Source organism: Pipra filicauda, unplaced genomic scaffold (genome assembly GCF_003945595.2).
Source record: "Pipra filicauda isolate LSUMZ 115617 unplaced genomic scaffold, ASM394559v2 scaffold16_size7369187_pilon, whole genome shotgun sequence".
NCBI classification, from domain to species: Eukaryota; Metazoa; Chordata; class Aves; order Passeriformes; family Pipridae; genus Pipra; species Pipra filicauda.
The window spans coordinates 3,167,116-3,276,065 of NW_024104207.1; the positions used below are offsets into that span (position 1 = coordinate 3,167,116).

The 108,950-nt window shown below is 39.0% G+C and overlaps 3 protein-coding genes across 4 annotated transcripts; 2 read left to right on the forward strand and 1 right to left on the reverse strand.

The window, feature by feature from the left end:
- Window positions 1–10,868: 10,868 nt before the first annotated feature.
- Window positions 10,869–25,303, reverse strand: ARV1 (ARV1 homolog, fatty acid homeostasis modulator). Its single transcript, XM_027721396.2, has 5 exons — window positions 25,168–25,303; window positions 15,796–15,915; window positions 14,002–14,155; window positions 12,873–13,097; window positions 10,869–12,417 (listed from the first exon to the last, which is right to left on the reverse strand). The coding sequence occupies exons 1-5, from the start codon at window positions 25,264–25,266 to the stop codon at window positions 12,311–12,313; spliced, it is 705 nt and encodes a 234-aa protein (XP_027577197.1). The 5' UTR covers window positions 25,267–25,303; the 3' UTR covers window positions 10,869–12,310.
- A 187-nt stretch (window positions 25,304–25,490) lies between these two features.
- TTC13 (tetratricopeptide repeat domain 13) lies at window positions 25,491–65,591 on the forward strand. 2 transcript variants are annotated; one of them, XM_027721377.2, is made up of 23 exons: window positions 25,491–25,704; window positions 29,383–29,477; window positions 32,312–32,387; window positions 35,189–35,259; window positions 37,569–37,634; window positions 38,399–38,491; window positions 39,506–39,622; window positions 40,426–40,536; window positions 42,935–43,017; window positions 44,998–45,139; window positions 46,350–46,524; window positions 46,946–47,102; window positions 48,233–48,363; window positions 48,686–48,818; window positions 49,295–49,387; window positions 52,781–52,864; window positions 54,240–54,324; window positions 56,630–56,739; window positions 58,135–58,270; window positions 59,081–59,160; window positions 60,285–60,363; window positions 61,891–61,970; window positions 65,426–65,591. In XM_027721377.2, the coding sequence occupies exons 1-23, from the start codon at window positions 25,506–25,508 to the stop codon at window positions 65,547–65,549; spliced, it is 2,520 nt and encodes an 839-aa protein (XP_027577178.1). In that variant the 5' UTR covers window positions 25,491–25,505; the 3' UTR covers window positions 65,550–65,591. The 2 variants fall into 2 exon arrangements, with proteins under 2 accessions (XP_027577178.1, XP_039235455.1); XM_039379521.1 differs by having other exon boundaries at window positions 56,633–56,739.
- A 4,751-nt stretch (window positions 65,592–70,342) lies between these two features.
- On the forward strand, window positions 70,343–92,866 carry CUNH1orf198 (chromosome unknown C1orf198 homolog). Its single transcript, XM_027721409.2, has 4 exons — window positions 70,343–70,730; window positions 78,564–78,614; window positions 87,905–88,456; window positions 90,405–92,866. The coding sequence occupies exons 1-4, from the start codon at window positions 70,383–70,385 to the stop codon at window positions 90,459–90,461; spliced, it is 1,008 nt and encodes a 335-aa protein (XP_027577210.1). The 5' UTR covers window positions 70,343–70,382; the 3' UTR covers window positions 90,462–92,866.
- Window positions 92,867–108,950: the final 16,084 nt, after the last annotated feature.

Genomic DNA, 108,950 nt, shown 5'->3' on the forward strand with positions numbered 1-108,950 from the left:
ATGAAGGCTGGCTAGCCAGATGAAGGTTTTAAAAAGAAGAAATTTGTTATTAAGTCTATAAGCAGTTGTTCCAGAGGCAGATTTCCATGCCTGGTGTTGCAGTTTTGCGTTGTATCTCCTTACCGCATTATAATAGCACAAAGCAGGGAAATTGCTCTGAAAGAGGTGTGCGGTGGGAAAGCACAGCTTAAATTCTGAGTAATTGTTACATGTTTCAAGTTACAAGCTTCAAGTCAGAGTGATGGAACAAAGCTGCATTACCACAAAAGCTTGCGACCCTTGGTCCAAACCACATACCAACACACCTTTCCCATTTTTACTCCATAACCTCACTTTGTCTTACACGTAACTTTTTAAGGTACCTTTTAAGAGTATAACGAAAGAAACTCTTGTTCCCTACCCAGTGAACACTGCAGAACTCTTCCAGTCCCACACAGCACAGCCAGTAATGAGCAGGCCCAGGAACAGCCAGTTTTACAAGGAAAGAAGGGCAGTCAGCCTCCTCCTGCGCAGAGATGGAAAACAATTATTGAGTACAGCAGTTCAAAAGGCAATCTGCCACGGGTAACTCTTCACTGGCCTTTCTCCAAAGGGCCTACAGATGTGGTAAAGCAGTTAGAAACAATTGCTAGGTCTCCATTAGCTGTATTTGAGGTTGGGGTTTTGTTTGTTTGTTTGTTTTTAACAGCATACCACCCTCATTCTATTGCTATGACAACTGCAGAGTCATGCTGCCATAATTACATTACAATCTAGTCTCCTGGAAGTAGTCTACAAAAAGAGAAGAGTCTGGAAGAAGTGCTCTACTCTGGAGAAAGTAGGTGCCAAAAAACACAGGTGGCTGATACCATGGCAGACATAACCGGTCAGCATTTAGGTTCAGCTCCAGGTGAATTCACTGTCAGTCCTATTGATTTTCATGGGGACAGACTTCCAACCAGGGATCTTTTCCCAAAATCAGAACTGCTGTTTTGTCTTGTTTATTTCCATGACCGTGAAAGAGCTGCATGGTATCTCTACTATGATACAAGAGAGACTCAAATACACACTAAAAATCTACTACTAAAAGGTACTGCTTTCGTGCAGTGAAACACAGTAGGCGATCATTAGAATAACTTGTAACAGTTGTAATAGTGTTGCTTCAAAGAAAGAGTTTTCCAATAAAGGTAGGGCTAAATTGCACTCTGAGTAGTTTGGATGCTTGCTGAAGTTGAGTTTTTAATACAATATTTAGTGTATTCGTGTGAAATTGGACGACTAGGAGAATGATGCAAAAATTATTATAGTATTTGTAATTAATTTAGTTTCTAATCATAGGTAACTACATCATTTTACATGACCTTTAAAATAAATTGATTTACATGTTTACAATTTCTTGTAAGTAAGACATTTTGCAAAATTTTAAATGCAAAAAAGAGAGTAGCAAAGCCCCTAGCATCTTTATGAAAAAGTTGATCCACTTAGTATCTATTGACAAACCTAAGGTTTTGTGTCATGTTTAGCCTACATCCTAAGGAAACAATGCTTATGCAGTAACTCTGTCCAGGCATTTTCTGTCAGTCTGTTTGCTATAGACTAGATCTGATAGGACAGAAGTTGGAGAGTTGCTCTGTTTTTACAAACCTTGTAAAAATTTGGAGCTGGAGAAGGAGAGACTCACTGCTCCTTCCATGGACAGGACGACAGCACTTTTGGTTTCTATTTGGCCACCCAGCTTCCATAAAGTGAAGGCTGTGTGGTCAGGCAGCTGCTGACGGCACTGCAGTAGCCAGGGCACATGCTGTATCTTCCTCAGTGCTGGGTGTCAGCGGGCAGTGTGGGAAGGAGGTGAGTCTTCAGCACATCTTTTGGCCCTTGAGGATGAAAACTAGAGATACTGCAAGGGGCCCCAGGAAGATCCCTGATGTTGCCTTCAGGACTAAATGGGATGCTGGAAGGGGAGTGTTATGGGAAGGGATATCACAGTTTCTGGAGGCTGGAGCTTGGCACAGTCTGGTAGGAGATGCTGAGATCCTGGGACACAAATTAAGATCCCATGTTTCATTAGTTCTGCTGCTGACAGCTTGGGAGAGTTTTCATGTCCTTTTTCAACCTGTTTTATGCTGCTTGTCATGTATTTTTAACGTGACAGTCATTTGTTGCAGGTACATGCTTTTGCTTAACTGGAAAGAATGTGGTTTATTTGTTGTGCTGCCTAGCTAAAGCCATTCATTTTGATTGAGGAACGAGATTGCTCTGAGGGCAAAGGGAACTAATTCTCCCACTGTGGTGTTCAGCTGACTGCTGGAGAGGAATATGAAATGGGAGGATTAATCAGGTACATGCCAAAGGGAACCCTATCAACAGGTCTTTTCTCCAGTGTCAGTTCTGTGTCCTTCAGCCACTTAGAAAGAATTTACTCTTGTTTTTGTGATGCCTGCCTGTAGAAGATACATTACCACAGCAGTCTGAGGTTCATGTTCTGTTTCGTATACCAACTTCACTTTCTCAGAAAACTCCTCAGAAGTACATTTTTCCATCCATTGTTATCTTTGGTTTATTTGAAGTTGCTATATTTAGCTCTAGACAACACTGTGTGACCTAAGGAAATAACTTGTTTGTTCTCTTAGCAAAGTAGTTAAAAGGTTTTTCTTATTTGAAAAGTCATCTTCAATTGATTTAAAATTTCCTGGGAATTTCAAAACTCCCTGTTGTGCTAGATCTTCCTAACTGCCTGTTCTATGATCCTGGTGACTCCAACTCTGCAGGTAGCTTTACAAACACCAGGATTGTGCTGTGGCTCAAAGAACTTGGGGGATCTATGCAGATGTGGTCTGTGCAGAGAGACAAGCTCTCCTGAGCTGAGAAGGTCTGGAAGAGCAGAAGTAGCCTCACTGAATCCAGATATGCTCCAGGGCATATTAATGTGGATTGAACCATAGGTGAGGCTGGATGTGTGCTGGACTGGCATCTGCAGCTTGTGGGGCAATTGTGCCTTGTAAGGAATGAAGAGGATTAGCAAGGGGTTCTCACTCAGATGACCAGTAGTGAGTTTGGCTATTTGGTTTTAAATGACAGAGGAGCTTTGGAGGGGATGAATATTCACTGCAGAAGTCTCTTTCCTTTAGTTTTTTGGCCCCCTTTCTTTCATCCTTTCTATTTGGGAAACTTAATTAGATGAATATGGAAACAACCAGCTCTGAGTAATGAAGACCACATCTGATTTCAGAGGAATGTGCTTTTAGCAGGAGAATTTACATTTTTCAGATAAGGTTGGTATGCAATCTAAAAAGACAAAGCCATTTGCTATTGAAATACACAGACTTGTGACTATTTCATATCTTCTCTGAACTGTTGCCACAGGTTTTAAATGCATTTGTGCTAAGACATTATTAAGATAATGTCATCAAGAGAATGTAGTCTTTCAGAATTCCTCAATTTAATACAGGAGGAGAAATCATATGCAAATCATGGATTATTAGAATTTAGTGACCGAAGCAGACTGTTTGGAATTGCTAGCACATAGTGAGTTCAGTCCTGTGTCAAACCACTGCCTTAAATTCATGTTAGCAGTTCAATCCTCCTTGCAGTGCTAACTATTCTCTTTCAGAAATCACAAGCATTTCTTCCACGAGTCAGAAATCTCCCTGTGATTATCTGATTAGACACATGAGTAAGAGTTCGTGAGCGCCTTTTGGCTCAGGATACCAGGCACTGTCACAAACAATAAAGTTGCCTGTCTGAGCCCTACCAGCTCTTGCTTAAACTCTTCTGACTCGTCAAACAGCAGAACCATTTTAAGTCATTTACAAGAAGGCAATGTAATAAGGTTGTTACTTCAGTTATAAAAGCACCTAGATGACAAGGACATTAAATTTTATTGGTTTTTTTCTCTCAACTCAACCCTTTACAGTATCTTTGGTTTAACTGAATCTGGATTTTAATGAAGAGCTGTAGCACTAATTATTTGTATTGAAAACCCTCATGGATATTGGAAAGTTCAAGCATGCAGAGGTGAGCTAACAGGGAGTGATGCAAAATTTTGAACAGGTAAAGTACAAGCTTAAACAGGACCACATTTTAACCTGTTCCATTACTGCTAAACAACATCAAAGGCTGTTCGTATCATGGAATAAAATTACTTTTTTATATGCTATGTTACACAAAAGGTAAATGACTGAAACATTAAAATAATTTGGTATAGAGGAAGGACATTTTATCAGAATCAGCTGAAAGAAAAATGATACATCAAATTAGAGTGAAAATTAATTTCTCTTAGTACTAGAACATCAAAGCCGTGTTACCATTTGTTTTTTTTATCCTATATGAACACATTATGTCTATATTCTCTCCAAGGGTCTTGATATTCCTTTTTCTTCTGCTAGTATTGTACAAAGCATACACAGCCTTGGATTGTATATTTGAATTACCCTTGCTCTTTCTGACTGACAGAAGTGCTCAACTTGGAGAAGCATTTCCTTAAATACCTTGCATCATAAAATATAAGCTGTAGAGAGAACAGGATATATAGCACCTATTCACTGTATAGTTTATTCCTCTATTTGTGTGCATTTTTAGAAGAGGAAAGATAGTTATGAACAGAGTTCTAGTGTATTTTGGAGACCATCATTGCACAGTTGCTTGCATAAAGGATTAAACCTTAAGGATAAATGAGAGAAGTATACATTTGCAGTAATCTCTGTGGGGAAGAAGGAATTCTGTTTTATGCATTTCTTTTATCCTGTCTCATGTCCTTTTTTATAGGATTTGCTTGAGGTCTGAGTTCTCATATGTAAATAGGTTTGTCTTGTCTCCAGTGCTTTATGTGGGTACACAATAGGACTTTTTTCCACTTATCACTAGCCAGTCATTCAAAAAGTCCTTTCTGTTTCTGTTGCAAATGTAGGTCTGTTCTAGGCTTTCAATGTCCCTTCTTCTCATAGAGAATAAATACTCTTTTCTGTGCTTTCAAATGCGGGTGTGTATGGACAGAACACATCAATCAGTATGAGAGAAACCAAGCTTATCTCACTATTACCACAGATATTAATTTGTGTAAGCATCTGCTTAAAAGTATGCTGACTATGAAAATTTACAATTTCTTTTGCGAATTAGGAGTTTGTACAGATGAGTTTATTTTCCAGCAACAGATATCTCAATTCACCATGCCCATTCTCTCATTCTCTGTATTAAAGGCTTTCATTTGTAGGCAGTAATCATATTTTTGTTTCAGCTTAATGGTGTGTAAACCAGTGTGTATGTCCTTACAAGAAGCCTGCAGTAGATCTGAAGAGGTAGAGGCTGCCTTATTTAAAACTCTTAAATGCTTTGTGGTCTTGCAGCCAAGGAATTTGTCTGATGGATTTTCATTTTGCTGGCTTAGCAAGGCTGTTGCAGGGGTTAGCAGGGAATTGGAAGCATGCAACTTGGAGGATAAAAGTAGAGGACACTTTCTAAAGATCAAGTCACCATCTTCATAATGGATTCCTCAAGTAAAATCTTGTATTTTCACAAAATCATATTGCTTGAATAAATAGTCATAGTTGAACAATAGCTGGGCATCAAATTGCCACTGCATGCAGTAAGAGCTGACAGGTCTCCTAATTTAGGAAAGGAAGCTTAAGTTTGGTCTCTGAGAGCCAGGATCTCTGCCTGCCAGTGAGAACATCTGTCAGGAGTGCCTATCCATCCCAGCGGCTGGCGGAAGGACCAGATGACCTCTGAGTTCACTTCTAGCCCTGTCTGATTATTTGAAAACAAAACTGTTCCCAAGGGAGTGGCAGAGGCAGCTGCCAGCTCAGGACAAAGAGCTGAGCCTTCAGCAGCAGCTGCTGCAAGGAGTTTAGAGGAGACAGCACTTTCCAATATAATGGCATGAAATGACAGATGGCACCTTCCACCCTGCCATTATGGTGAGGAAGGATCTGCGTGAGAGAGCTTCCTGTTTTGCCATCTATTGGGACATGTTGTAGAGGATTAAAAACACCTCTCTGAACTTTCTATCAAAGTGCTTGTGCAGCTGAATTAGATTAGAATCACCACGATAGCATTTCGTTAAATGAAAGTAGCTGAGTAACAATGAGGGAAGAGAGCTGTGGTCTCTACATGTTTCTGATGCTGTTTTATCAGGGGCATGACTCTTTTATTTAAGCTGATACAATCTGTCCTGTTGCGCAGTAATCAAGCTATTGTGGGGAGAAGGTGCCTTTCTCCCAGGTGACCTTTTCTTTCAGTGTAGGACCTTTAAACAGGCAGAAGCTGTGCTATTTCATACACAGATAAGGCAGAAAATGCACAGGCTGTAAGAACAGGATTGACCTTCCCTCTCCTTCCATCTACACACACACATCATTTAGATAAATTGCACAATTTATTTGACCAGGAAGATTTTTAGGGAAAAATCCACTTAAAATGAAAGAAGTGTAAAAATACATTTGAAAATATGTGTTTTAATACAAACTAACTGTCGTCATGTGGTTGTGTAAAGAAATGAATACCTGCCACTGTGTTCATCGACACCAAAATTAATTTGCTTCTCCAAAGAAAAGGTTTTGAATAATCTGTCCACCATTCCTAAAAAAATTCTTCATGAACCATCAGTATTTTATTTTCACTTTGCTCTCTCCCAGGACAAAATTAGTAAGAGATGGATTGTGCTTTCCTTACTGTGCAACCCATCAGCCATTTTCACACTACTAAATAGAGAAACGTTCTTTTAGGGAAAGAGAGATTCCTGTTGTTGGAAAGATTTATTAGGAGTAGGGTCAATGTAATACATTCCCTAGCCTGCAAAATCCAAGCCATTTTTTCTGGTGCTGGTATGTGGCACATTATTATCAGTGGATACTCTCAATGGAAAATGTTTTCTTCCTAGTTATTACTAGACTTCTGTTGGGTTTTGATTTCTGGTGATCAAAAGAACCCTGTAGTCCTACTGAGAGAAAGAGATGCTATCTCTGCTGTAGCCAAGACATGATATATATGTGGCTTTGAAAGTTAGAACCAAAGCTTTATACTGGAAGTGAAAGACCAAAGAAAGGATCAAAGTTTAGGAGTGATGCATGTATGACAGCATCAGATGGGCTGCAGCATGCCTAGCAGGGAATCACTATAAAGGTAACACCCACAGATGCTTACAGAGTGAATTAGCAGTTCTGAGGAAAGAGTGCAAGGTGAGTAGAAGTGCTTCTATGTTGCTGAGGTTTTGTTTTCTTGTTTAAGTTTGTGCAATATTATTGAATTTATTTACTTTAAAGGTACCAATGGTTTGTAATTTTAATTTTATGCAAGATCTACCGGTGCTTTCTACCTCAACCGCTTAGACTGTCAAATAAGGCACGTTAATGTTTCTTTCAGATAGCTGAAAGTAAGATCAGTTAATGTGCCAGCTCCCTCTCCTCCAAGTTTTTTAACTAATTTCAGATTTATTTTGGCACACAGCAGCTGCAGTAACTTGAAATTCATGATAAGAGATTAATGATTTGCTGTATATATTCCTAAAAGTCTTCAGATGTGTATGTTATAGAACCGTGTGCCAGCAAGGGTCAGAATTAAAGCTTCCCTTAGTATTACAAAGATTTAAACATGTCACCTTTAATATTCACACTCTCTGGCTCCTGGCATATCTGTTTCATATCTGACATTCGTGGTGTTGACTGACTCCCAACAACCTGCAGCTGAAAGGACTTAAAGCTTTTCATCTTTCTAAGCAGACATGAACAAATTAATCCGCCCCCAAATCCTGTGATGGTGGACATACAATCATTTTATGGAGCCACGTACATGACTTGCTCAAGGTCGCCTGCCGTTGTTGGACTTACAGCCAGGATTAGGATTCAGGTCTTAATTCAGGTCCCCAGTCCTCTGCTCAGATAGCTATGGCACGCACTTCTGTGCAGCTTATGGACAATACTTCTTTTGCCTAAAAATGTCCTCAGAATTACAGTTAGAGGTTGTAAGAAATCGAGGAGGTCATCTGGATTTATTGCAGCAGCAGCCAGCACAAGTATAAACTCCGTGCGTTCACACTCTTATGCTTCAATGTAAGGGAATTTAGATCACATTTTTGCCCGGGGAAAAAAACCCAAACAAACCCAAATAATATCATTGGCAGTGTTTCCTAGCTGCTTTGCAGACCTGCCATTTGTCTATGCTCAAAAAAGCTTTACAAAGGTAGGACAGCAGATCACGTTCAGGAAAAACATTTTACAAAGCTCCTAATGTTCAGGTCTTCCTTCTAGCCACCTCAGTAATACAGTAAGCATTATTGGAAAGACTAAGAAGGTCCAAACAGCTTTATAAGAGGCAGGAGAGAAAATGGGAATCTTGTTATATACAGCTTTCTGCAAATTGTAAATGCAGAAACCTGTGTTTCAAATTAATTCAGCAACAAAAATCCTATTGATTTTTAGCAGTGGAGGAATGCATTCATTCTGTGTTTTGCCACGTGAATTTTCTCAGAGCTCAGCAAGGCTATTCAGAATAATCCCAGCTTGCGGGACTGTTTAGGTCTTAAAGAGATGTTGTCCTGAAATAATTTGCATTTTATAGCTTTCATGGTTCATGTATTGAATTGACCTTGATACTGAGTCACCAAAACAAATATTTTGTGACCTGTTTTTCATCACTAATTTCATTCTGACATTTCTCTAAACTGAAAATGGATGTTCATTTTTAAATTTGTGATTTTACAAAACAAAAATTAATCAAAGAGTGCCTGTATGTTCCTTCCAGTTTTGAAAGCAATAGTGCTTTACTTTTCAACTCCAGATGGCACTGCGGTGCTTAACACCACCCCGCTGGGGAGGGCTGCTGGAATGCAAAAGCAGGCAAGCCCCTGAAAAACAAGGGCTTGCTTGTTTTATGAGAAATCAGCTAAGAGTTTTTCCATGCAGATGTCCTATTTTGCTTTCAGTTCAGTGAAGACTGGGCTAACAAATGGTAGCTTATATGCCTGAGATAGGATTTGTGGAAGAAAGGACTTGCTTGTCTGTACTTGCAGGAGGTCACAAGGGTAGTAGCCCTTGCCTGCACCAGCAAAGCCTAATGCAGCCCACACTACTGCCAAATGAAGGGAGAAGCTCTGCTGTTGCACAGCGCTTTGTATTCATGGTGACTAATCCTATCACTGTATAACTGGTAATTCTGCTTTATAAAAATGTATTTTCAAGGCTGGACTGCAAACCATTGAAGTAATGAGGTTACTAATATCTTTTCTAGGGAAAGCCATAGACTTTACTGCTTGGAAGACATCCTTTGCCATGTCATGTCATCACCTGACTATTACAAAAATGTCTACAATAAATAATATTCTTCCTTCATGTTCATCCATTGTAAACCGGGGAATAGCATGTTCATATATTTGCTTAATGATACACTCACACGCGTCTATACTGCATCTTTTCTTACATATTTTTCTACAGATTCTATCCCCTTAGTTTTATAGCCATTTTAATTTTGTAGAAGTCTACCAGACTCCTGTCTTCTCTTTTAATGCTTCCCAGCTTCCACTGTAATTCTCAGTTTTGCAAAGAAAAATTTCTAAATGCTTGTTACATGACCTATGGACCCAGATGAAGTTCCCAGCTCCCACTGCGCAATCACTACACCATTGCTCAACCCAAGGCTCAGTAACATCACTGGTTCTTCTGTGCATTTCATATAACAGAGTTCTGGAATTTGCTCCATAGGCCATGATATCCTGTTCGGTTCCAAGCAAAACTCAAAGAATTTACATGGGTTCATTTGCAGTATATTGTATTTTTAACTGAAGTAAATCCTTTCCCATTAGTTAATGAAGCAACTGAAGACATATAGAAAAGGCAGGAAATTTGTCATACATCTTCCAGCACAGATGACTGTTTCGTTACAAAAAGTTTATGGGAAAGAGGTGAGCTCGTAAGACAAAAAAGAATAAAAGCGAGAGAGATATGACTGTTTTAAACAGGCAGGACCTTAAAATAGTCTTGGTTCTCTCTGAAGGACCATATGGAACACTTTTCCAAAAGCATAAGAAGTGCACACATACCTGCCCCCACACACAGAGGGTGTTCTTAAGCTCCCCCTAGAGTTATGAAATATTAGTGTATTTGCCATGTTAGTTCTGGTAAATGAGTAGCTCTAACACCAAACAATCCTGAATGTCCTACATTACTAACAATGCCTCTGAAGACTGAGAACCTGTACCACACCTGCTTTTGTTCCATAGCTCTGTAGCTCTTAATTGTCTTCTCCCCCTCAAAGTTGCGTAAGGACAGTGGTGGCTCCTGACAGCATAGTTGATATGTTATCAGCCTGTGTGACACAACAGATAAACATTTCTTCTTTCAGAGCGTGTTCATGTCCTTTCTAGGTCTTCTGAATAAAACTCAGAAAATGTCCTGAAATCAATTCTTTTAAATTCAAAATAAACTTTAATTTAAGAACACTGTCTCCAAGTAAAATTTATATACATTGTATTTATAATTTTGCTGCTGACAAGGTAACATTTACATGTAGTAACTTGCATTACTCACACTTAAATAGGATCCACTCAGTGTTAGACTGAAACCAGTGCCAGAGCAAATGTCTGAAAAAAAAACCCTTTTGTGTATAACCATGACACATATGATGAAAACAAAAAAATATAAGTATCTATCCTAATGAGAACAAACCAAAGCACCGTTGTTACATCATTAGAAAAACAGGATTGGCAGTAGAAACTATGTACATTTTCTGAAGAGACATACAGAGTTGTGGTGGGTTGACCCTGTCTGGATACCACTAAAGCCGCTCTATCACTCCCCTCCTCAGCTGCGCAGGAAGAGAAAATGTACAGAAAGGCTCATGAGTCGAGATAAGGACAGGGAGAGATCACTCACCAGTTACTTCATGGACAAAACAGACTCAACTTTGGGAAATTAGTTTAATTTATTACCAATCAAGAGTCTCACATACTTTAAAAGGTTGCAATTTGGGGTTTTTTGCCTTCTCTTACATGCCCAGGAAGCTGTAAAGTGTAACACAAATAACACAAGTGCTGTCAGCCTCCAACCTAACAAAACAGAATCAGCAACCATTTGCTTTTCTGACCAAATAACTTATATAGCAAGGGCAGTTGCATCAGACAAACATGTTTGATGTCTTCTATGGTCATAATCTAGACTTACTCTAAACCTGTCGGCAATTAGCTTGTTGCAAAACGTTTTTGATTCATTTTGCAAAACAGAGACCGGAGACAGTATCTGAGGAAAACAAAGAATGGAAGTAATATCTATGGATAGTGCAGCCTTCCAGAACTGAAGCAGGAGAATGAAACATTGGATGGAATGTAATGGAAACTGGTTTGCACAAAAGAAGTGAGTTTGTGTCCTAATTATTGTCCGGTGGAAACTCATTCTGCCAGCTCCTTTGTCGGCCATCTTCCCCTCTCTCTGCTTGCTGATGAAAAGGGTGCAAAACTTTGTTTCTTCACTAATTTAGGCCTAAACATTTTTGTTCATTTGTTTGTTTTTTTAAAGTACTACTCTGTTGCTGAACAGCCTAATATTTCACTTTTTGCTTCTGCTAAACCTGCTGCCAGATGAGGGCTGGGTGTGGGGGATGTGACTTAATATTAAATGCAGAAGTAGCGGTATCCTGAACAACCATGTATGTTGGGGATCAGAGTTCTTTTACTCTCTTTTCAGCTTTCAAAACAAAGCAGCAGCATTTATGAGATCACAGAAAATTTCAAGCCAGTTACAACTATCGTTCCTAGAGATTACTCTAGAACTAGATATTTTATTATTTTGGAGTGTTACATAAACATTCCGGAGAATGCTCTTGGTTTTCCCACTGAAGTTTTATTGTGCAATACTTGCCTTTTCTCTAATAAACTGTTTGCACATGTTCACTTGTTTCTCTGAAAATCTGGTGTTGTGGAAATATAAATTTTAGCTTTTACATTTTTCCGCTGCTTCCCTTCCTCTTAAGGGAACAATTCATCCTCCTCTTAATGCCAAAATGCAGTGATTGGTAGAAGTGCTGGGTTTTTTAAGTGTACCTGTTTTCTAGCAGCCATAGCTATGCAGGCAGATTTATAAAATTATTAGGATGGTGACACGTTCCTATTTTTAATGAGAAAATAAACAAGCTAAGGCTGAAGTTTTATGGCTCATCACAGTAAAGAGCTAAACTTCTGAAGTTTCTCATTTTAACTCATTCTGAAACTGTCTAAACCCACCCAAGTTTTTGTTATCTATCATCTTTTTTATCATTATGAAAATAGTGTCTTTAGAGCCTGCTGGCAGAGATCATTCTTAGAAAATGATAATCATAGTGTTGGTATTTCTTCATATCTGGGCTGACCATTTCAAACATCCCATCCCATCTTCTGGAACAAGCAGACCACACCATTTTCCAAAATTAATCCAAAGAAGATGGCAAACCAAGGGAGTATTCGATTCAAGTTCAATGTAACTGCAAAAGAAAACAGAACAAATTTATCACGTACCATTTAAGAAGATCATAGAAACCATGTGAGAATTTATATTCATTTGCATGTATAAGAAATCACACAGATCTGCATTCCAAAGCCATGCATAAAATTAACATGAAATTTTGATTTTCCAGAAACTCCAAGAATTCTATTTTATGTTTTAATGATCCATGATGAATTGTTTCAAATTCTAATTATGGATCTATTGGATATAATACAGCATATACAAAGGGATGATAGTGAGATGAGGTGCTTTTTCTTTTCTTAATAATAAAGTTTTTTGTTTCAATCACTTTCTATTAAAGTCTAAAGTTTTAAGCTAGATCTATCAGTCACATATCTGATATTGATTAAAAATATAGAAAGAATAATGTAACACCTGCAGTCTCTCACACACATTCTATACACATAAAAATAAAAAAAAGCAAAAATGTACCTCTAATTGCCTGAGAGTTTGATATCAAGACAAACACTTTTATAAACGCAAGGCACAAAGGTGTGTAGTCATGTTCCCAAATAACAGCTGGGATTAGCAAAAGCTTTCCATAGGTGGACAACAGCAGTGCTTTGAGAAGTAAAATGAAGTCAGACTTTCTTTTCAGCATTTCAGGTGTCATCCACCATAAGGTAATAAAAATGCCAATGAAAAATGAAGTTTGTTCTAAAAGGGAATAAGAGGAGTTGGAAAGAGAGAATGAAAAACAAAATCAATACTTGTCTTCTTTGAAAAGGTCACCAGCAATGAACCCTTTTCATCCAGCATAAGAAAAAATACTAAGGTGAAAACACCATTGAGCTACTAGACTTTTTTTGACACCATATTCCTGTGTTATGGTGGAATTAATGCAGATGTCAAAGACCCTCTCATAACAACTGTAATAGATGAGTTACTACTGAAAAATGAATTCAACATTTTTACTGACATGTTATAAGCAACATTAGACAATATATGATTTAAATTAAACTCTGAATGTCTAAGAGAAATACTAGTTTTAATCTGCAAGTTTGATGTAAACACTATCACCTGAAAAGTATGAGAATAAATGCATTAATCAACATAAAACAAAAACCCTCTCCTGCCCTCAAATGTAGTCTTAGAGCACAGATGTGTTTACTCTTTACTGGTCTGTATTTTTGCACATTTATTTAAAAAAACCCCAAACCAACAGATACGGCTTTTTCCAATTGTTTACTTTTGTAAGGCTCCTTAATGTTGTATCACCTTAATGAATAATATACCTTGAAGTCTACATCAAATATGGAATAAGGCTGACACCTACATTAGTCTTCAAACTATGTCAATAGATTCAGGCAAAGATTTCTGAATATTGTCACTTTTCAGTGTTTTCATATCTAATGCTAATCATACCAGTCTGAACTGTAATCAGGATCAAAACAGGCATTTAATTAAATGAAGGCAAATTAGAGAGCATGTGTGTAATAGTGTAAGCATACAGGGTTCGACATAACATTGATTCTGTATGTATTTTTGCAATATGGGCTTGAAAGACTGATGAAGATTTGCGATGCTTAAAAAGTAGACAGTGACATATCATCAATCTTACCTAAAGAAGCTATGCCAAACATTCTATAAAAATCCCATTCTTTGGCATATCTGATTAAGTCATCAGGATCTGTATTTTGGCTTGAATCCTGTAGCTGCAACCACCTGATATAAGCTTCACAGAGCAAACAAAATATGCAGAGCTTTCCATGAATCTAGTAAATGAACAAATAATAAAAGCATTAGTATTGAAGCAGCATAAATTTAAGCATTAGTATGAAATCGGTATTTAAAATATATTTCAACATCTTTACACAAACAAGCTCCATAGGTGATTCTGTTGAATCACTAGTTTAGCACATCATCCTTTTAATATCAGTTACGTCGACAGACAAATTACAACATGTAGAAAACTGCATGAATAGTTCAATATAGAAGAATGTATACAACTGTGGTTTCTAAAGCCTGATCCATACTTTTCTAAAATTGGGAAGGCTGTTTCATCTACGAATGCAAAACCAAAACTGTGCCAGCTAGGAGAATTATACTATCCAAAATTCCAGTTTAAGGGCAACTCTCCCATTTGGCAAACTGGTTTATATAGCCTTGTTTTTCACTGGGACAATCTCCATTAGAAGAAACTAGTAGTGTAGTTATACCAAATATTTCTTAGTTAGTAAAGGGTGAGGCGCCAAAAATAAATGGAGCAATACAACCAAACAAAAATATCCTCTGAAATGACTGCAAAAATGATGTTGTGAGGGCCCAAAGTTAGCATGTTTCCACATTAAACAGCTTATAAACTGTGTGTATGTGAGGTGATTTCTGATTTCATAGAGATTTAAAGACATAAATGCAATTTCTGTGCATGGATTCTATTTTTTCCATTAGAGGCGAGTTATGCGAATTGCACGTACATGCCCAGGCTTAGCTAGTTTAAAATTCAACTCGATTTATTTGAATAGATAACATTTCCACAGATAGAATAGTTCTTCCAGAACCCTCACAGTAAACATCATTACCAGTCTCCAGAAGCACCAAATTAATAAAAAATATTTAGTGAGATTTATGCTTGAGAGATGAGGCGAGTATATATATCAACATTGCTTAAACTGGACTGGCTAAGAGGCATCAACATGAACCCAGCACACACTTATGCTTGGATAGTTTGCTCTAGATTAGCTGCCCTCTCCTGGGAAATCAATCCTTACAGTAAAACTACACAATTCTGTCAGAAAGTATACACCTGTACACTACAGCCTGGCCAGCCCAACTAAGTTGATTATGTAACTCTGCATCAACAACATTTGAATCTTTTGCTGTAGCTTTGAGAGCATGGTTAATTAATCAGGAAGAAACTCATGAGAAATTAGTACAGTAGGTTTAATTGCCACAGTATTGTTAATATGGTATGTTCTACTCCTATAGCTCACTTCAGAGAGAATTGTTTCCAACAGAAATTTAATTTGGAAATTAATTTGAAATTAGATCTTTCTCTTACAATGTAATTTAGCACATCATCCTTTTAACATCAATTAATGTGATAGGCAAATTGGGGGGTTTAGAGAACCGTATGAACAGTTCTATACAGTTCCTTCTCTTCAGTGGGTAAACTGACTGCTGTATTTGCTGGTAATGTGACATCACTACTGTGAAGACAGAAACTGTCTTAGTAACAGCTGGAACTTGAGATTTCATGTGTTCTATTTATGATATAACTGGTTCAGCTTGCTGAAATCTGTGGAAGGGCAGGAGAAGAACAATCTCTAAAATTTTATAACTATTACAATCAACTTACCAAATCTAAATATATTTTTAACCAAAAAAGTCACAAAGTAGGGGCAGAGCAACTTACATTTATCTTTGTATTGAAAAGAATGTGCCTGTATGCTTGTGCTTTACATAAGACAGCATTAATCAAGATGATAACAGGATCATACTCAATATATTTGTCCACAGGTTTCTGGCAGGATTTCTGAAAGTTAAAAATCAAGAATTAGGGAAAAAAATAGAAAGCAAGAGTTTATGAAATGTTCCTATAATCTTAGCACAACTGCATAAATCCAAACTAGCTATTTAATTCTTTTTAGTCTTTCCTTAATTTTCAATACCTTTTGAATCCATGAAGAAAAATTGCTTCCCCTCTCTTGATACTGCAGTTGACACACAGGCTTCCCATATAAAACATAAAGGTACACTATCGATTTTTACAGGCTTCAGATTAACACTGCTAATAAACTATATAAGCATGGACTTAGTTATCATTTTGTGCTCCGCAGATGCAAAAAATAAAACTACTTTCCCAAGACTCAAGAAATGCACCAGTATCTCGTTAAAGGTTAACTTATCATGCCTCATCTACTGGGTATTTCGTTTGGGTTATTTTTGGTAATTTTTTGGAAAGAAAACTAATTTCTTCTATCACTTCCTTCTTTTCAGAGATGCTTTATCCTCCTATCCTACCTTCTTCTTCCTTTCAAGAAGACAGTAAATGTTTTTTGTTGTTGCATTGTTATTCCATACTGTTGTCTGGATGTTTCAACTGATTTCCCATTATTGAACAAATATCAATATATTCAGAATACTGATAATGTAGTTTTCATACACAGCTATAGCCAAAGAGTCAGAAGGTGCCACTAAACAGTGGTAGGACATTAGACCATTACTTCTTCAATACATGTGCTGGTTGCTCCTGTTCCTGCTGGAGAGGTTATTTCACCCAGACCACTGGGAACTGCTTGTCATCAACCTCCTCCTGCTTTACTGAACTACCTGCACGGCTGATCACTCCTTGAGTTAAATGAGAAGGGATAACAAAAGGCTGATACACTGTGAGCAGGAAGGTTAAATAACAGTCTTACAAAAGGCTCACCTAGCAGACCTGAGGGGAGAAATAACTTTTAGCAGAGAGCTGAGGAGCAGCAGCAACCACTTCACCTCAAACAAGTGCACTTGCAGAAGGGTGCTTGCCTGCAGGTCAGCTTTCTCCTGCTCCCGATCCTCCAGTTTGGCTTCTTGTCTCCTCCAACCTGTCCTCAGCTAATCCTGCTCCCCTGGGCCTTGGCATTAGTTGCCATGCTCAGAGTACAACAGTCCTAGAAATGATCTCTATTTCCATTTTAATGACGGTATGGCTGTGCACTACCAGAAGAGACATGTATGCACACCACTTTCTGAAATGCTGAACGGTCGAAAATGCAGCATCAAACAGCACACACCAACAGACAAACTCCCAGGAAAGGAAAAAAAAGTTTTTTCAGTTTTATAGATTCCTTATGTCTATGGTACAAACAGCAACTAAATATCACGCAGCTGCTAGCTCACTTTTCCCCCAATAGGATGAGGATGAGAATCAGAAAAAGGTAAAATGCATGGGTTGCAATAGGAACAGTTTAATAAATGAAATAAAGTAAAATATAGTAATAATAGTAATGAAATGGAAGATAAGAATAGAGAGAGATATAAGACCCAAGAGAAAAAAGTGCTGCACAATACAATTTCTTACCACCCACTGATCGAAGCCCAGCCTGTCCCTGAGCAGTGATTGGTCCCTCCCAGCCAGCTCCCCTCAGTTTATATACTGGGCATGACATTCTACAGTATGGAGTATCCCTTTGGTCAGTTTGGATCAGCTGTCCTGGCCGTGCTCTCTCCCAGCTTCTTGTGCACCTGCTGGCTGGCAGAGCATAGGAAACTGAAAAGTTCTTGATGTGGGGTAACTACTGAGCAACAACTAACACAGCAGAGTGTTATCAGCATTATTCTCATACTGAATCTAAACCACAGCACTGTACCAGCTACTAGGAATAAAATTAAATCAGCCAAAACCAAAAAGTGTCCAAAGTTAATTTTGCCTTGCTATTTAACAGAATTATTATTGTAAAATCCGAGAATGCAAAATTTCATCAGCAAATTGACTCAAAAGTCCAACATCTATATCAAGAAAAACATCCAAACAAATGCATAAATTGAATAGAATGTCTAGGGAATATTACAACTACTAATCAGTGTTTCTTGGTCCACTTCAAGGAAAAATTCAATTCATTTGGATTAAAAAAGAAAATACTGTGTATGATAGTACACAAGTTAGATATAATGAATTCAAAAACTGACTCAATTAACGAAGAGTTTGATAGGTCTAAAATTAAAGTGAGTGAGATGGAAGAAAGGACATAATTAACAGAAGACCACAGCTACAGGATTTAACAGAGTGAAAAAGAAATTGCCCCTTTAATTAAAGGCAGTGTCCTGCTTCATTTCTTTCTACTGGGAAATCATGAACAGATATTTTTATATGTGGTAATTTACATATGTCAAATCTCTGGGTTGATGTAGCATGGGAAAAGTCCAATTTTTCTAATAGGTTTATTCACACAAGCACTGGACAAGTCCATACAAAATAAGATTATTCTTCAACACAACGATTGTCATAAAGGTTAGATGAAGGATATCTGACATACTCTTGGATTTATTATGCTCTCAAGTTCTCCTACAACAGAACATTTTTTGACCAGGATCAAAAATCTTTCTGAGTAAAGAATGGTATTTTCAATCAGAGGATCCCAACTGAACACTGATCAAAAAATGTGCAGTTAAGAGGTACTGCAAAATTTTCACTGACAGCTGACATGAATTTTAGACCATTAAAACATATCGAACCAACCCTCTGGGCAAAACCAACGATACAGAAATTCTACTGCAGATACGTAAGGAGATTGCTACAAATGAATACACAAATAATGGTGTCTTCTGCCCCACAGTTTCTGGCAGCCAAATACGAAATTGTCTGCAGCTATAAAAATCATGTTTAATTTAGTATTTCTGTCTTCTAGAGCTAGATGAGAACCCTATTCTTAATATATTTTATATTTCCAGTTTACTTTATTTCTATCTGAATCTCTGTTGTAAGATGGAAAAGTCCTTTGTGCATATCCAGCCATCTAGCCAGCATGAGCTCATCCAGGGATTTGTGAGCCCTACAAACCACCTCTGCTGCAAAAGACTTGCGTACGCACTGCCAGAGACCAATTGGACAAGATGATGTTTGCTATACCGATAGAATATCACAGAATTAACATGTCCTCTAGGATGAATTTTTCTCCAGACCTGGCCTTTTTGATTATTTTTCTGGCTATACTACTAAAACATCTGACGCTAACCTTAAATGCCTAGGAAGGAAACCTGTGACTAGAGCCTGACTTCAGAAATCAGTGCAAGCAAGGGCTGATGCAGTTTAAGTACACATAGGTTTAACCAGATAGTTTTATCTAGTTAAAGTAATGTAACTTTATTGACACTGATAATCACTAATACTGTCAGAGAATACTGGTATGAGCAACTCAGCTCTGGAGAACTGCTTGCACACTTACTTTTAAGAATTCAGACAGGCAATTTAGAGTGAACTGGAACGCTGGTGCTCACGTCTCATTCCCAGCTGCAGTTCTGCACAGCTGTAGTCAATGGCCTTGGCAGCATGAGTGAAAAAGGCCATTCTTTAACAAACCTGAGCTTTTTCAGTCTTCTCTGGGCTTTCTTGAAGAAATGCCTCAGTTATCGTAACCAGTTCTAAAGCGATAGAAATGACTGGATTTCTCTATGCTTTTAGCCATTTTTCAATTTCTTCCTTAAATATGTAACTGACATCAGAAAAAGGAAGTAACCGGTATTTTTTCTTGAAAAAATAGACATTACTTTGACTAAAAGGTATTTTCAGATTATGTTGCAGAAGAGGAAAGGTTAAAGCTGACACCATAAATTCTATTTATACATCTTCTGAATTCGTAAATTTAAGGAAAATTACAAGAGTTTGATACTGACACACGAAAGTCCAACAGATACCGTGGTCCCCTAAAAAAGAGTGTTGAAAGTATTTCAATATTCTAATAAATTTAAACGGGTATTAGTTTAGGAACTGTTTGACTAACCAAATATTTAGGAATATTTGACTGTGCTTGTCCATTGTTTCAAAATAAAAAAAAAAAGCTTCCATTTTCACAGTTTAGAAATTTACTTAGTTTCTTTTCAAGAAATAAGCTAGTACAACCATGTTCTTCATAGCATAGTAGATCATATTCTTTTTGATCAAAGCAATCCAAAACATTTAGGGAAAGTAATATATATTTTAACATCTGAGTTGTATTACATATAACCAAAAAAAGTACTCATAAGTAAAATTACTGATATGTAATTCTAATGTTTATGACCTTTTATAAAACACTGCTCAAAAGACATAACTCTTCTTTGTTCATCAAAGATGAAAACTTGCAAACAGCGTTCACAAATGTATGCCCAATACAATAAAGTGTACAAATATTTGAGAAAATACCTACTGTCTCTGAAGGATAAAGTTCCTAAACATTACTTTTTTGGAGTCCAAGCTCCATCCTGATAAAAAAATACCAGGAAAACCACACCAGGAATAGGTTTGCAAATCTCTGGACATTAGAAACATCAGTGAAACAGTTTCATTTTAGTTTGACAAAAATATGCTACAATTTTTTGCTGGACTATACATACAGCAAATTTTAATAACATTTACATAACTTTGACATGAACATAGGTCTATTTACATAGGTTCACAGGGCAAATTAGCACAGAGCCATCCTCTTGTGAGAGTGCCCTGAATCCCAATTGCCCCCTTAAACAGTAAAATGTAATTAGCTGTGCTGCTTTCAGGAGAGAGTTCTTTATTAAGGATGCAATTAAGCGTCATAATAGGCTGAAAAATGAAACAGCCTGGTTTCAGATGCATTCCATTTCAGAAAACAAATTAAAAATATTCTTTTATAATTTTTTCCTACATGACACATTTTCCAGTAGAGCTGGTCTGTAAATAGTTATGTAAAATTCGCATACTTTATTTTCCAGGATGATCTTTGTAGTCTTGACAGATTTGTTACCTTACCATATAAATGCTTTGCATTCAAAGCATTTACAGTCTCTCCACCTTGCTGCAATAAAAGAGCTTTTCAATTATTTTTTAATTGCAGAAAAGCTAAATGAAGTGTGCACTACTCAGGCAATTTGGCTTTCTTATTACAAAACACAAGGGGGATCCTGACTGAGCTCTACATACTGCAATGAATAATTTTTTTCCCTTTGTTAGGGTCTGGAATGATTTTAACAATTAATTTTTAAATACAACAACATATATAAAATTGAAAACCAAATTTTTAAAAAGTTTGCATGTTTTTCCTTCTATTTCTGAGAAAGTGAAGTTTGCTAATTTCCTTCTATATTCATTGCACTTTGCGGAACTTATTCTAGGTTATCCAAATGTGTTCCCACCCCCTGCCCCAGCATTAATATTATAGTAGCAATGTTATCTGAGCAGTATTTTTTTCTAACTCTTCTTAGTGCTTGGTTTGTAATATATTCAGTGAAGATTTGCTGTATTATTTACAGATGAATTAAGTTTTAAGGATTTCAAAATAATTAACAAAAACCTTACCTAGAAAGAACCATATAGGCTCACTTTCACCATCACTTCTCATTTAGAATAGGGTAAGCATCAGTACGTTCACAGATTAGGACTAAAACCAGACCCATGAGCTGAAAAGTGACAGCCAAATGTCACCTTCATTGGAGGCAATCCTAACATGTCTGCACATCCCTACACCCTCTCCTGCCACTCCCCAGTTTTCATGCTGAGAACAAAGTATATTAAACAGGTCTTCCTGAGGAGGTGAGTTTGCTCAGAATTTTATTATCTCTTTTTAGGTGCCTTTGAGTTCTTTTTAAGGAGCAACAGTCCACCTGACTCTTGTAATGGCACTTCCACAGCCAAGGATACGTAGGATGAGAAAAAGGTTCATCCACTAAATGTGAATCTTGAGCAAGAATGAATGTGCAATGCCAGAAGTCTGGGCTAGGCATCTGCTGAAACTGGTTTTGATTAAACAAAACAGATATAAAAAGAAGTTATGGAACTCGAGGAATTTGTAGCAGTTAGCGATCTTGCAGAGCTCTTAACAAAATATATGGCCTTTCCAACTCAAGCTTCATGGTACTGTGCGGAGTTCTATGTTTTACAGAAGAAGGTTCCTTTAGTTTCTTCAGTATCCATTGCAAATTTATTCCCAGAGTGGATAGTAACACTTGTGAGGTTGGGGTTGTTCAGTTGGAGAAGAGAAGGCTCCAGGAAGACCCTATAAGCAGCTTTCCAGTAGCTAAAGAGAGCCCACAAGAAATGTGGAGAGGGACTTTTCACAACGACATGTAATGATATGACAAGTGAGAATGGCTTTAAACTGAAAGAGGGTAGAGTTAGAAATTCCTTCCTGTGAGGGTGGTAAGGTACCGGCACAGGTTTCCCAGAGAAACTGTAGATGCCCCATACCTGGAAGTGTTCAAGGCCAGGTTGGATGGGGCTCTGAGCAACCTGGTCTAGTGGAAAGTGTCCCTGCCCTTGGCAGGGGCTTTGGAACTAGATGATCTTTAAGCTCCCTTCCAACCCAAAACATTCTATGATCCTATTATACGGCTGCAGGCACAAGGTTTATACTTGCTCTTTTGTATCCAATTTGTCCTTGATTTCAAATACTAGTGTGAGATTCCAGATGAAAGAGCTCCAAAGAAAACAATTTACATTTTTATCATGTACCAATGATGAATTTCACCATGATTTGACCACGAACAATCTGATGCAGATCATATCCACTACTAAGCATGATACATTATCCTAACACAAGAAAAGCAATTAAAAATCAATTTTTCCTTGTAGTGTGCATGTCTAAAGCCAGCAGAAATCCATTTCTATCACTTTGTTTGCCTTTTACCTAAGAAAACTACTGATCTCATCAGTTTTTGAAAAGTCAGAGATTTTTTGTCTATGTTTTCAGTTGCTTTACGCTCTACAGCAACGAGCCATATAAAGTGACTGCTGGGTTGGGAAAAGAGAAAGACATGAATCAGCTCTTTCTACTATAATCAGTGATTTGTACATACCTTATTTCCACAGCTGCTTCTTGGTAACAAAAGCTGAGATCTAATATGTATCTCTTTCAACCTGAGGTAGGCCAGTTTATATTTCCCCAAATGTAAACTGCCCACAGAAGTCAACCTACAATCTCTGCTTTTGATCTAGGAAGTGTCTGAATGACTCAAAGTTAAAAAGCTGTAAAGGAATTCATCACAGATTTCATACAAAGCGTTTTGGTCATGTGTTATGTTCATAGCTTCATGGTTTGTAAATTAATGCATCTTCTATCAGCATTCGCAAAATGCCAAGGGCTTCAAAACCAGAGGGAACAACCACAAAGGAAATTTGAATGATACACACCTAATTCCTTAGAAAATATTCAACAACTGGTTCAAGCACCGGGTTTCCTCTATTTTAGAGAGACCAGACAGGATGTTATGAAAAAAAGTCACAGATAAAATCAAAGGCTTAGTCAAGTTGTATTTGCAGATCTCTCCATTCCATTTTTTCCCCATACTTAGCTTCCTAAGTGATCCAATTTTTTACATGCTACCAAAAAAAGTAGAAAAAAAAGTAAAAACTGACACCCGAGACACATCTACACAAACCCTATCAAAAGTTGAAAACAGTAACTTGGAAATACTTGAAAACACTGCTGAAAAAGGTAAATGTTTTTTTGCTGCCACTGCAAAATCTCCAAAAAAATAGGAGACGCTAAAAGAGAAAATAGCTATTTTAATATTTTGAAAACACTGTGAAAAAAAATAACAGAACTGTGAGAGACAGAGTGGGAAGGGAGAGCAGTAAATAGCCTAGAACATGCTGGTGCCATTTCGGAAAGCTGGGTAAGTAATACAGAAGTCCTTGTCTGTACATTCACAGAATCATAGAACATCCTGAATTGGATAGGACCCACAAGAATCATCAAAGTCCATCTCCTGGCACTGCACAAGACCATACCCAAGAATCACACTATGTGCCTTAGAGTGTTGTCCAAATGCTTCTTGAACTCTGTCAGGCTTGGTGCTGTGACCACTTCCCTGGGGAGCCTTTCTGGTGCGCAACCAACCTCTTCACGAGGGTGAAGAACCTTCTTCTAATATCCAACCTAAACCTCCCCTGACACAACTTCATTCCTTCGAGTCCTGTCACTGGCCACCACAGAGAGGAGATCAGTGCCTGCCCCTCTGCTTCCCCTCATGAGGAAGATTTGGACTGCAATGAAGTCTCTGCTCCAGATCCTTCACTATCTTTGTTGACCTCCTTTGGACGCTCTCTAACAGCTTTATATCTTTCTTACATTACAGTGCCCAAAACTGCACACAATATTCAAGGTGAGGCCGCACCAGTGCAGAGCAGAGCAGGACAATCCTCCCCCTCGACTGGCTGGTGATGCTTTGCCTGATGCTCCTCAGGACACAGTTGGCCCTCCTGGCTGCCAGGGCACTGCTGACTCATATTCAACTTGTCACTGACCAGGTCCCTTTGAGTAATCATCAGTCAGACCGTGACATTTAGGTCCAATGGTATGGGAGCTATGTCCAACCACATAGCCATGCTCAGATTCACCCTTCAGCGAGAGCCAAGCCAAGCACACACAGCAGCAGACCCACTGCACGCCCTGTACAGGAGTGCACAGGACAGTCGGGACAGTGCTACCATGCAGGTGCCCTTGAGGAACTGGAGGAAATGACACTGGGAAGCAGGGTAGATGTAAGACCTACAGAATCACAGAATGGGTTGGGTTGGAAGGGACCACTGTGTGTCATCTGGTTCAACCTCCTTGCTCCAGCAGGGTCATCCTAGAACACATGGCATAGGATTGCATCCAGATGGTTCCTAAATATCTCCAATGAGGGAGATGCCACAACCTCTCTGAACAATCTGTTCCAGTGCTTGGTCGCCTGCACAGTAAAGAAGTTCTTCCTCATATCCAGGTGGAATTTCCTGTGCATCAGTTTCTGCCCATTGCCTCTTGTCCTATTGGTTGGGACCACTGAGAAGACCACCTGGCTCCATCCTCTGAGCACCCTTCCTTTAGATACGTACATACATTGATGAGGTCCCCTCTCAATCATCTCTCCTCAAGGCTGAACAGGCCCAGCTTTCTCAGCCTTTCCTTATAACACCTGGATTCAGGGAAAACGGTCACAACGCCGCCAGCAGGAGGCGCCCCAAGGGACCGCAGCGCGCTTGCAGGCGGGGCCTCCACCACGTGCCACCACCTCCGGGCGTCGGAGCCTCCCACGCGCATCCTTCCCTATCCTTCCCGCCCCGCCCCGCCGCCCTGGGCGCGACTTGACTCACGCAGATGGAGATGCGGAGCACCCCGCGCCGGTAGTCCCGGTACAGCTCCGCCGCCTCCCCGTTGCACTCGATGCAGCGGTAGGCACCGAGCGCCGCCATGGCGCGCGACAGCACCTCCCAGCCCTCTCAGCGCTCCCAAACCGCCGCCTCGCTTCCGCGTTCGGGGGCGCAGCCGAGCCGGACCGCGCCGCCCTGCATTTCGGGAGTTGTAGTTCTCCCGCCATGGCCGCCGGCTGGGGCGCTTCAGCGGAGAACTCTATGTCCCAGGGGGCAACGCGGCGGCGGCCCCGCGGGAGGGGCGGTGAGAGCGCCCCGTGTCCCCGGCGGCGGCAGCGCGCATGAGCACTGTGAAGATGGCACCTGCCGGCGGGGTGGCGCGGGGTCTGTGGGTGCCGGTGGCTCTGCTGGCCCTGCTGGCCCGGGCCGCTCTCGCCCTCACCGAGCGCTACCCGGCGCTGTCCCTGCTCCAGCAGGAGCGGCACCGCCAGCGCCACGGCCCTGCGGGGGAGTGGGCGGAGCAGTACTCGGCCGAGTGCGGTGAGTCTGGGGCGTCGCCGCGGTGATCGCCCGCAGTGCCGGGTCGGCGGTGACGGAGCCGCTGGACTGGCGGCGGGAGGCAGTGGGGTGGTGGTGGTGGGCGGCCCGGGCGGTGCGGGGTTCCGGCGGCCCCTCGGCTGTGCGCGCCGGTGCCGCTGAGCTGACTCATCCCGGAGCATCTCCCGTGCGAGCGGCACCCCCGAGCAGCGCGGAGCGGGGGCTGCGGCACCGGGCACAGGGAAGGCTCTCACCCCTTGGACGGAGAAACCGTACGGCGTGTGGTACCACACTGGAGGATTCCTGCTGCCCCACTCCCCTCCCGAGCCTGGCAGCTGGATTCTGCCTGCTTTTTAATCCCTTCACTCGGGAGCGTGGGGACATGCCAGCACCTTGTGCTCACTGAGTTTCTTAGTACAAGAAAGACAAGGAGAGGATCCAGTGGAGGCCCGCAGAGATGATTAGGGGTCTGGAGCATCTCTCTTATGAGGAGACACTGAGAAAGCTGGGCCTGTTTAGTCTAGAGAAGAGAAGACTGAGAGGGGATCTCATTAATGCATTTAAATATCTCAAAGGCAGGTGCCAAGAGGGTGGTGCCAGGCTCTTTTCAGCAGTGCCCAGCAGCAGGGCGAGAAGGAATGGCCATAAACTAAAACAAGCAGAAGTTCCACCTCAACATGAGGAAGAACTTTTTATTGAGGTTGGCAGAGCACTGGAATAGGCTGCCCAGTGAGGTCATGAGTTCTCCCTGTCTGGAGACATTCAAAGCCCACCTGGACTTGTTCCTGTGTCACGTGCTCTAGTGACCCTGTCTTGGCAGGGGAGTTGAACTAAATGATCCCCAGAGGTCCCTTCCAACCCTGAGAATTCTGTGGTTCTGTAAGTTGGATGTGGCTTGATTTATTTTCAGCCACAGTTACACGTATTTTGCTGGTGAACTGGGTGCTTTTCTTTATGAGAAGTTTGGGTAGCAGGTCTTCTGGTCTTTTTCAAGTTAATTGATGGCTTGTAATACAGGCACAGTTAAAACTATTTTTGTGTTTCAATATCTTTTGCATCAGAAGCATGTGGCTTAATCTCTTGTGATCGTTGATTGTGAGCATGGTGTGAATGGACCGTACAAAAATGCCAGTCTGAATCACAATGTACACGTAGTACAGATGAAGAAAAAGGTTTATCAATTCATTGGAATGTAGACACTAAATTATATATAGGAGAATAATCAGTAATGTGTCATGACTTCTTAGCTGTCAGCACCATTTTATGATTTTCCCCCCTTTATTTCATTAAGCCTGTGCTCACATCAACAGTTCCTGTGGTCCCTAAGAACTAATATGCAACTAGTGTAATCCACTTGAATTACAGATTTTGTAGAAATACCTTGTTATGTATTTGCTGCATCTGTGCTTTTTCCTTTCCCCCCCCGCCCTTTGTGTGTGTACTTTTGTCTTCACATTATATAGTTCTTTGGTTAGTTGTTATCACTTTTTTGGGGGGGTGTGGGTGGCTGCAGTGGCTGAGAGCCACAGAATGTAAACACTAAATCAGATTGTGAAAGTTATCTCAGATAACCATTGCTACACTTTATTCAAGTTTAAGCACAAAGCCAAGAAGACTTTCACCCAGTGTTGAGATCAAAATCTGTACACCATACAAGTTAATAAATGGCAAAGCACTTGATTACATCTGTTAGTAAACTTGACGTGAATGATTGACTCAGGATACTCCTTCAGAGTGTATATGGAAGATTAGATTTTGGTTTAATGGTGGATGTTGTTTTAAAGAGACCAGTGTATCTGGGATTGATACCAGGAACTCTGCTGAAATCATCAGGTACCTCAGGTACTTTGCGTGCATGATAATAAGATAGCCCTTAATTACAAAACAATATACTTATCTTGAAATAGCTGTATACCAATTCACTTCTTGCTATTTAAATAGCATGACTAAATAAATTGCTCATTATAAAATTCCTTTTGCTCTTGGTCTTTTGTTTCAGTACAACTTTCACAGAAGCTGAGATTCTTTTTGTTTCAAGTACTTGAGGTCCCGGGTAATTTCTCTGGTTGATGTTTCTTGTTTTTCATAAAGTTGTTAGTGTGGTACAGTTTTGATTGTATCTGACTTGCAGACAAAGGCAGATCCATTCTTCTTTGTGAGTAAAGCAGTTTGTTGCCCCCAAAACTGCAAGATATTAGGAGTCCTTTCCGCACTATAGCTTGTAACAGGTAGGCTGTTCTTATTCCCTGCCACCTTATTAAAAAATTCCATCTCTGAATTTTTGCTTTTGTGCAGAACACTATTGTGGAGGTAGGCCATACCTGCACCTCTTTGTTTTGGTTTCTAAAGTGAAAATTACTCAGTGAGTCTGCAGCCAAAACTCACTGATTTATGAGCACCAACAAGGAAAAAGTAACATGTTAATAATGCTGCCATAGCACAGGAGGGTTTGGCCAACGTGAGGAACAAAGGGCAGTGTTGAAACCTGCTGTCTTTTTGGGAACTATGGGTGGTGAGCCACTGTTCTCACAGGACTTTCTGACTTTATACTTTGACCTTCTGCTTTTTAGCACTCTTACTGCTGTTGTAAAACTTCTACTGGTTATCATTTATGGCTCAACATAGCTCCAAGTTCCTATTTACAGGAAATGATTTTAGATGCTATTTTGACTTCTCTTTATAAGGAGACTTTTTCTCTTTTAGCTCTGTGATTGTGAGAAATAGGGAATTAACTAACTGCAATCCTTAAGAAGTCAAAGAGCACACTGCCCCCCAGCCTTTCAAACTAAGCTTCAAGCTTATATTTACAAACATTAGGGGAGATGATAAAATTTGGTATTTGTGGCATGGATTCAAAGAGATAATACTGTATATCTGCTTTTTCTTGTTTACTCTTGAAATATTTCAAGATAATAGAAGCTTTAGGACCTGAAGATTTAGAGGTACCAATTCTGCAATTAAAGCACCATATAGAGGAAGTAGTGACTTCTATAGTATATCAATCTGGGGGGATTGTTGATTTTTATTATTACTTGTTTATATGGTGTCTTAAACTTTTTCTCAACAAGCTGTGTTTGACTTTTTATAGGTTTGAATCAATCCTACCCTTTTTGTAATGCCCTTCTTATTAACGTACCTGTGGGGACCTTTGTATGTGGTCAGTCAATTACGGTTTACTATTCTGGCTGCTTTTTAGTCTTTATATCTCTGTTTTCTGAATCTCCAACAGCAGCTCTTTCCCTGCCTCTGTACAGTCCATTCCATTTATTTCCTCTCTGGGATTGCAATGATAATTTTATTTATTATTTCTGGGGCCAGAGAATGGAATCATAATGCTAAAAGGGGACATGTCTACCCCAAAGTTTTGTTATTTGCTTCCAGCATCCTCCTTTTTTTACCTTCACCCCCTTTTTTAGTACCTTTTTTTTTTTTTCATTTATTTTTAGCCAAAAACAGAAGCACAAGTAAACAGAAAACTAACTATATAAAAGCAGTCATGAAAACTATTGCTTCCCTGGCTGTGTGGATGTAGTGCTGTGAGCAGAAAGCACTTCATGAAAATTTTGCCCAGTGGAGTACCCAGTGGGGAAACTGTTTAGCTGAACATGAGGAGATGTGAGATGTGATAATAGAACACACATGTAAGGTATTCCTAAAGGTATTTTCTTTCTTTTCCCCCAGATTCATCATTTTTGCACTTCCATGAATCGGATTGTGACATAGGAGGGTCATCGTCTTGTGAATCTATGCTTTCTCTGAACACAGAGAAAATTCTGGTATGCTATCAAGAATATAATGTACAGAACAATTTTAATAGATTGTTGAAGTTGCAGATCACTTTTGCTCCTTAACCAGTTAGAATGAAGTTCAGGGAAGTAACTACAAATAGAATCTGTTAATCAGTAGGTGTAGGTGCCCAAAAGACTTAAGTATGAATGAACTCATGTTGCTCATAAAAGTATTACTTTGTAGTGCTCCATCTCAAGTCTGTAGGGCTGTCAGCTAATTGAGACTGATGTTTTCACTGAAAGCTAACCTTCACCTCAATTAGTCAACTGATTAATTGTTTGCATTTAGGGGTGCAGGGGCTATGCCTGAAATAGGGGAAGGTGCATTATTTTTTACCCAGATTAGCTTCCTGAGTTTTACCACAAAATGTGTATATTTGCAGGAATAATGACTTGCAATCACTACAGAAATAACATTGTGCAAAGACAAGAGTTAGAGGCTTCAGGCCATATTTCTCTAAATGTAATGCAGACATGGCATGTGGTGAATATTCTAACAGAAGAAGAGCATTTCTTGGTAGAGAGACTTCAAGAGGATTATCTTGTAATTTGAGTTTTCTTGCAACACTGCTGTTAGCCTTTTGATCTTGAACAAATATAATCTTCAGTCTACATCAGAACACAGGTTTGATGTTACTTCTTCAGTCCAGTGTAGTCAGAGGTATTGAAAATCTTGAAATAATTCCCATATGAATATATAAAGAAGCCTTGGCAAATTTGTAGGAATTATTGGCTATAGGGGAGCATGGAAACAAAATTGTAATTGGAAACAACTTCTCCAAAGGTGGCATTTGGAAATAAAACTACTCTACAGCAAATCCACCAAGCCAATTATTTAATTTGAATATTCTCCTTAGACATTACTTCATTAGATATTGACCAGATCTTCTGTCTAGTCTAGTCCAACAGCAGCAGCAATTCTTTCTAAAGCAGTGAAATGTATATTAGTTTGTAAGACATTTTCCTGTTACAAAAAAAGAAAAGTTATTTTAAAGAGAGCAACAATTCAATCTACTGGGGTCTGATGATGTGATGAAAATTCTTCTCCCATTTCTTGAAGGCAGCATGACTCAGAGATTTTGCATGTAAAATTGCAGAATGTCTAACCTGTACCTGAATTCAGAGTTTGTTGAAGAAGGATTTCTTTCTCTGCCACCCCAAGAACCAACCACTGTTCTGTTATTCTGTAATGACAAAAGAGGCAAGGTAGTGGTACTTCTCTTGCTGTCGCATGCATGCCTGTAATCCATAGGAAATTACTGTAATGCCAGATTCTACCACTTGTAGCTTATTTTCCAATACCCAGTGTGGAATCATGCTATATCTTTGTCTGCGGATAAAGAAGTGTAGACCTTATTTGTGAATCCACCAAGGAAGAGGTTATACTTCAGTAAAAAGGTTGTGGAGTTTTTTCCTACTGTTAAGACAATTATAGAACAATAATGTTTTGCAGAATTAAGTGTTAAAGATCACTTTCTGAATTAGGGTTTCTGGAAATTACTCAAAGGCCACTGATGATATAAAAAGGTTGTGTTTCGAAGTCTGTGTGATTTGTAAATGTGTATGGACTGCAACGTAGATTTATTTTACTTGTTGTTATAACTGTTGAATGCTGCTCATTCTTGTGCTGACTTTTAATTACTTTTTTCTAAAAGGAGAAGAACTTTTCCATTCTGTTACTGTAGCAGTGCAGCAGTAGGTGGAGTAACAATTTTCAGAGTGTTATGGTGTAATGTAGAGCTCATACATTATCTTTTATTGCAGTAAAAACAAAGTTTGTAAAATCCATTTGCTAATCATTCATACCCTCCAAAATGCTCAAGTTTTTAGAGCAGACCAAACTTTCTTCTTGTTATTAGATGGCACAGGGTAGAAAATGTGAAATGGGATTTGACCAGTTACTTTTGCACCTTGTAGATAAGTGAAATATCTGTTTTGTGGATACAAGTAACGTGGCCACTTTTGATTAGACAGGCAAAAAAACATGAAAAGAAGACAGTAGAGAAGCTGTTTAGTTGAAGCAAAAGAAGAGAACTGAACAGAGAGAGAAGTTATTTTTTCCCCCTTCTTGTTTCCTAAAACAGTTTGAAAGATGTATTAATGACATGAATATTTTTTATTTTTCTAACATAAACTGCTCTTGTAGGCTTACAACTATCTATGGAAAATACTTGTGAAAATGAACAGAGTAGAGTAATTCTATATTTCTGAGGGGTTGTCTTGAACAGTATTGGTTTCTGTAGGTGCATTATTTAGGGAACAGACATCCTAGATGAGGCCACAATTGGCTGAACAAAGTCTAAAACTGATAGAAAGTAATTGTTAAAAGGACAGGCTCTTTCATATGGCATTGTGAAGTTACACTTTTCTGTATTGATGGAGTGATACTCTTTTCAGTGTTTATTTTCAATGTTTTACTGTTCTGCAGTATCCTTCCCTTTGGAGGAGACAAAGGAATAATTAATGGAGTACAGAGTATGAACTTTCATATGAAATAGCATGTGTCTTAGAAAGACTTCCAAAACTTCATGTTAAACAGATGTAATACAGAAACATCAGCCACTGGTAAAATACTGACAATGTTATTTCATCTGAAAGGTTTGGTTAGCCTTATGTTAGAGAGGAAAACAGCAGTATCTGGTTGAAGAGTAGTTTCTCTCCCTGTGGAAGACTAGGAATGAATTTGTATTGTTATCTTAATGCAACCACATTAGTCTTAACTTTGCTATTTAAGGCATTCTCTTAAGGATTCAAGACATGGATTTTCTATTAAATTCTTTATTGTTCTTTGCTGAATACTTAAAAAACATGATGTTTTACAGAGCCAAGCGAAGTTGCTTGCAGAGCAAAAACGATTTCCATTTGCTACTGATAATGACAACACAAATGAAGAATTGGGTAAGATGCCTTATATAAGGTTTGTGCGAGTGAATGGTGTGCTGATTATTAGTACAACATTTTGAAAATAAACTGATTATTCCTTATAGATGCATTAACTTTAAAGTGTTCCAGTAAGTCTGAAAATACAGTGAGTTTTCCCTGCATACAAAGAAAATACTTATCCTGCTAAAAATCTTTCCTGCTTTGTGCAATAGAATTTTTCACCACGTCTTCTTAAGCAGATGTTCAAAAAGCATTTTGATAAATCCTTTTAAACAGGCTCAGCTACTTCCTGCTTTCCTTTTACTGTTGTTATTGATGACTAAAAGTAATAAAACATCCAGCAAATTTTACCAATGCAATGTGCTTTTTATCAAATATAGATCTTGGATCTGTCTTCCCATCTCCACACCTTCTACCTATCAACACTCATAGGCAGCAGGAAGGCTTTTTTGATTTACATCCTAGGCTGCTACCTGACTTTTTTAATACACAGTCAGTGTGAAAAAAAAGAAATTTCAAATAAAGCAACAGGAAATACTTTTCTCAAAGGACTTAAGGAGGGAGTTACTTGCACTGCTTTTCCAAACTGGTATCCTGTGTAGGAAGCAGCGGTATTGTGAGACAGCATAGAGATTTTTGAGAATGTATGTCAAGGCAGGCAGCAGACAATCTTTTATATAAGTGAGGGGAGACTTTTTTCCTGTCTAATGAACTAAAAACAATTAAGTAGTTTTTTCCCTAACATAATTTCTGCCTTCACAGATTTATCCAGAAAAATTTGAGAGCTTAATCTTTTTTCGTATTCCTCTTGTACGTAACTATGTTCATAGAATCCTGCAAGGAATACCAAACTTCTGTTCAGCTGAAAATATCTGATGCTTTAGCAACTGTTCTGTAGACTTGGAAAACTGTGCCAGAAGGTCTCTGTCCTCATGTTTGGCGTGTAGGCTGGCACCTACCTACCCACTTTATTCCAAGTATGTCATAGTGGAGCCTGGGTCCTTCCTCTTTGTGCATGTTACTTTTAACTGTTCTGAGGAAAAGTAGTGGAAATGTACAGGGCATTCCAAAGCAATGTTGGTACCCAAATACTTTGGCTAATGGACCATTTTTAACCCTGTGATTTTTCATAATACTGTACTTACTTGCATTTTTGTAATATTTAATTAAAGATGAAAAAATAAAAAATTTAAAAAGCTGATACTGTATCAGCTACTAGCTATCAACCACTTGCCATAGTTTTACATAGTGTATGATCCCCTGCATTTTGCCGAGTGTCTTGGATAAACAAAATTAAGTAATTACGAGCAGGACAATTGAGTGACAGTATGAGTCTTCTTTATCTTGCTTCCTCCACTTTTTTGAGTTCATTTTATTTTACATGCCAGTTTTTCTGTGTTCTGGGATTGAAATCCTAAGATGATACTAATAACTGTATAGTCTTGGAGGAGAGTGAAATGAGGAAAATTCAAGAACTCTTCAACCTGTTGTTCACTCTGCCAATTTTTTTCTCTTTTTTGGCAATGCTATGTATTTGTACCAAGTAAAGCTTTTTATGTATCGAGGAAAGAGCTTATATTTCACACAGATATTTCCTTCTGCATAATAGAAATGCTCTGAGAATGAGACAAGCTCTGAATTAAATACATTTCTTATTTCTTTCCTTTAACTTTTTCCCTCCTTTAATGAACAGTTCTTAGCAACACTGCCAAAACAATGTGGCTCTGCCTGCATGAAAGAGAAGTGTCTGTGTCCTATTAAAAATACCTTTATTCTAGCTGACTTATTTGTCTCTTCTCGTGTTTGAATAAATAATTAAGCTAACAGGTGCCTCTTCCATTCTTTGGATGACTGCTAAAACGCATTATTAAGTAACAAGAAAGGTGAATCCTTGCTCTTAGTTCCACTGCCAGCTGTTTGAACAAACTGCCTGGGGAAAAGTTCTCGTTAACTTTCATAGCTCTGGTCTTCAAGATACTTGGATTTTGTGGGCAGTGTAAACAGAGCTTTATCCAGAGTTAAGAACTGCAAGAGATTAAAACATGCAAAATGAAACAGTCTTGAGATATTCAGCTGTCAGAACTGAACTTCAGTCATGCAAGCACAACCGCAGCTTTCCAGTCTTGTGATTTGACTGTATTTTTGTATCTTGTGGAGATTACAGGAACATGTTTCTAAAACAGTGGTCTGTTTCTTTTTCAAACACTTGGCTTCTACTTCAAAGTGGGTGGATATGCAAGATCTTTAAAGCTCTCCATAATTATAACATAGGTAAAGACACTGTAGTTTTTCAGTCTCATTTTTATAAATATTGGAATCAGGTTAGCTGAGGTATTTCTAGTTAATTCAAATGAAGGAAAAACTTACTATGAGCTAATAAGGTTTAGCAAAATGTGTACAAAAAAGGGAAGTTCTCTAATGGAATTATCCAAAAAAAAGTTAGTCAGTGATAGCCAAGCTGACTCTGAATTGAGAAAACATGAATTGGCTACTGAATTGGAATCATGGTACCTTTCCTGATCCTAAGTACTTTGGTAGCAAACAGAGACTCTTTCCTGAAAAACCTGTAAAAATGAGAAAAAGCCACAAAACCCCAAAACAATTCTGAAGAGCACAGTGTGAATTGAGTAAATAATGAATACTATGTAATGGTCAAGGGAAATCATATCATTTTGGTGGAGTTCAGGAATCTTCTGGCTACTTTAATCTTCGGTGCAATGTAGGAACTTATATTAAATACAACCATTGTAAAATATATTAAAAACAAAGATTTTTTTTTTTTTGCTGTTTTATTTACTTTTGTAATGTTTTGTTAGCAATTGCTTACGTGTTGATTGGCAACGGCTTGTATGATGAAGCTATACGACATTTTTCAACAATGCTGCAGGTAAGTTTTCTGTTTGGGCCCCTATAAAATAACTTTACCCATTGCAACATAGGGCTTTTACTGAAACAAATATTTAATTAAGGATTTTAAAATGAGAGTAATTATTCTACTATTTGTTCATTTTCTTTTCTATCCAAACATAAACGTAGTCTTAGAACTGAGTGATCAGTATCTTGGTTATTTGGTGAGTATTTTCCTGATCTGTAGAAATAAAGTTTTCATGTCACTTTGAAAAAAAAGTCACACATTTTGAGCAACCTGACCTCTGCAAAAACTCAGGTTCCTTAGATTGTCCTCTTAATCTGTAGGCTGAGATATTTTAATGTGGATTTTTTGGGGTGACAGCATGTTGCCAGTAACATCTGTCAGAAAAAAAACCTGACAGTGTGTGTGGCAAGTAATGCATTGCTTTCATGATGATAAATGATTTTGTATGATGGGTTTATCCTTTTTCAGTGATAAGCATTTGATTAGCATAATATATAAGTAAAACATAACTGATACTTCAACATTGTGGGGTTTTTCCTGATAAAATCTTGAAGAAGGTTTTTTTCCAAGATAAAGAATTCAAAATCTTCTGCAGTTAAGTAGGAGGTAGTCACTTTTAAAACAAAACCAGCCCCAACAGTTTATAAGCTTCAACTAAAGCTGATATACTGTATTTTTATGGCTAAAAACCTGAGACTGCCAGAAGCATGGACCTATTTTTTTGTCTAAACTGGGTGAAGTACACAAATGCAAGATGAAAGCAATACTGCAAATAATAGCATGTGTTTCTTCTAAAATGTCATATGACTCATACTTAAATTGAGTGGAAGTGTGGCAATTTAATGGAATTATTCCTGGGAATTTATCTGAGGACCAGAATATATTTTTTCTCGTGTGCTTTTCTTTTTGTTTGTTTCATTGTTTGAAATAGGTGTTCAGTGATGTCTGATTTGTTTTTAATGTGAGGATTTTTCTTTTACCCTAATGAGAAATCCTACTTCCAACATCACTGCATTTACATATTGTTTCCTGTCTTTATTCAGAAGAAAACTTAATATGAAGATAAGCAAGATACAGTGACTATAGCAAGATATTGTGAAAAGTGTGTATCTAATAGAGTACCTCTGCAATGCACACATCTCAGTTTAAATTAATATGATGCTCATAGTATGCCTGAAAAGCTGTGAAGTGATCATGATTGTTCACTCTGTCTTCCATAAGGCAATTTTAAATACATATGAAGTGAGTATTAGAACATTTAATAATGAAACAGCTTTGCTTAGCCATGGTGTTAGAAGTAGGAAGTTACCTGATGTTGGTGTTGGCAAGTGTAGACTTGGAATCAGCTCACCTCTGGCAAGCTGCCACCATTGGTATGCCATGTATTCTGTTGTTTTGTCAATGGAAGAGCTTATTTCCTGGGAGTGTTTGTTTCTTGGCAGTTTTCCCAGTTAAGACCAGGCCTGCGCTACAAATTTTTGTAGCACAGTTGTGTTGATTGCAGGTGTGAAGATGATGTGATTCCTAACTGGTTTTCAGGGAAGCTGACTGCATAGGCTTTGTTCTGTCGAGAAAACAGTTTTGCTGTGTAGTTCTTGAAATTTGAATGGGAAACTGTGGTTGGAGTAAATAGCATTAAACAAGAAGAGTAAATTCACTATGTAAGATGCATCCCCCTTAAGTTCCGAAGTAGGAAAGTCATGAACTTAGAAATCTAACTCAAGGCAGGTTGGTTTGAATTTTGCAGAACTATTTTGGTAGAATACCTCTGGTTTTAGTTGCTGCCTGAATATAAATTTCATCAAGATGTCACAATATCCTGTGTCCAAATTTTAAATCTCAAATTGAAATTACATACAATATAAGCTTTGAATGGCTGAATTGTATGGTTGTAATCAGTTCAGTGACATTAGACAAGTTATATAGTTGCCAGTAAGGTTACAACTAGTGAAGTTGATGTACATATCTTCTGGTAGGTGGTCACTGGCACTATAACTGCACTCTGTTTTGCTTTTTTACCAGACAAATACTCCAGAACAATTCCATTAAATTGAATTTTAAATTGTGAACATATGAAAGTATAGAATGTGATACAATCAGTTTCTTTGCCTGGCAGCTGTGATTGTTCATTGCTTACTACATTGGATCAGCTAGAATTAAATATGTATTGAAGAAAGATAGCTTTAAAAAAACAAAACAAAACAAAAAAACCCCAGAAAACCAACCAACCAAAAAAAAAAACAAACAACAAAAAACCCCCAAACAAAACCAAAACAACCCACACCACAACTGAATATTTTATTTGTTTTAAATCTTAACAGGAAGAACCAGAGCTGGTTAGTGCAATTTATGGACGAGGGATAGCATATGGAAAAAAAGGACTACATGTAAGTAGATAATAATTAAATTAGTATCCAACTGAATTATTTGAATCTAAACTATAAGAAAGCCTGTAACAGGAATAGATAGACTGATTAGAACTTGATAAATACACCACAAAGTCTTCGTGCTGTCCTATTTCCATGATGTTGACAGTTTCACTTCATAAAAGTTTTTGTGAGTGACACTTCCAAGACACAAAGGTGGTGTTAAGCACATGGAAAATTTCTGAAAAAGGAGAAAAAGATCAATGAAATCTGATACAGAACTTGCTGTATAACCACTTTGGATTTTTTTCCTAATTAAGTAACTGCTTCCATCCTACAATTTATTGAGGAAAATATAAAAATTTAGATGGGCAAGATGCTGATGGAATCAACCACCAGTACTACTTCGATTAAGTTACAGACAGTGCTGACAAAAACACTGGTGGGTGTGAGTATAACTATCTGTTGGAGTTCATGTGAGAGCTTGAGCCAGCTTTGCTGACAAGAAAGGGACTTACGAAGCCATAAATCTAATGTTTATTCACAGTTATATTAATAAATTGTTAGAGGTACAACACAAAGGAGATGTGTACAAACAAAGTTTATTTTCCTTGTTTGTAGCAGATAGGTGTTATTTTTCAGCTATTTGTAGAATACTACATCTTTATGTTAATGTAAACTGATACAGTTTCAGAAACTTAGCCAATCTAGTTGTCCTTCATCATGAGAGTATGTTTATCTAAGTATGCACGGTTGTTCACCTTGTTAATTTTTCTCCTTTTCAGGATATGAAAAATGCTGAACTTGCTCTGTTTGAGCTCAGTAGGGTGATTAGTTTAGAACCAGATCATCCTGAAGTATTTGAACAGCGAGCAGAAGTGAGCATTTTTTGTCTCTTTTCAGACTTTTGGAGAATTTGCAGTTATGTAGTATTTTCAAGTATTTCTTCACTGATTTAATGACTAAAGCTCTCTATTCTTCTGTGAATATTCCTCCTTTTTTTTAAAACATATGTATTTGGTCTCACTGTAATTTGTGGAATGTTTTTCAAATAAAACATGGACCATACGTAGTTACTATAGCCAAGAGAATGGCATATATTATGTTTACATTTTCAGTTTTTAACATACTGTATAGCAAGTTTGGGGTTTTTTTTGGTATGAAATTAATTCAAATATCGCTTGACCCCTTACTATTTGCACCTACCATCACCTTAGTAAAGGTATTATTGGTGCTAGTTGTTAAAGTGCCAAACTTATAAAGTATGAGTTTTTAATGAAATGCTTTGGTTTTATATTTGTGCATATAAGTTAAATATCGTTCAGATTCACATATGTTTTTTTATTTTGAAAATCAAGTTTTGTTTTGCCACATTAATTACAGAAGATGGATTTCAAGATGCAGCTTTGTAGACAAATCAAAAGCATAAATGTTAAAGCCAGAATACTGTATAATGATAGCTGCCATAATATTCACAGTTTTAATATTTTTAGTGTTAATCTTGATCTAAAAATGTGAAAGGCATTCAAATAATTGGAAAATAGGCCATTTTCCATTGAGGGGAGTGTTTTTTCAAAATTAGCTTTATGAGAGTATTTCGATTACATTTTCATTTGAGTATGTTGACATAGCTTGAAATGGAGTATTTTGTTTTGGCCAAATTGTTTTTAATTCGGAATACTAGGTTTCTGCAAATGTTATTGGTGGTGTTCATTTACACTGATATATTATAAAAGTGATAAGTACTGAAATTTATAGTGGAACTTTCCAGCCTGTTTTAGCAAATATGGTTACTCTTACAGCTGAACATGGAAAAGAAAAATCTTCATGTTTCTAAAACAAATCTGTTCACTCTGTTTGCTCTAAACTGTGTTGTGGTTTTATACTCTTAGATATTGTCCCCACTAGGACGAATCAGTGAAGCGTTATCTGATCTCACCAAAGCTATTCAGCTACAACCATCAGCACGACTCTACAGGCACAGAGGTACCCTTTACTTCATATCTGAGGTTAGTGGATTTTGGGGATTCTGTTTGGGTTTACTGCAGGGATGTTGTTGATTATTTTGTTGTTGTTTGTGCCAGTTGTTACTTTTGTTACATTCTTTCCTAATTAGTTAAATAACCCCTGAACAATATAACAACCAAAAGCCTTGATTCTCCTGTAGTTGACTTTTTGACAGTTCAGAGGTAGTCTTTCAGTATATCATCTGCATATCTGTTTAATGCAGAGAATCAAAGGGAAAATATCTTGCATGCACATTTCAGATTTTTTTGTGTGTTTGAGGAGTAGCATATGGATAAAGATTTTGACTTGATTTATAACCTACAGCATTTAATTAGTATTGATGAACACCAGTCTAAAAAAGAAAAAACTTATCGCCAAGGCAGTAAGTGCTCCATATACTTAAAAAACCCCACTTCTCACAACAAACAAACAAAACCCCTACAAAAATGCTAACATCCTATTTTGCTGTGTAATTTTTGTGTTGTTTTTAATACTTTAGCGTAAAACTTTGTCTTCAAAGATTGTGTAAATACTAAATAGCTGTTTTCCCAATTTATTCTTCTGATTTCACTGTGTTTCCAGATGTCTTTTTCACTTACTTTACTATGTTCTATGTAGTGGTTGCTGTAAAAGTTGGAGGTGTATTCCTTATTCTTTGATGTTCTGATTAGGAGTTGATAATAATTGCTGCTTAGCACTGAGGCTGACTTCATATATTAAACAAAATTCTGTAGTTTGCTTTATGAAAATAAAAGCACATATTCCTCTTTATTTCCTCTGTCATTTAAAATCTGCTTTATCACAGGATTATGCAACAGCCCATGATGATTTTCAGCACTCGTTGGAACTGAACAAAAACCAGCCTATAGCTATGCTTTATAAAGGTTTAACGTTTTTTCACAGAGGACTTTTGAAGGTAAAGCTGTATTAACTAATAGTTCATATAGAACAATACCCTCTATTCGAAGTTACTTCCATAAAATAATAGAAATATTATAATTGTTGATATATGTATTTTCTCTCACATAAGGAAGACTTCTTAAGACAAAAGAGTGCAACCAAAATGAAAATGTGCCATTGCTGACTGTAATACTTCATCATATGACATGTAAATACTGCTGGTCTTACTGAACCAGTTGGATGTTAGTAAATCAGTGATAACTGACATGTTTATGGAGTGCTTTGAAAGATGTTTGTATTTGGAACCTCTGCTAATGTTTGTATGGTTATGTTCAAAATTTCAAAACGAAGTGGAGATTCTCTAGGTTTTGGGAAGGAGAAACGGATGAAGAGAAAAAATAATTTTAAATTCCTCCTTGAATGAGCTAGAAGGTAATCAAGTAAACTGCTGATAGAGAGGCCTGCATTTATGCATGTTTATTTCAGTTATATCTTGTTTCTGGAATGCTGGTATCTAAACTGAGGGAACAGAGGTTCTCACTCAGTTTTGAAAATCATCAAGGAAGTAAGTTCTTCCCATGCTTTTTTTACCTTTTCACCATTTTGTGACTCAAAACTTCTCTATGTTTTAGCTGTAGTAATATTACACCCTTTTCTTGCTTGTAAAGTATTAGAGATACTGCTGCCATTTTTCAGAGGGGAGAGTAATTAGATAAGTTGTTTGAAATCCTCAGTTTGAAAAGTAAAGGTGCAACTGTGTGATTCCTAAATTCCAACAGTGAATTCCAACAATGGAAGCTTTTTTTTAAACCTCTGCTAATAGCTTGAGATTTTAACAGTTGTATGAAGAAATCCTGAAAGAACCCAGAGGACAGCCCAGAACTCCTGAGTTTCAGCCCACTATCTTTCATAGGCAATCACCGCTCTTTGTATTTCCCTTTTTTTTAGCAGTCTACTTCCTCATTATTTTTAGTACCCAAGCTGGTATTTTTTCCATGCTCTCAGTGTATGCTGTGAGAAGTTCAAGCAGTCATTGAACTTACTGTCTGTATTTTATTGCAGTCACGTGAGTTACTTGCTAATAACAGTCTGAATTTCTGATTTTTGATGTAGGCTACAGAGACCCCAGAAAGTGATGGTGAAAATACAGCTGAAAAAAATAATACTGTCTCAATTTGCAAAATAGAAGCAAAGTTTTCTTCTTTCTGATATGCATATCAACACGTTTCTGCATCACCTCCTTTCCCCCAGTTTCTCTCCTCAAAGGAAGTATGTTCCCTCTCTAATATTCAGGTTCAGAGACATTATGACTGAGTGGCTTTTCATCCACTTTTCATTCCAGTCAGGTTCAGACTTCTTATAGGAAAGTTGTACATATCTTCTGAAAACTGAGATTTGGGGTGAGAGTGGCAGAGTGAAAAGAGATTGTTTTGGGTCACTGGTTTTGGGAATAGTCATCTTGGTTTTAAAACTTCTCTAGAGGACATGAGCCTTTTAATAATAGGTTAATTTTTATTAATAGGTTAATTAATAAGTAATAATAGGTAGGTGATTTTCTTACATTTTTTGTTCAATAGATATTTTTGTGCATGTTGTAGTGCTCAAAATATATTTGATAGTTTTTCTAAATAAGAATTTCTAAGTCTACTGAAGATACTAGTGATTCTTTCCTTACAGCATTTAAATTATTGTACTGTAGGTTTCAAGATACTTTTCAGGCATTCCTTAGTAATATAAAGTAGTTGATTTATTCCGTCCTTAATTCTAAGTCTCAGTATTGCATGTGCCAATTTGTATAGCCAGTACGGTTTGAAAAGCTGACTCCTTAATGAAATTCTTTGAAGAAGATTTCTTTAACCATATGCATATATTTTTAGCTTTTATTTTTATTACATTGTGTTCCTCATAGCAACAGTATGTGCTGTTGTGTGAAGGTGATTCTGTAATCCCTTGAGAGTGTTTGCTAACTGTGCAAATAACAAAGAATACAATAAAACAATTAAAAGTAGAGTACCGATTTGAAGGAGACTTTTGAACTCCGAAAATAGGAGGTGTATTATGAACGAAGAAGGAAGACTGTGAGAAGAGACTGCTTTGCCATAGGGAGCTTTGAAAGCCAATTCTGAAGGGATTTCATCTCTGAATTCTATTAAAATGCTAAAAGAACTACTCATTCTCATGGGATATTAGACTAAGGAATTCCAGCTAAATCTGTAATTACTGTAAAGAATGTTTCAGTATTTCATTTGTTATATGATGATTACTCTGTAGTTTTTGTAATAAATATATACCTTGTTTGTTTCTTCCAAAGGTTTTGATGAATAACTGTAAATCCATGGCTAGGAATTACTGAGGATGCTGAAATTTAATCAGTGTAGTAAGTGATAAATTATTTTGTTGGTCCCTTTCTGTAGGAAGCCATTGAATCATTCAAAGAAGCTCTGAAGCAGAAAGCAGACTTCATAGATGCGTATAAAAGTCTGGGGCAAGCCTACAGGTAATTGCATTCAGAAGTAGTTTTAAAGTCAGATTTCTGTCTGATTGTGTTGTTTAAAATGCACTCTTAAAGTTTTATACACTTGTTACAAAATTATGCAGAATCAAATGTGTATTTGGTAGGTCCTGCAGTTGGTATGACTATATCAGGATATATTCAATATAAATAATTTCTAGTTTTGCTTTGTATTTTTAATTCAGTCTTCTAACCTCCTAAGGTTAGGTAAATGGCAGTTTTCATTAAGAAAATGTTTTGTTTGTGGACTTGTGCCTGACTTACCACAGTATATAAGTTTAAAACACAATGTAGAATCACTGATTTCCTCGTGAGTTTTTCTGTGATACTTATTGTGGTTTGCAAGTACTTCCAAGGTGCTAAATGATAGTCAGTAATGTAGTCTGAAAGATGAGCAGTTGCTTTCTTACATTTTCAATAAATGCTTTAACTTTTTTGTTCTGTTTTTTGGATGTGGAACTGCCTCTCTAGTTGATCAGCTGTTCTACCCTGTGCCCAAGAAACCTTAATCTGAATAAGTTTTATTTTGAAGGAGAGAAAAAGCAAGCCTTAAAATATCTCACTTTGCACTGCATTGTTGTTTTACAAACCAAAAGTTACTTAACCAGAATATCCCTGATCTAATCTGCTAAAATTAAAATCCCTCTCAGTGTCCCATGCCTCCAAAGTTCTCTGATCCTCAGGAAATAATAGAGGCAGGAGTGTAGAGAAACTCCCTTTTTTTTTTTTTTGATTTTTTTTTTAAGAACTTAATGTACAAAGCGCAGTTATTGCTGACTCTTCTATAGGCTCAGCAGTTAGAGAAGCCAGAATCTGAATAGAGTATTGTTTTAATAGCTGAGTACACTGTAATTACTAACTAACTACCATGAGTCTGAATGACTTCCTCATGAACACTCTGGTCTTAAAACAGGCAGAAATAATAATCTCATTTCTCCAGGGCACAGTTAACTTCAGTTTTAAAGTTCTTCTTTCTAAAATGTTTCATCTTAAGTTCATGCTCTCTTTCTTCTGCATCAAGTAAGTTTTAAATACAATGTGTAAAAATACCTTTTGAAGAATTGTTTTTAAGTGAAAGTAGACAATTTTTAGCCTTTTTTACCTTTCTGTGAAATATGAGTTACAAAATTCTACCTATTAAATCCTGCTTCAAATGTAGTGACTTTAGTGTTCATGCATTCATTTTGAACCAAAGATCACTATTCTGCCTAAAAATTCTTCTTGGCAAATGTATTTAAAACTAGTAAATCTTGGGTTGTTTTTTTTTTTCAAGTATTGCTCTTGTTTGGATTAATTTTGTCTATTATAATTTGATGTGGAAAGAATTTTGTAACCTTAAAGTTAAAGAAGTCAGTGTACTGAATTAAAAAGAAATGAAGATAATTTAAATTGTGTACTGTTTCTGTTTTAATTTTCTCATGACAGTTTCTCCAAGACTATTTTTACTGTCTGTTTACATGTACAGCTGTCCTGCACATGGAGTAATTTCAGTCAATAAATTTTTAGTTAGTTTCAGTTTTCAAACACCATATGCTTTCTTCTTAATCAGCATTTAAGTAGTTAGTAAATTTTAAAAATGTGTTTATACTAAGAAGACCTGTCAAAGGTAGTGCTTTCCAAGGATGCTTTCTGTGGAAGTTTTATTTATTTTAGTTTCTGAAGAAATGCCATAGGTATGTGTTTTTACAGTTTTATGTCTGCTGAGGATTGTGAAGATTTGTGGTCTTGTGGGGTTGTATTTCAGAGCACATATTTCTGGGAGTCAAAACTTTGTGCAGCTGTTCTGTTATTACCACAGAAGAATAGTTGCAAAATTACTGCTTTTGTTATAGAAATTTTCTGTTAGTACTGTGTTTCTCTTCAATGATATCCCCTTTGGACACATTAAGGCAACCTTTAACAAGTAATTTTGTTGTCATTGTTGCCTTCTATATTTTTCACTTTCCACTTTATGGAATCACCTAGAGAGCTTGGCAACTTTGATGCTGCTACAGAGAACTTCCAGAAGGCTTTACTGCTAAATCAAAATCATGTTCAGACGCTACAGCTCAAAGGAATGATGCTTTATCATCATGGCAGTTTAGATGAAGCACTAAAGAATTTTAAGGTAAGCAGGCCCTAAGTAAATACCAAATTAAAATGTTTTAACAAGGACTTGTATTCAGTGAGTGCAATAAAATATACAAATTTTGAAGTTTTTCTTTCTGAATATGTGTGCATTTAAACAAAAATTATTTTTGGTGAAGTCTGTCTTAAATGATGTATGAAACTTTACAGTTTTTAATTAAAAATGGAATTTTGATTAAACTAAGATCGTTTCTCTAACTGTTCTATGTATGTCTAAAACCAATCTGGTTGAAGTGTCTTATGTATTTTTTTTAAACTGGTAATTGTGTTCTTGCTTATATTTAAGTTCTAGTTGAAACCTAAAGCTTTTTCATATCTAGTGAAAAATGAAATGTACTAGTCTTTGGAATTTTAAATGTAAAATAAGTTTCAATGTTTATCTAATTTTTCTGGAGTATTTTCTTTTGAAAAATTCAGAATATGTTGCAATTGACTGAGCTTGCAAAAATGTGCCTTTTGCCATAGGTAAACAGAGTCTTGCCTATCTCTGTTGGCATTAAATAACTACCTCATTTTGTAGATAGAACAATAAAGGCACATTTTAATTGTATGTCGATATCCTTAAAACAAGGAGTGAAATAAGATGTAGAAACTATTCCATCCCTTTATAAATGAGTCTGTTTTAATCGGAAGAACACTTTATGCGCATATTAAATATTCACATGATGTAATTTGTAGATACTGGTGTAATTAAAAAGATACTTCAACTTCCAAGACAGAGATGTGGACATAGGGTAAATAGTTGACTACCACAGAAGTGTACTTATGTATGAAGTAGTGAAGAGATGAATGGAAGAAATGACACTATATATATATATAAATAGCCAAAAATGACATTACTAATACTGTCAGGAGAATATTTTTTCTAATTTCATCTAGCTAACATTGACACTTCTGTGGTGCTAATATTGTTAGAGCAAATATGATCTGTCTTCATAACAATTAAAGTGTGCAAAGCACATTTGCACTGGCAGGGGGTTATTTTCCCTTTAATAAAGCTGAAAATATTTTTTCTTACATTTGGTCGCAGTTTAAGTGCTCAGCATCACTTGAAAGAAAATAGTGATGGAAGTGGATTTTAATAATCGGGAAATCTTTTCAGGTGGTCTTCTGACCAGACAGGTTAGATTATTTGAAGATAATCTTTCTCTCTCTTGATTTATGGGTATTTTGTTCCTTTAATCTCCTAGAGATGTCTACAGCTAGAACCATACAATGAAGTGTGCCAGTACATGAAAGGTCTTAGCCATGTTGCAATGGGACAGTTTTATGAAGGCATAAAAGCTCAGACCAAAGTTATGCTAAATGATCCACTACCAGGACAGAAGGCCAGCCCAGAATATCTGAAAGTGAAATACCTCCGAGGTAAGTTGGAATTGTGGATTTTTAAATTTTCCTCAATGCTTCAAGAACCTTAAAAGTGCAAGCTTGCTCGTAGTTCTGGCCATTTTAAAGAAACCAGTGTATATTCTCATGAGCACTGTTGAGTATGTATGTTAAAAAAAATGAAATACACGGGTTCTTATTGTTCGTATCATTAAAAACTAGGACCAAAAATGAAATACACGTTTCTGTATAATGGTAAAGCATATTGTAATGGTTAGTTGAAAAAGACTAATTTCTGTTTTGGAAATTGGCTAATAGCAAAATGATATTACCTAAAAATAATGACTTATTAAAGTCATGTTGTTTAACTGGCAAACATATAATCTGATTACTGGTTTTGTGTAATGACATAAGTAGATTGATTATGCAGATAGTATTTAATTTTATTTCTTTCCTCCAGAGTATTCTAGATATTTGCATGCACATTTGGATACTCCTCTTACAGAGTATAATACTGACATAGATCTTCCTGGAAATTTCAAGGACCACTGGGCCAAAAATCTTCCTTTTCTTATAGAAAATTATGAAGAACAGCCAGGGTTACAGCCACATATAAAGTGAGAATTTTTTTTTTTAAGCCTGCTCTAAATGTGATTTGTTTTCTTTCAGTTTGACTTTTTAAAGTGCCATTCTGAGGCACTCACAGCATAAATATTTAATATTGTATGAAAGTACAATTCCACTGAGTGTTTAAATCCTTTAGTAGATCGTAAGAGTTGGTTTATCTCATAAAAGAGGAAGAATTAATATTAGGATGATTTTCTTCACTTCTGTCTTTACATAATAATATTCACATATTGTTCTTTCATATTCTATGGCCTTACTGATTAACTCTTCTATTTTTTTTCTTGGAATTAATGTTAAGACATAAGTCTGAGATGCTCAGTGTAGTGTAATGCAGTACCCTTATTACAGTTTCTTGTTGTGTGTTATGTTTTTATTTTGTTATAGATGTAATTTCTAGATACTATATATTTAATGGCAGCTGGGTTTTGCTGGGTTTCACTGGGAAAACATTCTCCGGAGTAACTTAGATAACCAGTATTTTAGGAGGAGGGTAACGTCAGTCAACAAAGCAGGGGATTTGTTAAAACAGACTTCAAAATTATGTAACTAAAGAAAAGATAGCAATTTCTCCTGCTGTAAAACAGTTTTGAGATATATTGTCATGCATTCACTTTGTCTGTGTAGAAACATTGCTCCATTAAAAATTTTTGACTTTTGTGTATGTGGAATAGTATCCACCTTTTTAGCACAAGAAACTTTTATGGAATTATGGGATAAGTTAACGGAATAAGACTTCCAGGGTCTATACATATCCTTTTCTTATGTAGTTATAAGTTAATCAGGATGAGTGTAACAGTGAAGAATAATGTATTACCTGTGAACTTTATTTAGTATCACTTATTATGAGCAAATCTGAAGGTGAAATATTGGTTGCGACAGTAATAAGATCTGCTTAATAATAAGATCTCAGTAAGACTGAATTAATTTGAGATATTGAGCGTAACTCCCATGTACTGTGTATGTTCAGTAGGCTGGGAGGTGGAATGAGTGTTCTTTATACTGCTTTTAAGCGTTTCTCACACAAATACTATTGATTTGTAAAACACAGATTAGTTTGTCTAATGCTTCCAAGACTTTTGTTGCCAAGTTACGTCTGATGTGTGTTTTTCTCCTCTGTAAGAGATGTGTTATTTCAGAATTTTGAAAGCTATAAGCCTGATGTGCAAGAGCTGATATGTGTAGCTGATCATCTGGGTTCAATGATGCAGTATGAGACACCAGGATTTCTTCCAAATAAAAGAATACATAGAGGTATACTGAAAATTCTCTGTAAATTTGAGTGGGAAAAAAAATCAATGTGGTAATAATTGAATGCTATACCTTTTGCTATCTGCAAATTAGTTTTATGCTCTGTTTAAAAAGTTTAAAATTAAAATAATCACTATGTCAGCAGTTTCTTGACCTAGCTGAGGACTGGAAGTCATGATCTTCCAGAGTTTATTGATGTTGTCAATTCTTTTCCTGTAAATACATTGCTTTTCTTCTTCAGTTTTCTTATCTGTACAAAAATGAGTGGCTCTAATTGGTTTTCTGTTCCTCTTGTTGGTCCCTCTCTTCTCTTCCCTCACCTCAGCAATGGGATTGGCCACTCTAGAAGTAATGCAGGCTGTGCAGCGGACTTGGGCAAACTCAAAAGTTCGGATGAATGGGAAAACCAGACTGATGCAGTGGAGAGATATGTTTGATATTGCCGTAAAGTGGCGAAGGTAATGGTGAAAGAGCCTTATACTGTTGTAATAATGATGCATGCTCCAGCTAACCAAAGGGCTAAAGTCATGGAGGAGAAAATGAACACTTGCTACCATTCTGTAACTAGAAGATGTTCTGATAGAAGACAAGGATGGTTTAGGTACAAGGAGCGCACTTCTGAAAATACTCCATTTTTCTATAAAGGAGCGAAAGAGTTGGGGACAGCTTTTGCCGGTTGAAGCAAAGCTGTGAAAGACAGGATCCATTACAGTTAAGGCAAACAAAAACTAAGAATTTCAAACTCCAGTAACGTAAAATGTTTGAATTGTATGGATTTCATAAGAAAAAAACCTGTGTTTCAATAAAACGTTCTTTTTTGTGATCTGTGAATTCTATTTTTTGCCTGAAATTGTTCTGTCTGTGAAGAAAGCTTTTTTAAAAGTACTACATGGAGTGAAATATGTACCAGTGTTAATGTTTTTTGTCTTTGTAGGATAGCTGACCCTGACCAGCCTGTGCTTTGGTTGGACCAAATGCCTGCCCGAAGCCTTAGCAGAGGTTTCAATAATCACATTAACTTAATCAGGTATGAGAGTTTTACCAAACAGCATTCCCACACTCACTAAGGGATAGTACAAAAACTTACCATCTGTTCGTGAAAGAGCATCTTACAGTATTGAATGTACATATGCTTATTGTTTTACTTTTATATTTATTTTATGTTTTCTAATGAAACATTTGGGGGTTGTGCACCTCAGATTTTCCCTTGGGATACTTCCTCTTTTTCCTGAATTTCACTCGTACAACTGAGTTATAGCAAGATCTAACAAGGATCCAGAATACACATATTTTTATGTGCTGTTTTTAATTCCCAAATTACTTTAAATGTAAAAATTTGATTAGGTTCATCATAGTTGTAATTTTTTCAAATGCTGCTTCTCAAAAGTAGTGGCATTGGTATTGAAACAATGCTGTTCATTAGCTTTAATACCAACTTAGAGTGGAGAGGAAAAACATAGTTCTCTTAGTTGTTTTCAGAGCAGGTCAAAGTAAAGCAAAAATGACAAAATCGGTAAACATTGAAAGGTAACAGTTGCACTTTCAAATAAAGGAAAAATTTAGAAGATTCAACCACTGTTGTACGTTCCATCTTCTCCCATGCTGCAAGACATGTAGTCATGACAGAGAGACTCGATGTGGCAGCATCACTGTCAATCACAGGAGCAGAGTGTGTTTGTGTAAGTAAATATGTAGCCAGGTTTCATCTTATTCCACCCCCTCATGGGAAATACTTTGATCTGTCATTCTCCTTTTATCTCTTTCTTCTCTGAGAAGCTTTATTGAAAAAGGAGGGTAAGGGAAACAAAGCCTTCTCAAGAATTATTTCAGGCAGAGAAAAACAGTGATATTCTAATGTTCACATGCAGATGCAAATGAGAATTTTTCCTTGCTCTTCCTTCCACTCTGTGAAATGGACCCTAGCAGCCTCTGGTTTACTTCATAGAGTGGTTAATGTAGCATTAAACTCCAATGCAGATCAGTAGTTGCCTTGCAGGATGTGCTGCTTCTTGAACAGTCTTATGCTCAGGCTTCTCTCTTCCTTCAAGCCAAGTGTTACGTTTGGGCTTCAACCCGCGTTCATCTTTGCTGTTGCTGCGTTTCTCTCTTCTCACACATACGATGTAGCAGAAACCACAACCATCTGTACTTTGAGACAGGGATCCATTCCATAGCTCCTCTCTTTCTTCCTGGTTTTATTTTTAAATGAGGGAGTAAAAGCTTCATTTCTAGGTGATCTGTGCTGGCAGAAAGGCATTCATGTAACAACATTTAATTAACATCCTGAAAATAACGTTGAACATTTAATCTGGGGAAATTTGTCCTTGTACAAGATCTCTGTGTCAGGAAATCTGTTTTGCAGTGGCCAAACACTTGTTTTCATTTCGTCAGAGAGTAGTAGCAAAACTCATGATGTACTGTTCCAGCTGTTTTGGTAATTTTATAGAAATCTAAAATAAACTTCATGATCATTCAGAATTGTAGGCCCTCAGTGAATCTAATTCTAACCTTTTGGTTTTGGCTCAGCCTTGGATTTTGGGGATCTCATCAGCATTTTGGTTGTGCTTTTTTAATAGCTAGGTAGTGGTTCTCTGAAAATTATTGACTTGGCACCTTTTTGGAAGAAACAATAGATTTGAAACAGCATAATTACTGCTGCCTTAGGGTTGATCATACTTTAGTACTGTATAGTGATTGCATTCTTTTTGATTCTGGAAACCTGTGCTTGTTTGATTATTCTCCATCCCAAGCAATAGCTGCTTTCCTTGGTCAGTTTTCTGTTGTGATTTGTTTCTTTTGGATTCCATCTCGATGATTTCAAGATGATGTGAGAGTTAAAAGAAATGAATATATTATGCAGTAATGAGGATTTTCTTAAATTTATTATACTTTTGAATCATGTTCTAGTTCAGTATGATTTCTAAATCACAATCTCATTTTAATGAACTATGCAGATTTGTATAATCTTCTGACATTACTCAGCTTGTAAAATGGCTGCTGATTGAAGATGCTAATATGCTACAGAGCTAACACCTTTTTGTTGATAATTAAGATAACTTTATGGTCTTTTCCCTATCTTTCAGGAATATATATTTTGCTTTATTTTTGGGTTATGATTTGAAAGTTATTCTGACACCTGTATGACTAAGGCTGAGTTCTTTCTGTAGAATGGCTACCCGAAAACCAGGTGTAACAATAGATTTAGGCTGACAAATAGCAGACTTCATGGTTATTTTGTATACAAAGATAAAAGATGTTCAGTCAAGAAGTGTAACAATATCAGTTGGGTGTTCTTCTAGTACTTGTAACACATCTAGTCACATTGAGCTGAAGTTGTATTTAGATTTTAATTGGTCTGAATTGTACACGTTTTGTTTTTTTTTAAATACAGATGGAAAATGATGGGACGTACAACAAGGGCAAATTATGTATATAGATTTGTCTTCATCCTTCCACTTTCCCTACCTCCCTTTCCTATTTGCAGATATGTGTATGTGTTCTAGTTCTGTTCAGTTTTTAAAGACTGATTCTGCTGATTTTCTGAGACTAGGCCTACTAAGGAGTGAGACTGTTGAGTGAGACATTAGATAGGGACTTAAGCTGCCAAAAATCGCTTAGAGTGGAAAAAAAGGCTAGATGTACACACCTTCCTGTGATTGACAGTGGTTTTGCTTCCTCAGAGAGCGATAACGTTTGCTTTATAAAATCTTGTTTTGTAGACTGGGAGAAGAGGAAGGACTCCTACAAATGCAATAAGGGTATGTAATTTTTCCTCTCAGAGTGGTTATAATCCTAACAGGTTTCTACCACACTTTAATATAAATTTCTTTTCCTTAGTAGTCCAAGGGAGAAAGCAACACCTTTTTAATGCTTTTGTTTTACAGTTACTACTTGTCACTGTTAAGAGTCAAAGCAAAATTACTTCAATAAAGAGGGACATAGGTGAATAAGGAAAAATGTATGTTGACTGTCAGAGCAGATCAACATATCTATTGCTAAATATGTAAACTGGAGAGTGTTGGTTCTCTAAATAAATGCACAGATTGAGAATTCTTTTCTAATTCTGCAATCTACGAGTCTAGGGAAGATTATATTTTTGTGCAAATTGATATTTATCATATAAATAAGATGTACTGGAATTGGGTACATTTAAAACAGGGAAATACGTATTGAAATGTAGTTTATCAGAGAACAACAATAGTAACGATACATGAGATTTTGTAAGTTCACTATGTAATCTATATTTAAAATGGGGGATTGGCAAATGACCACATAGATAAAACTCTAGTTCATTCCTTTTATTAACAGAGCATCTATGCATAAAATTGTGTCAAGTATTAATGAGTAATAGTTATGTTTTAGCCCTGGAATGCTGAGTTGAAAAACAAGTCTTCAAAAAAAACTTTTCTCTTCTTCGTAGGGGGCAGGTCATTAACATGCGATACCTGGAATACTTTGAGAAAATTCTTCATTTTATCAAAGACCGGATCCTTGTTTATCACGGGTAAATTACTGATTTTTTTTTTTTTCCCCAGCTTCACTCCCCTGGTAATACTGATCTGAAATTTATATCATAGTCATTTGAGAAAGTCTGAGAGATTTTTTTCTTTAATTTTAGGAAGTTCTAATTTTCTTAGTTATCTATAGAGATAATTATTTCCTATTAAAGGTGCAAAATGCTATTTTTTGCCACCTTAAGAAATTTAAACTAATAGGAAAAAAACCATTGTGCATTACAGTGTACTTAGAAACTAATGACTGTTTTGAATTTGTAGCCACAGTTTTGTCATGATCGATTTTCTCAGTTCTTTCTAAGTATATGATTTATTAAAGATGTTTGGTTTCCTTCTGGTAGTTTTAAATGAGCAGAGAATCTTTACTACGTGTTACATAGATGGGTTGGTAGATGTTGTCCTGGAACTGAAGGCAGTTATAGAATTTTGAATAAAAGAATGTGACAAAAAGTAATGTGAAAATTGATATTGGCATCTATTTCAAACTTCTTTAAGTTTTTTATGAGCAAATATGACTGTCCCATCTCTTGGCTCAGTATTCTGATAACATTAAAAACTAAGAAACCCTTTTAGCTTTAAACCCTCTATTTTTTCTTTGGCCTTGTAACCCATATTAAATATGGAGCTCTATTTTTCAATCTCATTATTCTACTTAAATATAAAAAAATTAAAGTGCATAAAATCTTTATAACTATTGAAAACATCTAAGTTTTAGAAAATCTATGATAGTTGCTGAAAGTACATAAGTTCTGTAGTTCCTGGGAAGTCTGTCCTCTATTGGGAGTAAGTTTAAGTTTGTTCAGAGTAAGCCAGCGGCCTTTGACCTTAAACCAGAGCAATTTGTGCTGTGATTTTTAAAATAATTCTGTTCTTAAAATCTGAGTGTACAGTAATTAGTAAATATTAAAACAGTAATTCAACAGGTTTCTTCATGGTCCAGCTGTGTGTGCATCTGGAGTATTTGCTTGCCTTTGAGGCTACAGAGATGCACATAGTTTGTGAAGAATATTTTTAACATTAACTCTATTCTTTTCCATCTTTCCTTATCTAGAAGCCCCTGTCTACACACACTCATGCAAACATTCTTTAATACTTTAGAGTAAGATAGAGTAGTAAATTAGAGTAAGATAAACCTGAAGACTGAAGTTGAGGTTTGAAGCTGAAAAAAATTAATTGAGTTGATATAGGAGATTACTTTTTGAAAAATAGGAGACCATGTGGCCAAGTATAAAGGAATTAATCTTCAGAAAAGAAATAATTAACTTTCAATAACTTACTTCACTATGGCTAATTAGGTTAAAAGTAGGTGAATTTCCAGAAGTGCTATGTGTTCAACTGTTGTATTCCATATTTAATTTTTTCCAGTGCTAATAATCCAAAAGGACTGTTAGAGGTGCGAGAAGCTTTGGAAAAGGTACATAAAGTAGAAGATCTTCTTCCCATAATGAAGGTAAATTAAAGAAAAACTTGAAAATATGATAAAAATAATAAAATGTGTTCGGGGAGATACGCAGTTCCTCAGAATAAAACCATTGTGTGTAAACTTAAAATGAGTAAGTGGAAATACTATCTCAGGTTATTCCAAATCTGCAGTATGAAGGGTTGGACCTTCCCTTTGATGTATGCAGGTGGGTGATGTGTATTTGAAATCCTTGGCCTAACTGCGAACTGGTAACAAAATTATGGGGAAACAGATTGTTGAATGTAATTCTTTGAAGTCAACAGATTCTGTGAACAGATTCACCACAATGGACTCACTGTATGCCTGTGCAGTAGGAAGGAAAAAATTGAACTAAGTGTCTGAAAGATTAAGAACATGGAAGCTCTTTTTTCTTTAGGTTCATTGGTGCAGGTTGGTATGTGATGGGACTGGCAGGGGGAAATGGGGGAACAGTTGCCCTTAGCGACTGGTAGCTGAAATGAAATACTGGAATAATATTCTTGAACTTTGGAAGACTTGTCTGAAAAGGATTGGAGAAACTTGCAGGTTTTCTTGATGGTGGTCTTTGTAGAAAGGCCTTGGATATATGACCTGCAAAATTATTTATACTCTTATCTCAAATTAAGTTTTATTACCCTTGAGCTGGGTTTAAGTAAAAAGTTTTCTCACTCTCCCCCTCTCCTCCAAATTAATCTAGGATGAGCAGCATGTAAATATTTGGTTTGGGGGAATGTTAGAAAATATGTCTTTTTAAAGGATTGGACAGGATTTTAAAGCAGAATAAAATTTGGGAAGAAATAAGTCATTCTAAATAGAGACAAACTCATTGCTTTCTTATCATGTGTGTCCACATTGCAGTTTTGTATCTAAGCAGAGTTGGCGGGTTGCCATAAAACAGGGCTCTCTGAAGCTACATTGCTGCTACTGCTGAAAGACTGTCTGGGTTTGGATTTGTTCACGGGAATAGTGCTCGGTCACTTGTGCACTACAGATATCTTTGCAGGAGCTGCACGCCTAAAGCACTAAATTTTTCTATGGGTTTTTGTAATATGTGTTGTGAATATAAGTGACTTCACAGAACATACCATAATTTTGGAGGTCCTTTTTATATTACTGTCTTGTTCTTGCCCTTGAAAGATGAAGACAAGTGGATGCTAACTGAACTTAAACAAAAACTTGTGCTGACGAGGTAGTAGATGTTGGGGTGAATGGACAACTGATTGTTCTGTACTGCCACACACATGTGCAAGTAGGGCCCTGTAGAGCACCTGATATGGCCGCTGTTGAATTGTAGGCCAGAAAAAATGCTATTAATGGAGTTAAAAGTATAGGTTACGCCAAAAGAATGATGAAAATATATAAACATAGTGGACTGTACATTCCTTATTTCAAAGTAAATGCCTCAACTGGCAGCAGAAGTTCTGTTTTCCATAACCTGTACATTTTGATCTGGTTTGAGTCTCCTGTATCCCATTCCAAACTGTATCAAAGTGGAATGCTGTCTCATTAGAGGCTTTTTGTTCCTTTAAAATAAATCCAGGTTCTCTTCAAACAACACATCTGGATCACAAGTTCTGTTAAAATAAATAATTGCCTGAGTAATTCATTCAACACTAGTGCATAATAGTCATTAGCAGTGCCTGTATAAAATGAATGTCTGCTAATAGCCATGTAGTTTGGTTATGTGGATAGCTGGGGAATGCTGTATGTCAAAAGCTGGGCTTCTGGCTTTACTTAAATGCAGTTTTGCGTGGTTTATAGTGCTCTCTGGCTACAGTGTTACTCTTAGACAATGTAGCTTTGTAAAATTCTTAAACCTAGTGATATCTTCCTTCTGATGAGGATAAACATTAATCGAAACTGAATCACAGTTAAGAAACTGTTCCTTTGATTTGTATTCTGGAATCCACACTTAGACTAATGCAGCCACTTTTTACTGTAAACATAAAATGGGGTCTCAAATTCCTACTTTTGTATTTACATTGTTGCACCAAAAGGTTACTGTCAGCGTGCAACTTGGGGAAAAAATCTATACAAGTGGAACTGCTGTGTATGGTTGCTTTTCATAAACAGTGCTGCTTTCTATTCACTATATAGTTATATAGTTGAATGCCAATATGCTTCATTCAGTATTTATGATTTCCATTCAGTAGGAAATAAAGGATAAATGAAATAATGTAGTCAACAGTAACTTTGTCCTGCTCCCTCAGTTTGTTCATTTTTATTTCTGCTCCTTGTATTTTAAGTGTTTGAAAACAATAACTAGGCAGTCTGCCTCTGTTACCTCTAATATTACACTTTTTCCTTCTGAAAGCAGTTTAACAGTAAAACCAGAGATGGGTTTACCGTGAACACAAAAGTCCCCAGCCTCAAGGATCAAGGGAAAGAATATGATGGATTCACAATTACAATAACAGGAGATAAGTATGTTTGCTATTTTCAGGGGTTTGGGTACACTAAGTAACGATGAGGTATTAACAGTTAATTGTCTGAAATGCCATTTCTGCTTGCATAAAGTGGGTTTTGTTTCTCACTAGTGACATTTTTGGTAAATAACTAAAGTGTATTTGTTTGAGAACTTGATTCTTGTTGTATTCCCTGACAAAAAGGGGATGGGGATAACATTAATGGAGTAGGCCTGTTTGCTTTGATTCTCTAACATATAGCACAAACGTGAAGAAAGACCTTGTTTTTCATCTTAGGTTATAAAATGCCTGAAGGGGAAAAATCTCAAAAATCTCAGTCTTTATCAATATCAAAATACATTTATTCTTGTGAGACCTTGTCTCTTTTGTTGACTGAGAAGTCCTGAATGGAATGGAAATTTCTGTGGTCTAAGAATGGAAGAGACTCTTCTATTTGAATTTTTGACCTTTTTTATGTTTATTTTTGAGATGTTTGCAGACCTTCTATCTGCAAATGAAAATTTAAATAGTAACTGAATGTATGAGAATACGATCGGCGGTCTTTGGGTCACTGTCTGGGTCAGTTAGTAAATTTCTAACTTTATGGATTCTGACTCCTTGTCTTCCTGAAATATGAGCATTACTCTGAAGCTCAGAAGATCTGTCCTACTATTAAATAAAAACTTCGTTTTAATTTAAAAAATTTGAAATTCTCTGCACTGGAATTTTTCCCAGAATTTGTATGCTTCCAATGAGTGGCATGGAAGCCAAACTTCTCTGCTAAGATGTTAATGTATCTCATGGTTTTTCATTTTGCATTGTAAATCATAGGCATATATACAGTGAAATGGCATTAAATGTATGGCCTCACTGTTTTGAGGAAAATATTTTGATGTCAGTAAAATGGTCTTTGTTCTGCACAAACTTTGTTCAGTATCACTCAGACTGGTTTGATCCACAGTTTGTAACCATGCTTTATAGCAAAACAATTTCATTTTGGTGGTTTAGAAGTTAATGAAACTACACTTTACATACATTCTATACAAAAGTCTTAAGCCCATGAAACTATTTTAAAATTTCATATTTCTTATTTTTTACTCACACTTTAAGTGAAATGCTAATGCTTGTCAAGTATTGTTCAGTGGAAATAAAATACTTCATCTGTGATTAGACAGCAATCTTTATGTATCTTCAGACTTACAACGCAATGTAACATTTTTAATTCCGTGATTTTTGGAGTTCTTTTAATTAAATGGGAAGCAATGCCCAAAATCTTTTGCTTAAGGAAAAGTGATGGAAAAAAAGTGATGTGATGTGTAACTGTAGTACATATGTAGCTTACCCTGGATATTAGATTGTGCATCAAGTTCTGTTCAAAAAATGTATCTTCTTTTTTTTTCCGTCTGCTTGATAGAGTGGGGAACATACTATTTTCAGTAGAAACTCAGACAACAGAAGAGAGAACACAGCTGTATCATGCAGAAATAGATGCACTGTATAAGGACCTAACAGCTAAAGGAAAAATTCTGATTCTGTCTGCAGAGCTGGGGGTAAGGCTGTTTTAGTGGAATGATTAATTCATTGGTAAAAGCCTAGTAGGTTTCTATACTCTCTGTCTAACAGTCACTGTTCTAATAATTTTTGATAGAGTTCTTCAGTAATAAAATTGACTGCTTATTTAAACCTAATTATGGACAATATCATGAGAAGTAACCATAATTCTCTCTGTTACTTAAAAATTTGCTATACTTTACCTGCAGTAGTAGAGGGTGTCCAGACAAGGTCTCGATATCACAGTGTGCTCCTTTTTTTTTTTTTTTTTTTTTTTTTTTTTTTTTTTTTTTTTTTTTTTTTTTTTTTTTTTTTTTGTTTTTTTGTTTTTTTTGGTTTTTTTTGTTTTTCTTTCTTTTTCCCTCTTGTTATTTTTTTTATTTTTCTCGTGGGTCTGTGTTCAACTTTTTCACCATCCTTATAAGTACTGTTTAGGATTTGGCTCCTGGTGGCTACATGTAAGATAAGTAACATGAATTCATGAAAAGCACTAGAATTGTTTTTATGTTGATTTGATTTGCCGTGAGAATCTGACGACATTTGAGCTTGTGCTTTTCCTTTTTCATCCCTTAATACAAAGTAGATGAACTATGTTTCACCTACATTTTAAAGATACAACAAAATAGTTTGTTTAAACATCCTTTAATCAGAATTCAACTTCTCAGCTTGACATTTTTCACATTTTAAATGGTTCTTTTAAAAAAAAGATAGTAGTAGTACTGTATGACTTTGCAATAAGTGTACCTTTAGAAGGTATTACCTGGCTATTAAATTATCTTTAATTCACTTTTGTTTTTTCTTCTCCTTAGGAAGTAGATGCTGTTTGCAACTTGATCCTGTCACTAGTTTATTACTTCTATAATTTAATGCCACTTTCAAGAGGTTCTAGGTTAGTGTTTGTGTTCGTCGTGTCTGTTACCTTGGATGCATGTAGTAAAATGTCCATGTGTTGCTGTATCTTAATGCATTTTTTTAAGTATAAAAAAGCTCTGGGTTGAGCTATATGTCCTGTACAGTCTCTCCTTTTGTCCTGCCATGACAATGGGAAGTGACTTAGGACTGCTTTAAAAGCTAGTTTGTAATTTCTGATGGTAACTATGCATAGCTTTATGTATATTTAAAATTTTGAGTAGTCTGTATTTTTAGACTTCAACTCACAGATTGAAAAGTGTCATTTTTAAATTGTAATGCTTGGTTTCCTAATCCATATTGTCTTACCCCACTGTATTCTCACTTAGGAGGCTTTTCCGAAACATGTATTTAAGCTGAGATATACTTTGAGTTAACTTATTTTAATAAAATACACTAAAATATTATTTTAGTAATTTATTGCAACTGTTAGGGTCACCAAATGAAACTGTAGTATAAAGTTCCATATGTCACAGAACTCTTTAACTGAGATTCTATTTTAATGCAAACCTCATTACATTCAAGACTATTATGAATTTCTGTTCCACTAAGCACTTAAGATCTTTAAGCTTACTGCTAAACACAGTTCATGAAAAAAAACAAAAACAAACCTGAGATTTTGGTTTTATAGTCAGATTTTACATTTATCTTACAGAATGAAAGAATTAACAGAAATTCTGTCTGAGATTCATAATTAAAAAATAAATTAAAAAAAAATAACTCAATAGCTTAACAGTGCCTCTAGCTCTATTGCACTAGAGTTCATAAACTCTTCTGGGCTGCAGCTAAGCTTCTTGGGAACAGGAGCTTCCTTTGTTTTCAGCTCTGTGGAGTCTTAAGAACTTCAAAGTCTGAAATCATGATTGTAACTAATGTAGAAACAGTAGTTACACTCCATAGGTTCATAACTTCATTTTAATGGTGTTGGAAGGTAACAGTGATTTCACTTTTTAAGTGTTTTGTGCTTGGTTTTGCTTCTAAAATAACTAAAACGTTAGTTTTTACTAGCCTTCTATGAAACAGTACTATATTCTATTTGTTTTGTAGCTTAACATCATGGAAAGACTTCTACTTCATTTGTTGGTTTTATTTTTAATCTTTTAGTGTGATAGCTTACTCAGTGATCATGGGAGCACTAATGGCAAGTGGAAAAGAAGTGTCAGGAAAAATCCCTAAAGGAAAGGCAAGTATCAAAATATCTCAAAATACAAAAATATTGAAATACGCTGGTTCAGCCTTGATGGAGGAAGTAATACTTGTAAATGTGAGGAAGGAGCTGTAAGATTAAACAGGAACTGCATACTTGTTTGCTGGAGATGGTTTAGCTGCAACTGTAATGTCTGGCAGTCTGAGAGAGTGTTGAAAATTTCATTGCTCTTCTGACAGCAGGTGAGATTTGGAGATAGTATATGCAGTAATTTGCGTTAGTGAAATGGTAGCAGTTTGGTCCCACGAGCATTGCATATTTGTAACTGAAGCATTTCTGGTGTGCTGAGCTGTTCTTTTCAGCATTCTTTGAGAAGGGTTCTGAGAACACTTGGGCAGAATTAGTGACGCTTCTGGCACACAGCAGAAATTTTCTGTCTCTGCTCTCACTGTGTTCTAGAGCATTTAGGGCTTGGTAAGTAGAAATGTATTTGCGACTTCTCTGGATTTCTCCTTCCCCTTTGTATTCTGCTTAATTTAAGGTAAGTCCTAGTTTTTAGTGACTACATTTCAATATTATACCACCTTGCTCAATTAAGTGTTTTACCACCTTGCTCAATAAAGGGTTTTGTTTTCTTCAGCTGTTGGGCTCTTAGCTGTGTTAACTTTTCAGCGTGAAAGGAGTGAGAACACCTCTGTCTCTTTAAAGTATTGTCTAAAAAATCAGTAAAATTGCAGTGAGAATCCAAGTTGTTGAAGAAAATATCCTGCATGGATAACTGAAGAAAGGGCGACTTTCCCTTTTGATCTAGAAGGCCCTGAAAACAGTGAGGTTTGTGCTTTCAGTACAGTGAACTAGTAGCTTTTAAGAGCAAACTGCAATTGCTTAGTAGCCAGAAAGCTTCCTTTTCAGTATGCCATTAATCTGGTATCTTCCCCATTCTGCGGGCATTCAAGCTAACCTAAAACACTTATGTGGGTTTCTTAAGCATTTACTTAGGACTTGATAGGGTAGTGTATTTTGCTGACTGAGTTTAGGCAGGCAAGCAGAGTTTCAGGTTTTCTGACTTACAGGAACACTTGGGACATCTTTACATTTGAGAGTTTTTCCTGAAACAGAGTGGCTGAATTGGAATAAATGCTTTTTTTTGAAAGTTTTCACCACCTGGAGGAAATTCATTTCCCCTGTTGAATGAGCTTTTTTGCCAGATTCCTTAGAAGGGCTAAGCTGGTCCTTAGCTCATGACAACATGCATTTTCAGACTGTTCTGAAGTCAGAGATGCACAGTAGTCAAGAGTCCTGTTATTGCCTGGTAGGCAGTAGCCACAGCCAGTGTAGCTTCCAGTATTGGTTGTGATGGGGTGTGCAAACCCAGAGAGACGTTTAGTGCTGACTTCCAAACTGATGATGAGGGACAAAGTAGGCTGGGCACAGACTGGTTAGTAAGCTTACTCCTGTCTTACCAAGAATATAGGTAGCATGCTTTCAGAGCTCTTCATGAAGTTAGAGAACTTAAAAATTCTGTAATTTCTTAATATCTTTTTTATTTTGTTGCATTTTCAGCTGGTTGATTTTGAAGCAATGACAGCACCAGGGTCTGAAGCTTTTAGCAAAATAGCAAGGAGTTGGATGAATCTAAAAAGGTAAATATTTTTATTCAGATGGGGAATGGATAAATAAAACATGGAAAACTTTAAATATAAAATTTAATATGCACTAAAAATGTTATGAGTTAGTAAATGATTCAGTGGTTTTTTTAACACTGTTTAGGAATTGATAAGACAAGATTTGTATTTACACACACAGTAGTGTGTTTCTATTCTAGCAGAGTAGTTAGTAGTCTACATATTCACTTATTGTGAGTGTTATCCTCTGAGAAAATTATCTGGATTAATATTGTCTTTATTTTGTCCAGCGGTTGATTTTGCCTTTTTATTATTATTTTTTAGCATTAGTAAATCTGGTAATGAGTCAACAAAGCAGGGGGCAATTTTGATTTTTTTCATTCTTATGAATCTCTTCAAACTAAATATCAGTCATTTACTTATCCCTTAGTGCTGATTTGATTTGGGGAATAAGTGTTTTCAAAGTAGATGAACATTTTGAATATACAGAATTACATTACTTAGTATAGCTGCATGGCTTTTGTGCAATGCTTAAAAATTTTGATTTGCATATGAATTGATTTTTGAATACTGAGTACATTGACAAGGAACTAATACTATGAATCTGCTGCATTTGATTTGTCCCTTAGTGGTTATTCCCGATACAAAATCTAAAAATCAAAGACAACACCAGTTCTGGTATCCTTCAAGTCGGTGTCAAGACACTTACAGGGTTCTGAGAGAATTGGCCGATGTCCTTAACAGGGCCATCTATAATCTCAGAAAGGTGGTGCACATCAGGGAACATTCTTGCTGATTGCAGGAAAGGAAATCTTGCATTCATCTTCAGGAAGGCCAAAAGGACAGCCTAGCAAAATTGTAGGCTGGTCAGCTTCATTTTGGTCCCTGGGAAAGCCATAAAATGCATTTCATATACACTTCAGCGTATATGAAGGAGAAGGTGACAGAAAACAGTCAACATGAGCTTACCAAATGTTGTGTGACTCAATATGATTGTTCTCTGATAGAAAGCGACTGGATTTGGGGATGACAAGAGAGCAATCAATGTTGTTTATTTTTACTTCAGCAAGGAGTCCCACAATACTCTCATGTCAAGATCACACACTGTGGTCTGGATGAATGGACAGCTAGATGGATTAAAAAGCTGTTTGGATAATCCCATTTAGGGGGTATTCAGCGCTTTAGACCACACCTAAAATACAGCTGGAGTAAAGACTATGATAAACTGGAGCAAATTCAGTAAAGAGCCACTAAGATGGCCAGGGGGCTGGAGCACAAGCCTTAACAGGAGAGAGTTGGGCTTGTTCAGCCTGGAGAAGAGGAGGCTTTGACCTAACAGCAGCTTTGCAGTACCTGTGAGAAAATGGAACCAGGCAGTGCTTGGTGAGAGGACAAAAGACAATGTGCTTTAGTTTAGACTGAGCATAATCTTTTGATCCTCAAGGTAAGTCAAGCAGTGGAACAGACTGCCCAAAGATGCTGTGCATTCTTCATCCCTGGGGATTTTCAAGATCTGACAGGACAAAGCCCTAACACCCTGGTCTGACTACTCAGTTGACCTTGTTTTGAGCAGGATGTTAGATCACAGACCTCCTGCAGTCTGGTCCAACCTGAGTTATTCTGAGAGCCTGAGGAACTCTGCAGCTGCTCTTAGTGCCAAATAGTGCATACTGATTAGTGTTGTTTAACTTCATTATCAGGGGTTCTCAGTCTGGTGAGTTTCACTAGAATGTAAAATTCCTTCCTAAATGAAGAAGGCTATTAAGAAGACTCAAGGACATCTTTGTCAAACTCAGGCTAAAAATCTACTTGTAAATGAGTCAAATTCAGTCTTCATTAAGGAGTGACATTTTTAAACTACAGAGTAGCAAGTAGTGTTTTTTATTGTAAGTAGCCTGCACAAATATTGTGACATGTTTGTCTTGGAAATATAAAATATTTATGGTTCCCATAATTTTCTACTGTAAATCTCCAAACTTATGTACCTTACTTCTTTATTAATCTTCTGTTCATGTTGGTTTTGTGTTTTGTGTTTGGTGTGGTTTTTTTCTTAAGACATTACCAAAGAGAAACTTCTCTCTTGAGAGCAAAGTCAGTTTAAGCCATTTCAGTGCTATCCATGTGTTTCCGGCTCCCTCAGTTGTACCATTGAAACTTGTATCAAACCACATCAGGGAACTCATTTGTGTTAAAAATAACTTTGCCAAAATAAAAATTTATTTTTAATCAAAACCATTTCATAGCATGGTACCACCTAAAGTGTTGCTGGCTCAAGTGAGAGATGTATAATAGGTAAGGAAATGAGCCAGTGGAGAAAGTGCTAAAGTTGGCTTTGCTTGATGCTGAGAAAAACATTTGAAGAACTACAGCCCAAAGGACTTAGTGTAATAATATGAAGGATTTAGTGTAATAATATGAAGGTAATTAACCTGAGTGGCTAATTTGTCTGTGGTAGATGAATTGTAGTGGGTACGGTAAATAAGGCTGGAAGACTTAAAACAATAATTTGTTTCTTTAACTTCTGCTACTTTTAAAAGCTCTTCCATATAGCCATTGTTTTCATTCTGTATAGTGACTGAGGAGTTACGAGAAGCAAGAGCTGGTTGTGAACAGCAGAGTCTTAGAATCACAGAGTCATTAAGGTTGGAAAAGACCACTGAGATCATTGAGTTCCAACTGCTAACCCAGCACCACTGTGTTCATTGCTAAACCATGTCCTCAGGTGCCACATCCACACACCTTTCGAACACTTACAGGGATGGTGATTCCATCACTTCTCTCGGCAGCTTATTTCAGTGTCTGACCACCCTTTTGGTGAAGAAATTTTTCCTAATATTCAATCTAAACCTTCCCTGGCACAATTTGAGGCCATTTCCTTTGGTCCTGTCACTTGTTACCTGAGAGAAGAGACCAACCCCCACCTTGCTACAACCTTTCAGGTAGTTATAACAAGTGATAAGGTCTCCCCTGAGCTTCCTTTTCTCCAGGCTAAACATCCCAACTCCCTCAGCTGGTCCTCATAAGACTTGTGCTCCAGACCCTTCACTTGTGCTCCATTCCCTTCTCTAGGCACTCTCCAGCACCTCAACGTCCTTCTTGTAGTTAGGGGCTCAAAACTGGCCACAGTACTCGATGTTCGGCCTCACCAGTGCCCAGGGGGATGATCACTGCCCTGTTCCTGCTGGCCACACTGTTCCTGATACAGACCAGGATGTCATTGGCCTTCTTGGCCACCTGGGCACACTGCTGGCTCATGTTCAGTGGCTGTTGACCAGCACCCCCTGTTTTTCCACCAGGCAGCTTTCTAGTCACTGCCCCAAGCCTGTAGCATTGCTTGGGGCTGATTCTTGACTTCAGGTTCCAAATGTGTTGGAGAAGGGGATGAAGTATAAGCTAATGTGTTAACTTTCAGGTAAATCATAGAACTCATCAAAAGATAAATAATTTTGTTGTTGTTTTTTTATCTCTTTCAGTATTTCACCTTCTTACAAGAGCCTACCATCTGTATCAGAGACTTTTCCAACCCTGAGAACAATGATTGAAGTACTAAATACAGACTCATCTCACTGTCTAAAAAAAACTATAGTTGTTGTATAATTTATACAAATAAAAGGCCAAGAGGTACCGCTTCATAAATTATTTTGAATGGCAAATTATGGTCAAAAGAGTTTGATTTGTTTTTTTTTAATAGAACAAACTTACTTGACTATTTATCACTAGAGTAAAAAGAATCTTTCTGTGACCAGTAATACTGAAGAGGAAAAAAGAAGTAGAATAACTGATTTTTCATATTAAGACTCTAACAGAAATTCAGTAGTTCAGGGCCAAACTGAAGAGCAGTAGGAAACTGGATCACAGTTATGAACCAAACATACTGCAGGTGAAAATTTATTTTAAAAAAAAGGAAAGAAAAATAATCTGCGTTGGAAATGCCACTATACTACTTCCCATTGTTTTTTTTTTTTCAAAGCCTCTGACTTCTGCGTGGAAAACTTTGAGCTGTACATATGTGAGTAATTGGTGAATACATAGGTATTTCATGTAATGCAGTCCAGGGAAGGAACAGATGTCAGCTTAAAAGAATGGGTGTCAGGGAAACATCATTTGGAAACAAAAACAAACAAATTACACATTTGGAGTTAGGCTCTTGGTGAGTAAATGTCAGAAACTCAGCAATCTCCCTTTCCAAGTACCCATTGGTGGTGGTGGTTGGCAAAAGTTATCAACGGGTTGACAGTATATTGGGAGAGCTAGCTAGGGTTCCCTCAGTTGTTTTTGTTGGATGGGCTTGGCAGCGTTCTGGAAAGGCAGACTTCCTGTAGGGCAGGGCTCTTTCAGTCCAAATAACATGGACCATACTATGAACCAATTTCTGATTGTAGTAGTGATTATGATATTTCTGGTGAGTCTTTACTGAATTATACACATTTTAGCTTGAGATCCATGACTTCTGAGCTCTTTATCAGGTTAAGTGATTTCAGGAACAGCAAGCAGGTCAAACGTCTGGTTTCCTCAGTAGCTTTGATCAGCTTTTTTTTCCTGCTTGAATATTCAGTATCTCAGAAAAACCACAGAACTGTTTTGTTTTAGATACAGCTTTCAATTCTGTAATATTGATGGTCTAAACTGTGATTCTGTTGCTGTCATCTTCTACATAAATACTGTATTCTTTACTTAGCTTCTTTCAGTTTTCCAGAGGTTAGGGATTTGTTGGGCACTGGCAAATACCTGGCCTAACCGTGTAACATGAGATATACTATAGGATATACTGAAGGAAGAGGCAAAAACATCCTGCATACCCCAAAGTGTACCAGTACCAATGGTGTAGTTGCATTTCTCTATTTACAGCACAGTGCAATCTCAATCCCCTCTTTAATGAAGAAAGAAATACAGCAAAGCATCAAGAATGTTGATACAGGTGACTGATTATAATAGGGTGGATTTATGGAATGGAGGGTCTTTTCTTGATTATTCCACAGAAGTATTTATTGGATTCAAAGGGGGCTCTGTGTGTGTGTGTGTTTAAGTTCGGGGATGGAAGTGCCATAAAGTAAGTTAGAACTGCAGTGAATACTGACATCCATTATATGAAAAGCCACGTTGGTTTCAAGTTAGATTTCAGTATTTGTTACTTTATTTGCAGAGTAGGACAGCTATGGGCAGCTAGAGGCCTGAGAGTTTCTGTATGAAGGATTTTCATAGAGATAGAAAATAAATCCCAGAAGGTGGATGTGTCTTCATTGGGAAGCAGTGCATCCCACCCAATGTGAGTAGCTCAGTTCCCTCATGATATGCATTTTAGAGGTTATACATTTGTCTGCTGGTCTAGTTTATTAACTGGCTGCTCATTGGATATAGCAAGAACATCAGCAATGCAACTTCCAGTTTGGACTTCTATTGGATGAAACTACAGGTATTCTGAAACCTACCTCTGCACTGGGAACCAAAATGTGGCAAGTGAAGAAAATGAGAGACTTGCTTCACAAGTGTGCTCCCAATTCAAATTAAACCAGTAGTGTGTATGTACCTCTGGGAACTTTTCTTTTGTGAATGTTCATAGTCTAGGATTTTATGTTGAAAACAAAACGGTAGGGAAATAACATGCTTTCCTTCCACTTGAAACAAATGTTGCTATGTAGTAACTCTTCCTCTCTAAGAACAGACTCTTAGAGTATTAACTTCTTGCCATGCTGACCTACAGTGGTGTTACCAGACTTGTAAGCACAGCAGAAGTAACATTGTATGAAGCAGATATTTTGTTCAGTGTTTTTAGTCCTGATTCTAGTATGTCTAAGAGTAGCTCTAGAATCTATTTCAAAGTTTGCATGGACTGTACTGGAGCTGCACTGATAATAACATGGTTAGATTTGATTAAAAAATAGTGACCCAACTTCCAGCCAAGGGTAGAATGATCTAATGTGCAATATCTTGAAGTGTAGAAATCAACATTTGCTTTGCAAATATCAGAAAGCAAATGCTGTGCTCATGTCTAAACGCATTTTCCCTAAAGCCTCTTTTTCTCTTCTCCTGCTTGTTTGCTTGTTAAGTTCAGGTACATCTGATCAGGGATGTGTAACAGATGAGTGCCCGAAACACAAGGAAATCTAGAAAACTGGGGAAACACCTGTTTGGAATCCAAGTTGTTTGCCTTTAGTGAGCAGTAATGCACTTTGTAACGTTGCTATGTGTTTGGAAGGATAGGTATAATTTTGAGTAAGTAAAACTCATCAGAAAAAAAAAAAAAAAGGCAGAATTTCCTATGCAGACCTATTAACCAAGCCATAATAAAAGCAAATTTGACCACTTGTCTGGCTGGTACTAATGAACATGCATTTTAAACTTTCCTGATCAGAATTTCTGTAAAGGACAAAAGTAGGTGTTTCATTCCAAGTAAGGATAAAGGAGGCTTGTCAGTTTTGATTGAAACTATTGGGTTGCTTTCCAAATGTGACAATGGTATTTTTCCACCATTTTGTTGCTTGAGTACCTTCCTCTATCCCACTAGAAATAAGCACTATTTGCTTTTTCTGTTTAAAAGTCCAGAAGTTTCAGAAACCTCTACTAGACTTAATTGTGGAGGAAAGGAATTGTTACTTTCTGCCTACCTAATGGAGAAATGGGTACAGTAGCCTGGAAGAGATGCCAAACTTTATGCCTTGATTGTATTCTAATGGTGTGATCTTTCTTTTAAGCCTGTAAGTTTTCTTACACCTTGTGTTACTCATTGAGAAAGGCGAAGTCGGCATTGGCACTTGACCAGACAGTCCTTGGAACTGTAAAATAGGAGGTTTCTTGTTTTAGGGATTAGACTAGAGGAAGTGGAGAAAGGATGGTGGGGAAGAAAAAAATTGCCTGGGCAAACAAAGCATGTACCAATGTCTGGGTTTCCTTCTCCTCATTTCTTATTCCTGTGACTGACTTCACACCCACCCCCTGATGCCAGAGGAAAAGATTGATGGGACATCAAAGAAGGGTAGGTGTAACATGGATTACACCACTGTGAGTGTGTGTGTGTGTGTGTACATACGTGTTTCAAAGGCTTGTTTCTCTGGGCGTGATGCGGATGACTAAGAAAGCGAGCTCAAGTCAAGTGCTCTCAAACAAGTTTAACAAACAAAACAGGATTATATAACTGGGCTGGTATGTGATGACTTGGGGAACTAATTACCTCCTAAGAACCAAATATGTGGAAAATCTAATTATCATTTTCCATCCTCTTCTGTGTCATCTTAGACAAGCTGGTCTAGCGATATCATTTGAACTCTTAAATGGGAACATTAATATATTGCAGTCCTAACCATTTATCGATTAAGAATAATGTCAAAGAAAGCTTAATGAGGAAAAAAAAATTGGCTAAGCAATGAAAAACCATTAACCTGAATCACAATATTTGTGTGACTGCGTAATCTATTTTGAAGATAGTACAAATTCACATGCAAGTACCTAGGCCAAAATTCAAAATAGATTTAGCCTCGCATAAATCTTCTGGCATATTTGCCTGTCTTAGGTAAGTTTGCTTTGTTTTTGTGGAAAGAGGAACTATGTGTCCCCACCCCTGGAGACTTTGGACGTCTTTTGTGAGTTTGTGTGGTACCTCTGTGAATGCTTAGCCAAAGTCAGGACTTGTTGCAGGAAAAGAGAGCATTTGTACAGTGAAGGAAGAGACCAGAAAACCTAGTTACTTCAGCCTCTAGGAAATCTGTTTTACCAGTATAACTAATGCTTGCTGCATAGACTTGTTACACTTAGGCTGCAATTTTTTGTATTATCAAAATAATACAGAAGCTTTAGACCATCTTGCTCCCTAAACCTGTTGAGTTGGATAAAATAGCCCATCCCAGGCATCATGTCCCTTCTGACAGCAGCTGCTCGCCCTTCTATCGTGTTAAGAAACACGTAATACTTATTTAGAAGTTAGGAAAGGCAGGTTCTTGGTTCTGGCCCACTCTGCCAGCTGAGGCAAGTCGTTTCCTGGTGCTCCTGGCCCTGGCAGCGTGGGAATACTACAACTTGTCTCCTCTGGAAAGAAGGGGAAGGGCTGTGGGAGACGAGCGCTACGGTAGGAGCAGTCGAGGGCAGCGGGGTCCTGTCAGCCCCAGGCTACCGACGGTAACGAGACCGAAGCAAGCCCCGGAGGTGGTTTCCCCACTTCCCTCTGTTCCTGGCCGGCTGCGAGGCAGACGGAGGAAGGTCGGCTCCCCCCACCCGGGAGCGGCGAGCGGCGAGCGGCGCCGCGGGGGAGGCGGGCAGGGAATGCCGCCGGCGCTGGGCGGGCGGGAGGCGGGGAGCGCGGGGCGGCGGCCGGGCCCGGCTTTATAGGGAGCGAGGGGAGGCGGCGTCTGCAGGAGGGGAGCGGAGGAGGCGGTTCTCTTCCCGTTCCCATTCCCATTCCCGCCGTGCGAGTGCGGGGCTGGCGGCGGCGGGGTGGCCATGGCGTCCATGGCGGCGGCGATCGCCGCCTCCCGCACGGCGGTGATGAACGGAAACCGGCCGCTGGACGAGCGGGAGCGCAAGCGGTTCAGCTACTTCTCCTCGCTGAGCCCCATGGCGCGCAAGATCATGGCTGAGAAGGAGCGGATCCGCGAGCGCTACGGGCCCGAGTGGGAGCGGCTGCCGCCCCGGCAGCAGGACGAGATCATCGACAAGTGCCTGGTGGAGCCGCACGTCCAGGCCCGCTACGCCGCGCACCGCGGCGCCGCCCGCCCGCCCGCGCCGCCCGCCTCCTACCCCAGCCTGCGCCTCAACACCGGGCAGAAGGTGGTGCGCTTCGGCGACGAGGTACCGCGGGGGCCGCGCCGCGACAGGGCACCGAGGGGAGGGGGCGCCGGCGGGTCTGGGGCGAGCGGCACTCCCCACCCATGGCTCCGCCGCCCGGGCGGAGCGGCCGCAGCCTTGCCCCAGCTGCCGCTGCTCCTGCTCGCCGGTGCCGCCGGCTCTGGGCTGCGGAGGGTCGCGAGCGTTCCTCGCCGTCGGCATCATCTCCCCTCACTGGGGGGAGTTGCCCCGGTGATGAGGTTTATTCCTTTCCCGGCTCCCTGGCTGTGCGCGAGGGCGGGATGTTACACCGCGCGCGGGGGGACTCGGTCACACTGTAAAAGCAGGGAAGGCGCCAGCGACGGTAACGCTGGAGTGGATTTTGCAGAACGGGGACTTGAAGAGGCCAGTTCCAGCTGCCCCGACAGCGGGGCATGGCCCTGGCTGGCGCTGGGCATAGTCCCTTGCTGAAAATAGGCTGTAGGGAATGTTTACATTGAATTAAGTCTCTTCCTTTTTGTTTCTAGTTTTAGACACAGTTAAAAATACAACACTGAAAACATTCCAGCTCTTGGCATGTTTGACACCTTAAAAAAATGCAGCCTGCTCCATGTCACATGCCAGGAAAAACAAGGGTGTGGAAAGATAGATGGCACAAAGTATGGATTTCGAACCTTTTGAGAGCCGTCTATCTAATGGCAAAGCGTGGCAGCCCTTCTGGAAATCCATAGGTATAAAGGGTACCCGGTCTGGAGCAGTGGGTCATGTTACCGAGTGCGATCCCTTAAAGAGGAAGGTCTAACAATGCTTGAAGAGACCTGACAGTGCTCTTCAGATACTGTGTCTCTTATTCTGTGTATTGTTTCCCTTTGTTTTCTTTTCTTTTACACTTCTGTATGATTACAGAGCCAGTCTCTTTCCCTATGTTCATATAATAACTTACAGTGACCTATTGTTAATTAACTCAAGTGGCTTCTACCAGAAAAAAAAAACATAATCTGCTTCTGCATTTGTAATCATCAATCCACTTTAAAGAGAACAGTGCTACTTTTAGCCTCCTCTCCAATATCCCTTGCAATAGGATCTATAGGAAGCATATGAGGCACATTGATTCTGGGCATCATGGTTCCCAAGGGGCTTTGTGCTGGAAGACTGCTCCCTGTGTTTCACCTGTCAGGAAGGTGTGATGTTGTGCCGCACGCACATCGTATCTAAAGTTAGAGAACTTTAGATACTGGGTCAAGCTCAGTTTTGTTTAATCTGTGATACCCAAAATTCTAGGTAAATATTTGATAGTAATGGTGAAAGAGAGGTATAGAAGAACACAAGACAACAAATTTGATTGTGCAAACAAACTTTGAAGGGAAATTTAAAAGTTAGTTGTGAAAGTTGTGACTGTAAATACGTTCAGCTTTCCCAGTCTCAGAGAGCTCTGGTATGCTTTCTGCTTTGAATTATGTGGATCTGGAAGGAAAGCAAGCGTGCTGTAGGCTGTTGTGCTGTACTGTATGGAAATTATAATTTCCCACTTGACAAAACAGCTAGAGAGTCCATCTGAAATTCAGCAAGCTGTTTTCTTTCCCCTCTTTTCCCCAAATGCAGTTACAAAATGCATAGTATTAGCGTTTCTGTTGCCATTAATCAAAGAATTCATCAAAATACTTGATACGAAGTGTTTAATTTTGGAAGCATCCGCCTCATCTGACTTCCTCCTTGACTTCTAAGCAGAAGTTAATATAAATCGTTTCTCTGAAGAAAAGAGATTCCACTCGTTTTGGCATCCTCAATTTCCATTTTAGTTCTTCCAACTGCACTGTAGAGCCTTGGAACCTTTCCTGGCTCTTCATCTGATAGCTTCCTCTCCTCTGACTCCCTTGCTGGCATTCGACCTGATTGTTGGACATTTGCCCTGGCTCACTAATTGTTCCTCCTTGTCCTGCTGTTGCAGAGCTACTGTGGCCAGTCTCTTGCCATTTCAGTTCAGCTTTCCAGGCTTGCAAGTGCTTGGTCTACAGAGCTTTATTATCTTCTTGTCTTCTGGTCTAACAGCTTACTGAGTTGTGCTCCTGCTGTCTTTGTAAGATGTAACTGCTACATGTACTGTGGTCACCCAGCCCTTGCTCAGGGCAATTAGATTGGTCCTGGCTGCTGTCCCTGTCTATTGATGTATGGTATCCGAAGGCAAGGAAATGGAGAGTAGTCTGCATACCTCAGAATCACTTGTTGATTTTGCAGCACTTTCAGTGAGAGTGTTTTGATGTGGTGATGTTCTTGCTGACACCTGCTCCAAAGGTTTCAAGTTTCCAGACACAGCTCATCTTCCCTGTTAACTGATGTTGAAATCTGTAGTGATCTACCTGTGCTTGCTTAAGCATGGAAATTTTATCTCTTTCACCTCATGTTCTTTAGAGGTCTAGGGAGAAAGCAAACCAAGGATGAATGATGAAGATACTGATTTACCCGTCCAGGCCTCTCACCATTTCAGTCCCACTTTCATGCATTTGACCACTTTCATAAGGTGGTCCAGAGGATATTTGTAGCGGTCTCGTATCTCTGGACAGTTGGTTCCCTCTTTCTCGCTCCCACCATTTCACATATATCTTTTCTAACACCAGATTTATTTCCTGAACTCATAGCCCAGGACTGTAAGTTCTCAAACTATAAGCATCTCTTACATTTTCAAAATACCTTTCAGTATGTTGGCTGTGTGGGAAGGGTGTTAGAGAAAATAGATGTGCGGTAACAGGACCATGGCATCCTGCAACCATGATCCAGTCATTTTATAATGTTAGAGCACTGCAGCACCATGTGTGACTCTTAGCAAATGCCTAAAGTCAGCTGAATGCCACTGCTTCTTCTCTTCCGTTATCTTATGCTCATTGCAGCATCACCAGCCATGGAGTTAATAACCGAAGCTGTGCAGGCACTGTGAACGCGGGTCCCAAAGACTATTTGTGCCAGGACACCAGAGCTGCTCTTTTAATCTCCCATCTTGCTGTCAAAGAACTGAAGGTATTTTTAGAAGTCTCAAAAAGCTTGATGAAAGAAACTGAAGTACAGGAGTTAGGCTCCCTGATTCCCCAAGCAGCATTTCTCTCAAGCAGAGTTGGATTGGGTGGCACCCAGTTCTGCTTGGCAGTTGTACCTGTGGGCACCACACTGTTGTGGTGAGGGTGCATGCAAGCACTAACCAGCCATTACATGTCCACCGTCAGCCTCACAGTGTCAAGCTAAGACTTCCTGTTTGAGATGAACCCCAGAATACATCAGCTCAATAGCCTTGATGGGGTTGCAGGACCCGGTATTCTCTAACACCTCCTGCTAGAAAAATCCAACATCCCTTACCTCTCTGTCTTGTTCGGTTTTCTAGAGTTGGCTGGTCTAGGTCATATTTTTCATCTCTTCTAGGCTGACAGGGTCATTTATCGACCCCATGAAATAAGTTTTGTTCTGTTTACTGAAGATTGACTCGCTACCATCACACATGAGCCCAGAACCAGGAGATTATTTGTTGCTTCAGCATAATTTTCTGTATCTAGACAGTCTAGACCTCTTGACTGAGGGCTTTTGGAGGCTGCGACCTTCAAACAGAGCTTCCTCTTTCCTAACAAGCCTCCAATTACTGGCATTTCTCCATTCATGTCTAATGCCCGCAGCGCTAGAAAAGAAGGTTAACTGAACGGAGGAAAATCTGAAAATAGAAACCAGGATTGAATATGAATGTAATATAAATTGATTATTTTTGAAATGTGTCATAAGTTATGAGAGGAACCAGTGGAAAACCAGAGTGTATAAGAGGCTACCAGCCTTTGCCTGCTGTAGTGGTCAGCCTTTGTTAAGCGGCTGGTTTGGTGTTAGTTGGTGCCACTGGATCCTCTGTTTGATTCAGTGAAAGTTTAGATAGTAGTTTACAACAAGTTCTCACTGTTCTCTTAATACTGTCCCTCTTTATCCATAAGTGTGTGACATACACGTGGATTCAAGGTCTGATTTTTCTTTTTTTTTATTTTTTTTTCTTTAAATGGATATTCAATATTTGAGCAGTATTCAGTAGCTCAAAGAGTTGCACTTGAAATAACTAAATTTTTCATTGAAGTAAATGCCATATGCTTTAAGAAGTAGTAAGCATTTTATGTGGAGCAAAGACAGGTAGGAGTCTTCAGTTAGCTTCATTGATTGTCTTTTAATAGGGAAGCTTGACTTATCTACCTGAAGGCAGATATGGTATTTTGTTTTGCTTAGCCTTAAGAACTTTGGCACCAAGCAAAGGATCAACCCTTTTACCTCCCTACTTAAAAATGCCTTAAAGCAACAAATAATCAATAGAGCAAAAACTTTTATGTTGGGCCTGTTAGAGACTTGTACTTTTTAAAAAACGAAAAATGCAGGGCAGCTTTTGAGTGCAGTTAAACCCCGAAAAAGAGCAAGTCCTGTTCTGATAATACTTCCAAGATGCATTTGTTGGTGGGTTTGTGACTTTCCCACTTACTGGCAGCTGTACTGAGCAACAGTCATGTCAGATACGCAGGCATTTTTCTACCAGTGTCTTGCATTTTGAAATTCAGATGCTGTTTTGCAACAAGCTGCCTACATACAGCAAATGTAGTTTGTGATTCTTTATATATTTTGCAGCTGGTTGTTGAAGTCAAGTGTATGACCAGATTTTTGCCTCTCTCTCTCTTTTTTTCTTGTCTTTTTCAGCTCTGAAATATGTTGCATGAGGCCCCATTTCTTACAAATAGGTTCTTTCTTTAACACTGGTGAACAAAAGTTTATTTATTTGCCTTCTTTCTGGAAGAAGGCTTTGTTGTGTACTGGAAACAAAAGCTGATCAGATATGGATCTTTCCTAATCTATGTTGATGATAAATAGCCTTGAGGCCTTTTTCTCTAGAATTTTCACTCATAATTCTCTTTTGTTAGTATTGAAATAGTTGATTATTTTGCTCCCAGTTTTTTCAAATGTATAAGAATTTGTTTATTCTACATCAAAGTTATTTCTCATATTTTGTTGATGACAAACATGAATCAGGCACTTCAGGTAGGCAACTATTGAAGTGTAATCTCTGGTTTCTCACTTGTTCCTCTTCATGTCCTCTATGTGAGGACACAAGAGGTGGAGGCCACAAACTTCCTTCCCTTCCCTGGCAATGGACAGAACTCGTCAACTGTCTCCTTCATCCTACCCTGAAGTACACTTCAAATAACCACAGACATCACCTCCTTGAAGGTTTGTATCCTCAAACCATATCTTATCCTATTTTATTCTTTACTATGTCCTATGGAAGATCTCTTGAAAGTGGACAGAGCTCCTCAGACTTACTGGCTCTGAGGTGTGCTGGGCTGTGCAGTCCAAGATACAATGAGCCATCCTTTTAAGAAAAACAAATCTATGGTCCTTTTCTTTTAGGGAACTGCTCATGCCTAACAAATGTCTACTAATTCCATCTTTTGAAATAGTCTATGAAAGTCTTAGATTTTATCTCTAAACTGAACTTTTTAACAACTGGTACCAAAATACTGTTAATTCATTTCAAGAGCTTTTTGCTTGCCTGTGCTGGAGGATGAGGTTACAAGTTGAGGTTCCAACAGGTGCAGTGATGGTTGAGAAGACATCAGATTCTATGAAATGGGAGGCTGACTTGCTTTGCCCTGTAGGGAATGATGTATCCTGCTGCATGATGATCTCATACCTTCACTCTGCCTTCTCCATGCTGCTTTACTATCCCTTTGTGGTCAGCCTCACAGCAGTGGTGTCATCACTGAGTTGAGAGTGTGCAGAGAGCATTGGGTGAAGAGGTCCCTCCCAGTGCTGTCTACACTTGCCTCAGATATAGGAAAATAAAGAACTGGATGTCTTGCATCAAGGACAAGGATGGTCTTGGCTTGCACCTAAGTTTAAAACTGGTCCACAGCTGGTTTGCTTGTCCTGTAAATGGCAAGAAGACAGAGCTTCCTTTAAATTCCTAAGGTAAAACTCACTGGCAGCTATGCCTACATATCTGGAGCTTTAAGGTGCTGTGACAGCATGTAGGAGTGTTACAGTGTTCTCTGAACTTCATTTGTGTCCTTTACTGTTGTGGTTGAAATCAAGTACTGATTTTTCCAGACCCCATGTGGACAGAAGGGTTAAAGTCCTGCCTTGTGTGTAAGACTCAATCCAATGGTTGGGTTGTCCCATCTCTCTTCCCTTTCAGACTGTGATTCTTGTCATATGTGCTTCTGAGGCAAATGATATAGTCCTAAAATGAGTTTCAAATAGTTTGATACACCTTCTGTGAGGCATCACACACTGAGAGGTGTGGCATGCCCATGCGGTCAGCAGCACAGTGCAAATACTGATAGATATTAAAAGGCAGACTTTTATTGCCTTTGTTTTCTTTAAATGTTAGTACTTCTGAGTATCTGTTTCCTGGAATGAGAGAACCTGGTATTACATTTGTGTTCTTGGCAAAAATTTCCTTTACCAAGTTTCCTTTTGGGCCAGAATGTGGGATCCAGCAGAGTCCAGGCTTTTCCTCTTAGATGATCTCTATCAGCCCAGTTCTTTCTAAGAGCATGGGATCATCCTTATATATACCACAAATGCTTTGCTGCGAGAAACCCTGTGTTTCACAGATGAGTAATAGTTGGAGAATGACATGTTTTCGTGTTTAGGACATGGTTTCAGACGTTTTTAATTGTGATCTCATAGCTCTTGGCCAGCAAAATCTGCCTAGGGTGAAATAAGATGGCAAATCAAAAGAATGCTATCAGATGCCTGAGAAATACATTTATATAAAGGCAGAGATCACAAATAAGAAGAAAAGAGCAGTCATAGTGAGATGTGGGGGTCCTGTGTTGTCTTAAAACACGGTCTAGTTCTATTATTCTCTGAACAGCAGGAGTATGAACGTCCTGCATGGTTACTCCTGGCCTTTCTCTTTCCATATGGTATTCCAGCTCCCATTCCTTTCTTATATACTGGGGTGGCCAAACAGGGATATACTTAGTATGGAGAGTGCAACTCACAGCCTCTACCAGCATGACCGTCCAGTGTACCAGTGAGACCCAGCCATGACTAGGAATAGAAATGCAATAGTTTTGTTTTAAGTCTTCAAAAAATATGAAATACAGTAATTTTTTTATTATTTCACTCCTTCTTTTTTCGATGTGGGTCATGTATTTCTGGAGGGCATGCCATGTATGAAGAGATTATTTAAATTTCTCAAATCGGGATTATTTTCAGAAATATACCTTCTTAAAAGAATTGATTTCAGATTGGGATTTTACTCTATTGATGTCATGTGGCTCTTTCAACACCACTGCATTCTTATTTCAGACCAGGCATCATTGAAGTGGCATGATTATGTGTTTTGTCAGGGCTGGATCCAGCTGTGGCTTGTCCTGATGGCTGCACAGCTGTTTCACTGCCATGTGACTGCCTGGTTGTGCACATGCTCTTCGGTTTGCCAAGGGGAGGAAATGGGACTTTATTTCCCTTTCTCCTTTTGTTTTTTCTGTCCCTGTGTGTTGCAAGTGGCTACCAAAGAAATGCCTAGTAGAAAACTGGAAATATAATACATCTTAAAGCTATTTGTTGAGAAGCCATTTCAAGTAGTTTAGACCAGGTTAAACCTTTGTATATTTTGTAGATTAAATTGGTATAGTATTGATAACCTTCCCCTCAGAGAACTTGCTTTCAGTCAGTCCTAAAATGTAATCAGCGCCATCTTCAAGTAGGGCTTTCACTTTTTAGCAAGTTGTGTGGTAGTGGTTGTTACAGTTCCAGCAGTGTAATGTAATGTCATCTGTATGATGTTTCTCAGCAGGTAAAGTTGTTGTTCTGATTTTTAGTCATTCTTGAATTTTATTTCAGGACATAACTTGGCAAGATGAACACTCAGCTCCATTCTCCTGGGAAACGAAGGTAAATATGCAGCAATTTTACTTTTAATGTTGGTCTGTCATTTTATACTTTTCCTTATGCATTTATTGTCTTCATTTTGATACTCGATAGACTAATATCACCTTTATTCTATGAGAGCTGTGTAAAGTGACTATCCTGCAAATGATACAGAACTGATGTACTTTGATTTACATCAACAGAAACACAAAATGGGACTTCATGAACTAAGTTTTTGGCTTCAAGTGCAGGTGTAAAACTGATTAATTACAAATTATTTGATTTTTCATTGCAAACTTTTTAATCAACTTTCCATGTTTATCAGATATTGTATAAAACATAACCATATTTCACTTTGGCAGTCAGGAGTAAACTAGCTAGGAAACGGGGTGAGAGAGTTGCAGGTATCTAGTAACTTGATTGGATTTTTTCTTAAGGCCTGTCTTATGCTTCATCTTTTTATTATGACCTAGAGTGTTGTCCTACAACAAATGTAATGAAACTTGTTGACCTGAGGCTGTGATACAAGCATTATGTTATTACATCTCCAAAAGGCATTTCCTTCAAAAAAGGATGTGGTGGGTTTTTTTTTCTTTCTGTGGTGGGTTGGTTTGGGAGTTGTTGTGTTGCTGTTTTTCAGCTCTCACTTTACTGCTGGTATTTTGTTAAAGTATTATTTACGATGGGATTCTCATATGCCTAACATGGAGCCAGAGTTCTCCATCTTTCTGAACATGCAGTTTGAGGAAATATGGTTGTACCATGTTTGTGGTGGAAAATCAAGCTTAATTCTTCTTGTTGAAGAAATTCTGGAAGCAAAACCACAGCTCGTTGCCTTTCTCAGCTGTTTATGGGGAACATATTAATTTAATCATACATTTCAGACTTTGTGTTCTCTGTCAGAGAAAGCTGCTTCTGCCCTATTCCCTGTTTTTATTTTGTTTTGGCTTGGGTTTTTTTTGCCCTTGAACTATGTAGATAATCATGTATGAGCTTATGAATATAATCTTAGCCTAATGCAGAGTAATTATTTGGAAATGCCAGTGAACACTAAATTAATTTGGTTGACCCTCACCCTCCCTGCTCAAGGTCACTGCCTGTAGCCAGCGCCCCATCTGTGCTTTGCAGAAGCTGATTAACCTCTAACTTGATGTGGCTCCTGGGTCCCGGCAGCCTACAGTGCCGTGGTTTAAGAGAAACCTATGCCAGTCTTCACTTGCCTTAAAATTCCCTTTATAAGCTGTGATGGTTCAGGAACCAGTGGAAAATTTCCTGCAGTGGAAGCCTGGTAGCTCAGGCAAGCCCTCCTGTCTTTCAGAACCTTTAGAAGAAACAGCCACTGGATCTTAGTATAATATCAAAGAGGCTTTTTAAAATGGGTGTACTTGGGTGAAGCTGCCAAGAAAGGAAAAGCTGTGAGAAAAGTGTGGACCTCATTGACAATAAGGTGTAATAAATCATACATTGGAGACAGCACTGTTGTGTCTCCTCTATTTTTCGGTATGAATCCAAAAACTCAGGTTTGGGAACGTGGCAGCTGTAATCATATTCTTATGCTCTGTCTTGATAATACTTTGTAAGTTCTGAATACTTGAACTTCCTGGAGGATAATGCTTCATGTAATGCACTGACTGGTGATCCAAATTGAGATGCATCTGGATTTGAATGGATTTTCTCTTTAATTGATACTCCTTTTCTTTTTAATTCTTGTATGTCTAGTGAAGGATTTTTGAACCCAGCCTGTGGTTTATCACTTGCTGATTAATGTTATTTCTACTGTCCTCCTACTGTTTCAAAATGAGGGACCCAAGTGGATAGTTTCATCCTTTACTGTAATGAATGGAGGATCATAGAATGATATGGGAACACCCGTCTGGCTGCTGAAAAGAAGTGAGGTGGGGAGGAGGTTGCTTTAGAAGTAATTGTCATGGGTGATGAAGCTGTGCTTCCCTCTCCCCCGCTCCCTGCTTGCTGGCCAGGGAAAAAAGCTGTGCCTCAGCTGTAGGTTGAAAAGTTGCCTGACCTTCTTCTCTAGCAAAACTCTAGGGAATCCATTTTGTCTGGCTTTACAGGGTGTGGGTTGATTGGTTTCTGTGGGTGCTTCCTTTTGGTTTTAATTCGGTGCCTCATATTGTATCAGTCTTTCAGCCAAATCCTTCAACTGCTGAGTCTTCCTTTTCTAAAGGTGGAGATCTTGCTTCATGCTTACTCTTAGATCTCTTCCCTAACCAGTACTTTAATAAGGTGATACTGGAAGGCAATTTTCCCATGAGGTACCAGCTGAGGAAAAAGTATCCTTGCTGAACTGGTCCCATGTGAGGAAACCTGAATGAGCTGTTCAGTAAGGTTGATGTATTGTAATGCACGTGCGATGTTTTGTGAGCCAAATCTGTTCCTCCTGTTATTTAAGACCATCAGGCCCTTTCCATTCCATGAGCTCTATCCTGTGAAGGGTTAGTCTTTCCACAATATTCTTTCCCCTGATCTCACTTTAATGCCTTCAATGTGCATGAATGTGATCTGTTTTACCCAAGGAAAGGAATGTGGCTTTTTCAGAGCAAAATAAAGATGTAAATAAGTAAAACCACTAGGCTTTTTTTTTTTTTTTAACAGTGAGACTCAGAAAAATAAAGCAGCAAAATCAGTATTTGTAACTAACATGAGGGAAACTAAGAGGGTAATGAGAAGAGTAGAGAGCATGTATTCTCCCAAGATGAAGCCTCTCAGGTGTTACAGTGATGCCAGTGGGGATTCTAGGTAAGGATAGGGGATTCTAGGGGATTAGGTAAGGATAAATTTTTCTTACAGGAGCTAGTGCAATGGATTCCCTAATTCCATGGCTGTCAAACTTACCCAGAGAACAGTGTACTAAATTGCGGTCATTTTGGGCAGAACATTGTTGAAAGGCTCGATAACTTCACTTGTGTCAAAAATAAGCTTTCTGTGTTCTCATTTTAAACACAAATGTGAGATAAGGCTTAAGTCATCTTATCACAGCAAACACTTGCATGAGTGTCTCCACTATTTTTAGCGGTTTGATGTGTATTTCTTGTCTTACCTTTTTATTTTTAAATCCTCAAACAAATCAAAGTAGAAATACCATGTAAACTGCTGAGTTAGCTGTTTGACAGCATTAAAAATAATATTTTTAGTAGATAATGATATCACTTCTCGGAAGGAAAACTACTTGGGAAGCAATGAGTTCTCTTGGCACTGCAAATAGGCTGACATTTTAAAACCAGAGATTGAATTGGAGGGAGTGATTTGGTTCATGGGTGGAGCCCTCATGGACATAATGTCTTGAAATGTGGGTTACATTTTTAAATGGAGCTCTAGCCAGGTTTATGAATTCAGGGCATTCTATTTATGGCTTCAGGTTTACGTGAGATGAAAGACGACATTTTGGCTGAGTTTAGCCTTTGAGGTTTCTTGGTTTGTTTGAAGTAAAAATTCAGTGAAACTCAGCATGGACCTCCAGATATAAATGGAAAACAAGAATCATGCCTGCTTTTGGAAATAAAATTTCTCTGCAACTCTTCCTGAACTGAGAACTTTGTGGGTTTTGTGGTTTTGGTTTGTTTGTTTGTTTAATAATTTAATAATGGGCAGAAAATATAATTTCAGTCTACCACCTGAGTTAACACACTGATTGCACTGAGCAGCATGGGAGTAAGTTGGAATCTATTTCTAATTCATGCTATTAATGAAAACAGGTTTTATTCCAAATGCTTGAAATTGACACATGCATATCTAAAAATTTGTTTTTCTTGATACAGGTAGAATAATTGCCAGCTCTCTTCTATTTTCAACAGACCATCAGCTATTTGTTGAAAAGAAAAGCCTTCAAGGTGTGTTTAAAACAAGCAAACCAAAAAAAGCAAAACAAGGAAGTGTCAAGCTTCAATCCCTTCAATAATCTGTTTGCTGCCTCCATGTCTAATTCCCTAATTATATTGCTACAGAAGTGATCTAATCCTAGCAATGATTTAGGAAGGGAAAAATTGCACTTATAAAGAAACACGGTTTGCAAACTGTTTCCCTTATCTAAAACTAAAAGACAGACTTCAGTATCCTTCTTCATACAAGTCCTAGTTGTGGAGGATTTTGTTTTGTTTTAAATAGGAAAAAAGTTCAAGAAAAGAGTTTTTTCCTTCCTTTGCTTAGCAGCCTGATATTATAATTGTTTGTTATAAACTATAATTTGGCGTAATTATTTTTATGAAGCAGGCATAAATGGCAATGCTTCCTTGGAAGGAAAGAAGCGTGATCCCTGAGGTTTTGGGATTAGCCTTCCCTTTAAAACCCATTTAAAACACGCTGCTGTAAGACCACTGTTGACTATTAGTTCTTGAGCAAAAAATACCCAGCTTGTGGTAATAGAAACTATGTTCAATGTTTATTTTATTCTGCATGGCCAAGTGTTCTCAGCTAAGGATTCAGTTACCTGCATCACTCTTTAGACAGTTGTTTTTGGGCATAAAACCAGGCATGTACCAGATACTGTCAGCATCAGCTGGCTCAAGCTAGATGGTAGCAGTGGCAGACTAGAATGCAGTTCATATCACCAAAGAGTATATAATGTAATTTCCTCCAGAGATCCATGCTATATATGTTTGGCATTGTCTTTCTGTAGGGACTAAAATTACTTAGATTGGTTTTGAGTACTTGGCTCTATTTTTTACCCTTGCAATTTACCTCTGCTGACCTAACGATTTCTTTCTGATTGAAAAGATCCTAAAAACACCCACGATGTGCACAGGAGATAAAGCAAAAACTGCAACTACTTTGAGTCCCATATTTATTTTGGTTTTGTCCATTCAGCAAAGCAAAGTCATCTTCTAAATCTTTTTAAAGTTGGCTTTCTTACCTCTGCATTTATTAGTCTGTGCTTAAAACAAGTTGCTTTTGACAGTGTTTCTGCAGTTTTTTCTCAACAATTTGGATTTTTCAGCCTGCCAAGGAAAACAATTTGTTTTGGCTGTATTTGCGTGACTGCTTAGTAAAATACTACACATTCCTGATGAGTGAATAAGATGCTTAAAAAGTTCCTGGGTTCTTTGTGGTCATCTTGTTTTTAATATAGACTTATGAACTGAGACATGATTTTATACAGTATTATTAAATCATGACATTCTCAGTGTGTGGTGCCTCTCTTTCAGAATACATTTTTTCTCATGAGTATATACAGCTACTAGTATGATTTGGTGGATTATTGCTGCCTTGAGACTGAAGCTTAGTCTAAATTTTTTAATCCAATAAACAAAATTCCTAAATACCTTAATATAATCTTTTTAAGGAAAGATGGACATACAACTAAAAACTGCAATTTATAATATTATTCATATTTATTATTCAGAAAAATGATCAAGACAGGGCATCCTTTATTTGAACCCTTGCAGTGGTTTGGGACCAGAGGGATAAGACCAAAAAGAACACAGACTTCCAGGTTTACTCTGCCTCAAAATACTTCTTAATGCATGCTTTCACATGCTCTCTCTCCCCCCTCTCTCTTAATGTGTTGAGAAAGATTTGCTCTTGCAACATCTTGAAAATACTACTGCTGTTAATAGCTTTTATTTGAATTCCAATAACTTCTAGAAATTGCAGTTGGGACCTCACTAGCCTGTCTGTAAACTCTTGAGAGTTTCTGGGCTGAATAGTTCCCAGAAATACAATTTGGACAAAGGGTAGGAAAAAGAAAATAATTTTATTTTATTCCTTAGATAGAGAATTACAAGTACAGAAACTGCAGCTCATTTAAAGTCATACAAAATCTATGAAAGCAGTGGGGGACTGAAGCCCTGTCTCTAGAATCCCAAACGGTGCCTAAATGACAATTCATCTTTGATCATGAAATCATATCCCAGTGTTCAGTGTTTGCTTCCCCAAGGTGGCAGCTAGTAGAGTACCACAGGCACCCTTCCACTGCTGAATGCTACATATGCCAGTGCAGCTCACAGCAACTCTGCCTCAGCCTGAGGAAAGCGAGCACACAGTGTGACCCTTGACAGACGAGCTGCTGCCCTAATATTGACTGGGGCCAGGAGAGATGCTATTCTCATGGTTGGCAAACCTTAAGGAAAAGGAAATGTTTTTTTTCAGGAGGTAACTGTCTTTTAAATAGTGTTTCCTTTTTTCTCCTGCTGACGCAACCAATTGCCAATTTGCAATCTGATGTAAGAAACTGAGAGCAGAACACTAATTAAAATCACATTTGTAGTGTCTAGTGACTCATTAGAGTGTTCAGCACTATTCATTACTTAGATGTCAGCATAGGGTGTTTCACAAATGGGTCTTCTCCATCTCTGTGTGAAATTATCTTCCTACTTATGATGCTGTTCTGTTATTTGGTTTGTTTTATCTTGCGGGGGAGGGTGTTTTATTGCCAATTTTTTTACTTGAAAGATACTGCCTATTAATCATTTTCTTTCATTAGCTTAGGGGCTTAGTTGTGTTAAGTAACCTCAAAAGTCAAATAGAAGCATTATATATTTCAAGGAATACAGAATATCTTGAGGCTGGTCCACAGAAGTTCTTGGCTTCTTGAGCTAAATGCTAGAAGCAGAATTATACATCTGACCTCACGGAGCTGTATTTACATCATCCTGAGACGCAGTGCTTTCAGAACCTGTCTGGGTAGTCTTATCTTCTTTACCTTCCTTGTGGGAGAACGCAAACTCCTGAAGAAATATTTTCATTTGGATTATTCCATGTCAGATTATGAACTGTTTGATCTCCAAAGCATACCATGATACAAGTATGCAATCTTAAATGTCAGGTGGCCCTGTCTTCTAAAATGGAAAGGTACACTCCATGATCTCCATACTAAGAGGAGAAAAAGGACATCTTCTTCAGAACATGCATCCATGAGCAGGTTGGAAAGGCACAACTGCTTGAAGTTGTGCTGCAGTGTCACACTCTAGAAGCGATGTGCCACTTCCAAACCAGACCTCGGAGTTGATATTTGGACCCATAAAAAAGAACATAAAATATATCTTTAGCTCCACAGTCTAAGAACTTCTCAGGAGGCCTGGCTTTGCTTGTCTGTCTTACTGACATTGAAATGCAGAGCCATCTTGTTGGTTTACTTTTTCTAATTTTTGTTCTAACAGACCCCTGCTTCCCTTCCATCAGTGTTTTTGCTGGGTTTTATCTCTAACACTGTCCTGGTGGATCTGGGGTTGTGATAGCCTCTCTGCCCTCTGGGCACTGACCTTCCCTCTCTCTTGGGCTGGAGGGTGAAGGAATCATTCTACTGAGAGTGACTCCTGCTGTGGTGGCCTTTAGCTACTGTCATCCCTAGTGTGAGCCCTGGGACAGTCTACTCAGAAGGCAGCTGACTGCTGAAGGATAAAAAGTAGCACTGTTTTAATTCCTGCATGACAAGTCGTACACAATTTAGGCTTTCCAAGATGGAATTTTTTTTTAATCTGTCTTTTATTTTTTCTTTTGGATAGTAGAGAAGTGCAGGTCTATTTTATATTGTGTTATGGGTTTTTTAAGCTGGAATTTTATCAGTTCTAAAGTCGTAAAGCGTCTTAACTTCAGGGTGATAAATCGCTATTCAGTACTGCTGCCAAATGAGCTTAGGCAAATAAATCCCTATATTTTAATGTAAGGAATGGCAGTCACTGTAAATAATCCTCAACACCAGTGCATCTATAATTTGTTTATGCAAAATTTATCTAAGGATAAATCTTCTGCGCTTCGGTTTACGTCATGACTTTTGTTGAAAAAAAAAATTGGAGCACCACGGTTTTCCTCTTAGTTTTTTGCATGGGGTGTTGAGCTGTTTGGTAAGAGTTGTGTGTATCCTTGCACTCACCTTACTCTAGCTGAGCTATAATTACTTCCAGCTTATTTATGTTCTGCATCTTTTGATATTCTTAGTGAAAACATGGAGCTTGGTGCTTCCTTGCCTATAACCTTGGAAAAATAATATATCTAATTCTTTAGAAAGGTCAGAAGTAAGTCCATGAGTCAAATTATGAGTAGGCAGCTGCTGACTGTTTAAAAAAAATTGTTTTATAAATAATCAGTTGCTGGGTTAACAGTTTCTCTTTGATGAGAAGTTTCAGAATATTAACTACTAGTTGTGTGAGACCTGCTAGAACTAGAGTCCCTTTGAACTTAACATGCACAATAATGTAGGACTCGAGATCAAACATTTCTGGTGAAAATGATATGCAACTGGGACTTGTTTTAGAATCAGGCCCATACCTACTATTGCAGTTTTATTCAGAAAGGCTGGGTAATGAAGTAGAATGGGAAAAAACATCACAAATCTGTAATGAACTTCTAAAGTATCTATTAACCATTTGTAGGAAAAGTTACAGCTCGTCTGAGTTTTTTCAAACCCAGTCAGGCAACAGCATAGCTGTAACAGTAAATGCAATTTTTTTTTTTTTTGCATTATTTGTTCCATTTTACAAACAAAAGTCTAGACATTAGGTTGTTCTTTCCCGGCACTTGCTATGGTGCTGTCTGTGCTCCTAAAGATGGTTACATGTTTCTCAGAGTGAAATAAGGCTTAACTTTTATTAGCCTAAAGAATGTGCAACTAGTTGACAATCATTTTACTGAAGTGGTAGTAAGTAAAATGAACATTTTGAAGTACTGTTAGCTTTCAGGTGACTTTTGCAAGATCTGTATCATGCATTAACTGTGGACACTTGCTTCCTTGACCCAGTGTTACCTATCAGAAATGACTAGCTATTTGCACTGCAAGTAAAAACAAAACAAGGTTCTGGAATAGGTGAAGAACTGGTCCTGCTGGAGATGTTTCTTTTCCTTCAGAGGTGCATTAGAATTGTAAAATGACTTGCCTGTGCATACCAACTACATCTAATCCTTTATCTTGGAAGTAGGTGGAATTGTAGCCAACTATTTCAAAGGCTGTAGTGGAAGATTGTCTTTTAAACTACACTGTAAAAAGCTTTTTTTGCTTAATATTTTCTAAAACATCTATGATTTTCAAAATACATCTGCAGCTGTTCTGATGTTTTAGTGTCGCTCTTCTAATGTTTTAGTGCTGTGCATGCACTGAGTAACTCGAATATGATTGCCTGATTGCTTTCTCTGACTAATCTGCAGCAGGTCTAGGACTCTTATATTTGCTTGCACTTCAGACTTTTAAAAATCATTATTTTTATGAAACTACAAAAATAGAGAAAATAAGGTTGCTTTGCTGTGTGTCTGTTGTCTGGGAGTTGCCTCACTGTGGGCAAAGGTGTTACCTAGATGCATCAAGGTCAGAAGGTCAAAACTATCTTTGTGAGGGCTTTGAAATACTGTTTTTCTTTAACCCTGAACAGAGTCAGATGGAGTTCAGCGTTGCATCTCTATCCATACAAGAACAAGGTGGTGCCCAGATGCAAAACGAACAGAGGCAGCCTGTTAAAGCAGCACCTGGCGTCCAAGTCCCTAAATCTTCTCAGGCCAATAAGACCCCTGGCTCTGATGGGTTGATAGCACCCAGAAAGGAAGAGGAGTCCTCTTTCTGGAAGATAAATGCAGAGCGCTCAAAGTTTGAAGGAGACAAGTCTGAGTTCCAGTCCCTGACCCCCAGCCAGATCAAGTCCATGGAGAAAGGAGAGAAACCCCTTCCCTCTTTTTACAGACAAGAGTCTACTCCAAAGGAGATGACAAAAGCTGAGAAGCCGAGCATAACTAAACCAGAGAAGTCTGTCGCCCCCAGCCTACCTTCCGTATCTCTCGAATGGGAGAAACCTCGACCTTCTCAACTCCCCACTAGTTCTCTAGATGACTTCTTTCTTCCTGACCCACCACAGGATCTGGCATCATCTAGGACAAACAAGGAAGATACTGATGGTACTATACTTACAGACCCACAAATGCCTGGACAGGTAAGTACTGCTATATCCACTGTCCTTAGATTTAAAAACTGTATAGTACATTAAAATCTGAGAGGGCCACTCTCAAAGATCGGGGACTCCATAAAGCTTGATGGCTTTTTATCTTTCAAATGTGAAGGAGTCTATTTAACCTTTTGTTTAAAAGTTTAACACATTAACTTGAATTAAATATTTTTTAACACATAGGATAAAGGCATATTTTAAATATAACACCAGAAATGCTGACAAGGCACCCAGTGGCTAATTGACAGCAAGCTACCTAGTAACATGCTATATAAAGTAAAAGAGGTTGTGCAGGTTTCTTTTGGTTGAGTGTGGGGTTTTTTTGTTTGGTTGGTTTGGTTTGTTTTTAGTTTTTTTTGAAACAGCAAAACACTTAATGGAAAGAATAAATTTTTAACTTGAAAAGTAGATAAGCTGGAGTCTAAGCTAGGATACTTTATTGGTACACACAGCATAGTGGTGAATGGTGAACTAGTTTCTCAGATGTTTCAGGCAGTAGCCTGACAGCCACTTCCCAGTGCTTTGTCCCAGGCAGCTGGGCTGCTTTCAAATGTGTTTTCTCTTAAAGTCCAAAATAGAAATAGAGTGAGCTTCCAGAATTAGCTTTCTGAATGTTTTTTTAATAAAAAAACCCAAACAACCCAACAACAAAAAATAATCTTAAGCAGCTCAATAGCCAATTGAAGCTATTTTAAAAGCAGATGCTGAGATGCTGATCTGTGAGAAAAGAAAGGGATCAGCAGGATATGACATAGTGAAGGAAAGAAAAGAAAGAGATCTGAAGCCTGAAAACTGTGAAGTAGGGAAGAGGAGTGGTTCTTCAAACAGAGCTGCACAGTTCTGTTTGGAATCTGCGGCATCACTCTGGCAATAGCCTGACACATTACTGTACATCTTCAGCACATGGCATAACTTTTTCTCTACTACATTTTCCGAACTGTGATTGTTTAAATTCTGAACAAGATTTTGTAAGGTCAGAAAGATACAGAATGAGGTAGCTCATTGCAAGAGAAGTGGCAGCACTTAGGAGAGAACAATACTTAAGCCACTTCAGTATTTGAAGCCCTATGATTAGTTATTTTTTCTGAAGCTAAGAGATAATGCTTATTGAGCTGTTCTGCTGCAAATTGTGACCATGGTAGTCCTCTAATTTAATTAAAGGCTTTAGCTTGTTTTCCTACAAATTAATGATTTGCTAGTTTTAATTCCTTTGGGAATTTTTTCAAGCTAACTGAAACAGTTTGAAAAGCCTGATTTTTCTCTCTGTGGAAAAACACACACCCCATGTCAAAATGTGAACAGAGTAGCAGAGAATTTTATGTATTATAGAATTTTCTTCCTTTCCTCTCCTCTGAATTTTCTTCCCTGTTCTGGGAAGCCATGCTCTAGGAAGATAATGCAGACTCACCTGTGCCTCTTGAATACTTTTCCTGAACACTAAAATCACTTCAAATGTCATAGCTAAGAGTGAAACACTACAGGAGTGAGCATGTTCTTGATAGCCTAGTAAATAACTTGTCATCAAAGTTTAAACTGTGTAGTTTCCTGGGAACAACTGACTATAATTGCAACAGACAATCTGTTGAATTAGTGATGCTTCTCTTCTGTGTTTGTTTCATTCTCTGCAATTCCCACTCTAGTCTAAAATATTGATCTTTATGAATTTTTTCATAAGGAGAAAAATAAGTTTTTGACTGCAACCCATGAACAGAATTTTATTTTTATTTGCAATTGCCTTTAAATGGCCATTGTGAGTATTTTTCCATGTCTGGCATTTTATGGTGTAGGTATTTAGGTGTCTAGAGCAAGGCAAAGACCTTGAAATATTGGCAGACAACATTTTAAATTTTATTTTGTAGATAGGCAGTCAAATACTGAGTTCGTAATACCATAATTAACAACTACATATTATTTCTTTTTTTTTTTCCCCTTCCAGACTAGTACAAGCAATGTTATCTTGAAGACTGGCTTTGATTTTCTGGACAACTGGTAAAAGATACTTCAAAACAGATCAAACCAATTTTGAGGAAGGAGTGGAATACCTTTCTCCTTGTATGTTAATTTACTAGAATTTGTGTCTTTTTCTAGAAGTAACTTTCAAACTCTTAAATGTTGCCTTTGTATAAACTTTTGTAACACCATATGCGGTTTTGTTTTTTAAACAGTGATAGAAGTGTGGTTTCATTTGGATATTTTTTTAATATCTCTTAAAATTTTTGGTAGCTACTGTATTGAGAGAATGGGAGAAGTTACCATACACATGTTAAAGAAACACAAATGAGAGTCTCTGTATCCTACAAATGGAACCTGCAGGACCAGATTGCTGTTTTCAATCGAAACCTTGCTAGCATGGCTTGTAAGAAATAGTGTTGCACGTGCAGTGGTTCCAAGTAAGAAAATCATTCCATACTTCAGATAGCTAGCAAAAGTAGTATGAAAAACAAACATACAGAATTGCATTGATTTATAGATTTTGTTTTGTTTGAAAGTTACTTTTGTACCACTTATTGAAAACACTTTTCTTCTGAAGAGGGCAAAGGCATTGCCAAAATGATGGATACAAAGAAGCACTGTGTTTGTACCCTACAAATCTGCTATAATAACATAAGAGTGTTAGAAAAATGATATGTGGAAATGACAGGTGTTTCTGCTCTCTGGATTAAAGACTTGGGGTGGGTAGGGGGGAACGGAACAACAACTAATGAATTGGCAAATTCTTCAGGGAACACAAGCCTAACAATTTCACTGCCTCCTTACTAGAGCATAACTCTTCATAATACTAGTGCTGGAACTACAGCACTGGAGAATTTCTGGAGTGTAGATTACCTTTATGTCAGGAAACCACTATGTTTATGGGAGGTCATAGCAGCGTAAGGCTTTTTTGTTTTTAAGCAGCTTATCGTCTCAAGGACTCATCAACTTTGGTGCTTTTTCCTCCTTGTGGGTACATTCTCTTTAGTGTTCAACATCTGGGTTACATTTGTTCCTGAGGTGCAGAGAGGCATCTCAAGGTGGCCCTCAGCAGTCTTGCCTCCAGTTCTGCTTTTGAATGATCTTTGGTGTTTAAAACGTAGAGAACAAGAGTAGCTGTCGTTTGAATCTGTCGTCTCTGAAATGCAGCATGATTTACACACTGATTCTCACTGTGTTTACCTCACCTTGAAGCCTTAATTCCCCTACGCACAGCCAGTGACTGGTCTGCTCCAATGCCAAAGGTTTGACTTTTCCCTTTACCTCAGCAATAGTCCCATAGCATTTGTTTGGGGTAGAAGGCAAAACACAGGGCTCTAATGGGTCCCAGCCAAGGCTATAAGAAGGTCACCATCTCCTAGACCATAGTTGTGCTAGGCTTCTCATGGATTAGCACTTGACATTTGTTTGGTGCCAGGGGCAGTTACATGTGCAGAATTGGATGCAGCAGGACTCTACCTGTTACAGGAAGAGTTTGAAATGTCCTGGAAGAATCTTTACCTCTAACTGGTGTGCTGCTTTCTCTGAACAGAGTGTGCTGATAGAGCATTAAAACTTACTTGTTGATCAAGGAAAATGCTGTAAGTATGTCTCTCCTTCCACTCCTCCTCGAACCCCTCACTCCCCCAAAAAATTGAACCACCAAGGCCAAACCTTCCAATTTTTCTAGTGTTTTCTTAAGAGGTTTCTTAGCTAAAGGGGAAGATTGCCACAGAGTGGAAGTCATTGCATAGTCTTATTTACAGACTTCTGAAAGCGTATTTACATTCTTCCTGAGTTGTACAAACTCCTGTAATTCATGGATATTATCTCTGCATTCAGCAGTTCAGAAAGTACTTGTTGTTACCATCCTGGACTTTTCTGCCGTTTTTTAATTAGCTGCACTTTTTTAGCATTTGCTACAAGCATCCAGCACTAATATAGCTTAGAACAACTTTAGCACAAATTCTTTAGGTGTATAATTAGCATTGACTCGCACCTTTTTTCAAAGCTGACAAATGTTAATCTTGGGGTTTACAGTTACCAGTGAATCTAGTTTTCTGTACATTGAGCTGCTGAAAAGTTCTAAATCCAAAATGAAAATGCAAATTCTAATCTTCTTGTGATTTGGGGAGATCTGAAAATGAAGTCTTCTACTGTTGAGGAGTGTTACATTAAATCTCAGCTAAATACCTTAAAGCTTCTTAGGGAAGAACCTTGACTGCCTGTCTCTTCCATTGGCTAACTCGACCCTAAGACACATTGGGACCAGCTGGTAGAACATGCTGCAGAACTTTTTACTTATCCTGGTAGGTTTTTCCTGTGCTTAACAAGAGTTGATGCTCCTTCTTTCTTGAATATGTTTTTATTAAACATTCTTACAAAAAAATTGTACTTGGTCACATTTTATATTAACAGTGTTTTAATAAAGTCACTTTAAATAAAACATTCGAGGCTGTTGTGGTGCTTTGTGTGATGTCCCATATACTCTGCTTTTGTCAGTGCCATTGGAGTTGTTTGTGGCATCTTGAATCTTCCTGAGAGGCAGCCAAGAATGATTTGATCTAGAACTTACAAGCTGAATTTTTTAGGTCAGGAAAAAAGAAATCAACACACTTCAGCTATTTTTTCAAGGTGTTAAGTGAATCTTTTGGGAAACTATCCTTGCTTTATTATTTCATCTGACAGCTGGGGACAAGGTGAGATTTTGGAAAGACTAAAATCTATTTGTACTTCACTGTAATAGACTTAAACCTAACACACACTCTCCCCTCAATATCTTCAGGTAATCCAAAGCAGTATCTGGATCATTATTGCAGGTGCAATTTGAAAACTCATATCGTGGTTTAGCCCCAGCTGTCAACTAAACACCACACAGCTGTTTCTTCACTTCCCCCAAGCAGGATGGGGGAGAGAATGTGTTATGTATGGGTTTTAAAAGCATGTCACAAAAAGGAAGGTGCTAGCAGAGGCCACTGGGTAGTCTCACTTTCTGCCTTTTGTCCTATGATGCAAGTTCTCAAAGTGTAAGAAAGCGAAATGTGCAGCTACAAGAATAGTTTTTCTTCTGCTTGCTCACATCTACAAAAATGTATTTTGAAAAACAATTTGGTTTACACTTGGGCTGAATTTCCAACAACAACTAAAAAGGCATTTGAAGAAGAATTTGGTTTGGAAAGACTCGACAGCCAATTAAGGGGTGGTGTTCCAACTATATTTAGGATCTGGCCTACACATAGTTTGCTTCAATCTTGTCTAAGCTCCATCTCAACGTTTTAAAAGTTCTCTCTAATAAAGGCAAATCCACAGCATCTGGGCACTGTCTTGGCACAAGGAGCCAGCAGGTCTCATTACTGAGTGAAGACTTGTAAAGGCAGAGTAGAAAAGACACTTTGGCTGCCTGTCAAAGGATAGCGATTGTTTTATTTATTGGTGACTTTAGCCATCATTGCTGAGGGTGCTCAGACAGCACAGGGCTGTCTTTGAGGTCATGGCTGTGGGTATGGGAGCAACATCCAGCAGGCAGAGTCCTGTTGATCACTTGGCAACAGCATCCCCCAAAGAGCTCACAAGTAATTTCCCTGAGATACAAACCTTTGCTGTCCAGTTTTGCTCATGACCCACTTAATTCAGTTTGGTCATGTTATGGTGAGGACAAAACCATAATTTGGCTGTCCTGTGTGTGAGTTAATGAGCTAATGCCTCTACAGAGCAGGTAAGCCAGGCACAGCCAATTCTTCTCAACAGAGTGCTTTCTGTGTTTCTTTTGAAGGTCTCTGTTACTGTCCCGTTTCCTCAAGCGGGCTTTACCCCTCAACATATAATGTAACCAAATAGTTCACCACAAAGAGCTACATCTTCATCTGACCTCCCACCATCTGGGGAACCTTGACAGCACCTCAAGTCAACGAATGTGGGGTGGGAGATGATCACAAGATCTGTTTGAATCCCTAAATTGCAGTTCCGCAGTGGTACTGGGGACTGCACCCAAAAGATGCTGGTCTGAGACCAAGTTTATTCCATAAATGGAGCAGAGAAGAAAACCTCACCATCTCATCCTTCTCCTTCAACAGATCCTTTGGTTCCCTAAGATTTCCTTACCAGGGTCATTGCTCCTTCCTGTTCTTCTAGCTGTTCATACTGAAGATGACAAGGGAGAGGGTGCAGCTCATCTTGCTTCTCACCAGCAGCCTGATTTTCTTTCCAGGACAAGTTCATGTGCTTAGCACAGTAAAGGTACATTCTACTAGGGCAGCTATTGGAATGAACAATCAGGCCTGGCTGAAGAATGGCAGCCATGTCTCTACTCATTTTCAACCCAACACTTTACTTTTAAAGCTTACCATTCTTCTGTAAGCATCAGTGTGGATTTTACTCTGAATGTCTTCTGGTGCAAAAGATTCCATTAGGCAACCTCTAAATCACAGCATTTATGAGCTCTGCTGCCTAATGGCTACGAAACTTGGACCTCATACAGGACCAAGATACAGGCTTAAATGCTCTTGGCAGGTCAGGACCTTACTGGGATGCCAACAAATCAAAAAGCATGTAACTGCCCTGAAAATAGCTTACTGTAGCTTTCCTGTAATGCCTGTCTCCAAAACGAATAAGGGAATGGAACAAAAAATTGATGGGGGAAGGAAAGAGTCTTCTGTGATTTTTGGACAGTTCAACTTCAGTGATCTACCAGAGGTTTCCACAAGGGCCTGACCTCAGCCCTAGTTTCTCTTCTTACCAGAAGTGTAAAGAGTGCCAGTGACCTTGAAGTTCAGTGGGTCATTTGTCTCTTGAGCTTGTTCTCTGAAGCCCAATAACCAGAGCTGAAGGTAGTCTTTGAAAATCTCCCACTTGTAATAGGTGCTAATTATGTTATGAGGATTGTTTTTGTTGCTGTAAAATGACAGCTGCTGTGAAAAGATGTGGTGGCAGGGTGCTGGGAGAAGAAGAAAAGGTGACGGAAGAAGGAACAAAGTTCAGATGGGAGGAGAAAATTCACTGTGTGGGTCCTCTCCACCCTGGCATTTCCAAGCTATGTGAGCTGAAGCACTGGCTCCACTAAGCTTGGTGGCAAAAATTATTCTGCCTTGGAGGAAGCCCGGACTTTATTACAGCTGTTTGTTATTAAAAGCTTGACCGAACATCCTGCTCTCCTTGCCACATTTTTCAGAGCTTACATCTGCCAAGAAAGAAACTTCTGATATGTGCCTATAAGCTTATGTTTAAGAAACCCTGCTCTGGCCCGAGTGTTGTACTGATCCCTTTCGGTTCTACCCCTGTTTGGCTGCAGCTCAGTTCCTCCAAGGCACAGAATACTGCAAATTTTGTGGTCAGTAATTACAGCTTTTTTTTTTAACATCTCTATCCTGGAGAAACTGAGCTGCTGTCAGTGATTTAGGGCACCTAGGAAGGCACCTAGAAGCTCCCACCAGGCTGGCAGCAGTGCAGGCAGTGACGGTCTGAGACACACTGAGCTGGCTCCAGAAACTGTCTGGCGAAAGTCACTGCAAAAGTACCAAGAGGTGAGAGTTTCTTGGCCCACTGTCCTGCCAACACAGGAGTACTGCTTCTTGCTTGTCCTTTGTTTCATCCTCTCTGGCTCTTATCTCACCAAGACAATAGTTTTGCTGTCATGAAATGTCATGAAGTGTTTTATTAGTGAGAAAATGTGAAGTTGCAAGACATTTTAATAACACAGCTAGGCATCAGGGACTTTCTTTCACTGGGCCACACTTGGCACGTTAAATTACATGAAGATCCTGGCTGCTTTTCCTCCAGAAACCTCAAAAGGAGTTGAGAAAGGGGGGGAAAAATCCCAGATCAAGTAATTCTGAGTGCCCAATCTTTGGTCAAGTTGTACCATATCTCTACCATCAGCCTTAACACAAGCTTTGAGTCAACCCACTAACTTTGGTGTCAAATCAACTGACTCTATGGAAATCCCAGAACAGTTCCAAGGAAGCTTTTCATCACTAGGATTTCCCCAGTAACATCTCAGGAGCACCGATGACTAGGAACAAGCTTATCAAAGAGCAAAGTACCCTCCTCTATGTTCTTTCCACCTGCTGGTTCAAAACCAGTCCTGGCTGGGAGCAAGCAAATCTTGCTTATGAGTTAGATGAACCAGCTTTTACCCTGTAACCACATGCAGTTCCGTGTCTCTGATGCATCTGGCACCTCTCTTCCAGGAATGACATTCATTCTCTCCATTCCCAACATGGCATGAATGTGCCAAAGCACCAAGCCAGGTCCCTCAGACCTACAGCCAGTGATGGAGACCTCTCCCTGCCCAGACAGTCACTGGTCTAGGTCACTCCTAGTAGACAGCTGTCCATTTTGGGCTATCCAGGCTCTCCAGGGCTCAAGGAGAGGGTTGATGTTGATGGACAGAGCAGGAACCAAGAGCTGGCAAGGTGGGCACTAGCTTGCCAGCCTCCAGCCCAGCCTGCTCCCTGGGCTTGCCCTTTTAAAGGAAGTTTTCCCCTCCCAGGCTGCCAGGTGACTCCCCAGCAGTACGGATTGTTATTGCAGCAGCTTAGCAAAAGGCCCCGTGCCAGGACAGGACACTTTTTCTTAGAGGCATTTGGCTGTCAGTAGGTCATAAGCCAGGCACCAGAGCCCACCTGCAGCCCACTGGTGCCATCCTTGACCTTTAGTGCAGAAAACTTTTCATTTTGAGCTGTTACTGGCTCCCCAGTTTTCTGCCTTACCCCCAAAGCCCCTACCCCTGCATCAAGCACTTCGGTGGAGAGGCCACAGGAAGGCTTCACCAGTACAGCAAAGTCTCCTAAAACTCTCAGTTTAAACCCTCCTGTGCAAACTTCTCACATATGCCTGGAAAATCAGGCACAGAAGTATTTGCAAAGCATGGACATTAAGAGACCACTGGATTTTTGTGGGCATTCTTCAAATATGCTATTTTCGTCTCTCCCTACATCTTTTTTTTTTACTCCCTAAAGGGTGCAGAGCCCTACGATGTTCAGAGCCAGCTCTCGGTCCTTCTGCTGGCATCAGCCCAACTGCCAGGTCACCAGCTTCCCTCCACTTTTTCCTCACACTGAAGCCCAGCTCTTTTCTCACTCCATTCCCTGAAGCCAAATGACTTTCACCAGTGTAGAGCCAGAAGAGTAGATGGAAAAACTGGGTTGTGATGGTAATGTCCTGGTAAGGCAAGTTACATGAAGATAAAAACCATCAAGAGTGGCTTCTGAATCTGGTCTCACAGGTTTCACCCAGCAGTTGGTGACCTCAGTTACAGAGGACTTCAACTGACATGAAAAAAATCCAAATCCCGACTCCTTTCAACTGTACAGATTCAGTTAAAATCCATAAAAACAACAGCACTGAGTCCTTTTTATTTCATTTGCAATGAGTCCCTCAGGGCATTACTTTTGCTAGAAATGCCATTAGCATTTACAGTTAAGTTCACTGGGAGGCTCTTCTGGTTTTAATTATATAGCCCTTATAATGCTTCCTCTGGCACTCTCTTAGTATGGAAAAAATGAGCCTAGGATGTAGAAAGATAAAAAAGCTATTAATTCTAGGGCTAACAATGCCAGATCAGTATAGTTACAAACAGATTTCTCTCTGTAACCCGGCCCAAACAGCTGGCTTTCAGTGTTCAGATAGCAATGCACCAAATATGACAAAAATGTCTCTATCTGGGAAAGCTAATTTTAGACACTTTTTTTTTTTTTTGGCCAGGCAGTAGAAATACTTACAGAAGAAATTATTAAATTTCCAATTAAAAAAATGTTTTTGTAGGATATATTGCTCCCAGTGTTTCAGAAGCAGCCTCCCCGCTACATCCATCACAGGGACTCTGGAATGGTTGCTCAGCTGTGCTGCTGCACCCAGCCAGCAGCACCCATCCATCCTGTCCCTTCTGCAGCTTCTCCCTGTCCCTGTAACACTACCAGCCGACAAACCATGATGGACCAGAGCTCTGTCTCTCTGGGTACTCCTAGGACAGGCAGCCCAGACTGCCCAGCACTCCGCTGAAACACCTGGACTTCAGGGAAGTTGCATTTGCCAGTGGCTTCCATGGAACTGTGAGAGGTGATTGCCACTACCCACGCTGTCTCAGCTTCCAGACACTCACCCCACATCCTCACCCACCTTGGAGAGACGAAGATCAAGTGCTGAACCAGTGGAGGAGCAAAACAGGTTCCTGCCTCACAAAAGCAGAAGATCCAGGCACCTCAGAGCTTCCCTCTGCCTCAAGATAGGGTTGAGATATTTCACAGTTTGAATGAAAAAAAAAAGGACCCAACTGCTCCAGCATCCTCCTGGCACTCAGGTGATGGAGCTCAGTCTTTGCTCTGCTCTCGCAGCTGAGCTGCCTGTTCATGGCTGAGACACTCCAAACCCACCCCAGTGAGGGCAGTGACTCTCTTGAAACAAGAGGACCAGATTCCTGCTGTCAGACTGGCTCAAAAAGAGTGGGCAAGACATGCAAATGCGTTCACCACACAGTTTTGTAAGGAGAGCGATTATAACACAGTTAAAGAGAGAAAGCACATGGCACGTAAACAACTTGTTACTGGAGAGGTGCACTGAAAGATTTTTAATTGACCCAGAGCTCCTCTGTTTAAAAATTCATGGGCTTCAAGTTACTCTTGCCACACGTAAAATTGCTTTTGAGTTTAACAGCCTCAGCACTTGCAACCAAGTACCCACAGAATGTGGCCAGTTCAAAACCCCTCATGAGCGGCTGATCCAGTTTTGTGTAACGTTTCCATGCCCAGTCATTGCAGGAGACAGCACAACTCAAAATCAGTGGTAGTTGTAGGGAAGGTGCATTCACACTCCTGAAGAACACCAAGTGTCAACAGGATGTGAACTAGTATATACATGTATTTTCAAACTCAAGAAACTGGGGCTTAGAAATGCTCACTCTTAATAACAGCAACTGAAACATTGAAAATCTGCCAGTGGTTCTGCCTTCAGCAAAACTCCAAGGATCAGAGTCAGCTCCATCTGTCACATTGTTTCCAAAACAGACTGTGGCATAGCCCAGCTCTTTACTGTCCCTTTTGGCAGTAGTGCTGGGCTTCCACCCTGAAGCACCTCCTCTTGCTCCAGTGCTGAAGGGGTGATTGGGAGTGGAAGCCATGGACAGCCAAGCTGCAGAGATTGAGGCAATGCTTGTGGTACACCTCTGCTCAAGTCTTTGTCTGCAAACTCAGCATGACCTCAGATTGCTAGCTTCATCTAGAGAAGCCCTTACAGGTTGTCCTGAAGGGATGCTGGTCATGTGTGTGTGTAAAGCACATACAAGCCTAAGGACAGTAACACTGACATTTGTTGTCATCTTTTGAGGACCAGCTAGATAAAGGCCTGTGAATTATATTTTTTACATATGAAATAGAAAATGAAATTAGAATATGAAAACTTCCTGTCCAAAGCGATTGCTAATAACCATGGTAAAGACAACGTGCTCATAGCTCTCATGGTCCTCATGGCCCATCTCAGCCTCAGTGAGATAGTGATGTCAGTCTTCCCCTTCCCAAATTACTCGCAGCCACAGTTCTTCGCTGCGAAGAGCCAAGAGAGCACCCGTGCCTCAGCCGACTGTATGAGGTGTAGCCCAGTAAATGAACTTGCCAATTTTATTATTACAGGACATCATTTGTTCCAGTGTTGAAGTTATTCCAGAGAACTTTTCTGCACTGAAATGCTTCAGATATTCTCTTGATAATGCAAAGTACATCAAGACTCCTGTTGTGAGACTTCCAGTGAAAGCAGTGGGCTCTGATCTTGGCATCACCTCCAGCCGGATGCCAGCACACAGCTCAAAGCATCATTTTAACCTCCTGAAAAGCTGCAAAAAACATCAGCTGAAGTCACTTCGAAGCAGCCTCATGGTGGGAAGTGCAAGAAATAGACCTTTGTAAGTCACTTGAGGTGGTGGCAAAGATGTCTTTCTGGACGTTAGATGAAGGTACAGGCAGAATAAATGTCCCCATGCAGTGATAGGCTCCTGTTGGCACCTGCACAGGAATACTGCTGTGGTGTGAAATTGTGGCTGGCCAGTTTACCACTAGCAACCCAAAAGCATTTCCCACACTGAGGTGTCCTGCAGAAGTGGCACCCACTGGTATGCAATAAAGGCAAGTCTTTGCTGGAGGAATTCATTCTCAGTACAGTTTATGGAGAAATGTAAATTCAAAATACACTTAAAAACAGAAAAGGTGGCCCCAGTTGCCAAACACACCTGAGAAAGATATTCCTATAGCCCTCGGGTGTTTCAGGACACTCACACATAGTGGAAACAGAGTTGATGAGGGATCTGGCACATCCCATCTGTGTATATGTGGTGGCCCTTTTTTGAGGAGGGCTTCCAAGCTCTCAGCAAGGGAACAGGGACCCTCTCTCCCTGATATCTCTATGCACTGTGTTGCTGGCAGGTGATTGCTGCCCTGAAATAGAAATGTGTTCCAGCTTGGAAAACAGGGGCTTATTGTGCCTCCAAGGGAAGGCAGACTCGGCATTTCACCCATGCTTCTGCTGATGGCTGACATAAAGAGAAGTAGTACCTCCAAAATGCCTGTCATGGTGTGCACATGGGCCAGCTTTGGAGCCACTGTTGGATGCACTTCCTAGTCATGGATCTATAGCTTTTTATTTTTAACCTCCTTTGCAAACACAGCTAAATATCCTGCCCCTTGCCCGGAGACACTAACAAGGTTTCTCCACTAATGATGTCCCACTGAAGGTCAGTTTTGCAGCTTTCACAGCAATCTACAGAGCAGATCTCCTTGGCTCAGGGAAGCACTGCTGGACTCTGAGAGTCACTCCACTGCAGAGTATGTCACCCTGGTGTGACAGCTGGCAGGGCCAGCTGGAGCATCGTGCACTGACAATGCCAAAGTGTAACTGGCACATCTAATTTTAGCCTCCAGAGCCCTGAAAGCCCTCTTGAGTTGCCACATACCTTGATAAATCATTTAAGTCAATGCTGCTTGGCCTAAAGCTGGCTTTCAGATGGGAAAGGCTAACTGCTGAATGTTAAAAGGAATTGTAAATATTTTTAACATTTTTCACTGGAGCTAAAGGTGTCTGCCTTCAATAGTTACCCAGGGTGTCTGAGGCTTGTAGGGACTGGGAATTAAGGGAGACACAAAGAAGAGGCAAAAATGCCTGGAATATTTTTGTTGTGCTGTCTGATGCAAACTTGACTGAGAAGAAATCTACATGTGCAATGTATATGCAGGGTGAAAGCTAAAAGCATGGAAAAAAGCAACAAGTACCTGCAGGGTGCAGAGCATTCTTCAGGTCTACAGATGGAGGCCAGGAAAGCAGGTTCCTTGTTTCAAGAAGACCAAGCACCTTCTAGAGGCGTTCACCACTTATACAGCAAAGGGACCAACTGGAAAAAAAAAGCATCTTACTGTGAGTTCTGTATTCACTGTTGCCTACTTGGCCCAGCCACTTGGCTAATATTCAGAGGTTTGAAGTCAGGCTCCCATTTAGAGGCAAAACAAGTGGTGCAAGATTGATAGGTCTTTGTCATGACAGGATTTGTTACACCGGCCACAGGGGGCTCTTCCTTACAGCCGCCTCACCAGGGTTCCCTTCAGAGGTCTATGAAACACATAGGAAATTTTTTGCCTGCCATGTTACGGAGTAATTGGAGAAACAGAATTTTGCCCTTGGGACAGAGGTGAGTCTGTGACTACAGGCAATTGTCTGTGCAGAGCAGGCTTGGGGGTTTGGTACAGTTTTCCAGTTAACTGTGAAATTGGATAATCCATGCATGGAGAACCAAAAGTTGGTTGTCAATACCTGCAGGGGACGAGCTGCATCACTACTGGGGTTTGTTACTGAAGCCTTGTATAGAAGCTGTCCTACATGTAGATGAAAATACACGTGTGTGTGTGTGTGTGTGTGTGCATATACAATTATTTATATTACATATTTTATAAAATGTATATAAACCTAACTTAGCACACATATTGATATGCCTCTGAAGCAATAGATTTTGATATCTCCCTCCCTTGTTTGTGCATCTGAGAGGTGCCCAAAAGCAAAGAGGCTACAGAGAGGAAAGAAATACTGCTCACTTAAACAATGCAGCATTAGAAAACCAATGTTAGTTCTTCAAAGGTCTCAACGACAAAACTCCCACTCTTGGGGTAGTTTGGTGTTAATGCTTTTCAAGAACTGGTTGTTAGTGATCAGGAGACTACTAAATTAACAACTTTGGAGAGTTAATTGACCAAACACTCTCAATCATTTATTAGGGAAGGAAATCCCTGCCTGTAAACAAAGCCAGCATAGGGTTATTTCATGTCAGGAGCAGTAACAACACATCAAGACATTCACAAAACACGAGTTAGGGCCACTAAAATTATCAACAGGGTTTAGACTTCAAAAATAATAAATTAGGATTGATCTTTATTTGTATTCCATTTTCTGAAGCCTTAAGGCCTGCTCAAATGCCATTTTATAGATATTCTCTGTAATCACAAAAGCTGAAACTCCAGTAAAAAAGCTGACAAATTCACTTTCTCAGAGGCTTCTGGAGAAGATGAAATTCTATGTCACTGACAGCACAACTGTAAAGGATGCCAGCAGAAGGGAGCAGCACATTTGCTCCCTAGTGGTCTAGGCAAGCTATATTCCACCCAGTTAAGCCAGACTTGCAATGAAATGTTTGCGGACTGCAGTGCGAGCTGCTGAGGGAGCCATCACTGTCTCCTTGCAGACTCACCATCCCACACTCAGTTTCTTTTCCTCACACTGAATTACGTATCTTTTCCTCAGGGTTTATGCAAACTGCACAGTAAAACTTTTTCAGCTGTCCAGCCAGCCTTGCACCTGTTTTCAATCAAAATTATTCTACTGTAGCTCTTGTTGGCTCAGAAAAGTGCTTTGCCAAGCTTGAAATTTCCTGCCTCAGGAAGGAATAACATCTCTCTAAAAGAGTGCCATGGATTCTGTTGGAGAGGTATTAACCATGAGCTGCAGTGAAGGCTGGACTTATTATAAGGATCCGAAACTTAAACAGCCTTTGTGATGGCAGGACTAAAGATGTCCGAGAGCTCCTGGCTCCAACATAAGACGTAACTTGGCCACTGCCATTGTGGCAGCTTCCTTAAGCTTTTTTTCTTGTGCTCCAAAGTTTGCCTACCCCAGTCCAAGAAAACACAGCATATATGAGGTCCCTGTAAGGAATAAAGTCAGAGAGTCTCCATCTGAACCTGGTGGGGCAGAAGGCTAAACTGAGGCTGCAGCTGATTGTGACTTATCCACCCTCCTTTCCCCAGGGACATGAAGAAACCCTCCCCAAAATGAGAGAAATATTTATGCAAGCTTCAATGTTGGAGAAGGAATATGTGAGGATGTCAGTTTCTGTACGATGGCCTGGAGAGTTTTGTCTCCATTATCCTTGACCTGTATCCTGATAAAACTTGCAGTAAGCTATTTATCAGGTAAATAGATAAACCAGCCATCATCATATCAACATATGGTGACAGTGACTGAGAGCTACCCTATTAATTGCTGACCCCATTTCTATTTCAGTCACTTGGCATGTCCTCTAGGAAATGAATGGGATCAGTCATGATAAGTCCATTCTCTGTGGCACCAGATAATCTGTTTTCAAGCTGGAGCAGATGCTGAGATGCCCACACTGGCAGCCTGCTGGATTACCAAGGGGGTTGTAGTGCAATGTGACTGCATCCCTGAAGATTTGTGTTGGTTCCCCCTTGTGCAATAAGTGGTTCTGCTACACTGTATTCTGTCCTAAAATACCTGCTGATATATCACAGAATGGGTCAGGTTGGAAGGAACCACAGTGGGTCATCTGGTCCAGCCTCCCTGCTCAAGCAGGGTCATCCCAAAGCACATGGCACAGGATTGTGTCCAGACAGTTCTTGAATATCTCCAGTGAGGGAGACTCCACAACCTGTCTGAACAGTAAGGTCCCACACATTAATTCCTGAATGGCTGACAGCGTTGGATTTTGATGCTAAACTGATGCAGAAAGGCTTAGTATCTAACAACCAGAATAGACTAGAGAAAGGTAAATGCTATCTGAATTGCTCAAGGGTTTTTGAACCTCGATCTCCTATTTCTGCTCTAACCACTGGATAGGACACGCTGAGGTGTGGTGGTGGGGATCTTCTCAGCACCCTGTGCTGGAGCTACCTGGTTTGTGCTGAAACAAAGCAGTTCTTTGAGAGGTCAAGACTGGTGAAAGGAGTCTGTAAGTATTTAAAAGTATGATTTGCTGGTCTTGCTAGTAGGACAAGGAGAACATTTGCCATAAAACAGCCATCAAGAGGCACAAAACCTGCGTCCCAGCAGTGGGTGCCCTGAGAGCCGTGCTGGAGCATTGAACACAGCTTTGCTCTCTAGCCCCAGCAGTGCTTAATGCTGCCCTGTGCAGACACAGCTGCAGCTGAGGGGCTGGAAGAGCCAGCTCTGTGCCCTCAGCCTTCTGCTGGCAGCCTAGGACTGCCACCCCCTTGAGCAAAGGCCAGCTCAGCTTGGACCCTGTCTACCAGAATCCCTTCCAAAAGCCTTGCACATGCCATCACCCTCACTCAGGCCCTGAGACAGCTCCTGGCACAGTCCCAGAAAACTGTGCACGTCTGAGCGAGGAGGGGAGCGGAAGATGTGGGTCTGAGGCATGGAGTGCCCTCCCAGAGTAGCCATTTTCCCTTGGGACATTTTGTTTTCACTTTATTTGTGTCCCTGGGACCTAGCTGCTTAGCAACTGGATAAAATTGTCACAAAATACTGGCATTGCCCTCCTTACCAGGACAGGGGCTGGACTGTGTCCTTGGTGGGGCTGTCTGCCAGGCAAGGTGACCACATAGCACTCATGGGGGGACCCCATCCCTGTCCTTGTTCCCCACTGGGCTCTCTCAAAGTGCAAGGAAATTTGGCCCTCGTGCATGGCAAATGCCACACTGCAAGCAAGGCATGCAGGCAGCTCTGCCTGCTCTGGCTGCTTGCAACCCAGGGACAGATGAAATATGGACACTCTTCAGATCAGAGTGGATAAATGCTTTTTCCTCTCTGAAGGACCAGAGGAAAAAGCACACTTGAAATATTCTCCTGAATTATCTGAAAATATCCACCATTTCTGACTATATTTTTGGGGAAGATGGGGATGAATACACCATCTCACTTTGGTTCAGGGCATTTTAACTAGAAAAAACAGAAAAAACGGCAACGAAGAGTTATGGCTAAATATTCTTTGGACCAGAAGAACGTGTCTGATGCCTGCTGCTGTCCTTACCCTGTTTGAGTCCTCTGCCTCTGCAGATAATACTCAAAGAGGTATCCAGGCTGCCCAGGAGGCCAAATTCTGCTCAGCAGAGCTCACTTCCCTTGAAGGGTCACGCAAAGGGCAAGGGATGAAAATTAGAGATTTTAGGAGAGCAGTTGATACACACTTGCCCTTATAAGTGGCTGACGTGCAAAAGATAGTTGTTGGCAATTGCTGACAGCTTGTGTGTTTACCTCAGTCAGCAAGTATTTATAATTAATTTTTAAAATGTTGAAGTTCCGGCCTTGCTGGGAACATTACAAACTGCCCTCAGCATTCTGATGTGCTTCCAAAACATATACTGCCACAAGTCAAAAAGCTCAAAGACTCAAATATTTTGGGGGGGGGGGGGGGGCAAGAGGGGGCAATGGGGAGATAATGCAGTTGAAATGAAAATTATTTAGATAACTTGGTATCTATTCACAAATATTTAATTTTCATGACTGGAAGCAACCACAACTGTTGTAAACGGGATGAATTGCCACATGGCTTTTAGCATCTCCCCTTCCTGATGTCACAGCACCACAATATGGAGGATTTGCAGCAGAGGGATGCCCAGACTTCACCTTTCTTTCTCTCCCACCCTCTTGCCCCCCCACCCTCTGTGCCTCAATGCCTCATGCACCCTCTGTGCTCACACATGAGTGTGCAGGCCCCTGAAAGACCTAGAGAGGCTTAAAATAGACCTGTAAAAAAAAATAAATTATTTTCTATGCCAACTATTGCTGCCAAAGATGCAGCATTGCTGACCCACTCCCTAGGAGTTTTTGAGAAAACATGGGGTGCTTCTGTCTAAAAGGTTTATCGACAGTTTCTGTCTCTTCATGGAGAAATGGCAGAATGCAATTTCTCTGTTTTTCAGTTTCTTTACATTTTTATGGCTGTTCTTTGTGGTAGTTTTCACTAACTAGATCCCTTCTGGCTTCAGCAACAGGTTGGGAAGAAAATCTACTTCAAGAGAAGAAAATGCCATTGACAAATCTACCATCAGGATGGTTAGGGTAGTGGAGGTGGCTGAGATTGGGGCAAACTCCAAATGAATACCCTTCCAAAAGGCTTGAGTTGACGTTATTCCTATAAACTCAGAAACATGCCATGAGCACTGCCCAGCATCTTGGGGAGATGAGGTAGCTGAGAGGGCACAGACAACCAGTTCTGGGGCAGCAGCCAGCCCCTGCTAACATCTGAACTGAGGCTTTAGCAGCAGGTTTAGAGCGAGATTTTTCATTCTGTGAGGTAGTGGAGAGCAGGCTCAGATTGCAATCCTGTAATTAAGCAATTCCTATTTTTTTCCAGCAGTATAATTATGATGAATGACTCTCATGTTCCCCATTAATGTTGCTATTAGCAGACAGGCAGGCCTTCCCAGCATGAGTGAGTTCATGCTAACAAGGTCTGTGTGTACCACATTAGGGAATGTATCACTCACATAGCTTTCAGAGCACCGTAAGTGATTTGCCATAGCTCCTATAATGCAACAGAGCCAAACATAACTACATCTCACACCAGAGAAGGCAGCAAGATCTAGCTTTAAGTTCAAAATCCTTGATTAAAGGAAAAGAAGAACTGCAAGCCCAAACTCCTGCTTCTGGGCACTGAGTTGTGCTCCTGCTCAAACACTGGGTGGGTCCTGAGCTGAAAAGGACCATCATGTTCAGATAGGGCTGTGAAGTCAAATGTCTCATTTGCCCACTCAGTCACTCATATGAACAGTATAATAGCAGACTGAAAAAAACACCTTACCAGGGATTATGTAATCCTCCATCTTCACGTGCACTTACTTCTAAGGTTACTTTTTAAAGTGGGTGTCATTCCAATGCAGAAAGAAAATGGTCTAGCACACAGGACAACGGGGAGCAGTTGTTGTCCTTCACCTTGATGTGAGCAAGGGTTTCAGCACAGAGCATTCATAATATCCTTATAGCCTATAGTTGTGGGATAGGGACTCTGCTGCAACAGACTCTGAGTGGCCATGGGATAGTGAAGTTGTATGTACAGGTTTCAATGTGCTTAACATCCTTACATTAACTCTGCTGTGGCTACGGGTGTTGTGTAAGCCCCAAGGCAGGACAGGGACTTGGTTCTCTGCAGAGAGCTAGCTGGCCAGGAAAGACACTTGATTCTTAAAGGACTCAGATGTTACCTTTCAAGTTCCTTGTGATACAGTCAGCAGTCAACTACTCCAAGTGGGCAGAAAACTCTCCAGTGTGTTTTTTTCCTTAAATGCATGAGTTTTCTTTTGAACGCAGAGGAAAATTTTGCCTGTGCCTCGTCGCTTTCACCTCAATATTTATCACATTCTTATAGCAATTCTGTTTCCACAAGACAATTCCAGCTCTGTGGAGAGGAAGAGAAAGCTACTCTGGTGATGCCAGGTATTGACACCTCTTTTTCTGCATGCTTGTGAGCGATGCTATATTACAACAAATTTGTATCCACATCTAAGCTTGCACAATGAACCAATTATGGATCTGTGATTTTTTGTTTCAAGTATGTGCCTGAATGTTTACAGTCTAGATTTTCATCCAAACTTTCACAAATTTAGACAGCTGCCTCTGGTGCTGTCAAAAAGACATGAAATCAGCACATCTGAAAATCAATATACCTCATGGGGTTGAGTACCTCAGTTAATCAAATACTGCAACCATCAGCTTTTGATCAGTTTCCAGAGTATTTTCTGCATAGTTACAAGATTATAATTGTTAGAAAAAAGAAAATAGGTATTTTAAACACCACGATTCCTATGCTTTTTCATTGTTTGAACTTCACCTTTACAGCAGCTTGACTTTCCTTCCAGAATTGCTTATTAGGTCTAAATGTAGAGAAAACAAAACCCTGCCTGTCTCAGTGCACAGTAGGGAATGCAAGTCTAGCCTAGAGCCATCTGTTTCACTGCAAGAAAGGTTTTAGAAAACAAACTGATTGATTGATTTAGAAAACAGTTGATTCATTATAAAATAGACATAAGTTACGAAGATAATCATGGAAACAAATCCTACGAAGACCTCTTGAGTCCCTTGTTGCTCTTACTGTTATGTTTTAAGTCAGCACTGGCTACCCACATCACATGAATGACACTGCATAAGTCACAGATGCAGAATAGCAATAGCTGCAGAGATCAGAACCTTACCAACAGGTACATTTAATTAATCTAAAATGATTATAGTTGCTCTTCTGGAGCATGATTGATGAGGGACATAGTCTCGGACTGTCTGGAGGAAAATGGCCCCATGCAAGAGCTCACTGTCTCAG

Excerpts from the sequence above, each read along its gene's own strand:
- TTC13 (XM_027721377.2), top strand. The coding sequence starts at position 25,506 with ATGAGCACTGTGAAGATGGCACCTGCCGGCGGGGTGGCGCGGGGTCTG. Across the intron at positions 47,103-48,232 it reads GGGTTACAGCCACATATAAA|AGATGTGTTATTTCAGAATT; the intron begins GTGAGAATTTTT and ends CTCCTCTGTAAG. Across the intron at positions 49,388-52,780 it reads AATCACATTAACTTAATCAG|GGGGCAGGTCATTAACATGC; the intron begins GTATGAGAGTTT and ends TCTTCTTCGTAG.
- CUNH1orf198 (XM_027721409.2), top strand. The coding sequence starts at position 70,383 with ATGGCGTCCATGGCGGCGGCGATCGCCGCCTCCCGCACGGCGGTGATG. Across the intron at positions 70,731-78,563 it reads TGGTGCGCTTCGGCGACGAG|GACATAACTTGGCAAGATGA; the intron begins GTACCGCGGGGG and ends ATTTTATTTCAG. Across the intron at positions 78,615-87,904 it reads CATTCTCCTGGGAAACGAAG|AGTCAGATGGAGTTCAGCGT; the intron begins GTAAATATGCAG and ends AACCCTGAACAG.
- ARV1 (XM_027721396.2), bottom strand. The coding sequence starts at position 25,266 with ATGGCGGCGCTCGGTGCCTACCGCTGCATCGAGTGCAACGGGGAGGCG. Across the intron at positions 15,916-25,167 it reads TGCTCCGCATCTCCATCTGC|AAATCCTGCCAGAAACCTGT; the intron begins GTGAGTCAAGTC and ends TTTAACTTTCAG. Across the intron at positions 13,098-14,001 it reads GTTTGGCATAGCTTCTTTAG|AACAAACTTCATTTTTCATT; the intron begins GTAAGATTGATG and ends ATTCCCTTTTAG.